Source organism: Akebia trifoliata, chromosome 1, assembly GCF_017979445.1.
Source record: "Akebia trifoliata isolate Shusen 1 chromosome 1, ASM1797944v1, whole genome shotgun sequence".
In the NCBI taxonomy this organism is placed as follows: domain Eukaryota; kingdom Viridiplantae; phylum Streptophyta; class Magnoliopsida; order Ranunculales; family Lardizabalaceae; genus Akebia; species Akebia trifoliata.
This window is the reverse complement of record NC_141375.1, coordinates 19,115,616-19,259,794: the sequence shown is the minus strand read 5'-3', so window position 1 is coordinate 19,259,794 and position 144,179 is coordinate 19,115,616. Positions and strand designations below refer to the sequence as shown.

Below are 144,179 nucleotides of genomic sequence, written 5' to 3'. Positions count from 1 at the left end.
TATCTCACGTGATCGTGAAAATGTGAGATATCCATCAATCTATCTATCATGTATAATATAACATAGTCACTATATAAGACTGAAGGCATTGTTCCATCAATTAGATGAACATAAGTTCTCTCTATCCATCTATAAAATATCTATCGTTCTAAGTAACTATTTAAAATACATTTTTTTTCTAATATTTGTGATTCTAAGGTATCAACCAATGTCATGTGATGGTCTTGGTTGAGTAGAAAGACTCGAACAATGTGATTAAATAAAAAGTAGTTAAAGTTGAAAAAAGTTGTGAAATTTTGGTTAGGTGTCAAAAATGTGATTTTTCAAAGTTTTTCAACAAAAAATAAGTTTTTGAAAATGAAAGTTGTAATCATGAGATTTGACATCATATAATTTTCGAAACCTTATTTGAAAGAAGATTCAAAGAAAATAGGGATTAAAAATCTGACCAAAATGCCGAAATCCTTATTTTAAACTATTTTTATTATTTCTAAATGGGGGGTATTATCTTATTTTCATTAAATAACTTAAAAGTAAATGGAAAACTAAAATTAAATATAACATTTACTTTTTAATGAAAAGAATCTATTGAAAATGTATGTGTTGTTGGGGGAAAAATGCTAAAATAATGCTAAAATTGGTTCTATTGGTGGCTATTAGTGTACGGTGGGTGTCGGTGTTGCCGATAGAGACAAACCAACTTTGATATTTTTCTTTTAAAACTTCTCCAATTTTTCCCTAAATTCATCCAAAACTTTTCTAAGTCCTTACAAACACAATATAATTATAAAAAATCATGAAAATTACTTTATTTCGATCTATCAAAATAAGAGTTATGGTTTAATCAACCAATTATGCATGGCTATTTAGGAAACATCCCTAGATTGAAATCTTAATTGACTTCCTCGTTGTAAAACTACTAGACACACCACAATTTATCTAGACGGAGTCCGAAAGCTCTTGAAATCTAGTGATAGAAAAGTCCAATTCAAATCTTTAAAATATATCGAATGGGGCACACTTTAATGGAGCCCAACTCTTCAAGCTCAAATTAAGCTAGACAATGGGTAACCATGGCCTAGAAAAAAAATTCTCAGGGTCGTGGGTCACCCACTGTCCTATGCATTTTGCTCACAGAACCTTGGGTAAATCATCAATCTAGGCAAAAATTGCATTCCAACACCTTCACCCAAGGCCCATTTGGTTGAGCTTGTTAGAGCACATGCGCTTACAAGATTTTTTAAAGGGAAATGACTCCTTTAATTGACTTATTATTTTAGGAAAATCCTCCCTAATTGCTTCAATACCCATATGTTAATCCCTTTCTAATTTCTCTACTAAGGTTTCTTCGTAAATTCTCTAATCTTCTATCTTTGACTCCAATTCACCTTTGATCCCCACTTAAGTAGAATTATTCTTTCGACTTTAATTTGTTGAGACTCATTAGGAGTAATTTACTTTAGTGCCCCCAATATTATTCATCACTCAAACAAGATTCAATGTAAATTAATCAAATTTAATAAGCTATGACAATTTTGCCTACCTAAGAGAAGTCTCTAGAATTTGTGAGGAAAAACACTCTTTTCCCAAAGTCGTTAGAAGCCTAGATAGGTAGAAAGTCTAAAATATTCAAAAATTAAGCACCAATTTACTTGTCATTTGGCCTAATTCTCTTCTAATTGACTCAATGTCCAGGGTCTAAGACTATTTTACCCTCCTCAAGAATTTTCTAGAAACTAGTGACTTTTTACTAACATATCCCTTGATCATCATGATTGTTTAAATTCATAGGTGTGTAAAAGACTATCAAGACTAAGATGATAAAGGGTAAATGATGTCATTTTATGTGATTTTAAGTACTGTGAAGGTGAGAAAGAGAGATCCAAAGGGAAAACTAAGATTAGGGACTGAGATAGAAGGTTTGAACCGAGTGAAAACTGTGAGAATAGGAAATACCGAGAGTGTGTTAAGAGTGAGATAGCTCTGAGATGAGGAGTAAATTGTTGTTGGGCGTCAATGGCTAAGTGGTGATGAATAAGGGTGGGTTGTTGTTGCTGGGCATTAATGGTGGTTGTCAAAAGGTGAGTGAGATATTAAGAAGGAAAAGTTGAGAGAAGGGACTGAGGTAGAAAGTCTAAATCAAGAGAAAACTGTAAAGATGGGAAAAACCAAGAGGGTATTAAAAGTAAGAGGGGTTGGAGCAGAGGGTGAATTGTTTTTGTGTCATCCAAAGAAAGTATGAAAAGAGAGCATTGGAGACACGAATTAAGAATGAGAGAGAGAGAGATGTAGGGGAGTTTTTTTAGACAGAGAGAGATGTAAGGGAGTTTTTTTTTAGAGAGAAGGAGAGTTGGGCAGAAGAATGAGAGCTCCTCGCAAATAGCCAAAGAACGTGAGAAATAGAGATTTTATTAAAAAACTATTTTTTTTTATTTTTTTTTTTTGTTTCCAAATTTTCCTTCTTTACACATTTTTCTCTTTTCTCTTTTCTTCATTTCCTTCTTTTCTTTTAAGAGAGTGAGAGCAGTGATTCCACGCTACTTGCAACTTGATAGTCCTCCCTAGACTAAATAGCAATTGATCAAATTTTATTATTTTTTCTCAATTTTCAATGTGATTAAATTTTTATTTTTATTTTCAATATTAAAATTCTGATTCAATTGGTTAATTGATTTTAATTTAAATTTTGATTTTGATTTTTGACAAAATTTGAATTTGAATTTGATCTTGAATGTTAATTTGTTGGTTAATTTCAATTTGATTAACAGATTTAATTTCGATTCGATTGGTTGATTGATTTTAATTTTAATTTGATTAGTCGATTTAATTTTAATTTTAATGTTAATTGGTCGATTAGATTTTAATTTGAATTCGATTGATCGATTAAATTTCTATTTCTATTTGATTATTTAGTTGAATTTTTTATTTTGAATGTTGATTGGTCGATTTTATTTTTGGTTGGTTGATCAATTAGATTTTAAATTCAATTTGATTTAAAATTTTCAAATTAATTATTTTGTTAAAGAATTTTGATTTTGGCTTTTTTAAGAGTCAAGGTCTCTATGTGTAAATCGGACATCAAGGGGCGTTTCGATCATTTTACGATTTTTCATAAATTTTTTCGATTTCATCGATTTAGGTTCTGTTAGACTTGAAATCATATTCTGCATGTGATGAAGGTACTTTGGAATTTTTTTGGAGTCCGAAATTCATAAGGGGTATTTTCGTTATTTTGTAGATTTTTTTATGAATTTTAGCATGATATTTCTTTAAGTCCCAACGTGATTATTTCTAATTCTCAAGGTCATATTTTCCTAGCGTAGTCAGGTCTCTAACTTAACGAATTGTGTAGAGAACCTAAGTGTATATGCTTGCTAAATCAAGTATATGGTGTAGCGATCCTAAGTGCATGCAATTCTATATTGCGTGGCAAGGAGAAAGAAGATAGCGGAATTTGTAGACAGAGGGAATTAGAATAAGGCCTCCCACAAGCTTTCAAGTTATTTGCGCTCATCATTAGGAATCCACAACAACCGGGTGACGGATCGCCAAGTCAGGCAGATGCAAAAATGGGGTGTCTACAAATGCCCCTCTTTGGCAAAGGATGAAAACAAACTGATGACAAATCTACTTTGGTAGATAGTGTGACATCCGAATGCCAAAGTCAATGACATTTCATTTTTGTAGCCTGATTTGATAGCTCGTCGGGACGTCTGGATCCTTGAGGGTAAAACTCTTATCGGACTAAAAATTTGTTAAGTCCTCAAACCTGAACTCTAACTGACGATATCATATCCTTGAATTTTAGAAAATTATCCCCAACTAATGCAAATGCAATAAATATGCACGTGTGTACAACAGTGTTATGCCTATAAAGTATTCTATCAGATCATTGAGAATAAACTCTCATCAATTAAAGAAGTGTCAGGTCCCAAAGATCTTTTATCACTGACAATAATGATTTAAATAAAATGCACCTACGCAACGAAAGCAATCATGAAATTATGGTAAGGTTGAACAACAAGGTGAAATCGCATCGACCCGTTTTCCACCAAATTGTGAATTGGGGTCCGATTAGTAAATGGGGGGTTTTTAGGGAATAAGGAGTCACCACCTAGTTTAGGTCTAGGAACCATAAATGACTCCGAAATAAATCGGGTCGGTCCACGGATCAGATAAATGGGTAAGGGGTCAGATTACGGATTTCAGAAGGTATTAGGCATTGAACCCGCCCGATCGAGATAATCGGTCTCTACTACAATCAAAACTATCATACGGTCAACGGATAAAGACTAAAGTCAAGACTATGGTCCAATCATCATCACCATCATCATCAAATTATATTGAAAGTGCTAAATGAATCTCAAGGCCAATATTGTCCCAAATCTCACATGATTTCTCGAATTACGCACAATAATAAAAATATTTGAAAAAGCCTTAATTTCCTTATGCTTCAAGGTCCACATGACAATATTTCGATCACAAATCCGAATCCACAAATATTTTCTAAGTCAATTAAGATAGCAATTTGCGAAAAATTTCTAAAATAGAAAATTTGGAATATGAAATTTCTAATTTGGGAATTCATGGAGTTTCTAAACTAGAAGTTTGAAATTTCCTAAATTGGAAGTTTATAAAAATATGAGAAGCTCCCAAATTGGAAATCAACTTTCAAAACTAGGAATTTCCAAATAAAATAAATCCCCAATTAGAAATTTATAGAAACAATTCTCCAAAATAAAAAATTATGAGTATGGGTTTCCCGAATTAACAATTTGCAAATATTAATTGTCCAAAAATGGAAAATCATGATTTTAGGAAGGTTACTAAATCAATGAAAAGTCCATAAATCTCCAAAATGAACAAATTATGATTTTCCAAGAAAACTCATTTTTGCCACGTGCCACGTGAATTCTTCGAATTTCGCATAGTCCTATGTCCACAAGATCAATGAATCAACTCAAATCCTTTTGTATAAATAAAATCTGACTATAAACCCCCAATGTACACCCCAAATCAGTGAGTTAACTCGACTCATTTTATTAAAAATATCCAACTTTAAACTCCTAATGCACAAACAAATCAGCGAGTTAACTCACAGGGCAATTTTATTAAAGAGAAAATTGATTTTAAACTCATATGTGCACACAAATAAGTGAGTTAACTCACGTGGCAACTTTACTAAAAATCAATTTTGAAATTCCAACGCACACGCAAATCAGTGGGTTGACTCACGCACATATTAAAAATAAAGTTGATTTTAAACCCATATATGCACACAAATCCGTGAGTTTACTCGCATGGCAAATTAATAAAAAAAATCAATCTTAAACTTCTAATGCATGCAAATTAGCGAGTTAACTCGATACCCATTTTTTCAAAATAAGTCAATTTTAGACTTCTAACGCACACAAATCAGTGAGTCCATTCACGCAAATGCTCGTGTTAACACTCATCAAGAACATCCACGCATGAGATAACGATCAAAGGAGAATAAGAAAAGAAGGAAAAATAAATATAAATAAATAAATAAATAAAATAAACAATTAAATAAACTTACCTCGTGCAAGATTTGGTTACTCCGAATCCCTTCAAAATTACTCGACTGCTTATTGCCAAAGTACGTAAGAAAGACGAGATTGCTGTTGTCCAAAAAATGCGTTGAGAGAAATCAGAAAGAGGATAAAAGAGGTCGGATGGAAAGGGAGCTTGAAAGGAAATAAATGCCGAAAGATCTGTAGGTCGTTAGGGAAGGGGAGTGAAATAAATAATTAGGAGAATGTCTATGAGGATGTGGTTAAACATGAGAGGGCTGTAATGGTGGGGGCATCAAAGAAAGAAGGGAGAGGGAATGCTGGGCTGCTATATTGGGGTGCTCAACGAGAATGTTTGGGGCCATTATAGAGGCTGTTAACAGAAGGTAAATGGGGACGTTTGGGCTGTTGTAAGAGGTACTAACAGAAGGCTGAAATGGGGACATTCAAAAGGGGAAGAAGAAGATAGCTGCTGCTGTTGGGGACATTCAAGAGGGGGAGAAGAAGATAGCTTCTACCCAGGTAAGTCCTTTTTTCCTATTTTATTTTTTTTCTTGTTTTTCTCTTCTTCTTTCCTTTCTTTATTTTTGTTTTTCCTTTCTTGTTGTTGTCCAAGAAGAAAGCTTCTCTTCAAACGAACATGAATAAGAAAGAGAACTAAAGAGGAAGAACATGTATTGAAGAGAAAAGGAAGAAGCGAATGGACGGCTGAGAGGAAAGATTGAGGATTGAGAGAGTGGTTCAGAGTGATGAGGTTGCTAGTTACATGGAGACAGTAAAGGGAGCTACTGGAGAAGACGAACCAGGTCAGTCCTTCCTCTCATCTCTTCTTTCTTTTTCCTTTCTTTTTCTTCTTGCTTTTCAGAATTTTTTTCTTTATGTCCTTAGCTGCCATATGTGAGTTATGAAATAAAAAAAATGGACAAGAACAGCCCTCTCTTGTCCAAAAAACGTCTGACCTCTTTGTGTTCTCTTAAGAATATCAGCCTCTTTTCATAATGTCAGCCCCTCTTTGATGGGTTCAAAAATGTCCAAAAAATCTCCTCCCTTTAAGAGAGAAAGCTCTCTCCCTTTTATAGTATCTTCTTACTATTTTCTATTCTTTCTCTTTCTTTGTTTTATTTATTTCTTTTCCTTTTTTGTTTATTTGTTTATTTTCTTTTTTTTATTTTATTTACTTCTTTCTTTGATCGAATCAATAGAGAGAAATCTCTCATTTTGAGTTTAGAAGAAAAGGGATCATGATCCCATACTTCGCAACACGTGGTACATTGGCAGATAATCGTTGATTGAATTTTGATTTTTAATTTTGGCTGATGGATTAAGTTATAATTTTTAATTTTGGTTTGATTTTAATTTGATAGTTTAATTGTGTTTCACTTATCGATCATGATTGGTTGATTAAATTAAGATTTTAATTCGATTGATTAATTATGTTTTGATTTGAATATTAATTAGTCAATTAAGTTTTAAATTTAATTTGATTAATCGATTGAATTTTAATTGGTTGATCGAATTTCAATTTAAATGTTGATGGGTTGATCGAGTTTTAATTTAAATGTTGACTTAAATTTTGCTTGTTTAATTGTTCGATTTTTAATTTGAGTTTTATTTTTAATTGTTTGAATTTGAATTGTTTAATTTATAATTTGAGTTTTATTTTTAGTTAGATTGGATTTTTAACTGGGTTTCGATTTTTATTACTTTTTCCTAAGGATCGGGATCTCTAAGTTGAATTTGGATATTAAGGGGTGTTTTGGTCATTTTTTGATTTTTTCATAAATTTCTCTGATTTCATCGATTTGGACCCCGTTAGACTTAAAATTTTATTCTGAGTGAAATGGAGGTACTTTCGAGACTTTTCAGAGATCCATAATTCATAAGGGGTATTTTAGTTATTTTTTCGATTTTTGTCCATTTGGGTGAATTTTGGCGTGAAGTTTCTTTTAATCGCAACGTAATTATTTCTAAGTCCAAAGGTCATATTTTCATAGCTTAGCGAGGTCTCTAAGTTGTCCAAATGTGTAGCGAGCTTAAGCGTACGTGCTTGTTAAGTTGAGTGTATGGTATAGCGATCCTAAGCATGCATAATTCTATGTCGCGTGGCAAGGAGAAAGAAAGGAATATAATTAGAAGAAAAAAAGAGAATTAAAAGAATGCTTCTCTCAAGCTTTCGAATTCTTTGTGCTCATCATTAGGAATTCACAACAACCAAGTGACGATCGCCAAGTCAAACGGATGCAAAAATGGGGTGTCTGCACAAGATTTTTGAAGTCGTAGCATTATTAGCATCAAGTGAAGTAGGAGCTTTATTAAATCATATTTGAAATTTTTTTTAGAGTTCAAAAAATTTGAGTCTTGTTTCTTGGACTTGAGCTTATTAGAGCCATGCTTATCAGGTTGAGGTTTGCAGGAACTTAAAAAATCCTATTAAAGTTGGAATCTTGTTTCTCGGACTCGAACTTATTGGAGTCACGCTTATCAGACTAAGGTTTGCAGGAACTTAAAAAATCTTATTCAAGTTGGAGTCTCGTTTCTCGGATTCGAACTTATTGGAGCCACGCTTCTCGAGCTAAGGTTTGTAGGAACTTATTAAAATCCTTATTTAAAAATTAGAATCTTGTTTCTCAGACTCGAACTTACTAGAACCATGTTTCTTGGGCTTGGGTTTGTAGGAACTTATTAAATCCTACCTGAACTCATATTCTATGATTCAAAAAGTTGGAATCTCGTTTCTCGGACTCGAACTTACTAGAGTCATGTTTCTCGGGCCTAAGTTTGTAGGAACTTATTAAAATCCCACCTGAACTCACATTCTATGATTCAAAAAGTTAGAGTTTTATTTCTCAGACTCGAACTTACTAGAGCCATATTTCTTGGGCTTGGCAAAAACTTATTAAAATCCTTATTCAAAAATTAGAGTCTCGTTTCTTGAACTCGAACTTACTGGAACCACACTTCTTAGGCTTGGGTTTGTAGGAACTTATTAAAACCCTTCTTGAACTTATATTTCATTATTCAAAAAGTTTGAGTCTTATTTCTCAGACTCGAACTTACTAGAGCTACGCTTGTCGAGCTTAGGTTAGTTAGAACCTAAGTATTGTTAGGCTCAAAGATTGAGAAATCAGGCCTTTATTGACTTATCATGTATTTCGATTTATAATAGCATTGGGTTCCACAAGACTTTTAGATTTTTTAGTAAGATTTTCCTTTTTATCATGTGATTAAGAACAAAATTTTGAAATCACAATGACTTTCAATAATGCCCCTAGTTTCAAGGTTGGCTACTAACTAGAACTTGACTACGAAATTGATGGAATGGATTGCTTTTGAAAAGTAAAGACGAAAAATTATGAACTCTGAAAAATGATAGATAGAAGAATCGACATTCCTTTAAATTTTCAAAACTCTTAAGATTATCATATATGTAATAAGAAATTGATCATTTTCTTTCAAATTTCTTTTGAGAAATACTTGAGCTAAACTTAAAATCTTAAGAAATATTAAAATAGAAGATCTTTTTCTTCAAAGTGTCGATGACTCTACATTTTTCTTTAGTGAACACTTGGACAAGTAAACATACTCTTAAAGATCTTAAAATGTTCAAGTTGGCTTCTAAGTTTCTTCGACTTCAATATTGTCTTTGTCAAATGTGAGCTCTTGGCTAAAAAAATGAATGTTGCGACTTGGATAATTTTTTACATTTCCTAGTTCCTACGTAAGCTTACTTCTGAATTTTTCTTTTTGATGGGATCTTTTCTTTTTCTTTTTTTTTATACCCTAATATTTGCCTAGATTGCCTTTTCAAGTTTTCAATCTAGTGGGTTTTGTTTTTCTTTTTCTCATAATGCCTTGATTTTTACTTAGATAGCCTTTTTCAGGTTTTCAACCTAACAGACTCTTGTTTTTTTGTTATACCTTAACTTTTGCCTAAGTCGCCCTTTCAGGTTTTCAACTTAATGGACTTCTTTCTTCTTGATGATCTCATCTACTCACAATTTTTTGGTTCCTTACACTATCATCAAATCAACTAGCATTCAGGGAGACTTAATAAGTGGGTTTAAGAAAGGATTTAAAAAAAATGTATAAAGCTCAACTTCCAAAAATGTCTTTAGTCTAATAGTCTTTTTTTTTTCTGTTAATTCTTTTGAATTTCTCTTTTTACTAATGCCCCTAGTTAGGCATTCTATTTTTTTGGTTGATATTTTTTAGATTCTCTTTTTTTCTAATGCACCTAGTTTGGAATTAACTTTTTTTTTTAATCTTTCAATATGAGATTTTCTTTTGGATGACACTTTCCTTAAGAGAATATATATTTTATTTTTTTGTGTGACCGGGCCTAAAATAACTTCTTAGGTTGCCTACGTACCCCAAATCATTCTTTTTTTCTTTTGGGATTAGGTCAAAACGTAGTTCATAATAAGATTTTCCTATCAAGGTTGGTTGGTGTGGTTTAGAAAAAAGAGGCTATTGATTTTGAGAGGTTGCAAAAGGCTAAAGAAGGTTATCTTTTTCTTAGTAAGATAAGAAAATGGTTCGATCAAAAAAGGCATCATTTGGTAAAATGCTACTTGATTTGGTTGAGGTTCTAGGAACTCGATGTCTTGATTGCTTTGTCGAGTAAGGTCTTCTTTTAAGAATGAATAATCTTCAGTCTTCTTCTATAAAATTGAGTGTGATTGAGTTTTTTGTATTTGGTATTGACTCGTTCAACCCTTTTCAAACTTTGAAAAAAATCTCATATTCTTTTGTAAATGAGAACTCTTTTTTCTCAAGTGAAAAATATGATGGATCCCTTCTTACAAATCTTAACACCTTTGTCAATGGTTTTAACTACATCATTCTTGATGATCTTTGATTCTGAAGTTCACCTTCGACTTTATGTGTTGATCTGTTTTGGTACAATCTGTTTTGATAAAAGGTAATGTAATGTTCATACTCAACATATCATCATAAGACCATGAAAAAATACTGTTGAACCTCTTAAGTAAGTTTATCATTTTCTTATATTCGTCTAAGGATAATGTAATACCAATTTGTATTTCTTGACTATACTCTTTAATTCTAATATTTATCAAGTTCGATTAGTGAGCTCTGAGTCATTCCTCGTTTTAGATTTTATGTTCACATTATTATTTCACGCATGATAATCAAAATTTTCTTTATTATTGGAATTAGAAAAATGTATACTGACAAACTTGACTAAAGCTTTAAATTAAATAAGAAACCTAATATAATCAACTGAAATTAAAGACTAATACGATTGAAACTAAAAAAGGAAAACTCAAAGCGAGGATATCATTCTGAATGGAGGGACACAATGCTAAGATCCATGCCACTTTGGACAACTTCATGAGGGATGATTTGGGCTTGTCCATTTTCCACATCTTCATGTTCTAATTCAAGCTTATTTGATGTTGAATAACCCATTACTTCAATACTTTCTTTGTTTTTCAGTTCTGTCACTACCTTAGGGTAGATAGACTCATTCCAACATGGTGGGGATGCACTATTAGGACTAATCGAGTGAATGAAAGAAATTGAATCAACTGATTCGGGTCTAGACATGGATATCAAGTTCAAAGTAAGAAAGGGTTCATTTTAAAAAGTAGGTAAATGGTTAGTTTTAACATTAGACGCGGTAAGAAGGAATATGGTGACATTTCCTTGCTCGATAAGATCTTGAATAACATGACGAAGAATAATGCACCTATTAAGAACATGACCGGACATCTGATGGAATTCACAAAATTGTCCATTATTCAAGTTTTGAGGGAGAGGATTGGGCAAAGGTTTAAGTTGTAATGGTGTCAACATTCCCTTTGTCATTAATTTTTAATAGGCAACACTAAGGAACATTCCAAGATTGTAGAATTGTCTCCTAGACTTAGTTTATTAGGATTCAATGGTTGGAAGACTAATACGAAATAAGTATTGGCTACTTGTAAGGAATTGATACTGGATTGAAAATTTTTGGGTTTTGACTCAGATAAGTTACCAAAAAGTCTCGAAAAGTAGCATCCTCAAATTGATTTCCAACCTCAGAAAAGGACTGAAAAATAGGAAGGTATTGAGGTATCAAGTATTTGGCATAGTTTGGAATGAGATTCCTAAGGATAATCTTCACTTGCTCTTTTTTTTAAAGTCGATCGCATAATTGAGCGACTTTAGCTCTCCATCAAGCAATAAACTCGGTGAAAATTTTCTCGATGTTTTGTTTATTTGTTTTTAAATCTCTTATTGTGAGTTCAATTTTTATATTGAATGAGTATTTCCCAATAAACTCCTTCATTAATTCATGTCATGTTTTTACCCGAGATGAGTCTAGTGACATTAGTCAGTGTAAGGCAAGTCCCATCAGAGTTATCTAAAAAAGTTGGGCCATCTATTCTTTACTCAAACCTTGAGAAAACATGATGTCGACATATACTTTCAAATGAGTTTTAGGGCATCCAATCCCATCAAACTTCTCCATGTCTGGACTATAAGAAATAATGTCATTGCCCCTAATCTAAGGACAAGATCATCAGGGTCCTTGATATTCTTCAATGCAGTTTCTACCTAAGTTATTTGATGAGTTAAGACAGAATTGACGGGTAATTGATCATCTTCTAGGTTTTTGATGAGGTTAAACACAACAGGTGGTTCTATAACTTTATCATTTTTCTTTGTAGTTTTCAAGGCCTCAATTTGTGTTAGAACATAAGCAATAATCTATGCTTGAAAAGATTCCAAAATCTAACGGAGTGTTATTTCATCCATGATACTCATTTCTTCTTGTGGCAAGGGTTGACTACTTGGGCTTGACAAAGTTACTTTAGTAAGATGACGCCTTTTACGGACCCAAAGTAGCACAGATAGTGATTTTGAAAGTCTAGGAGCAATTATTACCTATTTGAAGTAAATCGAGATTAACTATTGATTATGAAGGTTAGACTCTTAACCGTATGATTAAAAATTTGATATGAATTAGTCCAAGTCTGGTGGCAAACATTGAATCTAAATGGACTATAAGTTTATAATGGCCAAAAGGGTGAAGGAGATTAGTCACAGGTCTACCCCTGATTGAGGTTGAACCTTGGGTCAGACTAATTAGTTTGACCACTTGATTGAATCTTCTTGGTGTGTATTAGGTTGAATCTTTGAACTTAAAACCAATTGGTCTAATCGATTTAGTATTTGGCGATTAGATCCATTTGTCAATTGGGTTAACTGGTTTGATTGGTTTACAATAATCAACATTTTTTTTACCAATCGAGTTTATTGGGTCAGACTGATACTGCGGATTTAATTTGAATGGTCTGGACTGGTCTACCCATTTACCTTTTGGTTAGATTAAATAGGGTAACATAGGAGCACCTATAGTTAATTGAAGTCGTGACCTAATAGGATCACACTTAAGTTCAAATTTCTAAGCTCACTATATGATTGAAGCTAGGTTAGGACAAAGCTTAGATCACTTCAATCCGAAACACTAATATACTATCTCAATTTCACCTGGTCAAGCAATACGTGGTGCTTCAGTTTGATATACCCAAAGGTACTGTACTGAAGTTGTAGCTTTCGCTGTCATCCCCCATGTCCCAAAGGACCAAGTTAGCTTGGATCCAGCTACAGAGTTTATAAGGACATGTCATGATGTAAATATGAGTATGCATGCTTGTAAGTGTGTACGAAGGGACAAAGTGCGCCCGGGACGTTTTTGCGAATATTCAACCACACAAGCCACATGCATTTATCCAATTCAATCACAAGAAATAACCAACGATAAAAATTATCAATCAAACATATCCAATCACAGACCCATGAAATAAATGAAAAAATCTAACATAATTTAAAAGTTTATTTGAGTCAACTGGATTGACTCAAATGAAAAGTCAACCTAGGGATAGTCTTGAATAGAGTCAAGTTTGACCCTAAAATCTCTAGTGAAGTTGCCAGTGAAATCACCTCGACCCTTTTTCACTAAATAGTTTAAAAGAGTCTAATTGGTAAATGGGAGATTTTTTGAGAAATAGGAGTTGCCGCTTAATTTATGTTTAAGAACCATAGATAACTCCAAAATGGATCGGGTTGGTTCACAAAAAAGATAAGTGAGTAAGGGTCAGATTAAGGATTTCGAAAGGTGTTAGACATCTAACCCGCCTGATCACAATAAACTGTCACTATTACGATCCAAAATTATATTACGGTTAACATACAAATATTAAAGATTAAACTAGGGTCCTATCATCATCAATTTATATTGGATGTGTTAAACGAATCTTACTGTTGAAATTCTCTCCCAAATATTATATGATTTATCAAATTCCGCATAAGAATGGAAATATTGAAAAAGTCTTAATCATCCCATCTTCTAAAGTTAATTAAAAAATCTACGTGCGAAGACATTTTTCCAATCAATTAAAATAATAATTTACAAAAAATATCTAAGTAAGAAAATCATGAATATGAAATTTCTAATTTGGCAATTTATGAGATTTATAAATTAGGAATACGGAATTTCCCAAATTAGAAATTTATAAGAATACATTTTCCAAAATAGAAATTTATAAATATAATGAGTTCTCAAATTAGAAATTTTCAAATATGAATTCCTTAAAATAGACATGTGAAATCTCCAAATTAAAAAGTCATAAATTTCCATAGACATAAAATTTCTAAAAAAATGCAAAACTCCTAAATTGAAAAATTACAAACGGAAAACTTCTAAATTGGGAATTTATGGATATTACAAAATAGAAAATTAGGAAATTTTGAAATTAGAAAGTCCAAGAATGAAATTTCCAAAATATCAATTATGAACGTGAAATCTTCCAAATTAGAAAATTATGAATACATGTAAAATCCTAAGATCAAACATTAGGGGATGCGTAGCGAAATAGAAAATCCTCCATTCATACATATATTCCACGTTTTCAAATAAAATAAAAAAATTAGAAACCCGTGGCAACATTAATAAATTGATTGGCGAATTAATTTCAATGTACACGGGAATCAATGGATCAACTTAAGAGTCATAGTTATGAGAAGAAAACCATTCTAATCCTCCAACATACATAAGAATCAACGAGTGGACTCACGCCCATTTTATTGAAAAAATCGATTTTAAACTTCTTATATATAAAAAAATCGATGAGTTGACTCATGCCCATTTTATTGAAAAAATCAATTTTAAACTTCCTATGTACACAAAAATTAGTGAGTTAACTCATGTCTATTTTATAAAGAAAAAAATTGATTTTAAACTTCTTACGCACACAAAAATTAATGAGTTGACTCACATCCATTTTACTGAAAAAATTATTCTAAACTTCCTATGTACACAAAAAATCAATGAGTAAAAAAAGATCATGTGTATGTACAAAATTCTCGAATTCAAAAAGTTATGGATATACAGCAAACATTATAAATATGTTAATGAAGGTAGAATGATCATTCACAAAACAAAAACAAGAAGAGAAAAAAAAATGAGAAGATGAAAAAATAAATTAAATCCAACTTACCTCTATGACCAAATAGTGGTTGCGATGCGTGGTTCCTTCAAACAAGACTCAGAACAACGTGAGAGGCGTTGAAGAGGAAGAAGAGATACGATGACAATGTTGTTGGGCGCCTTGTGAAGAAGACAAAATACGATGAGGGCTTTACAATGAAAGGTGGCTTCTATGGACCTTTTAAAAATATTAATGGTTGAGATAAACGGGACCAAGAATAATCATCAATTGTTGTGTTTGCAATGACAATTGAGAATGGTTTACGCATAGAAACAGTTAATGAAGGATCTTGAAACCAAAAGTGAGTATTATGATTTAGTGAGAACGGTAAAAGTGAAGTTGTAAGGTTGAGGGTGAGGGCTGTAAGTACTGTGAAGGTAAGAAAGAAATATTCGAAGGGAAAGACTGAGATAATGGCCTGAGATAGAAGGTATGAACCGAGTGAAGAGTGTGAGAATGGGAAAGACCAAGAGTATATTAAAAGTAAGAGAGCTCTGAGATGAGGGTAAATTGTTGTTGGGCGTCAATGGCTCAGTGGTGAAGAAGGAGGGTGGGCTGTTGTTGATGGGCATTAATGGTGGTTGTCAAGAGGTGAGTGAGATATTAAGAAGGAAAGGTTGAGAAAAGGGACTGAGGTAGAAAGTTTGAATCGAGAGAGGACTGCAAGGATAGGAAAGACCAAGAGGGTATTAAGAGTGAAAGGGGTTGGAGTAGAGGGTGAATTGTTCTTTGTGTTCATCCAAAGAAAGTATGGAAAGAAAGTGTTGGAGACACAGGTTGAGAACGTGTGAGATATATATATATATATATATATATATATATATATATATATATATATATTATATATATATATATATATATATATGAGAGTTTTTCTTAGCGAAAATGAGAGTTGGGTAGAAGAATGAGAGCTCCTTGTAGACAGCCAAAAAATGTGAAAAGTAGAGCTTTTATTAAAAATATTCTTTTTAATTTTTTTTTTTGTTTCCAAATTTTCATTCTTTACACGTTTTTCTCTTACCTTTTTTTTTTTTTTTTCTTCTTCTTATCTTTTAAGAGAGTGAGAGTAGTAATTCCACACTACTCGCAACTTGATAGTCCTCCTTAGACTAAGTGGCAATTGATCAAATTTTATTATTTTTTCTTGATTTTCAATGTAATTAAATTTTTATTTTTATTTTCAATGTTAAAATTCTGATTCGATTGGTTAATTGATTTTAATTTTAATTTTGATTTTGATTTTTGACGAAATTTGATCTTGAATTTTAATTTATTGGTTAATTTCAATTTGATTGCCCGATTTAATTTTGATTTGATTGGTCGATTGATTTTAATTTCAATTTGATTAGTCGATTTAATTTTAATTTTAATGTTAATTGATTGATTAGATTTTAATTTGAATTTGATTGGTCGATTAAATTTCAATTTCCATTTAATTGGCTAGTTGAATTTTTTATTTTGAATGTTGATTGGTCGATTTTATTTTTGGTTGGTTGATCGATTGGATTTAAATTCAATTTGATTTAAAATTTTCAAGTTAGTTGTATTGTTAAAACATTTTGATTTTAAATTTCCTAAGAGTCAATGTCTCTATGTACAAGTCGAACATCGAGGAGCGTTTTGGTCGTTTTGTGATTTTTCATAAATTTTTTCGATTTCATCGATTTGGACTTCGTTAGACTCGAAATCATATTTTAAATGCGATGAAGGTATTTTCAAAAAAATTCGGGAGTTTGAAATTCATGAGGGATATTTTTGTCATTTTGTTGATTTTTGCAGATTTTTACAAATTTTGGTATGAGATTTCCTTTAATCCCAACGTGATTATTTCTAAGTCTTGAGGTCATATTTTTCTAGCATAGCAAGGTCTCTAAGTTATCGAACAATGTAGCGATCCTAAGTGTACGTGTTTACTAAATCAGGTGTAAGGTGTAACGATCCTAAGTACACTTAATTTTATGTCGTGTGATAAGGAGAAAGAAGAGAGTGGAATTAACAGACAAAGGGAATTGGAAGAAGGCCTCTGACAAGCTTTCGAGTTCTTTGCACTCATCATAAAGAATCCACAACAATCGGGTGACAGATCGTTAAGTCAGGCGGATGCAAAAATAGGGTGTCTACAGGGGCCAAGTAATATCACTTTCTAATCCCCTTCTCATATTTTCCCTCTTTATTTTAAGTAATTTTTTTTATTTTACAAGCTTAATTTCTAGTTTAATAATATAGATTTTTAATTCCTAGTCTACAAGGCTTGGGGGTAGAGAGTAAATTCTTTTTTAGGTAATCTCTCCTTATAAGTCCTTAATAAGCTCCTTGGGAGTATTTACATTTCATAGGCTTAGATGTTCTTACATTATTTACTTTCCTACAATTTAAATTCTTAGATTAGTTCTATTTACATTTTATGCAGTTTAAATTCCTAGAATAATGATTCTTTATTTTGCTTTCTTGAGGACAATACAACTAGAGAGTAAACCCTCATTGGAGGTAATCTTATTTTGCTAAGTCCATCACATGTATACACTCTCGTGCACACGCTCACATCTAAAATGACCATTGAACCAAGGTGTAGGCTCCTATGAACTTATACCCAACTCTAAAGACACCAAAAAGATTATCATTAAATGGATAACATCTTACGTATAAGGGCTTGATCCCTTCATGGTCTTGTTCAACTCATGGGCATTGCCTATATGTCAAAGTAATACAAAAAAGCTCTCAATGGAGTAGATAAGTTAGAATTATAGCTTTTTTGACTCCAAATGATAAAATCCAAGTGAATTTCCATCAAAGTCTCAAACTCACAAGAAAATCCAACAAGCACTTATTTCTAGTAAAAGCTTGCTCATTATATCTATTTCTCTAATGTACAAGCTAGATTATAGTCAATTTTCCCTTTAACTTCTATCAACTCATCTAATCTCACAAAAAGAGAGTTTTAAGGCTTCATTTAATGGTCATATTGGTAACAATTAATGGATGAGATGGATAAGAAGCCTAATACCTTCTTTATCCCACAACTGAACCTCCTTACTTAGTTGTCTAGGTAGATCTTAACTTTACCATTGAAAGTGGGTCATTACAAGCCTAAAAGTATTTCAAAAAATCATTTTAATGATGTATATTCATACCCAAACTCTTTGAATGGTGGTGACTCCAAAATCCAAGTAGATGAGATCAAAACTCTGAAAGATTTTTTTTCCTTACGTATCTACAACTACTTTCTACGAAGATTTTAGAAACTAAAAGATAAAATAGAAGACATCCTATTTGATTGTCTCTTCTACGAATGATCAACTTCAAACAATCATTTTTTGTCTGATCTAAAAGTTCTCATTTGACTAAAACATGTTTTTACTTAGATCAATGTGAAGTCTTTGACAAGACGAAACTTTTATTCTCTTTCGTTGAGCCTTGCATCCTAGTCTATGGTCTTCGAATCAAAGCTTCTAGTTCTAGGAAAGCTAGGATTAGGATTTTAGTCCGGAGAAGAGATTAAAATTTTGTAAACTTTTTATAACTTTAGTATTTATAATGACCTAAGGACATAAAGATTATTTTCGAATTTATTTAAAAATTCTATATCTCGGATTTCATTTTTTAGAAGCTTAGAGTCTATTTTGGATAATTTTTTTATACAAACCTAATGATGTGATCAGATTTTTCAAATTATAGTTTTGACAATCATTTCCCCTTTTGGGTATAAACTTAACACCAAAAAATTTGAAGATTTGACAACTTTTTTGTTCGACCTTTGATTAAAGTGTGTTTATAGGCTAAAATATGTTTTTTTTTTTACTTTTTTGAATCTATTGGTAATCTCAAATTTTCTCAAAAGTTTGTAAATTAAGATCCATACTTCCAAACATAATATAAACTCCAAATTTACACAGTCATAACTTTAAATTTCCTTGAGATACGAGTTGAATTTTTAGATCATTACATTTTCCCCTGAAAATCCTCTTGCTTCTTCTATTGGGTCTACCGATTTATCTATGTAATATTCCATAGAACTAACTACTTTTTTTTGGCAATGTTGATTTCTCCACCCTTTCTTCTAGTGGATTCCCTTCTTTTTGACGTTACCCAACCATCTACTTTTATGTCTCTATTTGATGCATGAGATCTCAATTTTCTTCTATTACATCATCCAACTTACTTTGCATCTCATTATGTTATTGCAATGACTCCGTCAGTTCCTTCTACACCTACTTTTGAAGGTTATACCATTGCTCATGGGGGTTGTCCTATTTTAGCTAGCTAGTTTCTTTTGTTCTCCTTATGTGAGTATGGACTGACTATATTATGATTCTCGTATAGTTGTTCGAAGATAAAGATTAACTCTTTTCTTTTCCCATGGAAGATACTAAAGATGTTGTAAAATTATCACCTCCACATCAAGATTCATAGTCCTACCAATCCAAACCTACAAAATCTTTGTCTAAACATTAGTGTGGAACATGCTAAAGAAACTCTAATGCACAAGTCAAATTCACAAAGAAATTTCAAATAGAATCAATCAACTTAAAACAAACAAGTTTATCTCTATTTATACCTTCAACTTATTCTTTCATTTTGACATCTTTCCTATATGTTTGTTTGTTCATTTCTTGATTGGATCCAATCACTATTTATTTCCTAATTGAGGCAAATCACAATTGAATTCCTTGATATATTTGGGATCCAAATTTATTATGTAGCATTCCATACTTTGCATTTTATTGCTTCAGAATTCCTTTAGTTTTTCGGAGATGATCTATAGTGTTTATTCTATTGAGCACTAGAGGATAATCCTCAAGATTGTCGACTTTATAATGGATCAAATGGTCACCTCGAGGTATTGATTTATACTCATACATCAATCATTAAAATATGAAACCCAACGATCAAGATTTATCATAGAGATATGTGCTAAATCCATAATATACATTTTTCATCTTCATTGTTGGATTTCATGTTTTAGCAGTTGAGATTGCATGTTTATATATGAGCTTGTTTTCCATTAGTCCAAGGATCCAAAACCTTTAAGCATATGGATTGAAGAAATCACATTTATTAACAATATTTAAAATCTTAATAATTGTAGGTAAAAGTATTACTTCAACCCCAAACATGTATCTCAATATTGATTCTCTCTCAAGATCTTGCAAAAAGTCTTAAAACTCCTAGTTCAAGATCCTGTGACAGTCAAGTTAGAATAATTAGTCAAAATGTCATTTACTTTAATGCCGCTACATGTATTTATAGATGAACCATAATAATCTGACTTACCCACATGACATACTCAATCGACACCCCTGACATGACATGTTCGGGAATCGTAGATTTGCTTTCCTGGGGATATAGAATTGTACTCCCCCACAAAAAAGTGTAGTTCCTTATCCCGAGGAGAGTAGGCCTACAATTCCCGAACATATCACGTCAGGGGTGTCTATTGAGTATGCCACGTGGGTAAGTCAGATTATCGCGACTCTTTATAGATTCTTCAATCTCTTAATCTCTTTACGTTTCTTCCTTTCCCATCTTCAAAAATCGAAAATCTTTCGAATAATCTAAGCCATTTTTATTATTAGGAACTTACTAATTTTATCTATTAAGACTATGATAATTGTATTTGCCAATTGACTTCTTCCGTTCTCAATTAGTTTGCCATGAATCTTTCTCAAATTTTAGATTTGGAGGACCTTGAGAGAATCCTAATCATTAATGTTTCCTATATTGCTTTAAAAGTTTCCATGTTTTTTTTTTCTTTAACAATGTTATAACTCTACTTGAATGAGAAGTATTCTCTTCATGCCATTTATCATATCAATCAAATTGATTACTCTCTCAGACGAGTTACGTGTGGAAGATCTCGGTGCAATTTTATGTCATACTAATTAGCCACGTGACATTTAATAATTGTCCTGCGTCGTTGGGTAAAATTATGTTCCTTCAATAATTAAAATAAAAGCATGAAAATTCATTCAATGCTTGATCCCTTGATTTTTCCAAACTTGACTCGAGTTTTTTGGAAAAAAAAGGAACTATAATCCAATCTTTCAATGAAGTTATTAATTTAACAGTGAAAAACTCATTCAATGACGTGTCAATTGAGTTCACTAGTCTGACTCGACTTGCTTAACAAAATAAGGGTTATAGGGCCTTCATATTTAGCTATTGAGGGTGAGGTCGAGCTCAATAATTTTCAGCTCGTCAATTCCGGGTTAGGCAAGGGCCTAATAGTGCCCGATCTTGTTAGAATTTAGTTCTTGTAACGCATGAGATGTGCTAACTAGACTCGAAAATCTCACAAGGATTTCTTAAGAAGAAAATAGAGTAAATGATCCTAATGGATCATCTCATATTTACAAGTATTGGAGGGATTCCATGTTTTCCAAGAGGTATAAACATTGGGATGCCAATAACATCAATGGGTGTCAACCCATTGATTGAACAATTGCTTCTCTATGGCCTCTAAATCGAATGGCATAGCCTGTTCGCGCAGAATCCCCAATTCATGTCTCTCTCTAAACAATGAAACGTATGAAATTAGTTATAACTAATAGGTAGTTATTCCATAAGCGTGGAATAGTTACTTAATAAGTTACTCCAAACCAATACTAAACCATTTCTTTATTCTCCTTACGTGGAAACTATCTCACCATTTTAAATTGTACCATTACCATGGGCCAACAACTCCCAACTTGATGCAACTTAAAAATAATATTTTTTAATCAATGACTTTCTTTGGTATACCTACACTTTGTCCTAGTCATTAATAATTCGTACACCCAAATTGTCATCAAATTATAGGAAAATAGACTTACATACGCATTTTTTTGCTCATTTCTGATCGCATCTTATTCTATATGATAGACCCTTATATCATACTGAATGTGTCTTCATTTTACTTTATTTCAAGTAAACGCCATCATATTCCTGCATCTAAGGATTTTAAGATCCATATGTTAAATACTACGTCGACTTCAACCAAAAGACATCATTACAATGTACTAACCTGTGCTGAATTTTAAATCAAATACTTCTTCTTCCAATCTCTTAGAAGTTACTTTCTTTGATATATCTTATCAACGAATTTTATAATCCAACATGTGTCTTAGAAAATATCCAGTGACTTATCACGATGTTTTTTTAGAAATAGATCTTTACATTTCTTATGAACACTGCATTATTTCCCAACAACCTTGCTTGTGCTTCTATCTTTTCTCTGACCAATAACTTGCCCATTTTAAATAGAATGGTATTTTATCATTCACTTCGGGCATCCCTAAAATCCTTCTGATTATATACCATTTTCTTCATGTAACCCAATAATACGCATTTTTTAATCTCATTCTCGTTACATGTCCTCTAAACTTTTCTAGAGGCAACCCTTTGATCATAGGATCGACAACCATCTCTTTGGTGTGAAAATAGTCGACTTTCATTTCACCCATATCCATTATATCATGTCTATAGTGATAATGTATGTAAATATGTTTTGCTCTTGAGCTATTAGCTCCACTTTTTATTAAAGAGATAGTCGATATATTATCCTTTAAAACATATTAATTGGCCTGCAAATTATGACTAGCTTAAGGTTTTCTACAAAATAACTAATCCATAAAGCGTTGCTAATAGTTGTATTGCAGGTTATGTATTCGGTTTTCATTGTAGACTTTGCTACACACCCTTGTTTCTTACTCAACCAAGAAACAATCATTCCACGAATATGAATACATGACCGCTTGCAGATTTTTCACTATCCATATCTCCAATCAAATTGAAGTTTGTGTATCTTATAATCTCTATATCTCCTAACCCAAAAGTTAGTTTCAAATCTAGAGTACCTTTCAAATATCTTAATATCCTTTTAACTACTTGTCCATGCATCTTACCAGGATTAGATTGGTAACAACTTACAAGTCCTACTGCATGACCAACGTCAGGTCTTGTACTTGTCATTGCATACATAAGACTTCTCACAACTTGAGCATACAGAATATTCTACATTTATCATATCTCACTTTTTATGTTTGGTTATATAGAATTATTTAGTCTTATATCTTTATACACGGGTGTACCCAAAGGTTTGTAGTTTTTCATGTTGAATTTCTCAAGTACTTTCAACAAATATCTTTCTTGATCCAAAAGTAATAATTTTGAGTTTCTATTTCTAGAAATCTTTATTCCAAATATATAGGTAGCATCACCAATATCTGTCATTTCGAATTTGGATTCTAGATATTCTTTTGTAGAATTTAGCATATTTAGACAATTTGATGCTAACAATATATCATCTACATAAATAGATAAAATAAAATTTTATCCTGACTTTTCTAGATATATACACAGTGATTTAAGGGACTGACTAGATATCCCATATTTAATATAGCTTGGTGAAATTTTAAATACCATTGCTTAGAGGATTGTTTAAGTTCATATAAGGACCTTTTTAATATATAGACTTTGTTCTCATTTCCTTTTACCTGACCTTCATGTTGATTCATATAGATTTAATTCTCCATTGAGAAAAACTATTATGACATCTAATTGATGTAGCTCTAAATCTAGGCACACTACTATGACCATGAGAATCTTTATAGATGTATATTTTTCTACTAGCGAATATGCATCTACAAAGTCTACATCGAGTTTTTGAGTATATCCTTTTGCTACTAATCTTGCTTTATATTTATCTAGGGTGTCATCCTCTTTAATTTTATTTTTAAGGATCCATTTACAACCAATAGCTTTCTTGTTGGTGGGTAGATCTATAAATTCTCAAATTTTATTCTTTTCTATTGAAGCCAATTCATTTTTCATTGCTTTAAGACATTATCTTAAATCATTCAGATTCATTATCTCTCGCTCTTTTTTTTTGGATTATCTTTTAATCTTAATATGTTTTTATCTACCTGAAAAGTGTAATTATCTTTAAATATTAGCGATGGTTCCCTTTGTCATTTATTTCCTTCATTATTCTATGGATTCTTTGGAGAAATATTCTCACTATTACTCCCACTATTTTCATGATTATTAGGTTGTGAATATAAGGTTTCACCATTTTTCCCACTGTTTTTATCCTGAGAATCAAAAATATCTAAATCATTGATCATTTGGGACTGACTCTTGTTCATTCAAGAATTTTATTTGATCTAATGGAGTAATAAGATCAGTAATTTCTAACAAAGTCACATATCTACTTTCTATTAATTCTCTATCTTTATGGAAGAATCTATAATCACTTTCATTTTCAACACTCTATAATTTACATTTGCAAGTTTTAGGACCAACTTGTCTCTAAGTAGCTTAAAAATTAAAATATGAGTTTTGAACTCTCAAACCTTAAGGTTTGATAAATCAAGTTTTGAACCTGTCCAATATTTATGTAGAGTTAGTGACTTCAACTTTGTTTTAACTCTATTAATGATGTAGGTTGCTGCGGAGAGAGGTTTTCCCCAAAAATGCAAAAGTAAATTAGCATGTGCCATCATTGATTTGGTCATATCTAACAAAGTACGATTACGCTTTTATGATATTCCATTTTGTTGTGGTGTGCATGATATTGTATATAAATGTTTGATACCACTTTCTGTGTAAAAATTATCAAATGCTTCATATTCACCACCTCTATTACTATTCAAAGTTTTAATTTGTCTACCCAATTGAAGCTGAACTTCAATTTTGAATTCCTTGAGCTTTTCAAGGACTTCAGACTTATGCCTTAACAAATATATATGATCATATCTTGAATAGTCATCAGTAAATGTAATGAAATATTTCATATTTCTATGAGTTTTCACTCTTAGAGGTTCACAAATATTGGAATGAATAATATCTAACAAATTCTTAGATTTTCAATGCTTTGTAAATGGCTTCCTAGTCATTTTGCCTACAATGCATGGCTCACAATTTCGAAAATCTATTGGATTGAGATTAGGTATTAACCCTAATTACTCATACTGTGCATCTTATCTTTATTGATGTGTCCTAATCTTAAGTGCCAAATATAAGAATTATTCAAACTATTATTAGAAACAAGAGAATAATTTGAAATAAAAAATGTATTCTTATTTTCAATTAAAAACAAAGTGTCCAATAACTTTCCTTTAATAATTTGGACACCATTCGTCTTCACAATTACACCACCCAACATAAATTTAATAGAAAAAACTTTTTTATCCAATACAACAACTGAAATAAATTTTTTACGAATACTAGGTGCAAATACATCATTGAGAGTAGTCTCTAATTTTGCAATATTGATTTTACATGTGCCCTTATCCAACACCTCACAATATGTGTTATTACCTATGAAAATATGATGTTCCCTCAGAGTTATGACTTTTATGTTGACGAAATATACATTATTGCCTACGATGTGCCTTGTACGCCCCCGAGTCAATGTACCACTTATCTGTATTTAACTCTATCAACATTGCTTCAAAAATAGTCATGGAAACATTTGTTGCATTCTTGCGCCTCAAACAATCTTTCTTGAAATGACCAACCTCCTTGTAAATAAAACAAACACCTTTCTTCTTTCCTTTAAACTTCTTCAAATTATTTCAATTTTTATATTTTAAGTTTTTAACTTGTTATATTTCTTTGGAAAAGGATAAGTGTTTTTCTAAGATCCTTCTGCAATCATGAGTTTGTCATTTTTCTTATGATCAAATTTTCTTGTATTTCTTCCGTTCTCCTCTACTTGTTAAAAGTGCTGGAAAAGTGATCATATTAGAGTTTTACATCTACAAGAAAGTGAAGTTACTATATATTCCCAAGAAGGTAAGAGATTGTTCATGATAGTTGTAATTTGCATCTGGTTTGATAGTAGATGCCCAACATTGAAAAGTTCTTTCGCAATTGGTTTTATTTTATGAACATGATTTGTAATTTTTTTTATTTCAATCCCATTAAATTGATCCAATAATAACTATATATGAGTGCCTGATATTGGATCATATTTTTCTTGAAGTGCATCCAAAATATCTTGTGTTATTTCATAATCATCATATAGAGGAATTGTACTGTTTACCATACTAATTAAGATAATAGACTTTGCTAGGGCATTATCCTCTTTCCATTTCTTAATTCTGGGTTGGAGTCCATCTAGTTTGGGATCGATGATTATGTAATATGTCTTCTTATGAATTAAGACATAACAAATTTTTCGTTTCCAAATACGGAAATTAGTGCCATCCATTTTATCTATTTTATAATGGTCATTTGAACCTTTTCTAGACATTATTAAAATAAATTCTATGAAATATCACAAGAGATACAACAATAATTATTGTTAAATAATAAATTAAAATAAAATAATGAACTTATAGTTTTTTGCTACTTATCCCAAAGAAGTTTGGCGTGAAACTTATTCAAACGTCTGTGATGCAATTGCAAACTGGGTCAAATTTTTAGAATCTATTAGTGGAAAATCTCCTTGATTCCATGCTTTTTAATCTCCTCTGCAATCGCAATGGATATCCTCCCGACAGTCTTTGTGAAGTATTGATCTCAGTCAAGGTTTTATCCGGAATACTGAACTGAATTCCAGAGTGATTATTGTAATACCCCGATTTTTATATTTTGAATAAATATACTGACATAGATAAATATCAAAGGTTTGAATTTCACCACAAGTGCATAAATCCCGGTATTCTAATATGTTTGGAATTTTGGATTCATAGGAAAATCGAAAATTGGAAGGTGTTGGTTTAACAAAGTTAAAATTTATTTTCTTGGCAATCCAAATAACAACGAATTTGAATCAACACTTGAATCTAGAAAATTATCCAGGTTTCTATTAATAAACACAACGAAGAGATGGGAGGAAGAGATGGAGAGAACTTCTACTATCCTTCAAATGAAATCAACCTCGCTCTAATACCATTATTAGAATTTAGATATTGTAACGCGTGACATGTGATCGTTAGACTCGAGAATCTCACAAAGATTTCCTAAAAAGAAAATAGAGTAAATAATCCTAATGGATCATCTCATATCTATAAGTATTGAAGGGGTTCCAATTTTTTCCAAGAAGTATAAACATTGGGGTGCCAATAACATTAATGGGTGTCAATCCATTAACCGAACCATTGCTTCTCTATGGGTTCGAAATCAAATGACATAGTTTGTTCATGTAGAGTCCCCAATTAGTATCTCTCTCTAAACAAGGTAACACATGGAATTAGTTATAACTACTAGGTAGTTATTTCATGAGTGTGGAGTAACTTAATACTAAACCACTTCTTTATTCTCCTTATGTGGAAACTATTTCATCATTTTAAGTTGTAAAATTACCATGGAACAACAAGTTTAGCCCGAACCTATTATATATCTTAGAAATATTCACAAATATTTAGTTAGATTAATATTTTTTTAATAAAAGCAAAATATATTGTATAATTATAGTTTAATTCTCATTTATTACAGTTATAAGTTAATAAAAAATATTAATTCCAAATTTGATAGGATAATCTTCAACCTCAATTTTATTTTTAAAGGATATACTTTTCACACATTACAAAGTTAATTATTGCCATTTTATTTGACATGAACCTGTTAGAGTCGATCTAGGGTTTAGTCTACTTAAGTTTGATAGGGGTATAAGGTTGGTTTAGGTAGAGCTAGCCTCTTCAGGGTTGAGTTAGGGCTCAATCGAGCCTTGCTTTAATCCACACATTGATAGACCAACATCTCTGTATTAGTTTTCGACTTGTTCAAGTTGACCCAAACTTTACTTGAGTCTTAAAAATAGGGCTGCGACTTCGGGGGGAACCCGAAACCAATGGGTTCAACTTAGCCTTGGGTTGGGTTTGAGCAAAAACTTGACCAAATGAAATCGTGTTAGGTTTGGGCATAGACATTGGGTTGTCTGAACCTAAACTTGATAGCATTGTAATGTAAAAATATTTTTTAAATATCTTTGTTTCTTCCTTCATAATTCACATTTTAAACTTTAGTTAATCATCATCTTTTTCTTAATAGCTTATAAATTCAAATATATAAACTTTTAAATATATTTTTAAGATAAATAATTGTGAATTTTGAGTTAGGATCCAAAACGATGTCTTATTCCTATAGCATAGGAACAATGTCTACGTGACATGTTTTGGTAGGAGTTTGAGACACATTGGGCTCTCCTAACCAAGTCGTTTTTCTATATAACATGCAGCTCGATGTGTTTGTTCTCTAATAAACACGTGCCACATAGACACTATATTTTACTATAGGAACGAGACACCGGTCTACCTTGCGACTCAAGAATTTGTGCATACCACTTATCATTATATAAGTCATTATCATTATTAAATTATTTATATAATATTAATGAAGAATGAGTCAACCCCACCAACCCGACTTGGATTGCGTTTGGAATGAGCGTTTCATGCCCAAGGTTTAGTTGGGCATGTGCTTTGTCAAGTGTGGGCTGGGCTTGGATAAATCACCAACCCGGCCCAACCCGCCTGAGTTGCAGCCAAGTTACATGTTCGGGAACCGTACGTACTGCAATAATATCACGATCCTTCGCACATGGCAACTGTGAAAGTCGTGTCAAATTTTTGACATGGAACTTGGAAGTCTCTGAAATCTGAATCATGGTTTGGGCAAAACTAAATAAATAAATAAAAACAGAGAGAAAATATTTTCTCGCTCGCTTGATCCATGTACGGAACGTAGAATTCATCGACTGATGTCTGAACTAATCTGCAAACCCTAGAACTCTCGGGCACCTCACAGAGAGAGAGAGAGAGAGAGAGAGAGAGAGAGAGAGAGAGAAAGATGGATCCAGAGCAGACCTTCATCCGTGTTCAAGAACGATTCTCGCAGATGCTCACACCGAAAGTTCGAGCTGCCCTGGAATACATTTACCTTGTTCTCGCCATAGCTCTCTTCTGTTTATTGGTCGTCATGCACGCCAATTACGTTCAGCAGGTAAAACTTGAAGGAATCTGATTAATTGTTTTTTATGCTTTTGATTTTATTTATGTGAAAATTAGGGTATTTCAACTCATGACAAAAAATGGATTTGAATTGTTGAATCCGTGGTTTGAAATTCAATCAATAGGTATACAAATAGAAGTTCAAATCCGGGAGAGATGAAAAAGATATAGGATCGTTTGTCTGCTTGGTTAGTCAAACATAGATTAGTAATTGTTTAGATGAGGTTTAAAAGAAGAATTTTGGTTTGTAAATTCTGGAAATTGCTTTGAGGTTCAATTTCCAAATTGGAAGTCAGTATGGAAAGGAAGAGTGAAAACCTTTTATTTCTGATTTGGTTTGGTAGGAGATTGGCAGGCAATCTTCTTCAATAAATCAAGGTTTTGAATTTCATCAAATATCCCGAAAAGTCAATTTTGGCCCATCCCAACATAAAATTACGAAGAACTCCATTTTTTCTTGGTTCACTAATTATAAAAACAAGAGAGAAACAGATAGTGAAGACTTTCCATTAACTAAGGTCATTTCTTGTTCTTTTGTAATGATTTTTGGAGATAGTAGAAAGACAAGAAGAGAAGATTTAGTGGCCTTGATAGGAACCATTAAACTGGGTTCTTACTATTTATATTTCAAAGTGTCATGGAAAATTTGAAATTTGGTCTGTTTTTTTTTTTTTTGAATAAGTATAATTTTGTTGAAAAGAAGGAGGTCGAGAAGGCCTACCTAATTACAGTGTAACGAAGCACAGTCTGACACATTAAATCCCATCTAGACACAAAATTCTCAAAGAATACCCCATTGAACTTCATTGAAGAGCTTACACAATAAAAAATAACAAAGCCCAATATGGTAATGATCACATCTTGAAGAGACTCTTACTTCCCCCCCGGATATTCTTTTGTTCCTTTCCTTCTAGATCCCCCTAAGTACAACAAAATGTGTTATGGTCGACAAGATTCTTCCCTTATGCAAGAAGATCATAATCTGCTAACTTTGGAATAACACAAGTGTGGATCTACATATTACTTAATGCATACAAATTAAGGAAAGAAAATGAGACCAGACCTCCTTAACAAAGGAGCAATGAATTAACAAATGATTTGTCAATTCTTCCTTTGGATTTGTAGAGGAAGCAAAAAAAATGATTAGTTGTTAGGATTCTATCTAAACAATTAACCAAACCAAAAAGCTACTCTGGAGGGCACTTTGGGACCCCAAATTGCAACAAAAAGAAAATCCACAAAGGGAGCACTAAGGAAGAATTAAATGATTTGACCTTGAAAGACCTCTCTAGACTAGGTGCTCATTTTTTGCTCTCTTCGTTTGGCAACACAAAAAATATTGAGAAAAATTTGATTGACAAGGTTGGCTATTTCTCAAATCGTCCAATCATTAGAACTTCCCCTAAATCCAAAATTGCATAAAACCTGGCTCTCATTTTGAATCACAAAAGTATTTATTTTTGTATGATATGGAAAATAAAAATGGGATTTGTGAAGACGATGGAGAATCATCACACCATCTATGTCTGACCTTTTTTTCCCTTTTCGTGGGTCCCTTTCGGGTGAGACTAATCCCATGATCTCATGCACCACCCCCTCAAAAAGCTCTACATGTAACTGGTTGAGTCGAGGGTCAACCGAACCTTGGAGGGTGGCCCCAAAAAATTCATTTCTTCCTGGGGTTTCAAACACTTGACCTGCCCTTCCTGAGGAGCTTATCAAGGCTTGGCTTGCCACAAGGCCAACCCTTAGGGTTCATATCTCCGACCTTATTCCCTCTTTTGACTTGAAAAATTATCCTCTTACGAAAGTCCAACAATGTTTTAACAATGACTTAAGAAGTTGAAGTTTAAGGTGGAGAAGGGCAATAGAATTTGATTTTGGGAAAATAGATGGTGTGGAGACAATCCGTTGAAAGATATTTTTTCAGAACTTTTTGTGACGTCGAGAAAAAAGAGGTTGATCATTAACTCATTCTTGGTAGGAGAGAGCGTGGGGTTTTGGTTTTAGGAGGGACTTTAATGATTGGGAGTTGAGTAGCGTGGAGCACCTTTTGGAGATGGTTGATGCGGGTTTAGAGAGGAGGATGATCGTAGGTTATGGTAAGGTACAAGAGAAGGGGGCTTTACCGTACGCTCAATGTACATGGTTGAAATACTGAATTCAACTACCCTTTTCCCCGTTTCAACGATTTGGGGTACAAAGGTTCCCTATAAAATTTCTATCTTTGTGTGGCAAACATCATTGGATAAGTTAACCAATATGGATCAACTCATTATAAGAGATTTCCAAACACCAAATTGTTATTTTTGTGTATGAAAAACCTAGAAACGGTTGACCACATCTTTATGCATTGCGAAATAGCTAATTGGTTATGGGGTCATTATCTTAGCCTTTTTGGTATAGAAGGTTGTTTACCGCGTACAACTCGGGAGTTTTTTTATTTGTGGCTGTTTTTGGGGTTTCTCTTCGACGCTCAAAGCGAATCTTGTAGATCCTATTGCCATTTGCTGTTTGTTGGGGGCTTTGAAGGAAATGAATAACTGGATTTTTTAAGGAAAAGAGTCGTCTTCTGAAGAGCTCAAGTTTATTGTGTTGTGGTAACTTTTTCATTGGGAAAAGACTTTCCAAGAGTTTAAGGGCATTTTCTTTGAAGATTTTGTTGTTCGATGGGATCACGTTTGTAATTTGGGAGATTAGTTGTCATTCTTGTGATTTTATTTGTTTTTTCCCTCTTTTTGTTAAGCTCTATATTTTTGGGACTTCTTGTCCCCTTTTCTAATAAAATTTTAACTTATATAAATAAAAAAAAACCCTGGATCTTCCTCCTTAATGAGCTTCCTTGCTCCAACCCCGAACCTCCAAAGCCATTTTCCCAATAATGCAGAATTCGTCACCCTTATCCATAATCCCTCATTTTTCTTAGTAGAGCATATATATATATATATATATATTTTTTTTTTTGATAAGAAATTGTTAGTAGAGCATATTAGTTTCCACTTGACAAGATGAAACATGTAAAACGATACTTATGAAATTATTTATGTAAAAATTAGAGATCTTGAACTTAGAAAAAAAAATGGACTTGAACTGTAGGATTCGAGATTTGAATTTCAATCAAATACCTATAAAAATGGAAATTCAAATTCAGAAGAGATAAAAGAGATGCAGAGCCGTTTATCTGTTTGGCTAGTCAAGCTTGGGCTAGTAATTCATTTGATAAGGTTTACGAAAAGAATAATGGTTTGTAAATTCTGGCAATGGCTAGTAATTCATATGATAAGTTTTAAGAAAAGAATAATTGTTTGTAATTGTAAATTTTGGAAAACTTGCACTGAAGCTTAGTTGTCAGTTGGGGAAGTCATTATGGAAAGAAAGACTAAAAACTTTCGATTTGGTTTGATAAGAGATTGTAAATTTGATCAAGCTTTTGAATTTCATAGACAAAAGAGAAAGAGATTGTTAAGGTTTCTTTCCATTAGCAAAGATCATTTCTTAATCTTTTGTAATATTTTTTAAAGATTGTATTTTAGAGAGAAAAAGAGAGAATAATTCCCATTAAATCAAGTTCTCTTACAATTTATAATTCTAAAGTGTCACTGGAAATTAGAAATTTAGTCCACTTTTTTTTAAAGTATAATTGAAAAGGAGGTCGAGAAGAGCTACATAATTACAAAGCAACAAAGCACAAGCTAATTAGTATCCAAACACAGCAAAATTCTCGTTTGTTAATAAAATTCTTTGCTTATCAAAAAAAAAAAAAAAATGTTGGGGTTTTCAGGAAAGAAATTTGAGAATTTTTCAAGGGAATGAGCAACCACCAGTTCAAGATCTGATCATAGATATTTTGCGATTGATGTATTTTTGGTCTAAGCTAGGAAGGAGTTTAAAAGTGTATTTTTTGGAGATTTTATTTTTAGGTGGGACTGTCTATATTCTTTGTAATAAAAAATCCCTTGTAATCTAGGTTGATCATCTCATCCGCCTGTTTTTTGAATAAAATTACACTTATCAAAAAAATTCATTATGGTAATCCTCTTAAATTAATGGACAGATCTGAGAAACTATTTTATATTTCATGATTTAGTGACTGCTATCTAGACATTGAATCCAATTTTAACTTCGATTCTAGGTCTTTGATCTAATCAACAATGATAATATTCATTTTTTGGGGTATCAAATTACATGATTTGGAAGTTCTATGATGCATTTGCTACTTCTATGAATCCTATGTTCGTTTTTAGATTTCTTGTCAACTTTCCTATTATCAGTTTTGGTATTTTTGACGGCATTCTTATCATCCCTTTCGCATGTGAAGCCTGGCTGTTCAAGTGAGTTTTCTGTAGTTGAAACAGCAGAAACCCAACTCGTTCATATCAAGGTATGCAACCTGTTCATTTATCATATTTTAAGTTCTAATTTGACGGCACTCCAATAGCAGATAAGACTTTATCAAACTTTGTTTGGATTTTATGTATATCTAGTTCTACTATGTTTAGCTTAGTCAAGGAAGAGGAAGATGCTTAAACCCACAAAGAGATTTACCATTCCTTAGTTGATGAATTTTTTTTACTATTCATGGTAAAATCCTTTTTATATTTAATTTCAGGTTTATCAAAATTTTATATTTTAAAAAAATGATTAAGAAGTTCTAGACAATTTGAGTAAAATATTTTATTAAGGTTGAAAAGCTTGGGAAGTTTGGAAGAGTTCCTTGCAGTCTTTGAGGCATTAGGAGAAAATAAACATATATAGTAAAATCTTTTTTTTTTGATAAGCAAAACAGATTTCATTAATGAAGGCGGTTGAGGAGACAGGCTGTAAATGCAAGAAAACACAAGAAGAAAACTTTACACATTACAAAGGGCATCCCATCTAATCACAAAATCCTCGAAAAAAAACCCCTTTGAAAGCTATGTCCAACTTTGGCCAATGAAATAACGAGCCTAGAATCCACATGACCAAGTCGTCATGAGAACTCTCTACCCCTGAGAATATTCTCCTGTTTCTCTCCTTCCACACACCCCAACAAATTGCAAAAGGGGGCAAAGCCCAAAGACTTTTTCCTACATGTGAAACAGTTATGATTCTAGCCTTGGTATAGGGAAAAGGTAGAGGAAGGCAAAATCTTCTAACAATCCTAATGCTTATTCACCCAAACTAGGATTAGATGAGAGTATTAGGGGAGAATTTTGGAAATAATGTGGATGACTTAAGACGGGAAATTAAAGATGGAGAAAGCATATGTTTTGGAGGGCACTTCAATGGTTTTGTAAGAAAAAATGATGGGGGATATGAAATGGTGCATGGAGGACAAGGGTTTGTAGGAAATAATGACACAGGGATGCAATTATTATTTTTTAGTATAACTTTACTAATGAAAAGAGTTTTAAAAAACAGGCAGTTGAGAAGATCGACCTATAGAGAAGCAAAAGCAAAGCACAACTAAAAAAACAACCTATTCATGATTCTTGGGGCTATTCGAACAAACCCGCTCTCATCTAAACAGTAAGTCTTCAAAGGAAAACCCCTTAAACTCTAGAAATAACTAACATGAAAAGAAAATAAATCTGATAGAAGAAATAATGACATTCATATGACTCTTTCTCTCCTTCCAAATACTCCAATAAACCACGAAGCACCAAGCCCCACATCCTTTTTCCACCAAAGCATGAGAATTGCCAACACTAGAAAAGATTGACCATCAAACTAGGAAATGGGAGGAGAGATGGACCGAAGCTAGGAAATGAGACTGGATGGTCCATACAAAAGGGCAATGAATAAGAAGGTGACCCCATCCTATTTATATAGGAAACAACAATTGGCACAAGAGATGCCCCTAGACATGACATTATTGATAGTCAAATGACCATATGAAGAAACCCACCTTAGATAGGACTTTAGGACCCCAAATGGCTGATACTGGGAATTGAAAAGACCTTGACTCAAGGATCACACGTCATGGTAGAAAGACGTGACAAAAAAGGACGCATCATGACTCCTTGCCCATATTCTACAATTATTTATTTATTATTACTACTACTATTATTATTCTGATTATTATTATTATTATTTTCCTGGCATATGATTTGCCATTGACAACACATACCTCAAAAAGAGTGATTTCCATTGAAATATATGCAAAAGGAAACCATTGGTTAAGATTCTTGATGTCAAAATATAGTAGTGTGATTTAAGATGATATGCATTTTAAGTTTATGGAATGGTTCTGTGCCAAGTTAACACTCTATTGGCTGGTTTTAGTGTTGTTTGGACGTATGCATAGTGACAAAGTCGAGATTCAGGAATAATTTGGCAAGGGAAAAAGGGGCAAAAGTTGGCAAATTAGGGGAAAAACTGGGGATATACATATATTGTTACTTATGGATAATATAAAAATGTATAAACATAATATAAAAAATTACTTTTCAAAGCTCTGTGAAAAAGCCAGACTTAAATCGCGGATTGAAAAGATTGGATGGTTAATCACAAATCTTTCAAAATGTTGGAGAATTTTGTCACTATGGATGCATGTTGCAATTTTTCTCTTAAGGCTAGATCTCATCAGTTTTTGGATTTCTACTTTTTCCCCCTAGTTTGAATTTTAAGTTTATATGATAGCTATACTGTCATGTGACTATACTGACATTCTTATAAATATATATATATATATATATATCTATATATATATATATATATATATATATATATGCTGACTTTGATCTCTTGGTCTAGATCACCAGTATTGGGCTGCGTTCACTTAATGCATCTGAATCTAATCTGATGAACATTCCTGAACCCCTACCTTCACCTGAGAAGGTAGAAGTACCAAATTTAGATGGAGATGGGTTTACATTTTTGGGAGCAAAGTTTTGGTTGAATTGGATTGGTTCTGGTGCCAGGAGGAGCAAATTGGTGTTCAAATCCTTGAAGAATGATAATGAATATCTTGAGCCTCAAGCAGAAAGCACAGTTGACAGTAGTAGCTCTAAGTCAGTTGCTAATGAAAGAGAACTTAAGGTAGATATGGAGTCACATATCAGCCTCCCTGTGTCTGCACGAGAGTCTATTAAAGCAGCAATTACTCACTTTGGCACCAAGTGGCACAGGCGTTTCTCTTTCTTATGGGGACATGCTAAACGGTTTTTACGGAGTTTGAGGCAGTTATGGGTAAGGATATTGGAAAAAATAAGAGAGATTCTATTGCCACACCAACTTTTGCTGAATTAATATGTAAATCACAAAGAATTAGCACGCATCTTGGGATGGCATTAGCAAAAGTTGGTGTGGCAATAGAAGCTCTCAAAAAATAAATATTCTCAATTCTTGTGTATTTTGTTAAATTCTTCTATTTGCTTGGTTGGATGACTTCTTTCTGTTCATTTCCTTGAATAACACAATTGTGCTACTTGCTTTTGTGTAAATTCAGCATGCTTTCTTTATCGTTGTCCATCTCAGCATGCTTTCTTTATCATTGTCCATCTCTGGAGGAATTTATTATTACATTACTGTATGTGTCAATTTAAATCTCTTTTGATGAGCATGATGCCTTTGTACTTGCGTTTTTATTCTTGTGTTCACAATCAAGTTTGCGGTTTGATATTCTTAAAAGGATTTGTTAGGCAATGTCAAATCTCAATTTCAAAAGAGCTAGTAAATGTCCTCTTTATGTATGACATATAGCTTGAAGGAATAAAAATTGAATAACTTGTTTGCTTGAAGGAAAGGTATCAAACTTCGATTCTATTAGTTTCTATCAGCCTTGAAATGGAAATGTTTTGTGGAGATATTTCTACTAGGGTGAAACCATACATTTTTACTGGAAATATAGTGGACTTTTTTTGTTATAACTTTGAAAAATGATTAAACAAGCATTGAAACACTCCATGGAACTATAATAATTAAGGAAATTCACTTAGGAGTGATGACTAGCCTAAAAACTAAAGTTGATAAGGGAAATGTGTTACCAATTAAAGTTAGTTTACACCAATGATTGTGATGGGAACATCAAATCTTGAAGAGTAGATTTTAGTTTTTATTTATATTTCTGTTTTAGGGTTTGAATTTTATGTTTTTTGGGCTTAGTTTGATGTTTTATTGGCCCATGGTCTTAGTATAATATTTAGGAGTAGTTTAGTAACTTTAATTTATCTTATATTTAAGTTTATTAGGGTTTGATAATTAGAAGAGAGAAAGTTGCGAAAACTAGGTTATCTATTTGGTATTTTAGTTTGATTAGGACTCTTAGAATTATTTTCTTTATATAATTTGTGTTAGGGTTTTTTTTTTTTTTTTAAAAACAATGAAGAATGATGAATAAAAGGAAAGCTTGAGCTTGATCTTCTCAACAATGGGTGTGGTGTGAGGCCATTTTGGAGTGACTTCAAGATAATGTTCATTTTCTCTATCAATTTCTTTATTTCTTTATTTGATATTTTATTCTTGATTTCCTTTTAGTTCCATGTTCTTCATTTTCTTGAATTCTTGATTCTTGAAACCCCTTTCTTGAATTTTGTAATTTTGATTCTTGACTCTTGAAACTTACAAACCTATTTTTATTTTACCCTTAATCTTTTCATTAACCTTACAAACCTTTAACCATTTTCACTGGGATTGCAGTCATACTTGCAAAAGGTCATAATTAAATTACTTTACTTTTAGGTTTACTCTATCCTAGCCCAAATCTTTAATCCAATCTTCTACCAAATTTCCCTAAACCCCTTATTATCCCCTATCCTGCCCAAACCCTTAACCCAATCCTAAACCAAATTTCATAATACCCCCATATTTTCTTATCTCCCTCATCATCTTACATCAGATTGACTATTAATCCTTATTTTGTTGTACTTGTTCTAGAAGAAGTAACTACTCATATTAAGAGGGGTCTTCTTATGTATGCTATGTACAGATGACATAGTTTTAATTGACGAGACCATATAAGGGTTGATTTAAAATTCAAACTTTGGAGCCCAACGACCTAAAATAGGTTAGGCTACCATGCATAAATAGTGAATGTTTGTAAACACACATAAAGAGTGTAATAACCTGAAATTTCAAGGAGAATCTCGAGGAAAAATTTCTGAATTTTTTAAGTGAAAAAAATTAAATTTTGGTGGGAAAGTTTTTAAAACAAATAGACTTCGTCATTAGGTTCGAAATAGTCAAGAAAAATAGTTTAGACTGTAAGCGTGCTTAAATTTGAGTTTGATCAGAAAATAAAAAATAGTATTGAAAAACATGCAATTAACAACCGAAAGGTGAATTTTTTTAGAAAAGAAGTTTTGGGACAAGGGAGGTAATACAGTTAGGATCGTATCAAAAAGTTAATCACGTTAGATTGTAAGTTTGTTTAAATCTGAATTAAAGGGAAAAAGATAGAAAGTCTTAAGATGTGTGTAAGTAATCAATACATTGAGATATTTTTAGAACACGTTTTTGAAAAGATCTTAAAAAAATACTAAGAATCGACTGCAAATATGTCAAGACCAGAGATTCTGGTGATCAAAAAAGGGAGCATGCAAGTAACTTTGACTAAGTCAACTCTCGGATGACCAAAGTCAACCAACAGCTTGTGGTGAGTTAGAACCAAAGCACCATAGTTGGATACCTAGCAAGCCATGTGTCACCTCCACAATTAAAGTTCAAACATAAGAAAAGTTGGTTTTTATTCATTTTTTTTCATTTCATGTTTTTGTTCCCTAGAACTTATTCTCCAAACTCTTTTGCAAAATTAGCATCATCTTCAATTATTTTTTATCTTCTCCAACCTTCATCTTCTTCTTTTTATTCTTCCTCTTCAATTTTCTCTAACTAGCTATCTTCAATCAAGTTTTCTTCTTTGTTAATTTTTTTTTATTAGTAAAAATGAATTTATTGAAAAGAATAGTGAGGGGCATCGAGGGGACCAACCCAAAACAAAGAGAGAAAACAACAAATATTTTCTTCTCCGTCCAACACAAAATAACAAGCAACCATCTCAATCATCTGCAATCTTCTTTAGTTCATCTTCTTCCAACACACAAACCAGCCATCATCCTCTTCAATTCTTTTTCTTTTTCGTCAAATATTCATCCTCTTCATCTTCATCAATTATTTTCTTCTCCAACTTATTGCTGTTCAAACAACAACATAACCAGCCATATTCTTCAACTCATGTCACGCTCCCATTTTCAAACACGAATCCCTATGTGTGATGCTGACGTGATCTCGTCATGAGAACGCTAACTCACTAACAACTAACTCTAATATGCTAGAAAAACTTGTCAAATCTCCATAACTCGATGGATAATCTCAAGGAACCTTAATATTTCCCATAAAGTGATAAAAATGAATAAAATAACAAATTTGACATTGTAATTATATTCATAGCGGAAGCATATACATACACGTGAACAAACAAGACGAGTGTCTCAAGGATGTTTTTCACTCTATATATATATATATATATATACACACACACATACATGCACACATATCAAAGGATACTGATACATATAATGTCAAATATAATAGGTGCTTCTCAAATCCCACTACAACTCTAAGTTTCAATTTGCCAAGTACATACCTAATGGTCGCTTTCCTGATGTTACAATGAGTCTTCAAGAATCATCCTAAAGTTGTTTAGTTGATAGGTTGAGTAATGTGGAGTTACCCAACAGATAACTTACATTTCAAATAAATAGTCATAGTAGCCATGATGAATCATTCTAATCATTTGAAATAATGCAAGTTTTGTTTAAATAATATTGAGAAAAAGTGGAGAACATTTTAAACTAGTAATCAATAAATAATATAAATAAGTTTTTTTCAATAAGACATCCTATGAAGTATCATAACAAGACTACATAATACAAACAATGATAGTGTGGTCGATAAAAATGTTGAGAAATCACAACCGATCTTACGACCTCAGTCATGGCAAATCGAATGTCCCAATAAATTACCGGTGTGGAACCCCATCGTTATTTCCAAATTTTGTAGCCAGTCGGTGCATGTACCACGTTTGAGTGATTGTTTATTTGATTCAGGGTGGTTGTTGACGAAAACCTTAAACAACAGGTCAATTACAGGGGTCTATCATTTGACGGCTGCAGACATTTAATATGCACTAAATTATCCAAAAGCAGTGCCTCATTTCTAAATACCACTCTGGTAAACGTGTGATCGACAAACATCCCTATTATTTCACAACAATTATCTTTACATTACAATTGTTTTCTATTAAAGATAAAAAGGAACATCTAGGATCTCAGGAGTGATGTTTGCCCATGCATCCCATACTACATAGAAGACCAAGCATTGCTATTGTGTTATCCTAGTTTAACTTGCCACTTTAGCAATCAACAACTTATTCATACAGGTGTTCACAAGCTCTTTAATAGATCACTCCTACATATTTACTAAAAATCCAAAATATTAATTTTTTTTCTTCTAATAAAAAATCAAAAACACAAAATAACATGCCACATATGCGAGTTGAATACCCGATAAAATAGGGTACAACCATAATTGTCCATAACCATGTCCCACCAATTTTCATTGTCAAATATCATTATGATCCAATACCATATTTCCATTTTTGGGTATTCTAGCTTCACATACTCACATTGTTGAGAACGTATGTTCTCAAATTGCAACCAAAATATTTTTCTTTTTGAATATGTATCAAACCTTCTATCTTTACAAATGAAAGGAAACCTTCAAACAAAATCAAGTCTTGAAACCAACTTGATTTATTCTAGAGAAAAACCGTTTAAAATCTTTGGAAGAGAATACATAAAGCTAATTTGTTTTAAAACACGGTAGTAATGTTTAATCAAAAGTTAATCTCAAAATAACAAACCCAAGAAATTTGTAATTGGCCTAAAACTTTAAGAAATCTGTTTTTCTTTATTACTAGGCTTCATGTTTCTTTAAAACATTCAACTTACATAAAAAAGAAAACAGATATGCATGCATTTTGAACATACTTAATGAAACCATTATAGGACCATTATAGTTTAAAAAGTAACACAAATTCTACAACTAGTTAAGATAAAGGCAAGCTACCTACCTTATTTGGCAGATCTATTCTTTGATGATTCATCTAATCCTGCAATGGTTCTTCTCCAATTCTTCAAATAGGATCAATAATTGGATTTGTACAACAATGTTAACCCATGGATTATACACGAGTCTTCAATTTCCCTTCCAAATTTTTTTTTAGTCGAATTAACTTAACTTGACTGAAGCTTGGGAAATAAGTAAGAAAACATGAGTTTGAAAATGAGGACCCTTACCTGTTGAATATGTTATGTGGTTTCTAAACAAATCTTCATTCCCACCTTGTTGAAATTTTGAATAAGAAACATCTTTTTGATTGACTTCTCTCTTTCTTTCTAAGATTTTTTTTTTTCTTTCTAGTTTCATTCCAACTTGAGTGTACAGGAGAATCACTACTAGACCAGAGAAACTCCACCAGCCCCCCACAGTTAGTAGTTCGGGGCACACTCTGTCAAGCTGCCTGTGAAGTTGAAGCTGACTTTGAAGCGACGCGAGAAACCAGACTATGACAGAAAGTGCGGGGAGTCGGAAATGGAACCAATCTATCTCTTCCTGGCCTAACCCGACCTCTTTCTCCAATCGAAATCAGACTTGCGTACTCTGAGACCGTTCTGGATACTTGCTTCTCCAACGAAAAGTTTGTAATTATTTATTTTTTCACTTAAGTGGGTCTAGATTTATCGTTTTATTGTTCAGGATTATTTTAGATTAATTATTTTATTTTTTATTTTTGCCTTATTTTAAGTCGTATTTTTATATTTTTGGGCTTATTTTCATGTTTTATTAGCCCATGGTCTTAGTATGATATTTTGGGGTAGTTTAGTAACTTTAGTTTGTCTTTTATTTAAATTTATTATGGTTGAAAAATTAGGAGACAAAAGGTTACGAAATAGGTTATTTATGTGGTATTTTAGTTTGATTAAGATTCTTAGATTTATGTTCTTTATATATAGATTGTATATTTTGAACAAAGAATTTTGATGAATAAATAATGAGATTCTTTGATGGAGTGAAGTGAGTTCTCCACCAGTCTTAGTGTGTCCAAGAAACCCTTGGTGTGATTCCAAGGTTCTATCTTTTTATCATCCAGTCATCTTTCCATTTTTTTATTTATTGTTTCTTGATTTTCTTGAAATCTTAAATCCATCAAGAATCTTCTTTTCTTGATTTTCTTTTAATCCTTATTGTTTTTTATTCTTGAAACCTAAAAACCTCAAACCTCAATCCTTAATCCTTTTTCCATTCTCTTAACCTTAATCATTATCCTATAAACCTTAATCTTTAATCATTTTCTCACCTTAAAAACTTTTAACCTTTAAAACTTTTCTCTATATTTTCATTTTACTTTTTGGGTTTATCCTAACACCAATCGTAAACCCAATCTCAAATCCTTAATCCTTACTCAAAATCCTAAACCAAATTTCCTAATTCCCCAAATTTCGTTTCTTCCCTCACCATCCTGATTCAAAGGAACACTGGAACTTTTAAAGGGAAAGAATCTTCGGTTCAAGGCTTTATTTTTTCTATCTTGGGATCTATCTTCTTGTAGAGCAAAATTTTTAATGAGTCGGGTTTTCTTTGAAGACTTAATAGCCAAGTGGGATTGGATGTGTACATTGTTGTGTAGCTTGGCTTGGTTGTAGCATTTCGTTTTTTTTGCTTTCTTGTCTTTGTGCTTTGCTTCATGGTCACCTCGACTGTGTTATTAATAAAGATCTTTGATTTATCAAAAAAAAAAAAAAGTGTAGATTGGAAGAGTTTGAATTTCAGATTGTAATAGGTTAATGATTGAAAAAGATAAGGTTTCGATGGAATTTCAGGCGGAGAATGGGACTGGTTTGAAGGTTGGAGGTTTTGTATATATGATTGAAATAGAAAGTGATAGAAAACATGGCTGTTTATTGTTATTGCCTGACCATCAACAAGTTGGAGAAGAAATTAAAAGAGATGAACATCATGAATATTTAAAGACAAAGAAAGAATTGAGGAAGATGATGGTTGATTTGTGTGCTAGAAGAAGATGGATCCAAGAAGATTGAAGATGAAGGTGATAGTTCGTTGCTGTTTTTGTTTGTCCTGTAGCAACAAAAGAAGAAAAAGTAATTGAAAAGGAAATAAATAACTTAATTGAGGGTGGTTGTTGTTTGAAGAAAATGAAGAAGATGAGTAACTGAAAAAGATTAGGCTGATTTTGTAAAATAATTTGGAGAAGAAGTTCAAGAGGGAAAAAAAAACCCAAAATTTTCTTTTGTTTATATGTTTTTATCATTTTATTATTATTTTAATATTTTAATAAGCTTTAATTAAGCTTGGATGCTTCTGTTGTGGTGAGGTGTTAAACCTTGGTGCTAACGCACCACAAGCTGCTAGTTGACTTTGTCAAATCTAGTCAATGTTATTGCGAGCTCTCATTTTCTGTCATCGGGTCTCTGATCTTGATGTATTTATAGTCGATTTTTAGTATTTTTCAAGATCTACGAGTACGTGCTATTAGATTTTTTAGAAAAAATTTCCACAAAATCTCAACTTAACGATTACTTATACCTATCTCAAGGTTTCCTTTCTTTTCTCTTTTAACTCAGATTTAAAAAAATTTATATTCTAACTCTAATTATTTTTCAATACAATCCTAATAGTATACATCACTTGTCCCAAATCTTCTTCAGTATAAACAAAATTCAATTTTCAATTGCTAATTGTATGTTTTTCGAGACTTCTCGATTCTTCAATTGAAGTCAAATTTAAGCATGCTTATAGTCTAAACTATGTTTCTCGACTATTCCAAGTCTAAAGGAAAAGTCCATTTTTCTTCTAAACATTTCTATCAAAATTTAGGTATGTGATTGAACATAATGTTCAACTTGTTCATCAAGATTCACAATAAAAATTCAGGTTGTTACAACTCACATCTACTCATCTTCAAGGAAGAAAACCAGTCCATCATCTTCAATAAATTGTATTTGAAAATAGAGTAGCCTGGATACCTAAATTTCTCCATCTTAGAATAGAAATTTAAAGGTAATTCAAGAGGAAGACATTTTCATCACTTCAATAACTCTAAAAAGCACTTTCCGAATTGAATTATAGGCAATTATTCACTTTCAACGGCAATTTCCAATAGATTTAGGCAAGAGGAATCACCAAAGAAAAGCCATTAAAAATCCTCAAACAAAGGAATGAGTCAGAAGGAAATTTAGAAGAAAGACTAAAGAAACACTAATTGAAGTATTTTCTTCAAAACCATGGTGTAGTTTAAAAGTCTAGTTTCTGAGATATGTTGGAGGAATTAGAAGATTAAGTTGACCTGAGACGTTTAGCAGGGGCATTGAAAAGGTAGTATCTTACAATTTCTTTCGAATTATAAAAGTTTTATTGATTTCTTCAAATTGAAATTTTGTGCTTAGTTTCAACTATGTTATGAAAATTATTCATCTAGGATTGAGTTTAGGAGTGTTTATAGATGAGTAATTTTAGATTTATATCGAATTTTCTTGATTCTTTCAATCAATTGTCATGAATAAGATTTCCTTCAAAAAGTTTAAGGAGATAGTTGGTATTTTGGATGTTTTTCTAAAATCTAAAATTAGTAGTTGGGTTCTTGAATCGATTAACCAAATTTAATTGATCATTCAACCAAACTATACTCTGTTCAATAATCAAAAAGTATATTTCTAGATAAAAATCATTATAACTATTCGGTTAAGTTGGACACTGGATTGGGCTAATCGAGCATAGTATAGGATTAACCATAAAGGTGTTTAGTGTCTATGTTAACTTAAGTTGTTCAATGATATTAAAAAAAGTTTTAAAAGGGAAAGTTTTACAACTGTTATTCTAGTTTTGGTAGTTTTAAACCTATCAATTTTTTTTTTGGTAGTTTAAGAAGTAATGCGACGAAAAAGAGTTTTTAAAAGGTTTAGTGGAAGTTGTCATTTGAATAGATTCATGCTTTTGAAAAATGAAAAATAAAAAATGAAAGAAAACGATTTGTTGATGATTAGAGAATGGAAATTTTCTATTGTATTGAGTATGTGATGTATGAATACCCATGGGGTAAGTGACAAATTGAAGTGGACACAAAATGAAAATGAAAAGGAAAATGAAATGGGATGAGAATGGAGTGATATAAAAAGGTTGTGGAATGGTACTTGAAACAGTATGACTGCCACATACATGTTTTTAATTCTTGATTTTAAAAATGGAAAACATATTATTTTTCTTATATTAGTGATCTATTAAAGAGTTAGTGAAGGTTTGTAAGAGTAACTTGTGCATTTCGAGAGTGACAAGCTAATATAGGATGATAGTAGTGGTGCTTTATCCCTTATATTGTATGAGGTGCATGTGAGAACAACATCACTCTTTAAGATCTGGGATATTCTTTTATATCTTTAATAGAGAACGTGATATTCCTTTCTATCTTTATTAGAGAACGATTATAATGTAAAGATAGTTGTTATGGAAGATTGGGGATGTTTGAGGATCACACGTTTACTTGAGTGGAATTTAGACACTAGGGGCACTGCTTTTGGATTATTTAGTTCGTACTAGATGTTTGCAATCGTTAAGTGATTGACTTCTGTAATTGCCTTGTTGTTTAAGGTCTCGGTCAACGACCATCCTGAGCGGGATAAGTAGTCACCCAAATGTTCTACGTGGATCGACTGACCACAAAATCAGGAAATAACAGTGGGTTCCACATTCGTTAGGTATTGGGACATTCGATTTGCCATGACTGAGGCAATAAAATCAATCACGATTTCTCAGCTCTCTTATCGACCACACTGTTATTGTTTGTATTATGTCGTCTTATTGTAGTATTTGATAAGATGCTTTATTTAAATTATTTATTGGTTATCCGTTTAAAATGCTTTCAGTTTTTCTCGATGATGTTTATAAAACCTGCATTATTTCAAATGTTAAATATGATTCATCATGCATACTATAGCTATTTATTTGAAACGTAAGTTATCTATTGGGTAACTCTTTGTTACTCAACCTATCAACCAAACAATTTTAGGATGATTCTTGAAGACTTATTGTAGGATCATGACAACAATCATTAGATATATACTTGGTGAATTAAGAATTATACTAGATTTGAGAGATACCTATTGTATATCTTTGATGTTGTATATGTCATTATCCTTTGATATGTATATATAAGGATTGAGAGACATCTTAGAGACACTCGTATTTTTTGTCAATGTGTATGTATATATTTCCGCTATAAGTATAATTATCATGTCAAATTTATTACTCTATTTGTATTTTATCGCCATATGGATAATAGTGTATTGTTCCCTGAAACTATTCATTGTCTCATGGAGATTCGGCTAATTTTATAGCATGTCAAAATTAAATGTTAGTGAGTTAGCAATCTCGTGATAAGATTACATGTGCATCACGCCTTGGTAGTAGTGTTAGAAAAATGGGGGTGTGACAAAGAGGATGAGAAAAGGTTAATGGCTAGGAAATATCCCCCAACATAACATTTTTTCCTTCGTGCTTTCCATCGAAATGGAGAGATTGAAGGGGATGTTACCCATTAAATTAGAGTTTCGAGGTTAAGAATGGCGGTGCACTTCCAAAGTGCAATGCATTCAAGTTATTCCAAATAAATTAAAGGGAAACTTCTATAATACGACAATAGGATCCACTATTCTTTATGGAACTTATAAGGGCAACAAAGAAAGAGTATTTATAGAATGAGCATTGTAGGATGTTGAGATAAATGAGTGAAATGACTAATAAAGATAAGTTTAGAATTGAATGCATGGAGGAAGAAATCTAGAGGGAAACGGTTAAAGGAAGGAGGTAATAATACCATATTCCTCCATTATATGGCTAGTTGCCATAACATAGTGAATCATTTATCCAAGATTCGGGTGGATGGGGAGCAGGTTGGAGGGGAGGAAAATATAGTAGTATCTATTATTGAATTCTAAAAGATCTACTCTAAGGATCATTAGAGTAGACCCAAGTTGAATAGGCTCAATTTTGATTGGATTTCAGAGGATCAATGTGTATGGTTGGAAAGTTCTTTTGAGGAGGAAGAAGTCTTCCAAACCATTGCAGGTATGAGCAACGATAAAGCTATGAGATCCAATGGGTTCTTGATGGCTTGTTTTCAAGACTTTTTGGGAAATGGTGAAAGGTGATACGGTGAAAGTGATTTCTGAGTTTTTTAGAGACGTATTTCTTGACTATGGATCTAATTATTCATTTATAGCCTTAATTTGAAGAAGATATCTTGGAGTTGAGACCAATAAACTTGGTTGGTTTGGTGTATAAAATCATCTCTAAGATGCTCGCTTCAAGTATGGAAAATGTGCTTTCGAGGATCATTGGGCTGTCTCAAAGGTGCCATTAGTATAAAGGGATAGAAATTCTGAATAGAGTGCTCATTAATTGGATTTATACAACGATCTCAACCCTTGGGTTGTACTCAAGTCCTAAACTATGTTGTCAAATGTGGTCGCATATTCGCATATGCTATTTTCAAAGTGAAAATCGCATATGCTACAGTCACATACCCCAAATTATGCTATTTGCCAATATGAGATGGCATATGCGAAGTGTGTGATAGCATATGCAATTTGTGTGATGGCATATATGATAGCATATTTTCCCGCAATTTTTTTTTTTGCCTCATATGCGATGTGTGAAATCGCATATGCGAACAACATGTGTTGATCACACATAGTCGCATATGCTATTTAACAACATTGGTCCCAAATTGATCTTTTCTTCTTATCTTCCCTTCCAAAAAGAATTTTGGTTGAATTAATTTCAACTTGGTTGAGTTTTGGAAGGTAATAAGAAAATAATTGAGGTTGAAGGTGAGGATTTCTACCTGTTGAATGGATTGGGTTGCTTTTGAACAAATCTCCTTTCCCAACTTGCTAAATGTTTGGATTAGAAACCCCTTTTTGATTGATTTTTTCTTCTCTTTCTAAGCTTTTCTTCTTTTTTTCTTCCAAGATTGTTAAACAAGCCCTCAACTTTTCCTTCTAATTATCTTTTAGTTGAATTGGTTTTAATCTTGATTTGGATTATGAAATGATTAAATAGTAGATGAGATGAAGTTTGAAATTGAAGAAGAAATGAAGCATGGGAGTTGAGGATGATGAAGACTTACTTGATTAGTGGTTTCGTCTTCTCTAATTTTCTTCCAATCTCTTCATATTTTTCTTCTATTTTTAAATTTGAAAGTTGAGAATGCTTTACTATGTAGGATGAGTTGATGGTGAAAGAGGTTGAAGATGACAAAGGACTTATTTGCTAGCTTGGAGACTGGAATTACTATAGAAGAGAAGAAAGAGATAATGAATTTTGAAAACAAAAGTTTTGTTTTATTTTAATAATATTTATTATTTTATTCAAGTTTAGTAGTGTAAGGACACATGGCTTGCTAGGTGTCAAGCTTTGATGCATTGTTGTGGTGAGATATCAAAGCTTGGTGTTTTGTGGGGTGACTCACCACAAGCCGTTGACTGACTTTGGTCAATTGAGTTGATCCAATTAAATTGATCAATGTTATTTGCGAGCTCCCATGTTCAATCATCAGGTCTTCAATTTGTGTTTAAGTTGATTCCTAATAATGTTTCGAGAACTACAAGTACATGTGACTAGATTTTTTTAGACAAAACCTCAATTTAACGATTACTCACATGCATCTTGAAGTTTTCTATCTTTTTCTTTCAGATTTGAGCGGGCTTATAGTCTAAACCTCTTTTGCGACTATTTTGAGTCTAACAAAAAGTCCATTTTTCTTTAAAATATTTCTATCAAAATTTAAGTTTTTGATTGGATAAAATATTCAAATATTTGCCTCGAGGTTCGTGTCAAATTGTTAGGTCATTATAATGCAAGATGCAAATCAAGTCAATAATCATAGGCTCCAATGGCTTTGGGTTTCCACTTGTTTGAGTCCAGGTTTTTTACCACTTTATTTAGTTGGGATTAGTTAGATTTATTATATTATAGTTTTGACTTGTCTTTTGGTTATTTCAGGAATTTCATTTGAGTCTAAGTATTATTCACACCATTTTTATTTAGATTTTATTTTAAGGGGTCAAAACTTGTTGTATTATATTGATTTTCATGCCATTTGAGAGGTTATTTAGTTACTTATCCAACAAGCCTAAGATTTTGCAATTCCAATGTGTTTTAAAAGATCTGTGTCCAAAATACTGATAGAGTATCTCAAGGCTACAAAGGTCATTTAAGTTAGGTTAGGATTAGGTTTGAGTCTACCAAAATGTATAGGGCTTAAAATTGGTCGGATCTAGGCCGGATCTAAGTATGTCCATATTCAGATTCAAATTTTTTTTATTGCCTAGATCGGAATAGGACTCAGAATCTTACCAGGCGAACCATATTTGAATCATTTCATTTTCACTTAGATCGGCTCCGACCTGACCCAATCCAAATTGCTTGATTCGGATCGGGTAATTCTAGACCTTTTAAGAATTTTTTTTTTGGCGTTACTTCTTTGCTAATTGTTTGCTATTCTACTTTACCATTATAATTCTTTTATTTTGTAAGTATTCATGTTGTATTAAAGAAGTAGAAAAGGATGTTTTGAAAGGTCTAAAAATATAATTTTCAAAGGAATATCATTTAGATCTAGGAGGATATAGGGATGGATCCGGATCCGACTTGAATCAAGGGACATCAAACCATATTCAACCCATTTTTGAATTTGGATCTACTCCAACTGTCCAAACCAACTAAATTCAGACTTTGGATCACTTGAATTTTGGATAAAATCCGACCCATTTTATGCCCTAGAAATGTTTATGAAAAAAACTATTAAGTTTTTGTATGTCTTTGAGGAAATGGAAATGAATAGCTATATCTCGTGGAAAAATGTCAAGTTGTGATACTATGCTTAGAAAACATATTATAAGCATACATTTGATGCACTAGGATTTCCTAATCTTTTAGATCATTTTCAGTTACAAATGAAATTATAAATAAAGCTGGTCAACCATATTCAATCCTTGATAAATCTTTTGCTTATCAAAATAAAAGTCAACCATGAACTATTTCCTTGGTCATGAAAATTAACTTCAGTCTACAGTCAATTTATAATATTTGCAAAAGTTCCTTATTTATGTAAATAATGTTTGTAAAATCTTTTAAAGTTTGAAAAAGATTACACTGGTTAAGCTATAGATGAGGACATGAGGTGAAGCCTATCCACACCATAGGGATTTTGAGCGAAGCTATTCCCAAACTCTGAAATATCAATGAAAATAATTCTTGAATTTAAATTTGGTGTAACAGTGAAATAAAACAAATTTAGTTCGATCCCAATCAATATAACAAATTTATCTGACAACCAATGGAAGTGGTTTGTCAAATATTATATTTATTCATACCAAGGCTTCAGTGATCTTAACATTTAGGATGTGTGGGTTCATGGTTTACTATACTTAGTATGATGAAGAATATATGAGTTTTGTTTGTTTTCTTCTCTACTTAATTGTAAATGTGAGCTTAGTATCGTGTTCTGACACAACTTAAAATTCCGGCTTTGTCTTTAAACAGTGTAAGATTCTTTTCTTGTAACTGAAATTTGGAATACAGAATGTTGCAGGTACAGATATGCTTATAGATATTCCCAAGTGGTTACGTATGTTTCGTTTGGATAGAATTAACTCATTTGCAGGTAATTATTGTCCTTTTTAATTCTATTTCATACACCCCCTAATTATTTGGTAATGGCAAGGAGTGAATGTAGTGGAGGTTCCTAGATCTGCTGACCTACAATCATGTTGTAACCAGTTTTGGCCATACCAACTCATGATTGCAATTTCAAATTTGAGGCGAATTAGGGGAAATAATTCAACATTAATTTAATAAATTTGCAATGTAGTTACGAATTTGAGGCAAATTTCATTTGCAACGATTTGCCATAACTATAAGGATGCGTGAACCAATGAACTGTTCATAATTGGTAGATTGAACAATTTGGGAGAAATCAAGAAAATGATTTTGATTCACATTTAGGACCAATCAAAGAATTTTTTCTTGTCTATTACCTTTTTTTGAACTACATTGTAGATGTGTACATGGTCTCTTAAATTGAATGTGATTCACCAACTGAATGAATTCGATTTATATATTGAACAAATTCAATTTATGAAGGTGCTGCATTAATAACTTGAATTAGGAATTGAGTCCATGAATTTATTAAATCCATGCGACAGATTGGATGAACTGAATACAAATGGAACCTAGTAAATCTGTTTCACCAGGAAAACAGACTCCTCTGACAATCTATGGTGGGTGTACAAATGTTTTTTTGATTGGATATACCATTCAAACGTTGGAGACTACTATGCCAAAAGTTTTTTCTCTTGAATGATCAATCATCCAAGTTTCACTTTCTTTTGAAAGATTAGAAACAATGTTTTTTTGAAAAATGACCAGTAAAACACGATTGATGAGATGATTAGAAATATTCAATTACATCGATTTTTTTGGCCTACGAGTTCATTCAATTTGATTCAATTAATGGGGGTCTTAACCCCCCCCCCCCCCTCTCCTGCACGTGTACCCCATGTGCTTCTGGTCCATCTTGATAGTCTACCCTGATGGGTACCTTGTCTTTTATCTCGTGTTACAACCTATTCTGGCATTTTGGCAGTGTTTCGGTATGTCTTATGTTCCTTATTTCAGTCAGATAATTTCTTCATTGCTAGTACTATTCATATTTTTTTAGCAAAATGGCATATGATATTTATGCAACTAAAATAAATAAGACAGAAAGCTATCTCGTTTAGATGCAGTGTCTCTTGTTTGAACTGTCCTATCTTGTCTTAGTTTATTGTGGTAAATTTTGCTTTCTGTTGCAGTGCAATGGCTTGAGAAGAGAGGCAGGTCTTTTGAACCAACATATTTGTACACTGTGGAGAAGGTCATACTGTCACTTTTTTTTTTTTCATACTTATCAGAAGAAAAAATTCACTTTATCTATGCATTATTATTATTTTTTAATTTTATTTGTCTTTTATTACATTGAATCCATCTATATAAAACATAATTGTAAGGCCCACCGTTTGCTACAGTTATGGGGGACAAACATCCCGTCTACCCTTTTGTGTGGGCCCCACTGTATTGTCTTCTCTCTTATCCCCTTTAACTTTATTGTCTTTCCTCTCCTCCCCTCTCCCTTCTTTCAATAATACCCTTTCAGCTACTATTTTTCCTCTTTTACCCTTTTAACTCCAAAGATTGTCTGATAATACCCTTCCAATTTTATTATTTTTCCTCTTTTACTCTCTTAATCCCACAGAGGATGCCCGTGCCGTAGGCGAACTCTAGTTGTCTCCCCGATTCAGGTTTCCATCCTGGTACCATCTAAGCCAGGTTTCAGCTTTCATATTTAGGGTATTATTTATCTTGCAGGGGTATTTCTTGCTACCAGAAGGAGCTAAATCTCGGCACAGCATACACACTGTTAACATTAGCATATCTGCTCGACATTCCTGCTTTGGGAACAGGTTGAAGTAACTGCATCTTTTTTAGTTACAATTCTTTGGTGCATTTGCTATTGTGCTTGGAAGAGACTAATCTTGCTGTTTTCAGCACCTGTGCATCAGATGGTAATGATAGTTCTGATGTGTTTTCACACTATGCCACAACATAGAAATGGAAATAAATACTCAATCGAATTTGTAGAAAACTATGTAAAATCAACATGCCACTTTTATTGTTATTAACCATGCCGACACAGATATGGCCGTACATAGATGCATGTAAACATCTCGTTCACTATGGTTTATTATGACAACATTGAAAATATATGGTGAAGTGTCACATTGAAACTTTTGTTCCAACTTTTTCACTCTCCCTATGTCAAATGAACTTTAGCTTTTTAGATAGAAGAAAAGATAGAGAATTGTTTCTAGAGAGGAGTGATAATTCATTGTCATCAAAGCATTGTCTCAAAAATGTTTTGGGATTGGTTGATTGAATCCTTTACCCTCATTCAATTTTTTCTAAAATTACGTCTTCTATTAGTTCGAGTGTTTTCATATCTTTTCTCATGTTCTCATACACATAATTTTTGGTCTTCGTATAGTTCTTTTATTACCTTCAACTTGCACAAGCTGTCTTGGTCATTGTTGGACATGACCAAGCAATGTGAGTCTTCTCTCCCTTAGTTGATCCCTACCTAGACTACTCCTACATTTAATGAATGAGTCCACTTCTATTTTGTTTTTGTTTTTTGTTTTTTTTTTTAGATCGGTTTAGTCTTTGCAATCATCCATCTCAAGAAAGGAGAGATAATTACAAACATAAACAAAAAAGTGAAATGAATGAGAAGTCACATCAAATCTTCCCTTGCCCTTAAATTTTTTTCTTATATTACTATCGTTTGACACGTCTTTAAGGTGATGCACAACTCGTGAATTACTGTCAATCTAAAGGTATACCATCGTGCTTTGATTTATTTATTTCTTATTTTAATATATGAAGAGAAAAATATTTATCCTGATGGAAAGAGGATATTTATAGGTGAAGACTTAAATAATCATCTAGGGAAGACAAGTAAAGAATATGTGAGGTTGCCTGTAGGACTTGGAATTAGAGAAGAAATGAAATGGGGAATGCAGTCCTTGACTTTGTGATGGATATGACATTGCAATAGTGACATATAAACTTAAGATAGACAACTCATATTTCAAAAAGAAGGATGGACATTTAGTTACTTTCTAATGTGAAAACTTTTCTTTTCCAGGTGGCAACAACTTCTCATTAACAGATTTATTGGCTATGACACCATTTTGATGAATAGTCTATTGAGTACTCCTGGTCAAGGTAAATATCTTTTTCCTGGGTTAGTGGATCATAGATTTAATTTGATGATTGCCTTTTATATTCTCCTTTTATATTCTATAAAAAAAAAAATTCTCCTTTTTTTTTGTATTCAACGCATTAGTAGAAAAGTATCAATGCAATGCAATGATGCATATTTGTTTTAGCTGGAGCGATAGCGAGTTTTTGTTCGTCTAAATTGATACTCAAATAAGTCAAATTAAAGGGATGTGTATAATGCTTTTAAGTTCTGGTATGACTATCAAATACATTAGAATATATAGTCTACATTCCTCATATGTGTGCATGAGGCTTAGGTGCAAATGCATTGTTCCCACTAACAGGCAAAGTGCTGTAGATTCACCAAATTGAGCATATAAAATATAGCGTGTGACATGGAGGAGTAACACCTATAATCACAACTCTGTTACTGATGAAACACTGTATTTCAGTAACTCCCACGCACACAGAATGGTGGAAGAGAAAATAATCAATCAATAAACTAGGTGATCTACTGCTCTAAGATGCCCATGTCTGGATACAAATATAGGTACCGTTATGACTTTTTAGCTCCTGAAAAATCCAAGATACAAACATGGGTATGGTGTCCATCCAATATGTTGGTACCATGCTTCAATTTGTACTTTTCCTTTTTAATATGTTAAGATTTTGTTTTTCATCATGCCAGTAACAGATATGGTGTCTATCCAATATACTGTTTTTTTTTCTTTCCCCGATGAGCAAATGCATTAGTTTAAAAAGTGGTCGAGATGACAACAGACACGTTAACAGGCCCCGGAAAACAATCACCCCAATCTGCATACCCACTCCCATCTGCCTATAAAATCCTCAAAGAACACATCTTACCTCTCAAAGGCTTTACACCAATAAAACGAGAAACCTTTAACCAACACAATTATACTATCTAGAGGAACCTCCTTTCCATAAAAAATTCAGCGATTCCTTTCTTTCCATAGGCCCCAACAAGGCAAATGGAATAAAAGACCACAGAATTCGCTTTGCCAACCTGAAGGGGGAGCTCCACCCCATCCATGATTCAAAAAGGCCTTTCACAGACGAGGGAAGGCAAGTAACAACACCAAAAAGATCGAAAAAGTACATCCTAACATCCCAGGCCATCAAGCAATGCAAGAAAAGATGGCTCACAGACTCTCCATCTCTGCTACACATACAACAAAAGTTCGGAGTGCAAAGACCCTGATGGATAAGGTGCCATCCAACATAAGAATGCAGTCCAAAGAAGGAAGTCATTCAGATATCTTTGATGGGATTTTTGGCTCTCAAATGGCCACCACTGGGAAAGACGCACCATCCTCAATCTGAAGAGACCTGAAGAATGGTCTCACCAAAAACACACTTTCCTTGGTCCCTGTGTTCAACCATTTATCAATTTTACCAAGAGATAAGGAAGTTCCGGCCAAAAGGTCAGTTATAGAAGCCAACTCCTTCACCTCCCAATCATTATAACCCCTTCTGAAACGATAATCCCAACCAACCAACCCTTCAAAACCACCGAGAACTTAGAGATGGGAAGCCGTTTTTTTTAGATAGGCCAAACAAACGAGGGTATCTGTCCTTTAAAGAGAGCTCCCCACACCAAAGATCCGCCCAAAAGCAAAATGTGCTCCCACACCCAACCTTGAAGTGAACTCTTAACCAGAACAACGGCATCACCTTGAGTATGCCTCTCCAAACTCCACATCCATATGAACGCCTCTTCACCCCAGTTTCCTACCCAAACTTGTTCTCACCAAACTTTGCTGCCACTACCTTCCTCCATAGATTTGTTGGGCTCCTCACCAAAGCACCACAACCACTTCCTCCAAAGAGCCTTGTTCATGTCGCCCAATGTACGAACACCTAACCCACCTTTATTCTTCGGCATACTAACCTTGTTTTGCTAGCAAGATGGAATTTCCCCTTATCCCTGTCATGCCAAAGGAAATTCTGGAACATATTTTCTAGCTGCAACACACATCTTGGCATTTTGGAGAGAGGAAAAAAATCGGAATACTAGAAAGAGTATTCTTCAAAAGAGTCAGCTTTCTCCCTTGGAAAAGAAATTTGCTTGCCAACATCTCAGCCGCTTCCCCACCTTCTCCACTACCGGATCCCACATACTCCTACTGTTGTATGGAGTGCCTAGAGACAGCCCCAAATAAGAACTAGTCGAACACCCAACTTGGCACCCAAGAGCTGCAGCCAACCAATCTACGTCATCCACCCTTCACACCGCAAAGACCTTACTCTTTTGGAAATTCATATGAGTCACCAATTCCCCATCCTTATACAAAGGACACAAATGTTAGGAGCGCATAAACTCCTATAGATGACCTGATCCAATGTATGAATCTTTCCTAGTGCAGTTCACTAGACAAAGAGAGATGCCTTGGAAGGACATTGGGAGCCCAAACTGCTACATGAGGGAATGCTATTACTAATTCTCATTTTGATGTATAATATGGATTGTTTTGGCAGTCATAAACTAGATACCTATGCCAACATGTAGTTGAACACTATTGATCTTCATTTCCGCATTCCATACTGTTGTTTCTTGTAGTTTAATGACTTATTAGTGTGAGTTCATGTTTGTTTTATCATTTCCTACAATTTCAGAGACAATTTTCTCAAGATTTCCACCAATTTCCATCGTATCTGTGAAATTATTTTTATTTTCTACATAGATTGGAATAATTCTACATAGAAGACTTCCATTATTTAAGAAGAAAGTGAAATTCAAAGTTGGGAATGGGAGTAAGGTGAGATTTTGGGAGGATTGGTGGTGTGGGGAAGGACCTCTTAAGATCCTTTTTCCCGACCTTTTTGTTCTATCCTCAAAAAAGAACCAAGTTATCTCTCTTGTCAAAAATTTCACAAATGGGGTGACAAATTGGGATTTTGGTTTTAGAAGAACTTTCAATGATTGGGAGGTGGAGATATTAGGGAGATTAGTGAGTTTGGTGGAGAATAGCTACATCAGGAGTACTTCGGGTGACCAGAGACTATGGAGCAGTACTAGGGATGAGAAATTCACGGTTAAATCTTTGTATGCTGGGATTGCTCCAAGGAGTACTTCGTCCTTCCCTCACAACTTTGTCTGGGGAGGTAAGATTCCCCCTAGGTTTTCAGTTTTTCTGTGGATGGCGGTTTTGGGAAGACTCCCAACTATGGACCAGTTAATCAAAAGAAGCTTCATTTCGCCGAATCAATGCAGTATGTGTAGATCTCAAGCTGAATCGGCGGATCACCTTCTTATTCATTGCTGGGTGGCACACCTTATATGGACGCACTTCCTATCTTTGTTTGGGTTAGAGGGGTGTTTTCCTTGCTTAGTTAAACAGACTTTGGAGTCTTGGTCGGCTTGGGGTAGTTCGTTCACGTCGTCAAAACGGATTCTTTGGTTCTTGATTCCATCTGCGATCTGTTGGGGAATTTGGTTAGATCAGAATGGGGGCATTTTTGAAGGAAAAGTTTCTACGTTTGATCGATTAGTTTTATCAATCTTGGAGCTTCTTTTCACTTGGAGCAAACTTTATAGAGAATTCAGGGGGATTTTCTTTGAGGATTTTGTTGTAAGATGGGATAGGGTTTGTTCCTTGTCAGGTTAATTTTCTTGTATAGCGTTTTTGTGTCTTTGTTTGTTCTGGGAGGGTCCTCTCAACCCCCCACTCTTTTTTGGTTTTTAATAAATTCATCTTTATCGATAAAAAAAAAATTTTAATACATTGCTTCTAAATGTACATAAATCACTGTACTCCAGAAAAGAGAACTCCAAAATTGATGCCACATAATTTTTTTTGGGTGTTGACATCATACCCTCCTCTTGAACATGGTTGCATCAGCATTTGTGCTTACTATAGCTTCAAGTGGTATGCAATTTGTTTAACCATTTTGAATTCATGCTTTAGTTTTCATTTATTTGTGGTATGCTTTGAACTCATATGGTATAGCAAGTTTCAGTTTGTTTAAATCATGGTTGTGAAGTCAAAAAATGCTCCAAAATTTTGGCCAGCAATTCAGATCAACCTCCAATTACAGCCATACTCCTTTCTAGAGCTTGATAAAAGCTCATGGTGTTAGCCTAAGACTTGTTGGTTTTTTAGTTTCTTGGTTTGATTCAATTCTTTTTTATTTTGTATAGTTAATTCTGAAAAACTAAAGTAGGTGATCGTGGTTTTTATTGACAAGTCTCTCTGAGTAACTCCAAATTATTATTATTATTAACTTTTTAAGTGTTAATATTCTGATTATTGACGTTTTTGGCATGTTTATGCAATTTTTGTAAGCTTCAAGGTATTGAAATTGTGAAAATGCGTTCAACCGAGTCTCAATTTGACTTTTCAGGTGTTTTTGTAAACTGTTATCATGTATATGTTAGTTATCTCAACAGCTAGGATTTTTTTTTTTTTTTAAATCATTTTTTGTTTCATATAGAAGTGAAATTATTTGAATTATTTATAAGCAAAAAAAAAAAAGTTATTTATTTTTCTTAAAATAGGTTAAATCAGTAGCAATTGACCAAGCCCCAAATTGTCTGAGTAGGCTCTTGTCAGATTGGAGACAATTTTTGAACGTTTGAACCTAGATCTAGCTGCATAATTGTTTTTTTAATGTCTAAGTATCATTCTTGCTTGCAATTAATTAGGTACATTATATGCATTGTGTGAATAACTTAGTATTAGACAACCTGTGTCTAAAGAAAACTAAAACAGGACTGATTTCTTTGTGTAAGGATTACAAACTTTATTATTCGATTTTTTACTTGTCAACTCTTATTAAGATTTTTTGAACTGTTACATTCCTGTTTAGGTGAAATACTTAGCATTGTATATTTAGTGGTCTCGATGAATTCTAAACTTGGAAATGTTTCACTCTGATGTTTATGAGGTGTGAAATTGTACTTACGGTTTGAAACTGATTATATTCTTCTTAATGCTTTCAATAGAATCAGATTGAGCTTGATTTCACGTGTTTATTTGCAATCTGATGTTCATGTTTCTGAGTATGGCTTTGGGAGTTCAATGCACAGGTTATCTATATAACTATCAAACAAAGGAATTCTTTGATCTGAGCTATGCACATGAACCAACAGAAGGTTCTACAAGATTTGGAGGTTTGTGAACTCTAGCCTTTTCTCACATGGGAGATAAGACAGATATTTCTTGCCCCCCTCCTTTTAATCTTATTTTATTAATAATGGGGCTGATTGGTATATTGAGAGATCGTCTAGCATTATACTTCATCAAAATACTTCGAATGATAATGATATTTCTGCTTAATAAATTTATGTCTTCACTTTTGTAAAAACTATCTATAAATTGTTGACCCTAGATAATCTCAATTCCTTTCCAAACATAGTCATATTGGGACTGAAAGTTACTTCCAAAATCTCTTTCTTCGTTTGGTTTGTTTTTCTTGAAATGATCTTAACAATGGGTAACATCATGTTCAGAGGTGTCTCTTTGGCCAACTTCTATTTCTTATGCAAATTGAATGGGGAATCAGTTAACCATTTACTTATCCATTGTTCCTTTGCTATAGAGGTGTGAGCTTACTTCTTATATCTCTTCAGAATTTCTTGGTGCTTTCCCACTTTTCTTTTAGCATTTTCCGAAGTTGGCATCTTAAAGGAACTTCCCTAAAAAAAAATCTTATGGTCCTTAACTCAAACTTTTGTCGTGTTTTGGGTCTCCGATTTGGACAGAGTAGTAAGATCTTTGAAGGGAAAGAGCATCCTTTGCATGAGGTTATCATTTCCATTCCCGATCTAATTTTCTATTAGAGTAGTTTTTAGAAAGGAACCTTTTTTGAGGACTTCTTGTTTAAGTGTAGCTTGAGGAGCATGTAGTTTCTTATCATTTTCTTTTGTTTTATTTCTTGTATTGTGGCCCCCTTTCTCATCTTTTTTTCAATAATTTTTTTTTTTTTCTATAAAAAAATAGCTAGAACTAAACTTTTTTTAGAAAAAAGTTTAAAAATGAAGAAAAAAGTGCGGCAAGTGAAGCTAAGCATACAACATATGATGATCTGTATCAGATTATGTACCTGTTAAAGTAGAAAGATGTCTACTAGCTTGCATTAATCAGAGAAAGAAAGCTTAAATACTTATATAAAGTTAGATGCATTGAAGTCGAAGATGAAGACATTAGGGAATGGTGGTGGGGTTATTTTCATAAATTATTCAATGAGGACCACTCAAGAGATTTGGGGCTAGCAAGAGGTACATTGAAAATCCTAGAGCATACATGCTTTTGTAGACTTAATGTTTTAGAAGTAAGAACATACTGTCACAGATGAAAGCAGGTAGAGCTTTAGAAGGGGATGGTATCTGATAGAAGTAAAGAAATTCATGGGAAGCTTTGGATTGAAGTGACCTGAATTAATTCTGTCATTGAGCTTCAGTAAAAAAAAATTGCCCTTGAAATAGCACACTTACATCTGTACCATGCTTATGTACATAAAATGGGAGCCCGCTGATTCTTACAGAGTTTCAATGCCTTAAAAGCCACTTTTGGAAATTACTGCCCATTAACTTTCTTTTGAAGGAGCTGTGTTGTTAATAGTTGGTGAAGGTCACGTTCATACCTAAGAAGACCCCCAATGCATAAGTTAGTTTCACAGATGTGTTGTAATATCCAAAAAAATTAATTGGACATGATAAGTAGCATCCCATCCCCTTTTCATTAATAAAATTTTAACTTATTAAAAAAAAAAATAATAAGTAGCATTTGTCAAACATTTACTGAGAAATTCAGTAACTCTTAAGCAAGCTTCAGGTGGATTTTTTTTTCTTAAATAAGCGAATGGTCATAGCTCATAGGTGTGATAAGACTTTATGTGGTTGATTTGGATTTGGCATTATGTAAATGCAGTTGATTTTTTGTACAAAAAGAAATTAATATTATATGTGATTTTTGAGAAGAGCAAGAAATCCTTTGACTATCTCTGGATAAAAGGGAAAAAAAATCATTCTGGTCTAATATGCTTTTCTCCCTTATCCATGCAGATTATCTTGTCACCAAGTGTGGTGTGCTTATTATGGCACTGTTCGTTTTCTTCACAACAACGATGTCGGTCTCATTTACTCTCAGAGAGACACAGACTCGCATGCTTAAGTTCACAGGTTTTCTTCTTTTTTATTTTGTTTTTAACTGACATCACTGTCATGTTGCTCAATAACAAGGTTTTCCAAATAACTGCTGTTGGGTGGGCTATAAACCAAACATTGCATAATATGATATTTCTGATTGTATGATTAATAAACTTCTTTGTCCGACACTGAACAAACTTTATTTGGTGCCAAGAAGAGAGGTGGATTTCACAATCACAGTTTTTTGGGCTTCCGCCCTGAAAAATGATGCTTGATCAAGTGGGCAGTCCACATCAATAGACACACACCCACATCCACACACTACAAGAAAGTGGGAGAGGCATCAGTATCCCATGGGAGCTGCAGTGCTCTCTCTCTCTCTCTCTCTCTCTCTCTCTCTCTCTCTCTCTCTCTCTCTCTCTCTCTCTCTATCTATATATATATATTATTTCTCGATTTTTCTGGAGATTATTAATTAATTTATCTGTTGGATTCCGGTTGAAATTGTTTTCAGATGTGAATCATTTCCTTTTTGCCATTTATTGCAGTGCAGCTTGAACACCACGCCCGACATCAGCTTCCAACTTTCCAGTTGATCTTTGTGCATGTCATTGAATCATTGGTCTTTGTACCAGTAAGTATATTTCTTGTCTGGTTAAGTCACATATTTGGATGAGTTAAAGAAAGAGAAACTTGTATATAAAAAAGAATTAAAATTGGCTCAACATTGGGGGGTCTTTTGGACATTAATGAAAAGACTCTTCAAGTGGAGAACCTTGTAGCAACGTCCATTAAGGTTGTGACCAGTAGGTCAAGATTCCGTCATTTATCCCTTCATATGGATGGTTTCTCTGCAAAATCATTCTGAGGGTTTCAGATGTAGTTTATGGCTGTTCATTTGGCAATCCACCAGTGACTAAGGCATGTCCAAGTTCAACAGGTGATGGAATCTATCACCACTGACCCGTGAGCAAGGAGAAAGGTCAATGATGGGATTATCAGGAGAGATTAGGAAGAAGAACCCAGTTCCTGGCTCTATCAAGGTTTACAGGGCAATATCTCACAGAATTAAAAAGGGGGTTAAATCCCTTGGTCCAAAAAGGCAGTTGTTCAAATTCAAACGGCATCAATGAATACATGTAGAGACATCATGATCCATGCAGGGTTGATTGGATCTTGTGCGTTGGGATCACTAAAAGAGTCGGTTTTGTCGCAATTGGGTACTCATGATGAAAGGTGAGTGACTCATCAGATGGAGAACGGTGCAATTGGAACTATTCCAAATTGTTTTTGTGGCCCCTGATTTGTTGAGTGAAGCCTTGATGACTTTAGAAACCAAAGCATACTAATTAAATGATAAATCATATTCAATCCTCAAGAATGGAGACTCATCTAAGACCAAGGGTATCCCACCCAAGGAGAAGGTTCACAGAAAACATTGGTTGATTGCAACATGTTGCATTATCTCTGAACAGCATATCCAACCTAACCAACACTTCAATCTGTTGTCCACCCTCTGAACCCTCTAAAATACCTCAAACCCTAACCCTAAAACCTAACTTGCTGTCGAATACCTGGACAGCATACCAATTCCAACCCCACACCTCAAACAACCGTCTAAAATCAGTCCACCAACCTTCATCTTAGGTTTTAGATAGTTTATGGAGGGTTTTTGGTTGAAGATGAATGGATTGACTAGGGTTTATGTGGTATGATTATACTCCAAAACGGAAAATGAAGAAGAATAACAGATGGAGAATGAGAGAGGAATATCCTCATACCTTGGAGTCACACCAAGGGAGCTTTGGCATTACAGCAAGCATTCCAACCATGGAGGTAAGAATATCCTGTAAATTTTTATTCCATTATGTTTTTGGTCCAATCCGGGGTGGGAAGATTTCGACTTTTCTTTGGTTGGCAACTTTAGGGAGACTTGCAACTATGAACCAGTTAATCAGAAGAGGTTTTATTTCACTCAATCAGTGTTGTATGTGCCAATTTCAGGCGGAAATGGTGGATCACTTACTTATTCATTGTCGGGTGGCTCACTACATTTGGTCTCATTTTTTATCTCTGTTTGGCTTAGTGGGCTGCTTCCCCAGTTCAGTTAAGTCGACTTTAGATCTCTGGTTGGTGTGGGAGGATCTTTCTCGTCTTCGAAACGGATTTTTTGGTTCTTCGTTCCATTCGCTATCTACTGGGGTGTTTGGAAAGAGCGTAATCACCGCATCTTCGAGAGGAAAGAGTCTACGTTGGATGGATTAGTGCTTTCTATTTTGGAGCTCATGTTCTATTGGAGCAACATTTATAAAGAATTTAATGAGGTCTTCTTTGTAGATTTCGTTGTGAGATGGGATAGGGTTTGCTCTTTGTTGAGAGAGTAATTTGTATTTGTTTCGCTTGTTTACTTTTCTTTTGTCTTTTTTTCTTTTTGTTTTGGGTTGGTCCCCTCGACCCCCCTCGTTTTCTTTTTTCAAGAAATTTATCTTTACCGATCAAAAAAAAAATTATGCTCTTGGGCTTGATGGATTTTCTATTCTTGAAGATCTGTTTGGATATCATTAGCAATAACCTCATTGAGGTGGTCAAGGATTTTCAAGATGGAGGATTCCTTGATTATAGCTTCAATATCACTTTTGTAGTTCTAATTCCAAAGAAGATTGGGGTCGAAGATATTTATGATTATGGTCAATCAATGTAGTGGGGTCTATTTATAGATTACATGAAAAGTTTGACCAACAGACTGAAAGAAGTAATAGGTTTGTGATAGTTCAAGAGCAAGGGCGAGGGGCCTTCATCAAAGGAAGACAAACTTTGGATGGGCTTTTTGATTACAAATTAGTGTAACAACTCAAGGATGTGAGAAGGGTTGTTGGGGATGCTAGATAAACTAGACTTGGAAAAAGGCATACAATCATGTCAACTTGGATTTTTTGAGATATATGATTATGAGAAATGGGCTCGTTGAATCAAGAAATGAGTTGAATCAATATCCTATTCCATTCTGGTTGATGGGACTCCAGTTGGTTATTTCAAGAGCTCTAGGGGATTAAGGCAGGGGTATTCTTTATAGCCTTTATATTTAACATCGTGAGTAAAGCTTTGTCGCCTTTATATTTAACATCGTGAGTAAAGCTTTGTCGCCTTTATATTTAAAATCGTGAGTAAAGCTTTGTAGAGATGAGGAGGGCAACCGATGTTAGCGAATTAGTGGGTTTTAAGGTCGAGATGGACGAACTGAGGATTTCCCATATTCAATTTGCTGATTATGCCTTCACATTCCTTGATGCTACCATGGAGCAGATCACATTATGTTGTGCTGCTTTGAATGTCTTAAGGATTCCCCTCAACCTAAACAAGATGAAGGTATGTGTTGTAGAATCAATTCCTCACATTGATGCCTTGGTGGGTGTCTTGGGCTATAAACTAGATACTTGCCTCTTTCTATTTGGGTCTCTTCCATGGGGCTCCATGTATAAATAAATCGATATGGGAGCCCGTTGTTGAGAGAATGGGTAGGTGACTAAGGACGTGGAAAGATAAATATCTTTCGAAGGGGGAGATGACCTTATTAAAGAGTACCCTAGCCATTATCCCAATCTATTTCCTATCTATTCATATTTCGCAAAAGTATGGAAATGAGATTGGATAAATTGATCCTTGATTTTCATTGGGGCAATGAGTAATGTAAACACAAGTTCCATTTGATGAAGGGGAATATTCTTCGTAAATCCAAATAGCAAGGGGGTAGAGTACCCGTAGTCTCAAAGAAATGTATGTGTCATTGCTAGGAAAGTGGTTCTGGAGGTTCGGGGCAGATCACCCATGTCTGTGGAGGAGTCATAGAGGGAGGGACCTTGGGTGGGAGTGTGGGAACCCAATACCTTTGGGTGCGGAGCTTGGAAAGGATTTCTAAGATTCTGCTAGATTTTAGGAAAATGACACCTTTAACAGTGGGGAAAGAAAAAAATTTTCTTTTATGGGAAGATAAAACGCGTGGCATGTCCCACCCTTTAGTAACGATATCCACGTTTTTATGCTATATCGTCTGGGAAACAACTCATGTTCGAGAGATTCATGAGGCAACAGGAGAGGAGGTTTCCTAGGATTTTGGCTTCAGAAGAAACTTTAACTACTTCAAAATAGACTTGGTTGTTGGCCCCTTAGATCAATTGTCCCTTGAGACCTTATCCCCATGGGAGGACGATTAGATGATTTGGGATGACTCAAGAGATAATGCATTTTTGGTTAAAATCATTTTATAAATACATAATTCAGATTCCAAGCAATTCAAAATATATTTTCTGCTATATGGAATGAAAAAGTGCCTTTAAAGATGGTTTTCTTTTCTGGTCTGCGGCTACAAATAAAATCCTAACTGTTGACAATCTTATGCATCGTGGCATATCTTCAGCCAACTTTTTTTCCATATGGGGAGTCTGTCAATCACATCTTAATCGACATTGCATATGTGGTGTGGTTTCAATCCATTGCGTTATTACATCTCCTTGGTTGCTGCCCATATTCCGCCCTTTCCCTTTTTGAGAGTTGGCAATGCAGGATCTTTTGTGGAAGAGAGGATTCTCTGGCATTTACTACTTTTGCAGATGTTGGGGTTTGGAAAGAGAAAATGCTTCTGTGTTTGATGGAAAGGAGTAGATAGTACATGAGCTTGTAATTAACATCTTGGGTATCTTTTTCTTTTTGGGAAACTAGGGTGTGTTCTTTGAAGATATTCTATCTAGATGGGATTCAGTTTGTAAACTAGAGGGCCGACCTAATGTCTTTCCTTTTCTTAGTGATGGTTACCTTGACCATCTTTTTTTCCTTGATACAGAGATACATTTTGACTGTTCATAATATTTCCTCTATATTAAGTAGCTTCTCTAACGATCCTCCATATAAATCTGTATGAATTTTTTGGTACCCCTTCCCAGTCTTATTGGCTAAACTGATTACTGTGTATGGCTTCTGCAGATTATGATTGGCATCTTATTTTTCCTATTTGAATTTTATGATGATCAACTGCTGGCTTTCATGGTCTTAATTCTCGTTTGGTTGTGTGAACTATTTACACTGATCAGGTTCTCTCTCTCTCTCTCTCTCTCTATATATATATATATAGGGGAGCATTCAAGGGACATGTAAAAACAATCTGAAACTTATAACCCATATTTTGAAAAATGATTGTTTTTACATATGTTTTTTACTTATGTCCCTTGAACGCCCCCCATATATATATATATATGGCAGGATCACCATGCAACGTGTTTTGTAAACTGAGGTTAGAAGTTTCGGAATGGGCTGATTTTTTGTGAGGATCATCTCTATGGTGAGGAGCTCACTAAAAATCAGCCCATTCCAAAACCTCTAACCCCATTTTACAAAACACGTTGTGTGTGTGTGTGTGTGTGTGTGTGTGTGTGTGTGTGTGTGTGCGCGCACGCGTGCACGCGCTTTCTGGTGCTACACGATAGAGATTTTCTACAGAGCTGTGGGTTTATTTTACCTGGAAGCTGAGGTGGTGGGGGGAAAAAAGTGATCATGTAGCCTCTCAGCATCCCCCACATGTCGAGTTTCAGCCCAATCTCACTCTAGGTTTGAAGGAGTTATTTTCTTTAGACAATGTTTTTTAGATTGAGTGGCTGCGATTTGTGAGAGTTACTATTCATGCTAAACTATCCATTTGTCCAATCCATAGTACATTACGTTAGATGAATGAATCAGACCAAGCAGCCTACCAAAATGGCATGAAATCCCCAACACCACAAGGAATATATCTGGAGTGTAGCCCAAAAAACCTTGCACCATTATATTTTACACATTCCGAAATGCCCTTTCTAAAACATGCGTTTGTGATACAATTGTGGTTCTCTTGTTTGCAGTGTTCGCACACCAATATCAATGAAGTTCTTTCCTCGATTCTTCTTGCTCTATTTCCTGGTTTTTCACATTTATTTCTTTTCATATCCTTATGGTATGTCCCTTGTACTTAACATAATTTTTATTTTATATTTAAACTGCTATTTATGCCTGAGAAACTAACTCCTGTCAAACATCTTAAATGTTTTCCCTAGGTTTTTCATATTTGGCCTTCGCCACAACTGCAGTGTTCATGCAACACCTCATTCTGTACTTCTGGAATCGATTTGAGGTAATTTTCTGGCCCCTTCTAGTAACAATGAAGATAATTGATATAAGGCTTCAGAAAAATTAATTTTCAGCCCTTCCCCTTTCTTCCTTTTTCCTCTACATTGTCTATTTCACCCCCAATGCAGCACCGCCATCTTCCTCTCTTGTTTTCATGGTCAAAACAAATATCACTCATGGGTTTTCAGATCTCCATCAACGTTGAAAATTGCCTACAATGCCACTGAGTGCTGAAATAAACTAAATCTTGAAAAGAAAAATCACTGTACTAAAACAGTTATATTTCTATCTGTTTACTTAAAAACAAGGGGATATATATATATGGGTCGGGTTATTTTGACAAAATCCTAGACAACATTCTTGACAAAGTTTTGCCTTATATGGCTAAGAAGCTTTTGAATGGGCTGATTTTTTGTGAGGATGATCTCTATGGTCAGTAGATCATCCTCACAAAAATTCAGCCAATTCTGAAACTTCTAACCCCATGAAAAGTGGTTACAAATTGACGGTTCACGATTCTTCAACTTATAAACTAGGGTTAGAAATTACATAATTGGCTGATTTTTTGTGAGGATGATTTTCTCACCATAGAGACCATCCTCACAAAAATCAGCCCATTCCGAAACTTTTATAAGACAAAATGCTGTCTAGAATGTTGTCTAGGATTTTGTCAAAATAATGTCACCCTATATATAGACATTTATAAAAAGGGGTAGCGTTCAACGGCAAACTTTTTGGCAAAACATTTTTCAAAACATGAGTTGGAGGTTTTGGAATGGGCTGATTTTTGGTGAGGATCTCTACGGTGAGGAGATCATCCCAACCAAAAATCAGCCCATTCCAAAACTTCTAACCCATGTTTACAAGCTGAAAAATCGTGGACCGTCCATTTTTTGTAAACTGTTTTTTATGGGGTTAGAAGTTTTGGAATGGGCTGATTTTTGGTGATGATGATCTCCTCACCGTAGAGATCATCCTCACCAAAAATCAGCCCATTCCAAAACCTCTAACTCATGTTTTGAAAAATGTTTTGCCAAAAAGTTGGCCATTAACGCCCCCCTATAAAAAGATGTTATAAGGACATTTTTTGTATATAAAACACTGTTCATTTTAAAATTACTATTATGGTTAAATATTTTAATTCTGAAAATGATAATTTACTGTTTTCAGAATAAAAATCAATAGTGTACCGTTTTGGTAATTTTTCAATTCTCTCTGTGCGTTTTGATAAAACAACCTAGGATTTATCCCTTCATTCTTCTATTATGATAACTCAGGTACCAGCTTTACAAAGGTTTATGCAGAATCGACGATCTCAATTTCAGCAACAGACAGACATCCACATCACCTCCTCTACCATCCTCGCTTCAACTCTGCACATAACGAGATTGAACATGAGGAACCCAACTCCAGTTAATAGTGACCCCACACCTGGTCCTGATACTGGACCTGTACATGAGCAAGCTAGGTTACCAATTGGTGCAGCTGATGATGCTCCTGCGGTTCAAGAACCATTTGAAATCGACAATGCAGATAGGATAGGCGGTCCAGTCCAGGTCCCGGAACCACCTCACCCACAACAAACAGAAGCGGTCCCTAATCCCAACTCGCTGAATTCATTTAGTTCTCTATTGTTCTGGATCTTAGGAGGAGCTTCGGCTGAAGGCCTTAACTCTTTTCTTTCTTTCTTCAGAGATGATAGGGATGAAGGCCAAGTTTATCCAGAATCTTTGCAGCAGCAGAACCCCGGAATGTAGATTTCTCAAGAAAAATCCTAGTTGTAGTTGGTCATCTCTGGGGCTTTTATAATGATTAGATGCCCATGTATTCTTCCTTTAGATTACAAGTTGTAGGCTTGTAGATAATGGCCTAATTTAGCAATTTGAATGTCATATTCTATAAATCATTTATCAAGACTGTCCCACTGTTCAGCAAGTATATCAACGTGAGGTGGGACTTTAAAAATCTAATATCTTATTTTATATATATTTTTTAATTTTATTATTGATTTATTTTACCTTTCAGCTTTTAGGTTGGTGAGGAGTTCGTTGGATTTTAAATTCAATTTTTAATAATTTGAGAAGATGATTTTGATATTTTAAATTCTAGAAGCCCTCTTGGTAGGTAGGTTAGAACTCTGGAGCCAATGTCACACCCACATGGGCTAATAATTCTGGTGCCCCAAATCTCAGATCTTTTGGTACGGATGTTATAAGGGGTCCAGCCTCTTTAGAGTAAATTCAGGAAATTTTTCTATAAAATTGGGGGAATTTCTGGAAACTTACAAATGGTGCTTGTGGGTTTCTTTAACGAAAATCCATCATCTTGAACCTACCTAAAAATCGTTTCTTATTCTTTAGACTTGTTGAAAATAAAATTGACACTAGGGTAAGCCATCCTTACATTGGTGTGTTTCAAGCTCATTAACAGTAAAAGATCTATTACATCTTTAAGAATAAGTAGTGCAACCAAGAAGGCAAAAGAAAAAAAGGATTTTATTTTGATTTACGATAACTTTATCTGAAGCATGTCATTAAATCGAAAGCTGTCATATTTTTATAAATGTTACAGTGCAAAGCCGAACCACTTATTTGATGGAAAAACAGCCCAATAAAATAAAATATTGTTCCCAGGAGTTGAAAGCCAGTGCACGGGCCCTTTTCTTCCTCGTAGTGACGATTCAATAGAGAGATGTGCAACTCATAAGAACTTTGGCAAGATGATGCGTTGGTCAGTTGTCCATCCTGAACAATGCATGTTATTCATCAGTGCCATTCAGCTGATGGGCACCTGTGTAGCCAAAATTGTTAATCATGGGAAACATTTCGGTTTGCAATACGAATGAATCATTGAAGGTAAAAACCAAAATTGAGTTCGTGTTATGTGTGGTTTAAAACAAAACTACATACTAATATAAATTAAAAGAGGATAAAATAAGAAAGCTTCTATTGGCACCTTCACATATTATTACACCCCAATTAAAAATGAAAATAAAAAATAAAAATTAATAAGTGAATGGTTGAGAATGAGTCAAACTTAGGTAGCCAATAGTAAATCTCCTCCCTTTTTTTTGTTAGATTTCTATTTTTAGGTTTAGGATTTTATATGAACCTAATCCAATTGTAAACTACTACTGAAATTGTTTGAATGAGCGTCTGGAAGTGTTATAATGCTGATTAATAACTTGAGCCAAATCTTTCTAATGTTTGAATAGAGTATTTTAATCTATAATTGGGAGGTGATAAATAATTTAAAACATTGGGATGCAACAAGTAAGAGTTGGGGTGCCAATAGCAAATCTCAAAGTCAGAAAGAAAATTACCAACATTTGGTTCCACTTTTTTGCAATATAGGTGATGTCAGAGACTTCAGTATGCAATGCTATCATGCTAATGTCGCCCTTTTTCCCTTTACATCCCTTGACTGCATGGAATGAGCTTGTAAGCGAAAGAAGTGTCACTAAAGTGGAAATCAGAAATAATAACATTACTGACTTCATCTGGAAGTTCGACAATCTATCTAAAATAAATGTGTAGTATGTTTTAACTAGGGAGATTATATTGCCACACCAACTTTTGCTAACATCACCTCAATTCATATGCAAACACCAAAGAATTAGCATACATCTTGGGGTGGCGTTAGCAAAAGTTGGTGTGGCAATAGAAGCTCTCTTTAATTGTTGTAGTTAATGCACGTATAGGGAAAGAGGGTATGCACGTGGAAAGAGAGACCTGTGCAGCAACAGATTTCTTTGAATCTAAGAACTGACTGTAAATTCCATACAATCTCTGCTTCTCGGCTTCTGAAACCGATGGCCTTGCTCTCGAAGCAACAGATTTTAAAAGTGCATTACTGATTACTGGCATTTTCCCAGGTTTATCACAATTTTCACTTTCCAGAAGCTCATGAACTGAATCAAGCTGTGCATCCGAGAGGAGAGCTTGCAAGTCTGCACCACTGAAACCTTCAGTTACAGAAGCTATGGCATCCAAATCAACGTCACTGGCCAATGGAAGCTGAACCAAATTAGACAAAGCAGTTAGAATGCCACAAATAACGTTTACTGAGATCATTCAAACACATCAGAAAAAAATTAAAAAGAGAGCTGCTATTGGCACCCCCAACTTTTACTTCTCACACCCCAATTAAAAGTAGAGAAAATAAATGAATGGTTGAGAATAAGTAAAAATTGGAGGTGCCAATAGCAGCTCCGGTTTTTCTTTTGTTGTTGCAAGAATTCTAATTTTTGGGGGGTTTACGATTTTATTTAAGCCTAATGTTTTGTAATGTTGAAATTGTAATTGAGCCAAAACTTTGTAATGTTTGAAAAGTGTGTTAATCTTTAATTGGGGAGTAATTAGTAAAAGTTGGGTGCCAATAGCAGCATCAATTACTATGACACATGGAGTTCTTCCAATATACAGGACTGCTGCGGCTGCTTAGAGGTAAAGCTGCTATGAAGTTGGTGTCACTGAAAGGAGGATAGATAAACTGGGACGACATTGAGGTGTAACAAATAAAAAATGAATTTCCATGAAGAGGGTCTCACACTCCATTTCCTCCTCTTAGTAATACATGATTTTAATATCTAGTTTGTAGATGTGATGAGAAACATCCTAACAATTCACATTAGTTGTTTATGCATTCACATTGTAAATAGTTCAAAATAAAGCCTAAGTGAATCCTTCTACAAGAATTTAAGGAACTATATTCACATGATGTGTGAGCAACACAGCATTGGTTGGTCTTGAAATGATACATATTAGATCATTTTACAAATGCATGCCCCAAAAGCACATCTATGCATCTTTGTAAATCATGGTTTAGGTTTGCCTCAGAGAAAAACCAAATGTCACTTCGAAGTCACAATTGGTGTAATTACAACCAAGGTTCAAAGTTTCAAGCTGTTTCAAAACTCAGTGGAACATTCCAACTTCAGCCAAGCGGAATGAAACAATGGATTGTTTTTTTTTTTTTTTTATATCAGTAAAGATAATTTTATTAAGAGGGAAAACGAGGGGGGTCGAGAGGACCAACCCAAAACAAAGAAAAGAAAACAAGAAAAAAGAACAACAAAACAACGAAAACAAACAAAAGACTCTCACGACAACAAACAAACCCTGTCCCATCTCACAACAAAATCTTCAAAGAATATCCCCTTAAACTCCTTATAAGTTTACTCCAAGAAAACAAGAGCTCTAAAATAGCAAGAACTAATCCTTCCATCGTAGCCTCTTTCCCCTAAAAAATGCATTGATTGCGATGTTTCCAAATTCTCCAACAAATTGCGAAAGGAACCAAGAACCAAAGAATCCGTTTCGAAGATGAGAAAGCTCCTCCCCACAACAGTTAAGACTCTAAAGACGACTTGACTGATCTAGGAAAGCAACCCACAATACCAAACAAAGATAAGAAATGCGACCAAATATTGTGAGCCACACGACAATGAATGAGTAAGTGGTCCACCATTTCCGCCTGAGATCTACACATACAACACTGATTTGACGAAATAAAGCCCCTTCTAATCAACTGGTTCATAGTAGCAAATCTCCCCAAAGACGCCATCCAAAGAAAAGTCGAAATCTTTGGAGGAATCTTTCCACCCCAGACAAAAGAATAAGGAAAAAACGTTACGGTACTAGGAACAATACAATCATACAAAGACTTCACCGTAAATTTCCCATCCCTAGTACCTCCCCACACTCTCTGATCTTCTGAGGAATTCTTCATGCTACTACTCTCTAACAAAGAAGTTAACCTCCCAAGATTATCCACCTCCCAATCATTAAATGATCTTCTAAACCCAAAATCCCAATTAGCCACCCCAATATCAAAACTTCTGAAACACGAGATGACTTGATTCTTTTCAACGACAAAGCAAAAAGATCTGGGAAAATGTCTTTAAGGGGACTGTTCCCACACCACAAATCCTCCCAAAATCTCACTTTACTCCCCCTCCCCATCTTGCATTTCACTTTTATCTTAAGATACGGAATTCTTCTAAGGATACCTTTCCAAACCCCACACCCCAATGCCATTTTAGCTGAACCACTCTCCCACCCATTATCATTCACCCCAAATTTATCTACAATTACTTTCCTCCAAAGACTCTCTTCCTCCTCCCCAAACCTCCAAAGCCACTTCCCCAACAAAGCCGAATTCATGTAACCAAATTTTGAAAGTCCAGGCCCCCATTCTTCTTAGGCAAACATAACTTTTTCCAACTCCCCAATGATGTTTTCTTAACCCCTCTTTACCATGCTATAAGAAATCCCGACAGATTCTATCTAATTGCACTTCCAAATTCTATCCAACTCACCCTACGATATGTTTCAAAACAATGGATTGTCTTGAAACATATCGTAGGTGTTTGGGGTGAAATCGTCTTCAGTTTTTCTTCTAACCGAAACATTTTATCTAAACAAGATTTTAAACCCAATTACAACAACCCAGAATTACATAAATTGACTTCACTGTTGCACCAACCCAACTCCACTAGTGTAGTGTCCCATTTCATTACATTGCCAGTCCCTAGCACGGATAAAGGAGTTTGTGTCATGTTAGCAGTCAGTGTAAAAATCCACCACTCCTTAACATGAACCCACTCAGACATTTCATTCTGTTTGGGCTAGGATGTGCTTTTGACATGGTGGAATGGAGGAACGAGGTTAGTTTAACCAACCCCAACTCAGTAAATATTTCGTCATTATATCTAAGGGCTAAAAAATTGTTTTGTTTTCTATCGAAAGACATCATGAATCCTATTTTTCCATTTAACTCTATTATGAATTATATCTTCAGTCAAGGAATATTTCTTCATATATTTTCTTATAACTTCTATCCATGTCACTCAAAACTACTTTTCCTTAATTTACCTCCTATTGGAACTATTTCTTAATTTCCTCAAATATACTTATTTACAAATTTGTCTTTCCTAGTCTCAACACTCAACCATCTTAACTTGCTCAGCTCTACTACATCATCTCATGAAATATTACCAAACACCAAGGATCATGGGATTTTTACTTTTTACAATAGTAACGTCATTTCGTAGTTAGATAATTTCTGTTACCAAATGTGTATTTGTGGTTAAGATGGGATGAAGATGTGCCAAGACCATGACATTCTTATCTTCCTAAACATGTATCGGGTATTCCTTAGTTTAGTGCTGTCCTTGGGTAGATTTGATAATTTTGGTTGTCATAACGTATTTCCATTTAGTAAGGATTTAGATGGACCAAACAACATTTTTTTTGGGTGATTTAGACATACCCCCTCACATTTTGCTGAATATTAGAGATACCCCCATCTATGTTTTGACATTGATGACATGCATCCCTTGACCTCAGTCTTCTACATAGGCTAAGGGGAAAAGACTCAAATGTCCTCGTCTTCAACCTTTAGCCAAAAACCCAGATTTTTCTTCTCAAAACCAGTCATCTCCAACCTCTTTGGATAATAATTTTAAACCTCATCATCCATCTATCTTAAGATCTTATCTACTTCAAGTCTTCAACCTTCAAATCTCAAGGTAATATACAATTTCTGAGAAAGTATAAAATGATGAAATTTTAGGTAAAAAAATATAGGGTTTTCTACAAAGGAGGCAAGGTAGAAAATGATGGATGAAGGTAAGGTCAAATATATTAAAGTTTGCCTAGAGGTCTAAGAGCTTCAAGATGACTTTTTTTGGGAAGAAAAAAAAATTAGATTTTTGGGTAGAAAAATTTAGGGTTTTATAAGGATTAGTTCTAGGTTGAATACAACGAATTGAAGATAAAGTTGAGTGGATATACCACCCCAAACCGACCAAAAAAAAAAACCATGATGTAAATAATCCACCAGCAGCAACCCCTGAAGAATAGCAAAGAACTGAACTTGAGCATTATTTGAATGGCATTACTAACCTTTCTAGAGAGAACTGATAGAATATCCACCCTCTCACGCCATGATGGGAAATCACAGAAAAGAAGGCGATCAAGCCTTCCAGGTCGCAAAAGTGCAGCATCAAGTAAATCTGGTCGACTGTGTAGTTATGCACAACAATACACATCATACTTTATCCGGGAAACACGAAACAGAATGCAATGCAATGCAAAAAATTAATGTACATTCGTCAAGTTTTCTCAAGATTTCAGGAACAGATTAAAGTATGACAAAAATTCCAACACACCAACAAACACCAAACTACCTAGAGAAGCCTCCAATTGCACTAATGAAGACCGTGGCAGTTATTAAACACCTTTCTAGGATGTGTGGTAACCAAGATATTAAATTTCGATTTCAATCAATATTTTGGTCAGTTTGGAAATGGAATATTCGAACCTATGTGGAAATAATTACAATTTCATGGAAATAAGAAAAATATTGTGAAAATGATAGAAATATCAAATATTTTTTTGTTCTAACGTCATAAAATGATAAAGACAAACTCTTACTTAAGAGGTTGGAAATTTTTTATTTATTTATTACAAGTTGAAGAAGAGGGCATTTATGTCATTGTCCACTAGTCAATTAGAGAAGACCAAACTCAATGGAGGCATGTCATCAGTTTGAAAACATTGGGGGTATGTCAAATATTAACAAAACATGGAGAGGGGGGGGGGGGGGGGGTATGTCAAATATTAACAAAACATGGAGGATAAATCCTAAATAATTTTAGGAATTTATTTTAACAAATGGATTTAAAAAATTGGCACCTGTTTCTTAAAAGTCCACATGGTATCTTGTAACAAATTGACACACTTATTGTCTAACAGCAAACCCAAATTTCAGAAATCGTGCCACTATGTACACAGAGAGTTAAAACTTCCAGAAACCTGAGATACTAATACAGCCAACAGGTGTTTAAGATTTTAACTGGATCATTTGATAAGTAGGAAGAAGAATATTCCAAGTAAATGCATTATGTGCAAAACTAGAAGTGAATCTATAAATCATTTGCTTCTTTGTTATAGCATCTCTTGCAAGTTATCGAACTTCTTTAGTGTCTTTGGAATCAGTTGGATAATGCTGAAGTCTCTGCTTCAGCAATTTCAAGGCTTATCTCTACTACTACTAGTGAAGGTCTTCCTCAATGTCTCAATTTTTGTTGTCATGTAGTGTGTTAATATTTCTATCTTTAGAGAAAGAAAAAAAAAAGCCTTCTATGGTGGACTAAAAACTAAGATAACTTCACTTTAGAATTTCACATTATTAGTTTCCCTCGCTCATTATGGCCCATACCTAACTACAAATGATAGAAAACAGGTTTCATGTCCAATTACACTGCTGAGAAATCAAAAACAGAAAAAGATATTCATTTTTCATAAAATGAACTGAAAATTTCCATGAATTCCACAAACTACTCGTATAGTCTAATAGAATAATTAACAAAATGAGGTCTGACCATGCAGGGTAATCTCCCAATAAGAGCAAACAACGTAATTCAGACTTTAGAACAAACTATAGCAAGTATGAGGTCTGACCATGGAATATAGCTTCAACTTATTCGATGATGTCTGCAAACTTGGTTTTTTCGATTCTTCACATGTTGTCTTACCTTATGTCATCATTGAATCTTATTTGTGATCTTCCCATGTTGATTGCATGCACTGAGATTTTTGTCCTTTTGGTTTAGTCATTTTTTCTTCTATGGGAGTCCAGAAAAAGAAAAGGTAAACTCAAATACCATCTTTACTATTATAATGAGAGAAGGTGGAGTACCAAGTGGTTCCACACCAAAATTTGGATTCCAAAAATGCCCCCACCTTAACATTTAAACTTAATATAATCAGGGTCATTTTGGTCAAAACACCAAGAAAATTGGAAACACACGTCCCTAAAGTCACGATGGTTAGTTTTCAAAATTACAAAAATATCTTGTTTACTATGTAATCTTCAAAACCACTCTTTAATTAATATTCTAAATTACAAATAAGCCCTTCAGACACATGTGCGTCGCACATGCCACCTTCTAGTTACTGATAACTATCAGTACCATTATCTGTCAGCCAGTAAGATAGGTTAATGACTACTTGTTGCATATTTATTTAACAAGAGAAAACAACGAACAAAGTATACATTGCTATAAAGCATATTTTCTTCCCAGATTCATTATAGCCATAGAATATATACAGAGAAACCAATACTAAATATATTACGGTTAATTTAAAGGAAAATAGCTCCTAAAACTAACCTGGTTGCTGCAAACACAAAAACCCCAGTCAGGACTTCCACACCATCTAGTTCTGTCAGCAACTACAACAGAATGAAGATGGAAATAAAATGAGAAAACAAATCCATAAGATGGTATTTGGACCAACCAATCAACAAGAAACTAACTTGATTAACAACACGGTCAGTAACTCCAGTATTATCATGCCCTCTCTTTGGTGCAATGGAGTCAAATTCATCAAAAAATAGAAGGCAAGGTGCTGCAGCAGCTGCTTTTGAGAATATATCCCGAACCTGCAAGCATCACAAGATTGCACTATCAACTATTTTTTGATTGTACAGAAGCTATTATGAGGACATTAAGGACTTAAATGGAGTTGAGTGTTCTTGGTCCATAGGCAAGACCTAGGCCTCAAGATGAAGTTTCATAAGCTTATCAGACCGAGTATGGCAAGCGCTGAAAGGTCTTTGATCTGCACTTTGAACAAAGCCTGCTTCTAGCCTCTCAACCAGTCCAAGCCCAGGCTCGACTTCTGATGTCAGTCATGGCAGGGCTTGAAGTGGGCTTTGTCCGAGCGCATTGAAAGCCTCGTCACTTGCATGCTTGAAGATGCCTTTTTAAGTAATCAACATACAAAAGAAACCTCCAAATAATATGAAATCAATACTACATCAGCTTTATGCATTCTGGCAATATACTTGAGGAATCAAGACATTGGGGGGAGCAAATTGCGGTGAAAATTAAATTCATTTACTCTGTTATAGAATCAGCAAAATAATTGAGGAATCAAGAAATTGTGGAAGTAAATTGCAGCAAAAACGAAATTCATTTACTCTTTTCAACAGTGTCGTATTACATGGCTTTAATGGACATGTTGGGAAACATCTAGCATTTTCTTTTAATAAAAGCAGGCACTTTACAAAACAAAGACCTTTAAAAACCACTACTTTATGTAAGCAAGTCAGAAATTTTATAGGTTAGAGAGGACAGAAATGTTTTTTTTTAAAAAGAAAAACAAAAATCAAACACACATACACACAAAAAGGAAAGATCCTTGACTAAGACAATAACAAAAAGCTGGCAGATGTCATACAGCTTGCTCAGAAGCACCAATGTATTTGTTCAGCAACTCAGGCCCTTTTATTGATATAAATCTTAAAGAACAAGCAGCAGCAGCAGCACCAACAATGTGTGTTTTGCCACAACCCGGAGGGCCATACAAGAGAACATTTGATCTCAACCTTAAGGGAGCTTGTGCAAAGATGTTAGGAAACTTTGAAGGCAATTCAACCATCTGAAAAGGGTTAGACATTAAATTGAAGAAACTTGCATAGATAAACCTTGTAGCACAGAGAAGAATTTAGTATGACCAACTTCTAAAAGTGAAATTGAAAAATGATAGCTGCTATTGGCAACCCAACTTTTACTTACTACACTCCAATTAAAAATAAAGAAAATAAGTGAATGGTTGAGAATAAGTAAAAGTTGGGGTAAAAGCTCTAGATTTCAATTATTCGGGTTTATGATTTTATATGAACCTAATCATAATTGTAAACTACTACTGAAATTGCTTGAACAAGCATTATTATGTTTTGTAATGTTGAAATAATAATTTGAACCAAATCATTGTAATGTTTGAATAGTGTGTTATAATCTCTAATGGGATCTGATAAATAATTTAAGAAATTGGGGTGTAATAAGTAATAGTTGGGGAACTAATAGCAGCTTTCTGAAAAAAGGATGCATCTGTTTAAGCAAAATAAAAGCAACCAATCCTTTAGCTTCTTAGGATATCAAGAGAAACTCATTCCATATGCATGAAAACACTAAATTTGAATAGAAAGCTTGTTCGTTGCCTAATTTAAGGTCGTCAGCAACACAAGCATACCTCTTGAATAGCATTCTGGATGTGTATAAGCCCACCAACATCCTCCCATCCAGTACGCCCACCTTCGGAAGCAGATTTAGTAACATCACGCATGGCAACTGGAAGGAAATCATGCATTGCTTGTGAAAAGTCTTCTCTAACTAAAACAGGTTTTTCATGGTGTTCAAAATCAGTGTGAGAAGATAAGAAGCGGCCAACAGCAGCATGAACAGTCCTGTCAACCAATATTTCCTGCATCCAAAGTTGTTTAAGAACAAATAATAACAAACTCATCGTAAGTTTTTCACCACATGCTTATATTTCCATGCAAAAAAAGGGAAGGGAAAAACCCACTAGAAATGACAATAAAAGCTTCGAAGAGCCAGTATATGCGTTATTACACTTAAATATTTCATAGAGAATATACACCAAAATCAACTTGCACAAAAGTAAACATTAAGGACAAAAGGTAGAAATAGTACCATAAATCTATCTTTTTAGATCGTAGCTTTAAATTTTGACATATTTCCACGAAATATATGCACAAAACTCAAACCAGAAATTTAACCAACAGTTTATATGGTCGTATGTTATACTTAGTAGATACATAGAATATTCATTCCTTAGTAGATACGAATTATGATTGGATAACTATTCACATATCATCTTGTTTTGATGAATTCTAAGCATATTAGCATGTACATGTAAGAATGTACATACAATCGATAATGTTCTACTTAGTTGAATATATTAGTAATTTATTTATACATATTAAAAAGATATATTTACATAATAATGCAAGAATGTACTTAATAGTTTGCTTATTTAGGTAAATGTTTCTACAGATTTAAGGTGTATGTATTTCAATTGACATTTTTTTGATAGATAAAGAGAATATATATTAAAATGTATAATTTTATTTTTTTTTTTTTATATAGAAAATATGATATTATTATTCTCATCTTCATGTAGAATATAATTGTTTTTCACTCTCGAGCTCTAAAACAGATACCCCAACTGCGCCAACATGTAGCGGAGCAGTATTCATCTTCCTTTACACACTCTATATGGTCGTTTGTTATACTTTGGTGGCTTAGGAGGAATATGTTTTCATGTCTGTTTTACATTGCCTAAATTTCAATGAAAAATTCTCAATATATCAATCATTTCCACATCTTCACAAAAATTGTATTACTTTCCACATTTACCAAAAATTTTCAATTTCCAAGCTTACCAGAAAAGACACCGAAACCAAAATTTAATATCTTTCTTTGAACTAGAAAAAATAATTAATACTACTAATCTGTAACTATCACTTGATATAAAGACAAATACCAGATCATATGCATCATATCCGTCACATTTGGAAGCAATGTCAGTCAGAATTTCCTCAGAACATTGCAAGGAACGCTTATAGACTTCATGCTTCAATATAGCTCCACGTTGCGAGACAGCAGGAGAAGGAAGCTGCACGTGGAAGTCAAACCTTCCTGTGAAAAAACCAAATTCAGAAATGTAATCAAAAGATCGAAACTTTGCAAATAAATAGGAAAATAAGACTATCCTGCTAAATGAAGAGAGCTTCTATTGCCACACCAACTTTTGTCAAAGCCATCCCAAGATGAGTGTTAATTCTTTGGTGATTTACATATGAATTGGGGTGGCATTAGCAAAAATTGGCGTGGCAGTAGAATTTCTCTATATGAGTTACTTTTTTCTACAAATCTTAACAGAGGATAAACAAAATCAACTCTTCTAGCATAATTAGTGTGCAACCTGAAGAGCTCAAGGACTGTGGTAACTTTCCAAGAGTTTGCGCAGAAGCCATAAATGCGATAGGGCCCAATCTGCAAGAGCTTTGCCTCTTTTCCTGATCAATGTACAAATGAATCAAGTTCTTAAGAACACGAAACAATTTACCTGGATATAACTCAGAATGAACATATTACCCCATAATCATCCATAATATCTGTGAGAAATTCCACAAGTGCAGCAATGGAGATTGAGGGTTGAGATCCTTCAGAATCATTGGAAGATGAAATAACACTATCAAGATCATCAAATATAACAAGGGAAGGCGAATGGTCAAGAGCTTCACATATGTAGCCAACTAGTGCCTGTTGAATTGCTGGGACCTTCTCTAAAGCAAGCCTGGCACAACTTACAAAAACTCTGCAAATGTGTGAACCTTAATCAGAACAAAATCAACTAAACTTTATTCTTCTTGAATAATAATAACCACGAAAAAAATAAAAAGAAAGAATAAGCGTCATACATGTGTGCCAAGATCTCCTCATGCTCTTCTAAGTATTTTGCAACAGCAGTCATTAATACTGTTTTTCCAGAACCCTGGAAGACAGAAAGATGCCACAATGAAGTAAAACCTATACCACGATATTCGATCAGGTAAGCAAGATAATCAATTCAAAAGAAGGTCAAGATCATGGAAAGTTAGTAATTTATAAAACATAATATTGTCAGCAGTGAAAACACATTCTAACAACTACAGATAATTTGATTTAAAACAAATGATAATTTCAGGGTGAATTCATCGCGGCAAAGAAAACCGTCTTCAACTAAAAGAGGCAACGGAAAATCAACATACCAGAAAGGTATAGATAATGTTTTAACTGTTTAAAGAGACCAAGAAGCAAATAAATCAAGAAGAATTTCGAAAAGCTATACAGAAGAGATGAGCAAGCTGGTTAGGAATATAATTTTTTGGGACATAGGATCAGCCAATAAACTAAGGATTCAAGACAGGGATATTATTTCTACATGTACGTTCAGTTTCTCTTGATGTAGAAACTCACATATAATTCTTGTTTAGTTAAATGGGGATGGGCCATGGTGTCCCATGAGCTGATGGGTTCATGATAATGGACCCAAGCTTATCTAGTGTTCGAGGGTAGGATTGGTCAATTAGATTGAGTGGTCCAAGTGTAAAAAGAGTGAGCTTTGATGAGGGGCAAGGGAGGTAAATTTTTTTCAAAAGCCAATTAGAGGAGTAGGGGAGTAGGGGAGGGATGTCTCAACCATTCTGGTAGGTTGGTTGGTGGCTTCCACCAAGGCCCGATGATCACCCAAGTCTTCCCCCCATATTTTCAATTGGTGCTAAGTGTCTTCTATCTAGTGGTTTAGAAATCCATCAAATTTTGTGTGAAAGGATACATTGCCATGTGGCATTGTCTTAGTAGAGAGTGCTTAAGATCATGACGTATGTCATAATAAAATAAGGAAAGCAAGCTTGTGGGTGTAGAAAATAAGGATGGTTGGCTTTAACTACCAAAATTAAAAAGGTCGGTAGATGAAAATTTCAAAAAAGTTGAGGGTAATCAATTAGATGGGTTTGTTTTGGAAAGTGAGCGTACCAAGGACGGAATGCCCCCATCATTTAAGTCAAAGCTCCAACTTATTTTCTTTACTTAATTATCATCTCGCTCTTCCATACTATCATCTCTCGCTTTACCTTATTTATTTTGCATTGTAAATAGTAAGCTACCTTGGCTCCCTTGTAGAGAACTTAATAGGTGTCACTGATTGAATAAGAAGGATCGAGGTTGCTCAAGATTTGATCAAACCCCAAATGTAGGATCTATACTTGAATCTTTTGGTTTATACAAATAAAAGAAAATGAATGAATGCTAGGTGAATTTTATTTTTTTATTTTTTATTTTTTTTTATAGATAACAAATTTTATTGAAAAAGTGGTCGAGAAGACCAATTAGCATTACAAAGACATCACAGAACACAAACAACTACAACAACAGAAGGGACTCCTGGCCAACATCAAGATTCCATCTTGCTACAAAATCATCAAAAAACACAACCCCTGAACTCAAAGAAAACCTTAGACCAAAAGAAGATGCACAAAAGCACCGTGAAGGACACTTCATCAGCCGACGTTATTTTCCTTCAAAACACATGTTGTTACGTTCCTTCTTAATAACCCAACAGATAGCATAGAGAGTGAGCCCCCAACACTCTTTTAGCCTCGCTAAAAAAACACCCCCACTCTCACCAAGACAAGAATAGGGCCTTAACAGAGATAGGGAAACACCCTTCCACACCAAACCTATTAAGGAAGAAGCTCCAAACTTTTCTCGAGAAACCACAATAGAGAAGTCGATGATTAATGGTCTCCTCGGCTCCTAAGCAAAGTAAGCAAACATTAGGCCCTCAAATACCCTTAACATTAGTTGATCCATAGTCAAGGTCTTCCTTTGCACCGCGCACCAAATGAAAAAGGAGACCTTAAATGGCACATTCTTACCCCACACTTCCTTTGCAAGGAAAGTGGATGATGTAGTCAACAATGAGTCATAGAAAGAGCTAACTAAGAATAAACCTGGAAAAGTCCCTACCCAAACGACGAGCAGCACCCAAATCGACATTGCATCTCACACCCTCTAGACATTGAAGCAACGCAGACCCCCTTCTAACTCCCAATCATTAAGATTCCTTCTAAAACCAAGATCCTAACCTCCATCTCCTTCAGCTTAGGTAAGAAAAGTGTGCACAAGAAATCCTCTTTTGTGGAGAGAAGAACTAATTGTGGAAATCTTAAGCTAAGTGAGTTCTCCCCACACCAAATGTCTTCCCAAAACCATACTCTATCTTCCAAACCTACCACAAATCTAATGCTCTTACAAACTCCGGAAGAACTTTAAGAATCCCTTTCCAAACCCCACAACCAAAGGACAGCCACCTTTACTTTCCCAATCAAATGGCTCTGCCCCAAACTTCGTTGCAATCACCTTCCTCCACAATTTATATCATGATTATTTTGATACAATGTCTATAAGATAAATATGAAATTAGTTTTAAGCATGATGAAAGTGGAATTATGAAAAGACCAAGTAGGGTATACGCCCTTGGGTGTAAAGCTTTAATGCCCCAAGGAAGGTCCCCAAATGAGACTAAGGCTAGCCCAACCGAGCTGGAGTGAAATCAGGGATGATGGTCATGGCCAAGCGATGGAAAATTCAGCCACCATTGCATGCATTTAATCATATGAAAAGTATATACATATTATTCTTCATTTTCCTTTCATCTGTATACACAAATAAGAATTGCTACTATAGTGTTGTTTTTCCTACGAGCTTTGCGTCACCGACTGTGTCTGATTCTATTTCAAATGTGAGGATGAACCCAACAACCTAGAGGACTTCCAAGTAGAGATTGACGGGCATACCCCATGCTTTTAAGCTTGAAATTGAACCATCAATTCCAAACTTTAAAAAAAAAAAAAAAAAAAATCAACATAACCTACAAGCTTTTCAATGTGTAAAGGAAAAAAAAGTACGGCTAAAGTGGTATGAACTTTTTTCTTAGACACAACATCTATAAAACTGGAGAGGAGCCTTATTTGCCAAAATATTATACAACCAAATAAAATGTCAAACTCCACAGATAAACTCACCGGAGGTCCATAAATGAGAACATGTCCAGGAAGAGGAAGATTGTACACACTAAACAATTTCCCAGAAGTTGGAGATAACAGAAGTCTCAAACCTGAAGAAAAAAATCATATATAAGGGAAATCTAAGGTCCCCTTCACAGACCATAAAAGGGAGAATCTTCTGTCTCATTTTTTAAATTGTAATGTACATGTAACATGTCCATTGTGGGCTTACTTAGTAGTTTTCTTACGACAAAAAATGATGCTGTTGGAGGAACATAAGTGTCTTGTATATTACATTCCTTCAACTTTTCTGGACCTGTTATCTTCTTTTCTTGTAAATTTTTTTTCACAAGAGAAAGTAAATAACTCTACAGACCAGAACAAATATTCCGATCAGGTCATTTTCAGGGTAGGACATCTCCTAGGTAACACCCTTCCCCACGATATGCATCGTATAAGGAAACAGTAGATCATCCCCTATCAGTCCCTGAAAGGGAGCTAGACTTCCTCGTATACACCCCAATAAGTTAGATTAGGACTTTTGTTGCTTTTGAAATTTTGCAGTTCCATATAAAAAAAAATAGAGAGCTGCTATTGGCACCCCAAGTTTTACTTATTACAGCCCAATTAAAAATAAAGAAAATATGTGAATGGTTGGTAATAAGTAAAATTCGGGGTGCCAATAGAAGCTCTTTCATTTTTGTTCCACAGATTTCTATTTTTTGGGTTTAGGATTTTATATGACCCTAATTATAATAGTAAACAATTACTGAAATTGTTTGAACGAGTGTTATAATGTTTTGTAATGTTGAGATTGTAATTTGAGCCAAACCTTTGAAATGTTTGAAGAGCTTGTTTTAATCTTTAATTGGGGTGTGATAAATAATTTAAGAAATTGAGGTGTAATAAGTAGAAGTTGGGGTGCCAATAGCAGCTCTAGAAAAAAAGTCCAATGATTAAGAGCATCAAGGAGTATAAATTGCATAAAGAGACAAATACATACGATCAATAACATCTGAAGTAGCTGTCCCCATCCAACTCAGAGAAGAAATAGTTGAACTGAAGCTTTTCTCAAAGGTTTTCTCTTTGACAGAATCAAAGTAAATAGGGTCACCCAAATCCAACTTTGCAAATGATAACTCCAAGGGTCTGAGATTATCAGCACCCTTGTTTTCATCCTTGAGATCAATCTTGTAAGCACCATGTTGACCAATATGAGATGATTCAACAGTAGTCAATAAGTACAAGAGTTCTGATGGTCCATTACTTCCAAACGTATGTCCATTCACTTCAAAGTGAAGCAAGTTTACATTTCCCAAAACCAATGAACACACGTCAACTCCTGTATTTGACGCAATTGCTTCAGTTTGGCCAATAAGCCATGCATGAAGAAGATTGTGTAGACCCTTCGCAGTATCAGACTTAGATGTAGCCTCTTCAACTTCATATTTGGGAGACTCGGAAATAAGAGCAGAAACAACCTCTTTGTGAACTGACCAATCTATTGTTCCTGCATCAGCAAACAAATTAGTCCCTGGAGACATGTTTTTGGTCCTAACATTTTTGCGGCTCTCTAGCAAACTCAAACCATTCTCCTTAACAGTATTATCCTTCACAAACAACTTAAATCGGCAAGGAGAAAGTGTTAACAAAGGAGTATCCTTTTCTGGATAAGCGTTGTACCCCTTAACATAAACCCCTGCATGAAAAAGTGGCTTAGTCATTCCAAAGTGTCCATTCATGATATAAACATATAGAATACACGGTTAAACTACAACAAAAAATTTACGTGATAAAAGAAACATTAATGATTGGGAGATTGAGCGAATCATTAATCTTGTTAAATTTATTCCTCACACACATAGAACCAAAGGAAGAATACCGAAGGTTATGGAATATGTATTGGGTTGGTAATTTTTCAGTTAACTCTTTCTTCAAAGCTTTCCATCTTTTACTTCAGATCTTTTTTCTTGATATTTTACTATGGGATCCAAAAGTACCAAACGAAGTAGCATTTTTTTTTTGGTCAGTTGTCTCAAAGAGAATCCCTACTTCAGATAAGATCACCTCTAGGGGCATTCTTGTAATAATTTTTTATTTCCTGTGCAAAGCTATTAGGGAAGATGCCCATCATATTCTCATTCATTGCCTTTTTGCTGGGAATTTGGCTCCATTTTCTCTCATTGTTCAAAATTCCTTGGGTTTTTCACAATCCATCTCATCATCATTTCATTCATACCATTCACTGGTACTTTTCTCAAAGGAAAACATCTTATGGAATTTGACTTTGTTCACGGTTTGTTAGGTAATTTGGAGAGAAAAGAACAACTGGGCCTTTGAAAGGAGAGAAAGCACATTTAAGAAATGATTATTAATGCTACGGGGTATCTTTTCTTTTGGAGCAAGGCCTTCAAGGAATTTGAGGGTCAATTCTTTGAGGATTTTCTTTTGGGTGGGATAGTGCGACTCTTTAAAGCATTATAGTATCTGCGAATTTGATATTTCTGCCTTATTTCCTTCCTTGCTGTTATAATCTTTTGTAGCAGGCTGATCAATCGACAACTTTTTTCAATCAATAAATCGTTTATCTATTAAAAAATAATAATACTTAAGGTAACACCACATATTTCCAAATTTCAAATCCACGAAATTTTAATCCCCATAAAATATTATTATTTTTTCATTCAGAAAAAATAAATATATTTATATTTGGAAATCTCTATTATAAAAAGTATTCTATACTTATTGCAAAAATACAACAAAATATTGTATTTTCAATAACTTTCCCTATATAATACTAAATAGTACAAAAATTGTTTATGAAAACAAATCAATTGAATGATTTCTTTACATATGTTAATATCTGTATACAAATTTATTCCTAAGTGCTCCAAAGTGCATGTTAAGACTGCACCAACATAGAAATAGTGAAAAAGAAAGAAAAGAATAAGAAGACAGGAATTAATATATATATAAAATAACGTAAGGCATCTGCTCGACCAAAAGGTGTATGCCTCAATCCTGCCTCGGACTAAGACATACCTTTTAGATAATTCTTACTCTAAGGCAAATAACTAAGCTGCTTTTATGATTCATCGTTATGTCTCAAGGTTTTTTAATGAGCCTCACCCCAAGGGGAGCCTAAAGGCATAGTTAATGAGCCACCCATTCATGCCAGATGCAATCACACATCCTTGCCATAGTTACATAGCAATAGATAGTGTAACAATAAATAAACAAAAAGTGACGCAATCTGTCTAACAAAAACTTCCTAGCTACTAAGCATGTGACATGGACTAAAATGACTAGTTCCATGATCCAAGAGACCTAAGAAACACCTGCTTTCTCACATAACATCCAAAACATAATGATATTTATTTAACTAGAGAGCTTCTATTTCCACACCAACTTTTGCTAACACCACCCCAAATGTGTGCTAATTCTTTGGTGATTTATATATGAATTGGTGTGGCACTGGCAAATGTTGGTGTGGTAATAGAAGCTCTCATTTAACTAATTTAGGGCAGAAAAATATGTACAAAACAATTGTGCCCGAGGAAGCATACATGAATGTAGGCCTGCTCCTAAATAAAGTCGAAGTGCCTGAGGAAGTATAACATGTCCTTTGGCCACTGATTCTGAAAGTAGAAGATAAACAATTGTGTGCCTAGACAGCTCCTTGTCAGTCAAAACCCCAAGATTTCCCTCCTTCGCACTGCTTTTTCTCATGAAATTGTTCTTATTATTCTTGTTCTCCCTCGGTAGTAATCTAGGAAATATAATAACCGACAGAAGATTTGATAACATTGAGTGTTTAGCTGTTTCGGGATGAATAAAAGCAGCAGAAGTGAGCACTATGTTTAGGTCAACACCATTGACCTCATGTCTGTGAACAACTTTTATGTCTGGACCTTGAACACGTAATAATGCCTTTTTTGTAGATTGCTCTTTATCTGAAGCTTGTGCGTGCAAATCATGGTAAGGATGCATGTTTGCCTTGCGTCTTTTCGGTGCAACTGCAACTTCAGTTCCTGGCACAAGTTGCACTGAGAAATAGACATTAAAATCTGGAGTTATTCTGGAAAGCTCAAGATAAATTCACATTCATTATTATCTCACCATCACAAATACAAAGAAACATGGTTTAGAAGATGATAATGACTTTATGCATGTCTAACAGTACAATATTCACAGATAAAACATGATGTACCTCACAAAAATTGCAATATCTGAGAACAAAACTCCGGATTCCAAAATGAACAATAGAACAGGAGAAACAAAGACACTAACCACTAAAATTAACATCAACAATAGTCACAAATTTCAAGACAGCTTATCGTATCAGGATGAACAACTCACTGCTGAATACTAGCAAATACTGGAAGCAATTTCTCAAAAGTTGTAAGAGGAAATTAAATTTTGTTAGACAGTAACAAATAATGTCAAATGAAAATTATGTTACACAATAAAATTAAAATAACTTCCACATTGACTAATTTTCAAAATGATAATAACTCAAAAGTGCAAACAGAAGCTTATCACTAGAAGAAGGTATCAGTAATCCGTTCATAAGTTTCAAAAATGACTGAAGATAGAACTTTGTCAACATTATTACAAAATATATTTACTTGAGCCTCGAGGCTCCATTTCTCCAACTTAGGTGTCACTTTTGCTTTCTTTTAATGTGAAAGAATAACATAATCTACTATATTTTGATAATTTTTAAATGACTGGCTGCTACATACATAAACAGAATATGGGTGATGGTGTCTGGAAAAGGAAGACGGTAGAGATCATTAGCAGCACAGCAAAATAAACCAAATGAAGGCTCATTATGATGAAGACGCCAAAACAGGGGCTTGATAAAAAATAAAATAAGTGCAGGCAAGATTCAAAACTGAAGAATGACATCCACACCTGCATCACCATTATGTGTTGCACTACCAGAGCAAAATGAGAAGGGAAAGGCTACAGGTAGCAAATTTAATAGAAAGGATACTATCCTGCTAGGTCAGGGAAGTTCTACAGAATGATTCTTGAAGGCAAATTCGGAAGGTTACTGAAAAGGAGTGAGACTTTGCAAATTTCTAGTAAAAGGCTAAAGGGAAATGTGGAAATTCTGAATTTAATGTTATGATTTTTAGGACTTAATTGGCTGAAATAAACAGATTTAGTCAATTAATAAATCTGGTAGATTAGCAGATTTTATGGTGCATCCCTTGATCAAAGGGATTGTTATTTTAATTTAAATTCTTTCCTTATTTAGGAAAGATTTGTATGGTAGACTAGCTGTCCTTTTTTCCCTATATATTTCCTTGAACCATGTACTGAAAATTTATTCAGAAATAGAGAATATACTTTTCCCTAAATTATCTTTCTGGTATCAGAGCTGGAAATCTGATTCTTCCTCCCAAAAATGGTGAAATACGGTGTTGCCATTACCGAAGATAACCTTGAATCCCCAACTTCCGACCACTCCCAAGTCCAAGTTGAGACACCTAATTCTTCTTCCATCACTACTCTTTCCAGTAGTGATCTTTCTTCTCTCCATATCACAGCCCACAAGTTGGATGGACAAAACCAACTGCAGTGGGCACAATCTGTCAAGATTGTTATCTGTGGCCGAGGCAAACTAAGTTACATCACAGGTGAGCTTGTTGTTCCCTCACCAACCAGTCCCACCTACAACACTTGGATGGCTGAAAAATCTATTGTTCTCGCATGGCTTATCAACTCCATGGAGCCAAAGATTAGTCGTTGCTATTTGTTCTTCAAAACGGCTAAAGAAGTCTGGGATGCAGCCCGCAGAATGTATTCAGATCTTGGCAATGCTTCTCAAATATTTGAACTCCGGTCAAAGCTAAAGGCTTTAAAGCAAGGTACAAATTCAGTGACTTAGTACTTTTCTGATCTCCAAGATTTATGGCAAGAACTTGACCTATTCATTGATGATGACTCCGGTTGTGCTGAGTGTATTGTCAAACAACGGCACAAGCTCGAAAGTGAACGGGTGTATGATTTTTTGGCTGGACTAAATCGGAATCTTGATGAAGTCCATGGTTGTGTGGTGGCTCGAAATCCTTTTCCTTCAATAGCGGAGGCATTTGTTGAAGTACAACATGAAGAGGGACGTCATAAGGTGATGCTATCTGATGATCCTCCTCCTCTCTCATCTAACTCAGAAGGATCAGCCTTGGTGTCCAGGAACTTTACTCCAAATGGGAGATCCAATCATGATCCACGCATGAACAAGCGAGGTGAATGACCTTGGTGTGATCATTGCAGTCGACCTGGTCATACCCGTGAGGAGTGTTGGAAACTCCACGGCAAACCTCCAGATTGGAAGCCAAAGGGGGCAGCAGAAAGTCGTGGTTTCACCTCAGTTGGAGAAACACCACAACCTACACCTGAGACAAATCTATTTAGCAAAAGACAGTTAGAATTGCTTAAAAAAATGTTCAGTTCCTCTTCAATAGCACCACAGTTCCCTCAACATGATCCTACCACGAGCACAAGTTTGGTGGCACAAAGAGGTAACCTGCAGTGGCTTTAAAATCACATATGGAAATTTCAACTCCTTGGATAATAGACTCTGGTGCGTTGGATCACATGACTAGTAATGCTTCACTTTTCCATACGTACATCCCTTATTCAGGGGACTTTATAATGAGAATAGCTGATGGGTCTCTATCTAAGGTGGTAGGAATGGGTTCAATGGTCATTTCCAATAATCTGACCCTAAAATCTGTTCTGTTGGTTCCCAAATTATTTTGCAGCCTATTTGTCTATTAGTAAACTTACAAGGGATATGAACTGTGTTACTAAATTTTTCTCTACTCATTGTGAATTTCAGGACTTGGAATCGGGGAGGACGATTGGCAATGCTAAGGAGTGTAGTGGACTCCATCTTCTTAAGACTCCTATTAATCCTAATGAACAAACTCTATGGCACATGGGAACTCTCTAAATTGCCACAAGGAAAACAACCTGTGGGTAAATGGGTCTTCAACGTCAAATACAAACTAGATGGAAGTATAGATCAGTGTAAAGCCAGATTGGTAGCAAAAGGATTCATTCAAACTTACGGTATTGACTATCAAGAAACCTTCTCACTGGTTGCTAAGTTAAATACTGTTTGTGTTCTACTCTCACTAGCTGCTAATCTTGACTAGCCCCTACATCAGATGGATGTCAAGAATGCATTTTTAAATGGAGACCTAGAGGAAGAAGTATATATGGAGATTCTATCAGGTTTTGAGACCAAGAACAACCCCCACAAAGTGCAAACTTCGAAAATCACTTTATGGACTCAAACAATCACCAAGGGCTTGGTTTGACAGATTCACAAGAGCAGTCAAGCAACAGGGATACATACAGGGGCAAGCCGATCATACCATGTTTGTCAAACACTTTACAGGTGGGAGGATTTCCATCCTTATTGTTTATGTGGATGATATAATTATTACAGGAGATTTCCATGAAGAAATTAAGAATCTAAAAAAGGGACTCGCTAAAGAATTTGAAATTAAAGACCTAGGATATCTCAAATATTTCCTTGGCATGGAGGTAGCAAGATCAAGAGTAGGGATTGTAGTTTCTCAACGAAAGTATGTCTTAGACCTACTCAAGCAGACAGGTATGTTAGGGTGTAAGCCAGCAAACACACCTATGGAACCAAGTTACAAAGCATGCTTAGAAGAAGATAGTCTACCTGTTGATAAAGGAGAGTACCAACGCCTAGTGGGGAAACTCATTTATCTCTCCCAACACTAGACCCAACATTGGGTTCACTGTTAGCTTTGTAAGTCAGTTTATGAATGATCCAAAAGAAGTTCACCAAGAGGCAACGAATAGAATTCTTAGATATCTCAAAATGTCACCAGGAAAGGGGTTGTTTTTCAAGAAAAATACTAGCAAAGAGATTGAGATTTTCACTGATGCCGATTGGACTGGAAACATCACTGATAGAAGATCTACAACTGACTATAGTACCTACATTTGGGGAAATTTAGTCACATGGAGGAGTAAAAAGCAGACAGTGGTAGCAAAGAGTAGTGCCGAAGCAGAATTTTGAACTTTAGCACAAGGAATCTGCGAAGGAATGTGGCTGAAGAGAATTCTTGAAGAATTGAAAATCACAAACACCTCAATGAAAGTATTTTGTGATAACATGGCTGCAATAAGTATTGCTAAAAATCCAGTCCATCACGACAGAACTAAGTATGTGGAGCTAGACCAGCATTTTATCAAGGAGAAGATTGAGGGTGGCATACTTAATCTCAACCATACTTCAACAAATCTTCAAATAGCTAATGATCTTACAAAAGGCCTTCCAAGAATTAAATTTGAACCACTGATATCCAAGCTGGGGATGATTGACATTTACTCCCCAGCTTGAGGGGGAGTGTGGAAATTTTGAATTTAATTTTATGATTTTTAGGACTTAATTGGCTGAAATAAAAAGATTTAGTCAATGACTAAATCTGGTAGATTAGCAGATTTTATTGTGCATCCCTTGATCAAAGGGATTGTTATTTTAATTTAAATTCTTTCCTTATTTAGAAAAGATTTGTATGATAGACCAGCTGTCCTTTTTTCCCTATATATTTCCTTGAACCATGTACTAAAAATTTATTCAGAAATAAAAAATATACTTTTCCCTAAATTATCTTTAGGAAATACTGTCCATGAGCTTTGAAAGGGCTCGATTGCAAATTAATGTAAAGCTATTTGTGATCTAGTCATAGAGAGAGAATGAAGAAGGTTAAGATCATAGAAGCTGAGGTGTCTATCAAAAGGTAGCAAAATGACTCATCAAAAGAATCATAGCAATTTGCAAGTATTCTGATTTATTTCCAATAAGTGTTCACAATGCCTAGAGAAGAGTGGAAGTCAAGCGTGATAAGTTATTCCTTATTTTCTTTAGCGTGATAAGGTGTTCACGATTCCACCTTGTAAACTAAAAGTGCATTTGTTCCTCGATACAAATGAAGCTAGGATCCTATAAGCATTATGAAATATTCCCTATTGGGCATATGATTGTGGCGATTTGGCTAAAACCAACACAGTTTGTGGAGGAGAGTCATCATAACTAGGTTACCAGTAACCTATAAACTAAACCAATGTAATACCCCTGGAAAAAAAATTAAAAATATTTTATGGGTTTATTTAAAAGATAGAGAAGGCCCATGCCTTCAGTCTTGAAAATTTTAGCAGATAACTTCGTTTAAATAGAGATAATGATATTTTTGTAATTTTGCTTTCGATAATTAGCTTTTTGGGGCATAAATGAAGGAATTTGGAGTCGGCCCAGCTACGATTTTTAAAAAAAATGATATTTCCCATCCAGTATCAGAATTTAAGAATTTTCAGATAATGAAAATTTTCAATTTTCTTTGCATGCTTATTAAAGTAGATATTAAAATAGTATAATATGTTAATGTATTCCATGCATATGGCCTTAGGTCAATTATGCTTATATCGAAGTAGAAAAACGGCATTTTTCTCTATGAGAAAGGTGTTCGTTGAGTGGAGCATGGGTAGTAATTTGTTAAAAAGTGAAGGTTAAGGAGTTGGGAGTATTTTTTTCAATCCATAATAATTCAAAAATAAGAAAGAATTAAGGGGTATCCCCCACTTTGAGAGCAGAGTAGTTTGTCACATCACCCATGTTGTTGACTCCTTTGAATATGAAGAGAATAGCGAATAAACACCCGACATGTGTCGTATTCCTGTTACATCATTTTTATCTCTCCATTTCCAACAAAGTTTGAAATCTCCACATGGCTTATTCTGATTGGGTGTTTGGTGTGAGACTAGGATCTTGTTGTAGGCTTGTGCCATGTGTCTCTTCAAACAGAAGGTTGCGGTTTATTCATAGAAAACACAAGAGAATGAAGGATTAGGATCAATTCTTGAAATGACCAATCAAAGAGTAGGCTACCAAGTGTCATGGTAAGATCAAAGATCATGAGAAGGTGACCAAAAATTAGGGACCTTGAGGCTTAATAGGTCCTTCCAAGGAGAAAACGTAGGGAATGTGATGAGGCTCTACACACAAAAAAAAAAAATCCCAATTTCTCCTTCTCTATATCCACCATTAAAGTAGCTTCAAGTAAGAACCTCCATTTAAAGCACACTCGGAGCTCCGTCGAAATTGGAAGGAAGTTGATCGGACTGTAAAAGAAGAGCCGGGAATATCTAGCTCATCATAAGTAAGAATAGTAAAGATCCAACGATACTTCTAAAAAAACAAAAATTAAGGTACGTTGATTTTTCCTTTTTCTCTTATATGGATTAAATTTATGAGAGCATGCTTATATTAAATCTTAGGCATGATTATGGTTTATAATTGCATAGTCTCTTACAATGTTATATTTGGATATGAATTCATGAATTGGTCGCATTTTAATGATGAAAGATGAACCATGTGACACGTTGGTATTGGAGGGAATTTCAGCAGTTGAAAATCCCAAAAACCTCCGGAGAAGATCATGTAATCAGATGTGTGTGGGTCAGGTGTTGGGAGAAATCAGCCTGGAGAGTTGCATATTTTCCTATTTTATTTCATAATTTAATTCTTGAGCATGATAATTATTAGATATATTTGTATATTCTTCTTAAAATGATGTGTAGAACAATTTAATGAAAAATTGACTCTTTTGGGCAATAGCTCATGGCATTGCTAACAATCAAATGAAGCCGGAATTGAGGTTGTCAATGATGAGCCATAGGGAGAATATAAAGAGATTTCATTAATTTTGACGTTTTGAACTATGGTTTATGGTATTAATCAGTTGAATTTCAGTTTAATGGGTGTACGGAGTTTAGGAAATTTTTAATTACGGTACTTTAATGTTTGAGTAATGCTATGGTTAGGATTTGGTAGTTTTAAAGTACTACAACGTTTAATTAAGCCAAGCTGTGCATTTTTCTCTTTGTCCCTGTTTTGAATGTTATGATTATGAAAGAAAAAAAAAAATGTAATGAAAAATATTGTGGATTGGTCATGTGTGATGAAAAATTCTTAGTAATAATTTTTTGATGTATCTCGTACATATCTTTCGACCCATAACAGACACGGACCATGGAATGTGAGTCGGGTTGGGATCTCAGGGGTCAAGGCATCAAAATCAAAATGTAGGGCCAATAATAGAGGAGGGCTTTATCCTTGGGATTGGGGACTTACTATTATCCTCAAGAATCATAGTTCCTCTCCATCCAAAAGGCCCAACAAACTCCAAAAGGAATACAAAGGATAGTGTTCTTCTTGTTTAAGATCTTGGAAAGCCAACTAAAGATCATAAACTAAGAGCAAAATCTAAGCTTGAAGATCGATACTCATAAGCTCCACAAAAAAGGACAATGGATGGATAAATGATCAATCATCTCCTCAGATGGCTTATATGACACACCCATTAGGAATAGACAAACCTCTATTTATCAAGTGGTGAAAAGTGAGAATTTTATCTAGCATGGTTTGTCTAGATAAAAATCCTATTTGGGAGGCTTTCAATTTTTTTGGTGGAGAGCTCCTTTGAAGAAAAATTTCTTCATAATAGGATCTCCCAGTAAAAGAGCCACTAGACAACCACTTCCACATTTTGCTGTCAAGATATTTGTCTTCATATAACTTCTTACTAAGTTAGTCCTCTTCATTTACAATGAAAAAAGAAAACTATTGAATGGCCTCTTAATTTTCGAACCACTTTGCCGTAGTCACATTAGGTTGGTTGCTCAGGCATCCAATTAAATAAGACTATCCTAACAAAACCATAAACAAGTGATTGACATAAAACTCCACATCAATAAATAAAAAATAGGCGCATCTATAGCCTTCAGTAAGTTTGGATGCATATTAAATAACATGTGAAACAAGCACATAAGAAAATTCATCTTACCTACCGATTTTTTTGGAGAAGTTGAAAGTACAAGAAACACAACAGTGTGCCCATGCAACCACAAAGGGAATTCCATCCCTTCATGAACTATACCAACCTGCATTCAGTAAAGGGTGGCCTTTAATAATAGGTTATCATATTTGCAGTAATATAGAAAGAAATGTTTATTAAAAAAATTAGCGCCAGTTCATGTAACCTTCATACCAGAAATAACATGCACATGAATCCTACAAGGCTACAACTCCAAAAGCATTTTTAAGGATCAAGAGCGACCTTTTATATGCATGTTACATCCCTGCTTCCAATGATACAAAAGCTAACATTTAAGATCTAAAGAACTTTCCCTCGGCCAACTCTAACCACTTTATTTGGCTAGAATCCACAAGAGTGACTTGAGGTCCTACTTTCAGATTAAATCTTCAACTTAACTAACTAGAGATTAGATTTTAGCTTTTGAACAACAGTGGAAAGTAGTAGAGGGCTACCCTTACACCAGGGTAAGATCAAAACATGGAACAAGCTAAGTCTTGGTTAGGTGAAAGCAAACGGTGTTATTCTTAATAAATGGATAGATGGGATAGCTTGGACAAAAATTGGTTAGCCACCAGTAGTAAAAAACAATCGGTGGTCCTTTCTCATAAAAATTTTGAAAAAAAAATTCCAAAGCCAGTTGAATGCAGAGAGAATCCCACAATTTAGTCTTTTGAGTGACTTTGGTTGGAGGATTCATGCCTTACACCTCATTAGTGTCAATTGGCATCAAAGCAGAGAGAAAAGCACCTTTTACAAAAGTTGACATAGAACCATAAAAGTTAAGTACGAAAACACGAGCTCAATATGAACCATTTAATTCACTGCAGCCAAATAGCATGTAAAATCCATGCTAGATCAGGTTTGACCAACCCAAGAGCATGGGAAAAATAAATAAAGAAAATAGAGTGCAAAAGGAAATTCAAATAGACAAGAAAAGATAACTTCAGTTTATCTTTATTGGGAAATTTATTCCCGTATGGTGTTAGCTTGTACTTCTTTGATTTAGTTTCTCTTAACAATTCTAGTTATCAAAAATATACTTTGTATTTTTTTTACAAGTATACTTCGTATTTTCTGGTTTTAATTCTCTCATATCCAATCTAAAGACTGTAGGAAGGAACTTCAAGTATTACCTGGAAGGTGCACATGGTGAAGGCATATGACCATATAATTGAGACTAGACAATAGAAGGGAAGAGTTGTGAGGTGAAAAAGAAAAGTTGAATAAGGTCTTATAGTCCGGTTCTCTTCAACACATTTCATGAATAAAAAGGGCTTGCTATTAGGATTCTGGAATAGTAGTGAGTTAATGATGAAATCCACTCTACCCATCCACTTTAGTAGCAATGTGATTTAAGAAGAAAATAAGCAAGGACATCAAGATTGCCATTTCTAATTTTAAAATTGCCGAACTCCATCGGTGTTCCAGGAATGAAAATGGTATTTTCTCTGAGGATTCAGGTTTTTGGTGGGAATTCATTGTTAGTAGGGATTAGCAGGGCTTTTCTTCATTCTTTTTTCCTTTTTTGTTTGTTTTAGGCTTTTAGCCTTCAGTTGTTAATTTTGCTAGGGTATCCTACCTAATAATTCCTTTTTTCATCAATATGACATAAATTTGAGAGAGAGAGAGAGAGAGAGAGAGAGCTCTATGAAAAAGTTAGCAACTTGAAACCATCTGCTGTTTTTTTTTCAGGATTGAGAGGATTCTTTTTCTCATCATCGAATTAACAGGACTATTGTTAGCACATATAACCTTCTCTATTATTTCATCAAAATGTTTAAAACCACAGGAGGGCTGGAAGTGTTGGCTGGTAGGACATGTTTTTGTGAGTATCATTGACTGACTCCAATGATGGTAATAACTAAGGTTTAAAATCTCGATGTCCATGGATTGTTTAGTCAAGTGAAAATCTGAGAGAAACCTTAAGAACGAAATGAAATAATCCTGAGAACAAAACTTTCAAGACAAAGACAAATTTGAGACACTGAAATTGATGTACATATAAGCTAAGAACCAGATGTTTAAAGTGATATGTAACATTATATTGGATATTAAAGCAAGCATGCTTCCATGGTCTAATACCTTTCACAAGTTCAAGGAGACATTCTTTGCTGATTTTGTATTTAGATGGGTGGCGGATTTGGTTGTGGTCGACTCTCAGCTACTAGTTCCCTTCTCTCTTAGGCTTGATCTCCTTTTGAGTCCATCTTGAAATTTTATTCTTTTTCTTTGATAAGTAAAGATAATTTTATTAATGAAGAAAAAGGGAGATCAAGGTGACCAACCCAAATAAAACAAGAAGTAAAGGAAAAAAACAGAAGCACCCACAGAAACAACACTGCACATAGATGTATATATATGAACCCTACCCCATACTATGCTAAATAAATCACATTTTTCACATCAATTTCCAGAGATACACATCATAATAGTCCACATTATAGCCATTAGTCCATATAAGGCAGGTGGTGTACACTATTGTAAATCTAAATGATCTAAAAGAATGAATCCATTCAGATTTTTACTTTTCTTTTTTGTTAGCAAAAAACCATGAACCCATTTGACAACTCCGACTAATGTACTATAATGGTAACACTTCTATCCTAACAGCAAGAATTTGTAGCAATCTAAAAAACCTCAAAACTTCCTAAATAGAGGTTCTCTTGGACCAGAAAAATAGGAAAAGACCTCAACAGAATCACGCTCTAGCATGATATTAAAAAGCTTGAATTCTTCCCATAAACCTTCATAACAAGCCACCTTCCTTTTTCCCCTTTATATCGCTCTTACACAAACCAGTCCACACTCTACAAGAGTATAAGCACATGGAGCTGACATCAAACCTTTTTTTTTCTAGGCAAGCAAGATTAGTAATAAGTAGGTGAAGGCAGGTTTGAACTCAGGTTGTGGTATCAAACTCAGAAACTTTAACCAACTTAGCAAGCTGATACCTTCAAACTGACATCAAACTTATCAAAAGAAACTATTATCTTACTTATCAAATGAAACTGTTATCAAGCTAAGATGTTGTTCAGCACAAAGAATTCTATCTAGTTTAACATAGTCCAGCCAGCCACAATCCTTTGCTAGTATGAGGACCTGTGCCGCATGCTTCTCAATAACCTTTTGAACCTTGGCAGAGCATTTGAGGAAACCCATCGGGAAACTGGACCCAATGTCTTTGTTGCAATGTCGCACTATTGACCCGACATCTTTTTAGTTGAAATTCAGATTCAAGTGCTTAATTTAGAAGGAGTACGATCAGCTCAAAAAAATCATCTCTACTCAATCTTCTCACTCTTTTATCATCATCATCAAAGCCCCGTCCCAAAAACATTCAATCATCTCAATTTTTAAGAAGGAGAGGAAGATATGAATGGGTGGAGGAGGAACCCTAGAGGAAGGTTCTCACTATACAGTCAATTCTTTCTTCCTCAAAATTTTAATAGGGAGAAAGGATTATTTCCAACTAAGCTCATTGATTGTGAGATAGATCCTTTTAAAATAGCTTTCATCATGTTTAAAATTCTCCCAGCAGACAATTTGAAAAGTAGAAAAAAAAAAAAGATCACCCAAACATGTCTTCCTTTATAGAAGGGTTGGGAGGGGGAGTCAATCAACTCATCTATTTTTTTTTTTTTTTTTTTTTGATAAGTTGAAAATTTTATTGAAAAAGAGAAAAAGTGGGGTCGAGATGACCCCTAAGAATACAACTTATCAAAGAGTAAGAGAAGAAAACTCCCCCTTAAACCACCTCCAAGATACAAATATTCTCCCACCTTACTAAAAAATCCTCAAAAAAAAATCCCTTTAAATTCTTTAAAGAATTTTCCCTAAAAAAACAAGAGCCCTAGGAACCTTACTCATCTATTCCTTCATTGTGATTTCACTGGAACAGTTTTGATATGTGAGTTCACAATTATGTGGGAAGGTTATTTGGAGGTTGATCATTGCCAAGACAGATGAGAAGGATTTTTCAAGATAAGGAGGAAATTACAGAACCAGATCTTTTATTCCCTTAGCCATCTACTACTGGCTTATTGCTATTTTGGAGTGTGGAAACCTAGATTTGGGGACTTTTTCTTAGATGGTAGACATTGTTCATGAGTAGTGAACCCTAAATTTGAGTAAGGGCTTACTTACACTGTTTGTTTATTGTACAACTTCAAGTTGAGACATTGTTCATGAGTAGCGAACCCTAAAGTTGAGTAAGGGCTTAACTTACACTATTTGTTTATTGTACAACTTCAAAGCTTCCCATTATCTAAAAAAACAATCTATTTATCAAACATTGTTTTTGTAAGCAAATGATATTTATATATAACCATAATAATATATTACGACAACTAATCGAAAATGCAGGCTCTTTATAAAAACTAATCAATGCCAAAATATAGGGTCAAAATTTGGGGACTCAGTTTTTATACATCATTTTTGAACTCGGATGCCATCCATTTTTTCAATGTTTTTTACATCACCGTCAGATGCCGTTGGATCTTGTAAAATGGACATTATGAAACAAGCATAAAGTAGTCAATATTTAGTGGAGATTACTGTAGGCACCTGTTTCAAAATAGCCTCCTCTGCAAGATCTGAATTAAGCTCCAAAACTTCCCAATCATCTTCATTATTAGGTTCTATCATAACTAGTGTAGCCTTTGGCAAATTGGCAATAGCTTTCACTTGCACAGTCATTCGATTTGGTAGCAAAATGCATTCTGCTAGTTGTTGGGCAACCTTAAGTGATGGAAAAAAGAACATTGAATCATAAACAAGAACTCAAATATAATGCAACGATATCTCCAAGTAAACCAATAGAAAAAATCACATATGATAATGGCATGGCTTTAAATCTCATCTGAGTCATCTCTATATTGTCCATGAACAAGACAAATAGACAAAGCGTCTCACATATGCAAAATCTCACAAGACAAACTACGTGATTCGGACAATATTTTGAAAATCTCTGTCGAGTCAGTAAAACTCATAAGAGTCAACTAGGATTTTGTATATTTCAATTAAAATGATTAATTAAAATATTTATTATCTAAATAAAATATAATTTTATGATTAAAAATCTTCTAACCTACTTTATCTTATAATATAAAAAATTATACTTCTTTATATATATAAGAATAAATAATTATGAATCGAATTAAATGATTTATCGCATCCAAGAAGAATTGTTTCGTCCGAGACAACTCAGTCTCGACCATGAACGAGACTTGCCGTCAAACAGAGTTTTGAAACCATGGGTAATGGTAAAGAATGCATTGATCCAATCTGACATAACCAGAATATGCCCTACACAAAAAGATAGCTTCTTTGTGGAAAAATTAGTTATTTATAATCGATTATGTCATATAATTTCAAGTTACTGAATTGTTATTTACTAATAAATATTAAGTTGAAATTAATAAGAGCATGAAAAAGGGGGTTTATTTACATTATAAAATAGTAAGTAAAAAAAAATTAGAAAATTCAAATTGAGAGATTTGAGAATTGAAGTGATATTAATTACCTCAATAGCCGAAGATGTGGAAGCAGAGCCAGACCAAGCTACGTACCAGAGATCATGATTGGGGGATCTAAGCTCAAGAGCGAGAACTGGAGGAAGAACTGCAGCAGAAGTAGTTGATTGAAGGGTTTGGATGAAAGAAAGAGGGAGAGAGACAAAGCAGCTCTCTATCCCTCCCACAACCCTGACCTCCAATTCCATTGAAACCTAGTTTCAGATTCTCTCTCTCTCTCTCTCTCCTCTCTCTCTCTCTCTCTCTCCTCTCTCTCTCTCTCTCCCTTTCTCTCTGCTTGAATTCTTACTCGGCAACTGTTTCAATTTCAAGTGTGCTCTGAAACGGATGAACTTCAAACTTTTAGTCTCTCGAGGTTTTCATCTCCTAGTGGGGCTGGAAACGGGTTGGATAATATCCGTTCGCCCGATTCATCCGACCCTTATTATTTGGATTTGGATACGATCATTTACCCGAATAAAAAGAGGTGAGGTCTGTGTGTGTAGCAATGGCGCATGTAGCAGCAGCAACATACACATTTTCAAAAGAAGAAGAAGAGAGAAGAAAGCTGTGGAGGCGTAGGCGACACACGCACAAATTCTGAAAGAGTGGGAGGAGCAGCCACAAAGGTTGGAATTTAAAAATGAGAGTGTTCTCACACATTAAAAAAAAATCTGAAAATAGAAGAAATCGTGCAATTCCGAGAGAGTTCTGAAACACTGAAATCTTATGGAAAAAAAAAAAATTAGAGTGAACTGAAGGTCTGTAGCTCCCGATTTCAGCAAGAAAAGTATAAATTTTAAAGTAAACTTGTTGTCGCAAGGTTGTCCAAGTAAAGGGCCAGCAGCACATAGGGGGAGCTCTCACAATAAAAAATAAAAATAAAAGCTGAAAAGAGAGAGGGATTGGTCAGCAACACAGGTTTGTGTGTGTAACAGATGAGAATGAAAATCTGAGAGGGGAGAGATTGAGTGGGGTGTGAACGTGCGAGTTCGTGTGTGAAAGAGCAGCTAAAAAAATTAAAAATTAAAAAAAGAAGAGTTTTTTTTTTAATAAAACATTAATTTAATTTTTTTTAAATAATAAAAATAAATAAATATTTTTTTTTCCTATATCAATAGTTGATTGATTATTGATTATTTTTGTGTTATCCTAATTGATTTATTATCTGATATGTCATGATCTTAATTGATATACATATTTAATGTGTATGCATTGATCTTGATCTTGATGTTATTGATATTTTTATGTTTCCTGATCAATATTTATTTGATATTCATACTTTTGTGATATGATCTAACCCATGGACCTATTTATCCAAAATATTCTCTTGGCATACCACATCCTATTTGCACACACCACTAGCAGTATTATTTATGATGCATCACATATTTACATGTCTCTTATAGTCAACGTGGTACTAGTGCATGGTCCAATCTTCTCGTGGGATGTGACGTCATTCATAAAAATCACAACTCCAGTCACGTACCTCTATGGTATGTAAAATTGGGGCATCAGTACCGTTCGATCAGGTGACCTTAAAAGATATATCAAAGCACCAATGTTGGAGCAACCTAAGCCTTTATCCTATTATAAGTCATAAAGTCATATGTGTCGATTGTCAATGTAGTATTAGTACGTGATTGGTCTCCTTGTGGGACGCTAAACCATTTACAAAAACTACAACCCTAACCTCGTACATGTACGATATATCAAACCAAGTAATCACATACCATCTGATTGGATATGCCTAATAGGTATATAAGTGTATTTGGACAAGGGTGATCAAAGATTGCATTGCATATAGTAAAACTAAAGTCTAGGAACTTTCCTACAGGTCACAATTCGAATCGACCATGAGTGCTCTCAGGTTGCAATTCTTTAATCCAATTGACAGGTAAGTGGGTGGACCAATCCATACCGTTCAAATTAAGTCCGCAATATCGGTGTAGACACCCTCATTTTTACATCCGCCTGACTTGGCAATCTATTACTCGATTGCTGTAGATTCTTAATGATAAGCGCAGAATATGTGAAAAATTCGAAAGCTTATGAGAAGTCTTCTTCCAATTCTCTTTGTTTTCCTTCCAGTTCTTCTAATTCCACTCTTTTCTTTCTCCTTGTTATGCGACATTGAATTATGCACGCTTAGAATCACTACATCATACACTCGATTTAGTAAGTACGTACTATTAAGATCGTTAAATCTTTCAATAATTTAAAAACCTCGTGATGCTAGAAAAATATGATCTTAAAACTTAGAAATAATCACTCTGGGACTAAACGAAACCTCATGCCAACAATTCATATAATTCGCAAAATTTGACAAAATGACTAAAATACCTCTTGTGGGCCCTACGCCTCCGAAATATCTTGAAACTATTTTCATTAGTCTTAGAATGGAATGTGATTTTAAGTCTAACAAGACTAAAATCGATGAAAATAGGGAATTTTACGAATAATTGTAAAAATGATCAAAATACTCCTTGAAGTTTAACTTAGAAATCTTGATTCCTAAGAAAACATGATTAAAAATAAATTTTCGACAATATTCATGTACATTGAGAAAATATAGAAATCCTGGGCTTAGAAAAATTAAAACATGTCACATAAAATGACCAATATTTTAACATAAAATTATGATTTCTGCCACGTGGAAGGACACCAATCAATCACATAAAACGACAAAAAAATAAATCGAATTTTAATTAGACAAGCAAAATCAAATTAAACAACCAAAATTTTAAATTTTAAATTCAATTACATGACCAACTTGAAAATTTTAAATCAAATTGAAATTAAAATCTAATTGACAAATCGAATTGAAATTAAGACCCAATCGATTAATCGAATTGAAATAAAAATCCAATTGACCAATCAAATTGAATTTATAACTCAATCGACCAATCAAATTAAAATTAAAGTTTAATCGACCAATCAATACTCAAATTAAAATACAATCGACCAATCAAATTAAAATTTGAGCTTAATCATCCAATCAAAATCGAAAATTAAAATCAATTAACCCATCAAATTAAAATTTTAATTTAATCCAACTAAAATTAAAAATTAAAAATTAATTTACCCAAACCATTGGAAATCTTAATTTTATTGATCAATCAAAATAAAAAATTAATCACCAATCAAACTTTATTTTAAAACCAATCAATAATAAAGAGAGTTTGAATTAATCATTAATCACCCATCAATGTGCCATGGGTTGAGAAGCATGGGACTATTCCCCCTTTTCCTTTTTTCCATTTAAACTCAAATAGAAAGAGAAAGTCTCTCTTTAGTTCTGTTGAAGAAGAAACAAACAAAAATAAAGAATAAAAAAATAAAAAGAAAGAATCAATAAAAATTTAAAAAAGAATATAAAAAGAAAAAGAAAAATTAGAAACATAGAAAATATTATAAAAGGGGAGAGCCTTCTTTTTGGCAATCATTCTCTAAGAAATGGAAAGAAGCATAAGAAGAGAGGAAGAAGAAGAAAGAAAAAAATAGCAACTTACATTTTTTTCTCCTCCATAGCAGCCTCGTACAGGCTTCTTCACTTCTTTTACTACACAACAGTCACATACATGCTTCTTCACTCATTATTCTCCCTTAGTAGTAGCTCTCTTCCTCATCTCCAAAAACCTTATCTTCCACATGTTTTATAGCACCTCACTCAATCCCTTTTTACCTTTGAGTTTCAGCCTTTAAACAACCTTCATTTTCAGCCATCACAACAGTCTCAAACTACCTCATTTCAGTCATCAAACAACCTTCATTTTCATCCATTACAATAGTCCCAGATCACCTTCATTTCAGTCATTAAACAACCTCTATTTCAGCCGTTAAACTAGTCTCAAACCACCCCCATTTCAGTTTTTAAAACAATCCCAAACTACATCTGTTTTGGCTATTAACCCAATCACAAAACCAACTTCATTTTAGCCACTAACCCAGCCACCAAAAACGTTTCATTTCATTACAACAGCCCCACAATACCCATCTCTTTCATCATATCAGTCCCCTCCATCTTCTTCTTTGTAACATTCTCTTGACTCTCCTCACACAACCCAACAATCATAACCCTCTCTCTTGGCTTCTTTATTCAACTTTATCAACACCACAACACGCATGTATGTCTTCTTTCTTTATCTATGTTCAACCGTGTATACCACTCTCACAAGCTCTTGAGTAAACTTGGGATAACACAACAATCATATTGTCCTAGAGGTAAGTCTAGTTTCCTTATTCAATCTTCTTATTTTTAATTTCTTTTAATTTTTATTTTTAACTCATTTTTTTCTTTCTCCTCATGTTTTTATTTTTTTTATCATCATTAGTTCATTGTTAGTGTTTTTCAATATTTTTGAGCCGCAATTATCATCTAACTTATGATAAAAGGAATCTTATTATTATTTATTTGTTTGTTCATAATTTTATAATTTAGAAACTTGTAATTTTATAATTTGTCATGTTTCTAATTTGAAAATTTTTATGTGATATCAATTTTTCCTATGTAGAAGGTTCATGTGTATTTGGCAATTTTTTTTGTTCGGAATGTTTATATATCTTATCAATCTGACAATCTTTTTTATCGATTTGTATTTTAGTCGTAAGTTTCATTTAGTAAACCCAATGTAAATTAATGGTGATTGGATCCTAGTTTGACTTTAGTTTTTGTATATTGACCATAGGATATTTTTTAATCGTAGTAGAGACCAGTTATCTTGATCGAGCAAGTTCGGTGCCTAACACCTTCCATTTCTCTTACTCGTGGACCAATCCGATCCATTTTGGAGTTATTTATGGTTCATATACCTAAACTAAGTGGCGACTTCCAATTCCCTAAAAATCTCCTATTTACCAATCAGACTCTTTTTCACTATTTAGTAAAAAGGGATTGAGGTGATTTCAATCGATCCGACCCAATTGGTAAAAAAATACTGATCATTGTAAATAAATTAAACTAGTTGACCCAATTGGCAAATGGATCTAACCGGCCAATACTAAATCGATTGGACCAATTGGATTTTAGGTTCAAAGATTCGACCTAATTCGTACCAAGAATATTTGATCTTATGGTCAAATGACCAAAGGTTCAATCTGGACTAAGGGTAGACCCATGATTAACCTTTATCACCTTTGTGGTCATTATAAGCCTATAGTGCATTTAGACTCGATAATTGCCACCAAACTTGGACTAATTTATATTAAAATTTTAATCATGTGATTAAGAGTTAGACCTTCAGAATCAATGGTTAATCATATTTCATTCCAATCAGATAATAATTGCTCTTAGATGTTCTAAATCACCATCTGTGCCACTTTGAGTCTGTTAAAAGAGTTATCTTGCCAGAATACCATCATCAAGTCTAAGTAGTCAACCTTTACCACAAGAAGAAACAATTACCATGGAAGAAGCAACATTATGTCAAATTTTGAAATCCTTTCAAGCACATATTATTGCTTATATTTAAACACAAATTGAGGTCTTGAAGATTAAAAAGAAAAAAGATAAGTTTTTAAATGTCAGGCTGTGTTTGACTTCGTCGAAGACCAAGAAAATGATCAATTACTCGTCAACCCAATCTTAGCCCATCGAATAACTCATGTTGAAACTTCCTTGAAGAATATCAAATATCCAAATGATCTTGTTATTGGATTATGGGCAATGACGTTATTTCCTTCGGTCAGTCTGTCAAATAAATTCACAACGTCAAATATGGATAAGTTTGATGAGATTGAATGCCCTATGACTCACTTGAAAGTATATGTTGGCATCATGCAATCTCATGGTTTGAACGAGGAGCAGATGACTCAACTTTTTCAAAAAACTCTCACAAGACCTGCCTTACATTGACTCACGTTACTAGGTTCATCTCGTATAAAAACATGGCACGAATTGATAAATGATTTTATTGGTCAATATTCATTCAACACAAATATTAAACTCACAAGAAGAGATTTAGAAACGACTAAATAAAAGTCTAGGAAAACCTTTACTGAATTCATTGTTCGATGGAGAACTAAAGTCGTTCAATTGTGGGACCGACCTCAAGAGAATGAACAACTTAAGATCATCATCAGGAATCTCACTCTAAATTATGCCAAGTATGTGATGCCTTAGTACCTTCCCACTTTACAATCTCTTCTTGAGGTTGGAAATCAAGTCGAAGATGCCTACTCTTTGGATCTCTTTAATAACTCGTCTGAGTTAAAACTTAAAATTTTCAAACCTAATGTCAATTCCTTATAAGTGACTAATACCTCTTTTGTACTATCTCCTCAAGTCGCACAACCCTCATAAGCCAAACCTAGGAAATAATTCTCCAAATTTAAAATGTCCATTAATATCATATTTTAAAATTTGATAAAAAAAAGGAATTGCTAACACCATTGCAACTTAAGCCTTTGTCTAATCCTCTCCCTCCAAACTTAGATAATGAAAAATTCTATGAATTCCATCAGATGCTTAGTCATGTTTTTGATAGGTGTATTACTCTACATCATGTTATTTAAAACCTTATTGAGAAAGAAAAAGTCACCATACTCGTTCCTATCCTGTCCAATGTTAAAACTAATCATTTGCCTACCTTTCAAAATTAACCTTCACCTACTTTGAACCTAATATCATTTTTCAAGTTTGAAATAGTTAATTCAATTTCCTTTATTCACTCGATTGATCTTATAGTTTATCCTCATTATACCAGAATGAGTCCATCTACCCTGAGACAATGACGAAATTGGAAGACAAAGAGACTATTGAAGCAATGAGTTACTCAACATTGGACAAGTTCAAATCATAACATGAAAAGGTAATGAAAGTAGATGAGCTCAAGTCATGCATCGTGAAAATACCCAAAGTGGCATAGACCCCAAGATTATGTCTGATCTTCCCACTTCGTAGTTAAACGCCCTCCGAGTTTCCTTTTAGTTTCAGTTCAGTTAGTCACTTCGGTTATGTTAAGTTTTTTTTTTATTTCGAGTTTTAATCGAGTTTGTTAGTTTATGTTTTTAATTCCAATAAAATAAATAAGTCTTATGATTATCATGCGTGTAATAACGATTTGAGTATAATATCTAATATGAAGAATGATTTGGAATTTACTAATTAAACTTAATAAATATTGGAATTAAAAAGGACATTCAAGAAGTGCACATTAGTACTACATTATCCTCAGAGGAACATGAAACAATGATAAACTTATTCAAGAAGTTTAGCAGTGTTCTCGCATGGTCCTATGAGAATATGTCAGTTATAAGCACCATGTTGCCTTTCATTAGGATATATTACACCAAAATAGATCAAGACATAAAAGTCAAAGATTATTGGTCAATGAAAATGCAGTTGAAACCATCGACAAAGTTGTTAAGACCCACAAAAAATGTATCCATTATTTTTTTTTCACTCGAGGGAAAAGAGTTCTCATTCACAAAAGAATAAAGGAATTTCTCTAAGTTTTGGAAAAATTAAACAATCAAATACAAGGAACTCAATCACACTCAATTTCGTAAAAGAAGACCAAAGATTATTCATTTTCAAAAGAAAACCTTACTCAACAGAGCAATCAAGACATCGAGTTCCTAACACCTTAACTAAATTAAATACTATTTCACCATAGGAGGCCTCCTTTGGTTGCTTAATTTTTATATCTTACCAATAAAAGATAACTTTTTTAACTTTTCACAACCTCTAAAAAATCAATAGCCTTATATTTTTAAACTATGCCAACCAACCTTGGTAGGATAGTATTTATGAACTACATTTTGAACTGGCCCTAAAGAAGAAAAGAAATATTTGGGGTACGTAGACAACCTGTGAAGTTACTTCAGTCCTGGTCACACAAAAAATAAAAATATATATTCTCTTAAAGAAAGTGTCACCTAAAAGGAAAATCTCTTATTGAAATATTAAAAAAAATGTCAAACTAAGGGGCATTAAAAAAAAAGATAATCAAAATAATTGACAGAAAATAGAGAATATCGAACTAGGGGCATTTTGGAAAGTTGAGTCTTATACCTTTTCTTTCTAAACCTTATCCTAAGCCCACCTATTAAATCCTCATAAATGCTAATTAATTTTCTTAAGGTGTAAGGAATCAAAAGGTTGTCGAATTGGATATTCGAGATCATAAAAAAGAAAGAGAAGTCCTATAAGTTAAAAACCTGAAAGGGTGACTTAGGCAAAAGTTAGGGCATAATCATAAAATGGGGTGTCTACAGTCGGTCGTGTTCTTGGAGGGGATGTGACATCATCTTACTTTAGGGAATCTCTCTCAAGAGATTGATTGATTCACTAACTCAAAAAACCAACAAGAAATTTCTAATATTGTCAATGAATTTGTAAAACTTCTCAAAATAGAAATCAAAAAGCACAATTAAGATTATTTAGGAAAAATGGTACCAAACAATTGAAGATGATTCATTTTTTCTCAAATCGATTAATGTATCTGAGATGTTTAGATGTTGTTTTAGATCAAAACCAAGAAACCATTTCAGAGAAGACTGGTTTTATTTCAGATCATGATATGAATTTCCTTCAAGAAGTTGAGGATGACGAAAGATCATAACCTAAGCCATAGATTTTTCCCCAAACCATGGATCATATAGAATTTGGATTGGATGGAACCTTAATTGGAACATATCAAATCTGGAGCATAGTGTGACTATTTCAGATTGGTGGCGGTTTGATATAGATCAAGTATCGACTTGATCCATTGTCAACCCTTCCTAAGAGATTGAAGTAGACTGATTTTGTGAAGAAATGTCAAGGATTTTTTTTGTTATGGGTTGAAGGTGGGGAAGTTTAGGTCATTTATTTTTATTAGTATCTGAGATAAGACCAATGTCAAGGGGGTTTTCCCACAGTTTGAAAACACATAGAACCATATCAAATATTCACCAAACCATAAAGGGGGTGTATCTAAATCATCACTCTAAAAATTATCCAACTCTTGCATTCAGATAGAAAGAGAATCTTAAAGTGAGCCAAAACCAAACAATCCAAAGTCCCAACCACTTATAATCTGCCAACTCAGCCTCCTCATTCTCCCCATCTTATCCTCCCTCTTCACTTCTACACCTCTCTTCCTCACACCTCAAATCAAAATCTAAATACAATCTCCTCAACTTCTTCTCTGCAACTCCCCTTTACCCTACACTCACCTCTTATCCTACACCCAACAGAGAAGAAGATCAATAAGAAAAAAAGCAAAAAAAAAATGTCACTCACAATTCCCACCACCTTCTCCAAACCTCTCTCCAACCCAAAATTAAATTCCAAATTCACCCCAAAATCACGCTCACAGATTCTTTGCTGCGCCAGCCCAACAGCCAATCAACAAAAGCAAGAATCTTCCTCTACATCGCCACTCCAGGCATTCTCTGCTGCACTTGCACTCTCATCCATCCTCTTATCGGCCCCACTACCTGCATCAGCTGATATCGCTGGGCTTACACCATGCAAGGAATCAAAACAATTCGCTAAACGCGAAAAACAACAACTGAAGAAGTTAGAATCATCTTTGAAGCTGTACGCTTCAGATTCAGCGCCAGCGTTGGCTATCAAAGCTACTATGGAGAAAACAAAGCGTAGGTTTGACAATTATGGGAAACAAGGACTTCTTTGTGGAACAGATGGTTTACCACATTTGATCGTGAGTGGGGACCAGAGGCATTGGGGAGAGTTTATTACACCAGGGATTTTGTTCCTGTACATCGCGGGGTGGATAGGGTGGGTGGGTCGGAGCTACTTGATTGCAATCAGGGATGATAAGAAACCAACCCAAAAAGAGATCATCATTGATGTACCATTGGCTTCGGGGCTGCTGTTTAGAGGCTTCATCTGGCCTGTTGCAGCCTACAGAGAGTTGGTGAATGGAGATCTTGTTGTCGATGATGCTGACGTCACCGTTGTGTAAAGAAGGAACTAATCAGGTTTGGCTTAATTTAGTTTTTATTTATTTATTATTATTATTAGATAATTCTATTGCCACACCTCATCATTTGTAAATTACCAGCACACATCTTCAGGTGGTGTTAGAAAAACTTGGTGCGTCAAAGAAGCTCTCTATTATTGTTTAAAATTTACCAAAACGGTAGAAAAATTATAAAATTTTCGTTTCAGGATAATGGTCATTATAGCTATGAAAATGATAATTTACTGTTTTCGAAAATTAATTTATTTACTTTTAATTAATTTTTTCAATAAATGGTTAAAACAATTCTACTTTATAATTTTTTTTTCCAACTCTTAGTATTGAAAGGAAATGGTCACTCTTTAGTTTTTATTTAATAATTAAATTTATTTCCTTTGCATGTTACATGCCCAAATGAAAAGGGTCCCTAATAGTATGTACCAAGGTTTCAATTGGTTCCATTTAATTGTGATTGAAATGAAAATGAAATTTGAAATAATAGAACGGTTTTAGATTCTTTTTATTGAAATCGATTATAGTCAAGTCTCTTAGAATCGAACCAATAGAGAACTAAATCCGACGGGAACCTATAGAAATCGAGACTTGAGATTATCTAAAGCAAAAGTTTTTAACAGCTCTTGTTTTGGTTCAATTGATTTGAGAACTTGAATTGAAATCCAAATTGAGAAAAATTAGCTATTCTAATTTTGATTCCTATATAATTAAAATCGAAACTGACACACTGACACCCCTAAAATGCATTGTGACAAAGTTCAGACTTCGGGAATAATATGGCAAGGTTGAGCTTAAGAAAAAGTCAGGAGATGAAACATGGAATAGATTAAAAAACAAAAAAAAAAGATTTTTTTAAGAATAAAAAATGTAGAGATACGTATTTATATATTTAAGATAAAATAATACTTAAAAAGTATTTAAAAAAATAGTCGATGATTTTTTTTCTTCAAATAATTATCAATTAACTTATAATTAATTGTATTTCTTTTTTAAATAATGATTTTTTTATAAAAAAAGTTGGTGATTTTTTTGAAGATTTTTGTTTTTGTTTCGGTAGCCTAGGGATTATCCCCACCTTTAGCGAGACTAATCTCCATGGGGCCACATGCACCATCCCAACCTATAACGTGTTATGACATTTAAGTAGTCACATTTGTGTGATGGGGCATATAAAAACTCGAAATCATGACTTGGAAAGCACACCCAGTCGCTTCTTACCATCTCAGTTGACCCCTTGTGGGTGTTGAGGTTAGAAACTGTTTCTCACAAATATTTTTTTGAGAATGATTTTTCTAAGAACATTTATTTATTATTATACATCATATATTTTTCCTCGACGGCCTTTATTTCTCTCTCTTCCCAGGGCCTCTCTTTCCTTTCTTTCTCTATCTTTTCTTATTGTAGTAGTACTATAATTGAAGTTTGTATTAGGGGCGCAATTTGCTTCGGTTTGAGGCCAAATCGAATTTGAACCAAACCAACCCGAATTGAGCTAAAGTTGGTTTGGTTCTCTGGGTTGCCAATATCTTAAACACCTAATTGAATCAACATATTTTTAATGAAAATAAATAAATATGAATATGAAATATCATATAATGAGACATTAATCTATCCATCAATAAAATAAAATCATTAATGTATCCATTAAAAAAAAAATCAATAATTTTTCCATCAATTAAAGAAAGTCATTAATCCATCCATCCAAAAAATGCCATTAAATTATATACATATATATATATATATATATATATATATATCCATAAAAATGCATATAGTTTATTAAATTGATTAGTAATATTTATTTATAATTTTATTGGTATAAGGATTCGGTTCTCAGTTTGGTTCAGTTCTATACAAGACATGAACCAATAACAAAACCGAATTGGTCGATTATCTACTTTGTTAAACCGGAATCGAACCGAAGTTCATTATAAATCGAACCAAATCAATCCAAAGCTCTCGATTTTGGTTCGGTTCTCTGTTTGAACTGGACCAAGTTGCACCCCTAGTTTGTATTACAATAATGCTGGAATGACATTGGGTTTACTACGATTTTTACATTTCTGACGTGGAGGTGCACGCATAACCATAATTGTGTTTACTCGACTCTTTGTATTATGTTAGAAGTTCTCTTTCTAAAAATCTTCCACATGATAGGACACATTCTGATCTGACCCGAAACCCGAATGCATGTTTTTATTTATTTAATTTTTATATGAATTGGTTTGGTTGCAGATGAAATTACGAGGAAAATGCGTAAGGAGAGCTTCAATAGGGACTATTTGTTGAAGAGTGAATGGATGGGGGAAAACTCTTGTATTTGTATTTGTATTTTTAAATGTACTTATATGTTTGCATTTCAACTTTTCTCTTAGACCTAATTGTTCAAAAAGGGTTGTGGTATTACCTCATCAAGTCTAATAACTATACCTTAAACCTATGATATTATGACCACAAACCCTCTTATTATAAAATACACCCATAAGTAGAATTAATTTTTTTTAAAGGCTATTTTATAACCACAAGACCATTTACTCTAGTTTGGGTAATTTTGAAGAGTCTCTTAGGTTATATCTTTAAAATGATGACATACGATTTTGACTTTCGTCTTTCATAAAGATAATAATGTAAAATGATTAAAATGCCCTTGCCTTTAACCTTTAAAAAACCGTATCTTTACCCAAAACATGTTGTTTTCAACTTCAAAGGAAGAATTTTGTACTTTCATCTTCAATCAAAGAATTATTTCTCGTCCAACTGGCCGACAAATTAACTTCAAGAATAAGTTAAGGTGTTGGGGGGGAAGATGAGTGTAGGTAAAAAGATTACGCCACCCTCATACTCAAATCTCAATGAAGATCTCCTTCTATTTCAACAAAAAATCTAAATTATGGGAGAGTATTTTAGATAAAGGCCTCCAACAGTCAAGTTAATAAAATTATGAAGGACTGAGTTATAGACTGAGTCAAGAAATCCATTACCTGAGTCATGAATGAGAGTCCATCTTTCTCTGACAACCTTCCTAGTGAAGATTTACTGAATCTTTCCTTAAATTCATTTTTTTTTCATTAGGAAACCTCATAATCTTATCACTTCTTTTTTATGTGTTAAATTGAGACATTTCTTAATCTTGATCACGTACTAATTTGATATGAGAACATAACTGTAGTTAGCATCCCAAAATATCATAGGAGATCTTCAGTTAGGATCGTCATGGATTCTCAAACTATTTTCATGCTTTCACCTTAGCGTAAGAACCACTTGGTTGCACTCGCCCAATTATTCCACCCTAACCACATGTCACATTGGTTGAGTCCTTGTTGGGACTTAGAGGAATTACAACATAGGGGTCTCAATTTAAACCACTCATCCCCTGATTTAGATCTTTAGAACAAATAGTGTAGAAAGTGTAAGTTTCATTTACGAAACCTCTTCTCTATGTGGGTATATTGAGGAGTTTAGGAGTCACCACCACTCATAGATTTAATGTGTAAATGTCACCTAAAACTCAACTTTAAAAAATAAATTTGTGTGTAAAAAGTGACTCTAAACTAACCCTAATCGAGAGATTTGGGTAAGGATGTTCGGTTGAAAGATGGATAAGGTGTTAGGCACCCCATCCTACCCACTAAGTTTGTAATGTCAAAAAAAATATATATATATTGACCAAGTTAACTAAGGTTGACTCAAGTTAAGTCAACTCTAGTCAACCAATTTTGATTAAGTCAAATTGATCAAAGTCCACCTTTTAAAAGAATTAGAATTTTTTATAATAATATACAGATATTTAAAATACCTAAATATTATTTGATAATATCTAATATTGTGTTAGCTGATTTTTTGTTGTAGTTTCATATTCTACAAAAAAAAAAAAAGTAAGAAGGAAAAAGAAAAGAAAAGAAAGAAGGAAGAGAAAGGAAGAAAGAAAAGGAAAAAAAAGAGAAATAAGAAGGTAGGCCCTTTTAATTTTTTTGATAGCCTTAGGAACATTTTAAGAAAAGAATTTCTAAATTTTATAGTTTAAAACATAATTTATTTTATATTTATGATTTAGTAGTTTTAAAAATAAAAATTAGTTTGTAATTATTCTTAATAGCTTGCACACATTTTATCAATATTTATAGTACTATTTTTATGAGTTTAAAGTATATTAATAATTGTTACTTTCTAAAAAAGAATTTATTACATGCTTGTAGTTACTTTATACGTGTTTTATACGTATTTATACATGTTAAAAATAAAATACAACAACTATGAAAGTTATTATTTTTATATAATATTTACAATATGTATATTAGATTGAATGCTCAAAATATTTGTTACTTTATTCGTATTTTGTACTTATCAAAAAGAAAAATATAACAACTATATAAGTTATTATTTTTACATATAATTCATATATTTTGTTTATATTTTATAAACATGCATGATTTTGAATAAATTAAACTAGTGGACAATTTATTTTAATCGTTTTGATGATGGATTTTCAAGAAATGTTTCTAATTAAAAAGTTGAGTAAAAAAAGTAATTTTTTAAAATAAAATATGAGAACGAGTTCTCAATTGATTGTCGTGTTTTTAAAATACCCAGTTAGTGAGATGCTTCGACGTATGTCGTATAAGACACGAAAGAGAAAAAATATGAGGTGATGCTTTAGTCATAGATTGTGTAAGACACGAATAAGAGAAATGCTTCGACTAATGATCGTGTAAGACACGAAATAAAGAAAAAGAAAAGAGAGATGAAACTGTACATTTATGAGTGGACTGGGTATTTAAAACACGTGTATGTTTTACTTTCAATATGTTTTGAAAAGAAAATAAATACCTATATGTAGTATTTTAGTAATTTATTAAAGAGATTGTGAAAACCTATAAAGAATAACGTGTTGTGACATTTCTGGAATGATATGTTATTTTAGGATAACAGTTGCGTTGTTTGAGTTCTTATGTATTATGGGATGTATAAGAATATAACATCACAATAGGAATTCGAAAATTTTCTTTTTATCTTTAATAAAGAAGAAGATGTAAATAATTGTATGATTGATAAAGATTATCGAGGATCACATGCATGCCAGATTGACATAAATGAAAATGACTAGTTAATGATCATTAATAGTCTAAAGTAGTCAAGAAAGAATGACCTATTTGATTTGACCTGTTTCTTAAGGTCAAGGTCAACGACCAAATTAAGTCAGAAAATAGTTACCTAAATTTTCACTGTCATGGCTTTGTAGATGATCAGTCCAACCTTCCAGGAGTGAAGCATAGGTATTACTAATGAGTTTTGAACTAGAGTTGGGATTAAGTTTTTTGTTGTCATTTTCTTATATAGGTATGAACACGGTATTATGTTGTTACTTTTTAATGTACATGTTAAGTGTACTGATGTTTGATGATACATATCTATTTTGTTGTGCAATGATCAGGTATGATATATAGTAATTTATTTGTCGTTTATGCTTATATATTGACTATCATGATATGGATTTTATATCATACCTCTGGATTCAACTTGGGAATCATGGGGATTCGGGTTGAGTTTTTGGGACGTGACAACGTGGTATCAGAGCGTAGCATTAGGTACGTATGGGACATAAGCACGCTTAGTCTTAGGAGTTTAAAAACAAAACCTTTCACATCAAACATTAAGATTAGTAGTACTGTAAAGAAAAAATGAGAAGTTGTGAAGGTTTACAACAACTTTTTTATTTAGGATTAACGGGGCGGGTATGATTAAAATCTTTTAGAAAATGGCATGTGAACAAACTAAATATATCGAAAAAAGTTTGCACTTCGTTGGTATATAGTATCACCTCTGCAACATATAACCTTATCTTTTTGTCTTGCTTAGAATACTACGAGAGGACGGAGAAGCCAAGATATAAGCCAATCATCTGGCCAGAATGCAAATGATAGTCTGAACCAAATACTTGGGGTAATTGCAGCTCTGGTAGAAAGCCAAGCAAAATTGGTTGAGGAGGTGGCAAAGCTTAGGGCGAAGCAAAATTACCAGCATGCTCAAGATGCAACACCATCATCACCTTATGTGCCAGGGCCTCCAATTTACCCATATCCACAACCACCTATGGCGGGAGCGCCTGTACCTCAAATGTATAACCAACCAAGAATGCTCCTTCAGAGCTACAACATACTTCATCTGCCACAATAAAAGGGATCAATTGACCCGACTATAGCCGAGGAGTGGTTAATGAGAACAAATGAACTCCTAATACCTATGCAATGTTTTGATGCACAAAAGGTCATATTAGCATCATTTAAGCTAAAAGGAGAAGCAAGTCAATGGTGGAGAATGATACGAGACTTATAAGAAGGTACACCACTTACTTGGACTCGATTTCAAGAAATCTTTATGGAGAAATATGTTCCAAAGAGTGCCAAGGATAGGAAACGTATGTAATTTACGAGTCTCATACAGGATAACGAGTCGATGTCAGGGTACCGAGTTAATTTCACCCAACTGGCAAGATATGCATTAGACTTGATATCCATTGAGGTGATAAAAGCAAAAAAGGTTCTTTGAGGGACTTAAACCATTCCTCAAGAGCAAAGTTGTAGGATTTGACGTAACCACATATGCAAATGTGGTAAATAGAACCCTGGTGATAGAAAAAGAAGATGAGCATATACAACTAACTCGGGGATTGATAAGTTGTCCGATGAGTGGGTCATTCCAGGACAGAACAAATTTGACAAAGAGGTCAATAATATTCAAACTAGTTACTTCAAGAAATTTTGGGGGATTTAGACCATAAGGTCAGTAAATGTGAAGACAACCAATATCAATTCAGAGTTAATAGACAAGAAGGCCATCAAGACCTCAGTTCAGGCCATCAACGGGAAGAACTCCAACACTGCAAACATACCGACCACTAACACAGTCACAAGGTCAGTTATTGTGTTATGGATGCGGTGAAACAGGACACATGAGGAGGAATTGCCCAAAGTTAGGACAATCAGTAGGGGGATCATCATCTGCTTCCCAGAGGCCACAAGGTCGAGTTTATGCTTTGACCCATGAGGAATATCAGCCATCTCATGAAGTTATGAAAGGTAACCTGATTTTATCTAATATACAAGTGCACGTATTAATTGATACAAGTTCTTCCAATTCATTTGTTGCTATTAGACTTGCTAGTATGTTAGAACTAGATGTCGAACACACAGGAAAATTTTTATCTCTTTCAACACTTTTAGGAGACAATACAATTCTTAAGTCTATATGTAAAAACTATGTAATACGATTAGTTGATCAAGCATTGTCAACTGACTTGATATTTCTAGAACTCAATAATTTCGATGTAATACTAAGTATAGACTGGTTAATTAAAAACCACGCCCACGTTGACTGTTATTCTAAAATAGTCTTGTTCAAAATACCTGATAAGCCAATAGTAAAATTTATGGGTTTCAAGAACCGGGTTAAAAAATATTTGAAGAGTAATCTAAACAATTTAACAACGGAGGAGAAAGCAATACCAGAGTTGGTAGAGATACCAATGCTTAGAGATTGCAAAAGTGTGTTTCTAGAAGAATTGTCAGGTTTGCCACCAATTAGAGTAATGGAATTCTTTATTGATCTTATTCCAGGTATAGCTCCGATATCGATCACTCCGTATCAGATGGCACCAGCAAAAATGAGAGAGCTGAAATCTCAAATTGATGAGTTGACTCACCTAGGATTCGTTAGACCGAGCTTTTTACCTTGGGGAGCTCTGGTTTTATACGTGAAAAAGAAAGATGGATCCTTTCATTTGTGTATTGATTATCGACGACTAAACCAAGTTACCATCAAGAACAAATACCCTCTTTCACGCATAGATGACTTGTTCGATCTACTCCAGGGTGTTCAGTATTTCTCAAAGATCGATCTTAGATCTGGGTACCATCAATTGAAGATTAAAGAAGATGATATTCCAAAGACTACTTTTAGGACTAGGCTAGGGTACTATAAGTACCTAGTAATGCCATTTGGTTTTATTAATGCACCAGCCGCGTTCATGGATTTGATGAATCGAGTATTTTGGGAATATCTAGATAAGTTTGTGATCATGTTCATTGATGATACTCTTATCTATTCAAAATCAGAGAAAGAACATGAGGAGTATTTGGAGATCATCTTACAAACATTGCAAGACCACCAATTGTATGTAAAGTTTAGTAAGTGTGAATTCTGGTTAAAAGAAGTTAAATTCTTTGGTCACGTCGTGTCAAGTAAAGAAGTTTCAGTAAACCCGTCGAAAATTAAAGTAGTATCTAGTTGAAAACAATCACATCAATTACAGAGATCAGAAGCTTCTTAAGACTAACAGGGTATTACTGAAGGTTTGTCAAGAGATTCTCTATTATTACATCACCCTTGACACGGTTAACCCAGAAGAATGTCAAATACGAGTCGGATTATAGATGTGAAGTGGCATTGCAAGAGTTGAAGACTCATTTGATTACTGCACCAGTATTGATAGCACCAGTTCCAGGAAAAAACTTAGTGATATATATATATACATCAGGCATAGGTTTGGGTTGTGTTTTAATGCAAAATGGGAAGGTAATCACTTATGCTTCCAGAAAGTTAAAAACACACGAGATGAATTATCCAGCTCAAGATTTTGAGTTGGCATCCATTGTTTTCTCCCTGAAAATATGGAAACATTACTTACATAGTGATAAGTTTGAGTTTTTTTTCCGATCATAAGAGTCTCAAATACATATTCTCCCAAAAAGAGCTGAATATGCGGCAAAAACGTTGGGTGGAGTATCTAAAAGACTACGATTTTTCGCTATATTACCACCCTGGTAAAGCAAATGTAGTAGCAGATGCATTAAGTTGTAGAAAAGAGAGTGTTTTCGCTCAGATGATGTTGAGTGAATGGCATATGTTGGAATCAGTTATAGAGTTCGTATTTGATAGCCCGACGAATGAAGATGGGCAACACATTTATTCGGCACCATTGAGACTTCATAATACATTAACACAGAAAATTGTTAGAGTCTTAGAATTTGGATGCAGATGTTGTGGAACATTGTTTGAAAGCAGGGGATTCAAAAAATCATAAATGGAGTATTCATGCAGATGGCAATATCAGGTTCCAAAATAGATTGTGGATACCAATAGATGAACAATTAAGGAAATACATATTAGATGAAGCATATCGATTCAGTTATTCGATTCACCCAGGAGGTACCAAGATGTACAAAGACTTACGAAAACACTTCTAGTGGCCTAGGATGAAGAAACATATCTCTTAGTATGTGAATCGTTGTATGAATTGTCAGCAAGTCAAAGCTGAACATCAAAGACCAGTAGGCCTTCTTCAACTACTTCCCATAGCTAAATGGAAAGGGGAACATGTAACCATGGATTTTGTAATCGGGTTACCTAAGGCAAGTGACAATCTAGATGCGATCTGGGTGATAGTCGACAAATTGACAAAATCAGCTCATTTCTTATCGATCAAGATAACACATACAGTTGATAGGTCGAGCAGATTATATATAGTAGAAATCATAAGACTACATGGAGTAGCAGTGTCAATAGTTTCAGATTGAGATCCTAGATTCACTTCACAGTTCTGGAAGAGTTTACAGTCAGCTTTAAGTACTTAGTTGAAATTCAATACTATATTCCATTCGTAAATTGATGGACAGTTAGAAATGGTAATCTAGATTTTGGAAGATATGCTTCAAGTATGTGTACTAAACTTTGGAGGTCAATGGAAGATTCATCTACCCCTAGTTGAGTTTTCATACAACAATAGTTTCCAGTCTAGTATAGGTATGACTCCATTTGAAACATTTTATGGCAAACCATGTCGATCACTTATATGTTGGATAGAAGTCGGGGATACAATTCTCATGGGACTAGAATTGGTTGAAGAGACTATAGAGAAGATCAGAATGGTTAAGAAAAGGATAAAGGCAGCTTAGAGCAAATAGAAGAACTACACCGATAAATGATGGATACCTTTGGAGTTTGAGGTTGGAGATATGATATTTTTGAAGATCTTGCCCAAGAGGGGGATATCTAGGTTCGGTTTGAACGGTAAGTTGAAACCCTGGTATGTAGGACCGTTTGAGATTACAGAACGAGTTTGTCAAGTCGCTTACAGGCTAGTTTTACCTTCTCAGCTAGCTCAAATTCATAATATGTTCCACATATCGATGTTGAGAAAGTATGAACTAGATCCTTCACATGTCTTAGAATGACAATCTTTGTAGTTAGAAGAAGATATATCTTTTGAAGAAGGACCATTGCAGATCATTGGTAGGAAAGAGAAAATGTTACGATCACGTGTTATTCCCTTAACAAAAGTATTTTGGAGACACCATAATGTGGAAGAATCAACTTGGGAAAATGAATCAGATACACGGACTCAATATCCTAAATTATTCATCGAATAAGGTATATTCTTAACTTTGGTTAACCAATTTTGACCAAGTCAAATTGTTCAAAGTCCAACTTTCTAAAAAATTATAAAAGAATTATAATTTTTTTAGTAATATTTAAATATTATTTAATAATATTTAAATATTATTTAATAATATCTAATATTGTGTTAGCTGATTTTTTGTTGTTATTTCATATTCTACAAAAAAAAAAAAGAAGGAAAAGGAAGAGAAAAGAAATAAGGAAAAATGAAAAGAAAATAAAGAAGGAAGAGAAAGGAAAGAAGGAAAGGAAAAGAAATAGAATTAAAAAGGTAGGCCCTTTCAATTTTTTTGATAGTCTTAAAAATATTTGAAGAAAAGAATTTCTAAATTTTGTAGTTTAAAACATAATTTGTTTTATGTTTCTGATTTAGTAGTTTTAAAAACAAAAATTGGTTTGTAATTATTCTCAACAGCATGCACACACATTTTATCGATATTTATATGACTATTTTTATGAGTTTAAAGCATATTAATAATTGATATTTTACTTCAAAAGAATTTATTACATGCTTGTAGTTATTTTATAAGTGTTTTATACGTATTTATACATGTTAAAAATAAAATACAACTATGAAAGTTGTTATTTTTGTATAATATTTACACTATGTATACTAGATTGAATACTCAAAATATTTATTACTTTATACGTATTTTATATTTATCAAAAAATAAAATAAAATACAACAACTATATAAGTTGTTGTTTTCACATACAATTCATATATTTTGTTCATATTTTATAGACATGCATGATTTTGAATAAGTTAAACAAGTAGATAATTTACTTTAATCGTTTTAGTGATGGATTTTTAAGAAATATTTCTAATTAAAAGGTTGGGTAAGAAAAGTAATTTATTAAAATAAAATATGAGAATGAATTCTTAATTGATTGTCGTGTTTTTAAAATATCCAGTTGGTGAGATGCTTCAGCGTTTGTCTTATAAGACACGAAAGAGAGAAAATATGAAGTGAGGCTTCAGTCATAAATTGTGTAAGACACGAATGAGAGAAATATTTTGACTAATTATCGTGTAAGACACAAAAGAAAGAAAAAGAAAAAAAAAAGGGAGATGAGACTGTACATTTAAAACTGAACTAGGTATTTAAAACACATGTATGTTTTATTTTTAATACATTTTGAAAAGAAAATAAATGCTTATAAGTAGTATTTTAATTATTTATTAAAGAGATTATGAAAACCTATAAAGAATAACGTATTGTGACATTTTCGAAATGATGTGTTATTTAGAATTCTAAGATTTCTCTACTGGGTAACTCCCCTATTACTTAGGTGCATCTGGTTTAGGTGATCCTTTCGAAGAGACTCACTGTCATGACTTTATAGATGATCAATCCAAGATTTCAGGAGTGGAGCATGAGTACTACTAATGAGTTTTGAACTAGAGTTAGGTTTGAGTCTTTTACTGTCATTTTCTTATATAGTTATGAATATAGTATTATGTCATTACTGTTTTAATGTATATGTCAAGTATATAGATGTTTGAGGATACATATTTGTTTTATTATGCAATGATCACATATAGTTATTTATTTGTCGTTTACGCTTCTATATTGACTATCATGATATGGGTTTTATATCATATTTTTGGATTTAACTTGGAAATCATGGGGATTTGGGTTGAGTTTTTGGGGCTTGACAAAGTTTGTGGTTACCTAGCCTTGATAATGTATGATGACTTTAATTATTTTTTAAAAACACTTGAGTTAGGAATGAATGAGATTTAAAGTAGAATTTCACCAGTGTTTGACTTTAGTTTGTTTGTCCAAAGGAGGTGGGGGCAACCTTGTTCAAGTCTTTGATGGATGGTATAACTACATGAAGATGCATGAAGAATGCTTCAAATACTATAATTAATGCGTGAAGTCTAGTGCAGGTGCATGGAATGCATGTAAGTAAAGTAAGTGTTTCCTTGAAGAGGGATTTTATTATTTACTTAGGATAGGAGATGATATCTCATATGAGAAGCACTCCCTTACTTCTAGCTACTTAGATGAAGATGCATGCATGTACCCAAGTTAGGGAGTTTTTGTTAGCAAAGGTCTAAAGGGACTTTTCCATGGATAAGGAATATCTTCTTAGCTATCATTTCCTTTTCAAGCAATTCAATGCTTAAGGGGGTGTGGCAAGTGTATGCATAAAGCATACTCCAACGAGCTTATTATTGGACTTACAAATGAGAGGAATATCACAGCAAGAAGATGGTACACTCTCTAACCCAAATTTTGCCATTATGAATGCTTGAATTATATAAAAAGTATGAGAATGCTTCTATTTACATGGTGGAGGCATGTAAATATTTTTAACAATGTGATGCACGCTAATGCTTCAAATAGCTTATTATGGACTTATAATGGTGAGGATCACCTCATGATGAGGGTGTACTCTCTATCAACATTTGTTATGGTAAATATTTTACACCTCATGATGGTATTTTTATAACGAGCTACATGGTTTGGGATATTAGAAATTGTCTTAAAGGATATGCTACTTACCTTTTCACTCGGGTTCTCACATGGAAGTTTAATTCTAAACAAGTTATCCCAAGCTACACAAGTGGAGTAGGGGCTTGTGTGCTAAGGCTCTAGTGCAAATTTAGGGGTTTGAATAACCAAAACAAAAACGAAATCTGTAATTTATGGATTTGTAAAACTCAAGCAAAATCGAAAATCTGAAATATGTACAGGTTTGATAAAACCCAAGCAAAATCGAAAATTTGAAATTATATATGGATCCAAATCGAAATTGAAATCTATGAGTATAAAACTCAAAAAGAAAATCTAAAATCCATGATTATAATACCAAAAACGATAATATGAAATCTATGAGTATAATACCAAAATAAAAATATGAAATCTATGATTATAATACCCAAAATTGAAAATCTGAAATCTATGAGTATGATATCTAAAAATCAAAAATTTGAAATCTATGAGTATGATATCAAAACCGAAAATCTAAAATCTATGAGTATGATTTCAAAAACCAAATATCTAAAATTATATATGAGTATGATTTCAAAAATCGAAAAATTAAAATCTATGAGTATGATTTCAAAAATCGAAAATCTAAAAATTATATAAATATGATTTCAAAAATCGAAAATCTAAAAATTATATATGAATATGATTTCAAAAATCAAAAATAAAAAATCTATGATTATGATATCAAAAATCGAAAATCGGTAATATGTGATTATGGTATCAAAAAATAAAAAAATTGTAATCTATATGTACATACGTGATTTTTTAGTCTGAAGATCACGTCTACAAGGGTTTGGAGTCGCCACCATTCTTTTTTAGAAAAAAAATGCGAAAAGGCACCAAGAGTATGATTTTAAGAAAAGTAGTCTTTGTAGTGACTCTTATATGGATAAAATACGTAACCAAAGATCTAGAAAAGTGGTTCAATTAGATATCAAGAAAGGTATTAGGCATCCCTCCTTCTCCACCAAAAGGTGGTAATCATTAAAAATGTGCATATTTTAAGAAAATGTAATAAAAAAAATAAAGTTGGCAAAGCGACGATTTTGTGCCCTTACATGTAAGAGACTTTTGATATAAGCTTAAATTAAGAGGGTCGTCTCATCGAGAGAAGAAATCCCACCATGTTTTTTGCCTTAAACTCACATAATTTTTGGATCAGTATGGGCTTTTTTTATTATGGCATATTCTTATGAAATGAGAATGGCTCAACTATCGATAGCCTTAAAATATTTTTATAGTGTATGCAACTCATGATTAGGGATTAAAAATGGTATAGTTTTATTTTTAAAAGGGTCTTCAACCCTTACACTCTCGATCGAATCAAAGTTTGATCTACCAGAGGTAGGAGAAGGTTGACATTACGTCTTAGGGTTTTCTAAACAAAAATTAAAGAAGTGAGGGTGGGGGGTAGAAGAGGAAGATGAAGAGAGGAGAGAGGGGGTGCAGCATTTCTAACTTTAACTCACCTAGAGACCTTGTTTCCTTGTTTTTTCTTCTTTTTATTAAGTCTTTAGTAGAATTGTATGACCTTCATTTTTTTAAAGAAGAAAAAAAATAAGATAATTAGAGAATTGAGTAGGATCGGGAAGAATCTTTAAACTTTTGAGAGGACTTAAGAAAGATGACTTGACGGGAGGTGTTCAAGCATGGATTTTTCAAAGGGTGAAAGGGGATTTTATCAGGGTTGAGGGTAACTTTTAGGGATAGGATAGTCCAAGATAGAAAATAAAAGATAATGACATGGGATTTGAAGGATTTTGATTTGGATTTAAGGTTGTGGAGGGTAGAAGTGGTAAATGGCGCAAATGAGTTATTTTGGACCCAAATAGGTTTGATCTTTCAACCCATATGGGATGAATATTAGGTGAGGTTAAGGAGTGTGGGTGTTGGTTAGAAGAATGATTATGTAGGAAATGTTGGTGTTGATATTTTGGGAGGGTGGAAGATATGGTGACACATGTCAAAAAAGGTGTGGATTAGGTGAATTAATTAAGGAGAATGGGTGTAGGAGTATGGAGATAACTTGTAAGTATTTTGAAGAGAATGCGATGCGGTTAGGTTATAACATGAGTGTATGTTAGTTAATTTTTTGAAAATGATGATGAGGTTGAGTAGATGGATTTAAAGAGGTGGGTTGTAGTGGTGGCATGTGTCCACTTTGATGATCAAGGTTTGTATGAATCTTGATTGATTATGATTATGGACATGAGTATGAGTTTGGGTTAGAGTAAGAGCTTGGGCTTAAGATTGCGTAGTAGTTTAGGTTGGGTTGCATTTAGGATTGGTTTAGGTTTATTGGTTTTAGGGTTGGGTTGGACTTGATTAGGTTAGGATTATAATAATGGCAGGTTGAGAAGATGATAAGGTTTAGATAAGCCTTATTGTGGGTCTTAGGGCCTTTGATTTGAACAAAAATGATCGAATTTGAAGATTTTGGCTTAGGCCTATTGACATTTTTTTTGATAAAATATATTTTTAACCCTTTTCGAGTGTGGTCTATTCAAATTGGGATGTCTACAATTGTCTCTCTTTGTAGGAGTTGCCTGTAAATAATAGACTGAACCCCTTTTTGTACAGGCTTGAATGTTTTGTTGAAAACACGATTTTAAAACATTGAATGAGTTAATGAAAAGTGGCTACCCAAGCACGGGGTTTGATAGGGTTAGTCTTAGAATTCCTCGATCTTGTGTCATGAAACTCGTTTGAAATCTTGGATTTGATAAATTTTAAAATTCTAATGTTTTTGATCGTGTTTCGACAACTTGGGATTGAACGTAACTTGTTTTTTTTTTTTTTTTTTTTTTTAAAACAAGATACGTTCTAATAATAAAAACTTTTTGAAGGAACTAAAAAACTTGTTACAGTCTTTTAATAGATCTACAAGGAAGAGTCTTTCAAACTCATTGTAACACTCTGATTGTAGTGATTGGAAAAGTAAAAGCAAATGTGATCTTCCTAAGCATTTAATTTGACAGGAATGAGATCTATTATAAGAAGTTGGTCTCCCAAGATAGGAGTTTGACAATTATTGAACCGATTGTAAAAAGTAGAGATGAGATTTACAATCTAGGTATGTTTCAACAAGAATGATTTGGCATCTTTTGCTTTAAATGAAGAACCTGTAAAATCCAAGAAAGATAAAAAAAAAATTTCTTAATTTTTTATTTTTATTTTTTTACAAATTGAAAATATCGTGCAGTTTATACTCATGCGACTAGGAGTAACATGTAGTTTGAGCTCTTACTAAGGAGCAAGATGTAATTTAGACTCGTAATGGGAATCATCATCTAGTTTAGGCTCTTATTGGGGATTAACTTGCAGTTTAGGCTTATACTAGGGATTATCATACAATTTAGGCTATTGTTGAGGAGTAACGTATAGTTTAGACTTATACTGGGGGGCATCATATAGTTTAGGTTCTTGTTGAGGAGTAACATGCAGTTTAGACTCTTGCTAAGAAGTAATTTGTAGTTTAAGCTATTTTCATAGAGCAAAATGCAATTTAGGCTTTTACTAAAGAGGGACAAACGATTTTAAACTCTTACTAAGGAGCAACAATCAGTTTTAAGCTCTTATCGAGGAATAACAAATAATTTTAGACTCTTGCAAAGGAACATCATATAGTTTAGATTTTTGTTGATGAATAACATACAATATAGGTTCTTTTTGAGGATCAAAAAATAGTTTTAGACTCTTATTGAAAAGCAACAAGCATTTTAAGCTCTTATTGAGGAGCAACAAGTATTTTATGCTCTTACTAAGGAGCAATGTATAGTTTAGGCTCTTACTAAGGAACAAAATGTAATTTAGGCTCTTACAGAGGAATGACAATGCTAAGAAATCGATTATACAAAATAATTTTCATAATTATTGGCCTTAGATAATTTGATATTTGTTTTTAATGAATAAATTATACTTTTCTTCATAAGTCCAGAATACTAGTTTGCATGTTGCATGTAAAAATCTCTTTATTTATTTATTTATTTTTATTTTAAATCATCATTTTAGTATGAACAAAATGACTAGATCAAGAATCCAGAATTGTTGAATACTGACCAGAGTGTGTCTGTCATAGAGAATAGTTTTTCTCAATTCTCTTTAAGGTTTTCTAGAGTCATCCCCACTATCGAATATCGACGAAATGATAGAAAATGACTGGATGGTGTTTTATGATGAGATAAAAGATTGTGTGATGATTGGTGGAAGACTTTAGAATCTGTCCGTGATATTGATAGATCAATGACTATTCAGACTTCAAATATTTTCGAGGTAGAGAGTGATCGATGGATAAAGATTATGTTTCTGCTCATTTTTTCTATCATTTATGCCTCTAGTGCCAATTACGATTTTCACCAAGTCCCACTCCATACTTTCTTGCGCATCGATGTCTTTTTACATTTTCATTGTGCCTATGGTATTTGATCTTGTCATGATTTGATTCTTTTACTCACAACATCTTTGTAGATTTTTACTGTGTCCTTTCAAATCAAGATACGCTTTTTGTAAACTTCTTGTAGATAACTATTCCTTCATTGCTACCGAATATTTGTGGTAAAAATATTATTTTCAAATATTTTCTTGATAAAAGATGACTTAATTTCTAGACGTTACATGGATAGGGTTGAGGTTTGCAAAGAAATGGTATAGGTTCAAATATGGAATTTGATATAACTGATAGCTTGAACTGAATGTTTGCCTTTTATTCTTTTTTTTTTTGTGAGAAGAAACCACATATAATTTTGCGTGATCTTGAAATAACTTGTTTACGCACGTTTACGAACATCAAGTGGGATGGTGGATTTAGAAGATGATTGCCCAAGCACAGGGTCTGACAGGATTTAGCCTCCTTGAATTCATTGATTTCGTGGCACATGACTCGTTCAAAATCTTGGATTTGATGAAATTGGGAGATTAATGGAAAATGACTACCCAAGTATAGGGTCTGACAGGGTTTTCCTAATTAATTAATCGATTTCGTGGCGTAGATCTCGTTTGAAATATTGGATTTGGGATGATTGATGCTTTTAACCATACTTCATTGAGTTTGATCCGAGTCACTTTGAATGTGATCTTTTTTTTTTTTTTTTTGAAATGATATTATCTTTTTTTTTTTTTTCAAAATTACCTTAGTGTGGGATGGCATGCCTCGGTTCTAGGTAATTAAAAGATAATGAAGGCTCGAGTGGGTTGACTAGCGATAATTATGTTAGGATAGTAAAAGAAATGCTTCTCTTTATTTTAATATTTGATTTTTTGAGAACATCTTTTGATGTCATTTAATGTTTTTTGGCTCAAAAGATAGATTTTTGCAAATTTGAATCCTTGAAGGTGACTGGTCCTTTATGATTGGATTAGAATCTTCTTAAGATATCCTTGTATAAGGACCAAACCATTTTGTCGGACTTTTCGTTGATCTGCTCTTCTTTTTTATATTCTTTCGTCGCTCTTATTCATTTGTCGATATGCTTTTCAAGTATCCTTATGATTGTTCGTTTAGGTTTGCCTATGAATTGACACATATATTTTTCATTTTCTTCTTCGATAAGTCTTGCAAGAAAAATCTTCAAGGAAGAATAAATCAGTACATTGTTGACATGAATTTGTTTCCAAGTTGTGAGTTCCATTTGAGAATTAGATATTGAAGTAGAAATGAGACTTGGTAAATTCAAAATGAAGGCTTTTGGTAGATGAATGAGATTTTTATTATTTTTAGACTGAATGCCCTAGTTTAGACAATTTTTTATTATTATTTTGCCATTCATAATTTATACTAATGCAGCCTAAGAGTAATCAATAGGGGTTGAAGAAAGTATGACGATAATTTTTAGGTTTCTTGAGTCATCTTTAGTCCTATAATTGAATTGAGATTGACTTTTCAAAATTTGACAAGACACCCATGTTGTTAATTAATTTCAAATTCTTTGCAGTCATGAAACTCATAATTGAAAGATGTTTACGATATATTTTGATTTCTTTACACACACACACACACACACACACACACACACACACATATATATATATTGAGATGGATTTGTTTTAAATAGACTTTCTAAATTAATACTCTTCCTAAGGACGAAGGTTCGATAAATATTCCTAGGAAGGGAATGCATATTTTTTCTTTTGAAATTTTTATTTTTTTTTAAAAGATGAACATTCTAAATTAATACCGTTTTTGAGGATGAATTTCCTATAAATATTCCCAAAAAGGGAATGCAACCTTTTTTTTTTGTTTGAAAGATGGACATTCTAAATTAATACCTTTCCTAAGGATGAATGTCTAATGAATCTTCCTAGGAAAGGGAAGTTTTTTTTAAACTTCTGACTTTGTACAAGTAGATCATCATGCTCATGTTTCAAATTTTGAAAAATCAAAGATCAAACTGGTTTGGATCTTGTCTTCTACTCGGTCTACCACTTGAATTAAAATTGAGAAATTGACAATTGTGTGACCCAGAAGATATGTATAGTAGAAATTCCCTAGTGTTAAGATAAATATGGTGTTCATTTATTTTTTGTTCATGGGAGACTTTACTTGGGAAGCCAACTCTTGTCACCTCTGAGCGTATTCCTTTACCATTTGTAGGCTTGCATATCATTTTTGTTATTTCACTTCTATCCAATCCGACATTCGTGTTGAACCTATACTTGTGTTAGAACATTTAGACTAAATCTTGTCATCCTTTTATGAGAGAATGATCCAGTCTTGTGAACTACAGGAGGGCTGGCCTGGTCAGACTCCTTTGAAATAGTTGCATCAACAACCTTTCGTTCTCGCCAAACTGACATATCGATTCGTAGTATAGTTTCAGATGGGATAGAGGGCATCCCACACCATTGTATTTATCAAATTTCGGACACTGGAGCTTGGCAGGTAGTTGCACGTTGGGGTAGAACAATAGATCTTTGAACCTCGTCTTTTCTAATGTGTTTCCTTTATCTTCCTTATCTTATCCTACGTCGACTTAATCTGTTGAGTGATCTTTTTATCTATAGTACTTTTGATTTCTACTGCCCTAAAGTCGCTTTTCTCATTAATGATGATTAGAGAATGTTGATCATTTTGTAGAATGTAGAGTGGAGGTCCTTGATACTCCAAAATCATAGGGGGAATAGTAGTCTGTTTCCCTGGTTATTGTTGTTTTGAAAGGTTAGTATTCAATCCTAATGCCTGATGCTATATGGTTTGGGCTTATATGAAGCTGGCATTGGCTAACACGACACTTGACATCTTCTTTTGCCTCTCCGTGTTTTTTAACAATCTAGCTATTCGTGTATCTGTCTTTGTTGTCTCTATTACTTTTGGTTGTGATGCCTCAAAAGTGCTTATGGTGGATGATGATCAAAGAAAGGCTTCTCGGGATGTTTGTACTTTTTTCGTTTAGCCACCTATGGATATAGAAGACCAAGTGGCAATATTATTTACAAAAAGGCAAGATGCATGAGGTTTTATTAGGTTGACTTAAGTTATTTATTTTTAAATAAGTGAATTTAAAAAATAAAAAAGGTTCTTCGAGCCAACATCAGCATGGAACTGATATCAACATGGAGCTGACATCAACACAGAGTTGGATTAAGTACATTAGTAAGGTACATCAGCACAAAGCTGGCATCAGTATGGAGCTCGAGTACAATGAGGCATTAGATCATCATGAAGTTGACATTAGCGAGGAACAAGATATTATCTTACGAGATGTTTCATCGGCGTGAGACCGACATCAACATGGGGCTAGGGTGCTACTTTTTTTTTTTTTTTTTTTTTTTAATTTGGAATATTTCATTAACATAGAACTGTCATCAACATGGAGCCGAAAAAGTTCTCTTAGAGATTCGATAAGAGACTTCATCAACACATAGTTTGAAAAAAGCTTTTTATTTTTGTAAAAAGGCTTCATTAGCACGGAGCCAAAAAAAAGATTTTTACTTTGTAAAAAAGGATTTTGACTACTTAGGATTTAATATGATCATTTGTGTTTGGGCTCTTGTGTCCCTTTGTTAGTTTTGAAAATGTTGAGATGTGATCAAGATTATTTTGACAAGAACTCTGTACAAGAAGGGGCATGTGGATTGATTTAGTAAAATGATGATGATTTTTTTATTGTTTTGATGAAATGTGATGTACTTGATTGAGGTTCATTGTAAGTTGTTGACCTTATTGGGGTTCATTGTGAGTAGTGGTTTCAATGATAGATAGTGGATCCGATTAAGGTGGATTAGACGATTGTGGACTTGATTGAGGTTGAACATGGATCATAAATTTAGTTAAAGTTGAATTTAAATGGTGGACCCAGTTTGGGTCGAGTATGGATCGTGGACCTGGTTTGGGCCAAATTTGGATCTTGAACCCAATTTGAATCGAATTTAGACCGTAGATCCAGTTTGAGCCGAATTTGGATTATGTACCTAATTCTAGTTGAATCTGGATGGTGGCCAGATTTGGTTCAAATATGGATCATGGAGCCGGTTTGGGATCAATCATGAACCCGATTCAGGTTGAATTTGGATTGTGTATCCGGCTATTGAATATGGATCACAAACCTAATTAGGCTCGAATTAATGGACCCATTTAGGATTGATTGTGGATGCTAGGCTAGAGTATGGATAATGGACCCGATTGGGGTCGATTGAAGGGTAGTGATTTTGATTGATAAAAATTCGAAGAATCATCATTAATAGTAGGGAAAAATATGTTCCACCCTTAAAGAAAGATGGTGGATCTGAATCCGTGGAGAATGTTGAACGGCACCGATTGAAGCCCATTAAGGAGGAATTGTTGATGAATTTTAAGTATGGGTTTCATAAGACATAAGCACTTGAGAGTTTTGAAACTTCTCTCTTTTTTTAAAAAATTCATTTTGAAACATTGAATGAAAACAAAGGTTTCATCACTTAATCAGAGCGTTGTAAATTGATGGACTTAATGATTGAACAATTTGGCACATTTCAACTTATTAAGTTTTAAATCTCGGAGGTAAATGAGAAAAAAAACCAATAATTGTGATCATAGGTCAAAAAATCGAGAAAAGAAGTAATTTTTTTTATACTTTGTTGGTCTGAATTTTAAGGCACATTGCCTCTGATTTTTTCCTTGGGCCAAAGATTTGTCACATATTTTTTTTTGTATTTTGCAAACTAGATAGTAAATAAAAAAGAGGATGCTCATCCTTTACCTAGGAGGAGATAAGAAAGGGAAAAAGACACATAAATCTATACAATTTTGCCTTCATGGGCATAAACGAGAACTTGCTTACATTTTTGACTATGAGGCTTTGGAAATAAATACAACTTTCAATAGGGGTTGATACATTTTTAAGGAATTTGTATCATAAACCATCTGATCGGGCACATGCATGCGGCTATTAGGCGGTTTCATGGTTATCTATTATTCAAACCTCGATGCATACTGGAAAACACATACCATAAGTTCGTGATTGTATTTGATGTGTTAGTCCTAGACACTTCAAATAATCGATCTCAAGCTGTAGAACTACTAAGCATCTGAGTTTGATATTTTTGAGAGTGGTTCGTGTAATGGACTATGAATTGCAGGTGCACATGCATTTTTATTTTACTTTATTATCAACCCCTTACAAATTACAAGCATTCAAAAGAAAGAAAGAAAGAAAAAATTATTACATGCATTCCCTGTAAAAGAAAGAAAAATAAATAACAACAAAGACAAAGAGGTTAGAAAGCATATACAATTTTTTTTTTTTAAATGTTCACGTTGCAAAAGGGTTGAACTTAGCTTCCCTATGGAGTCGTCAGCTGTAGATACATGATTTTTGAGTTGAAGGTCACTTATATGAGGATTTGGAGTCGCCACCATTCTTTTTTAGAAAAAATGGTGTGAATGGGTATCCGGAATATGATTTTGAGAAAAATAGTTTTTGTAGTGACTCTCGTATGGATAAAATATTGAATTACTTAAGATCTAGGTAAGTAGTTCAATTAGAGATCGAGGAAGGTATTAAGCACCTCTCCATCTCCACCAAAATGTGGTAACCTTTAAAAATGTGATTATTTTAAGAAAATATTATAAAGAAAAGAAAGTTGGGAAAGCAACAATTTTGTGCCTTTACACGTAAGGGACTTTTGATATCGACTAAAACTAGGAGGGTCATTTCATTGAGAGAAAAGGCTATCGATAGTCTCAAAATGTTTTTGTGGTGTGTGCAACTTGTGATTAAGGATTAAAGATGGTATAATTTTATTTTTAAAATGGGCTTCAACCCTTACACTTTCGATTGAACCGAAGTCTGATATGTCGGAGGTAGGGAAGGGTTGACATTACGTTTTAGGTATTTTTAAACAAAAATTAAACAAGTAAGGAAGGGGGGTTGAAGAGGGACATGGAGAGAGGAGAGAATGAGTGCAATACTTCTAACTTTAACCCACCTTGAAATCTTGTTTCCTTGTTCCCTTGTTTATTCTTTTTCTTCTTAAGTCCTTAGTAGAATTGTATGAGTTCCCTTTTTTTAGAGAAGAGAAAATGAGAGAAGAAGAGAGTTGAATGAGATTGAAAAGAGTCTTTAAGCTTTTGAGAGGGCTTGAGAGTATTAGAATTGATAGATATGACTTGAGGGAGGGGGGTGTTCAAGCATAGGTTTTCCAAAGAGTGAGAGGGGTTGGTGGAGGGTACAAGTAGTAAATGATGAAAATGGGTTATTTTAGACCCAAATAGATTGGATCTTTCAACCCATATGGGTAGAGTGTTAGGTGAGGTTGGGGGTGTGAGGGTATAAAAATAAATGGTAGAGTGATAGAGTGTTTTGAGGAGAATATGATGGGGTAGGTTACGACATAGGTGTGGGTTGGTTAAATTTTTGAGAATGATGATGAGGTTGGGTAGATGGATTTAAATAGGTGGATTGTAGTGGTGACATATGTCCACCTTGATGATCAAGGATTATATGAATCTTGATTGGTTATGATCATGAGCATTGTATGAGTTTGGACTACAATAAGGGCTTGGGCTTAGGATTGAGTAGTAGTAGTTTAGGTTGGGTTGCATTTATGATGGATTCAGGTCTATTGGTCTTAGGCGTTGAGTTGGATTGGATTTGATTATGTTAAGGTTAAAATGATGATAAGTTGGAAGATGATGAGATTTAGATAAGCCTTATTGTAGGTCCATAGGACTATTGATGTCTTAGGGCATTTGATTTGAACAAAAATGGTTGAATTTGAAAATTTGGACCTTTAGACCCGTTGACTTTTAATAAAATACGTTTTTTTTTAGCCTTTTTCGAGTGGGGTCCATTCAAATTGAGGTGTTTACATTATGAGTATGATATCAAAAAACAAAAAAACTTTAATCTATGAAATTTATGAGTATGATATTAAAAACTAAAAAAACTGTTAACCTATGAGTATGATATCAATATCAAAAATCTATAATTTATGAGTATGATATAAAAAATCGAAACTCTGTAAATATATATGAGTATAAATTTAATAATCATAAATTTTTTACAAGATTTCAAAAAGAGTCCAATGAATATGGTAACAATCATGTATTAATAAACTTTAATCCAAGATATAGAGATTCAAAACCTATGCTCTAATACTAAATGTGAGATTTATTACATGCTAAATCTTTATATACATAATTATTAGTCTATAATTTTCAAGATCAAGAATCATTCAAATATCTCAAGAAACCTATTCATGTCCTAAGAATCAAAGTTCAAGGTACTTACCTTGTGCCATGATTCAAATCGAGGATCTAAGATTATGTTGGAGGTGTGCCTTTTGTAATCCACTGTGCCAATGATTTGATGTGCACAAATCCCCGATCACGTTCTTTAATTTCCAAACTCACCTTCTCTCTTCTCTCTATTTGGATCGACTAGAGTTCTACTGATTGATGAAGATCGCTACGATTTCAAATCCTATAAGATATGCTTCTGTCTCTCTCTATTATGGGATGCTGATCAACTTAAATGGATGGAAATAGAGGGCTTAAATATCCTTTTTTAATAGAATTCCTACACATCTAGGTTCCTACTAAAACTTAAAGAGTGTATTTCTAATTTTAATTACATTGGATTTTGTCCTTAAATATTGACGTCTTTAATATATAGAATCCTTGTGCAAATAATTTACTTAAAACGTGTAAGTCAATGAGCCACACAAAATTGAGTTTTAACAAGTGAATCATGTTTGCTAATTTATGCATGTACCAACAAATGTTCATTTTGCAGCAATAAAAGAATATTGAGATACATCAAAGGAACTATATCTCAAGGATTATACTATCAGAATGGTGATCTATCTCTTAATGCTTTTACCGACGCAGATTGGGTAGGAGACCCAAATGATAAAAGATCTACCTCTGGTTTGTGTGTATTTTTGAGCCAAAATATAATTACATGGAGAGCTAAAGAACATGTAACTATTGCTAGGTCATCAATCGAAGCTAAGTATAGATCCTTATCATCCAGGGGTGGAGCCAGGATTTTGCTCATGTGGGGGCAACCAAGAATAGAAAAAAATTTGTGGGGACAACTAACAACTAAGAGTTAAAAAATAGTTGTGGGGGGAACTAAGAGTGGAAAAAAAAAACACATTGAAGTCGACTCTCTTTGCGAATCTCATTTCGGTTTTGAGGGGGAATATTAGACATATTTAAGATGAGGCCCAACACTGATTTGTTGCAATACTTTAGATATCAGGATAGGACAACCTAGGACCGATTCACGTTGAGCCGAGCATGGACAGTAGGTCTATGGTTTGGCCTAACCATTAAACGTGCGGAGTTCGGACTAAGATGTTGAGGCCTGATTAGGACCAGACCATTTGAGGACAAGCCCATTCACTGACTGGAGGATGGCTGATTCAAGGTAACCTAACAATACTATGTTTTGTTCGATTCATCGTTTAGATCCTCTAATCTTTGTTTTTTATTATTGTTAAAGTGTTGGTAGAACTAACAAGACATTCACCAAAACGTGTAGCGGTTTTGTATGTCTAGATAACTGAAAAAAACAAAAAAAAAATCAAACAACTCCAGTCGAGTGGTTGGAAAGTTGGGCCCAATTCATGTAGAGGATCAGACTTGGGCTTGGGAGCTAAGCTGATTGGGCAGCCTGGCCTGTCGTTACATAATTATGGACTAGGAATTTTTAAGCCCACTTAGCTTTGGCCTGTCCAAGCAAGACTTGGCTCAAAACTTATATATATGGGATATTTTGGGAAATGCAAGATATTAATTTTACACAATTTTTGAAACTCTTATGATTTTGAGTCATAGAAGACCGATTTGTAAAAATAGTTTTCAATATTTTAAAATTAACAACTTTATGCTTATTTTTGTTTTGGAAAAATGTTATACATAATCTCATAATTCAGTTGAGTTTCAAATTTGACTCGGGGAATTAGTTTTATTGAGTTTAAAGGTTGATACAACTCTAAATTTAATTGACAAATTATACACACTTGTTCAATATGCCCGTAAAATGTTATAAATTGGCAATGCAATCTATATTTTCAGATGCCAAGGTGTGAGGCAAGTCGCTCCATTGGCAAACGCTTTAAGACATGAGCGTGAGCATCACATGCATGATATTTTTAAGTAAATAATATAATATTAAAAAACTCAAAAAAATTAACATAGCCATTGCATATTTCTAAATTTCAAATAAATACAATCGAATTTGACGGTATGCCATCAGGAGTTCCTCAACAAGCAAGCAGTAGTTGAGACCTCGATTTAGGTATCAATTGTTGCTGGTTATTAATAATATTATTATCTTATACTTTAATAAAATATTTCAGAAATATTTTGTATTTAAATAGTTGAAAGTCTCTACAATAAATAACTATTTTATATTTATTATATAACTATTTTTCAGTAACCTCGTTTATATGATATTAAATATAATAAAAAATTATTCATAAATCAATTCAACTCAATGATTTTTTGTTGTTGCATATATTAGTATTTTGTATGCCAATTCATTTCTAAGTGTTCTAATTATATTGCATGCAAATCAATAACAAAGATATAAAAGTAAGAATTTTTCTTTTTTATTTATAAAAAAATAAAGTCTTGCTTAGTTAGCCAAAAAGAAAGTAGAAAGAATATATTAAGAAGAAGAAGAGTAAAACTTGATTATTTAAAAGAAAACGAAAAAACTAATGTTACATGTATGCCTCACACCTTAGCATATATCTTTTAGGCGTCTTATGGTTTGAGGTGTAAGCCTTAGTTGCTTTATATTTAAACCTTATGTCTCAAATCATTTTTAATAAGCCTCATCGTAAGACACACCTCAAGGAGTAAGCCTCGCGGACCTCTCAAAACACTGATGAAATTTTAGAATGACGAGGTTTTACTCCAAATCATGGTTTGATGTCTGGTCTTGTTTACAGATGTGGTCAAGTTGTCTTGGATGAGATAAAACATTTAACTTGATTTTCAATATATATATATACATACATATACAAATGATTATAAACTTCTTTTTAAAAATAATGTAGATTAGAAGATGCATAATCTCATGATCATACTTTTATTTAGATAATAAAATTTAGATTATAAAAAAAAATATTTTTAATTAAAATAACATCCTTGTTGATTCAGTCGAGTTTTACAAACTCGTTTGAGATTTTCAAAATATCGTCTGAGTCATCTTGATTGTCAATCAAGACAATATGGAAGATGTTTGACATTGTAAATCTGGATTATTCCTGAAGGATACTGAGATGACTTGGATGAGTCATTTTGTTTCAAATAATATTTGAAATGGTGCTCCACATCTTTAAAACAAATTTTGGGGTTGCGGGAGGCACAAAAGTTTATAGCTAGATAGGACAAAAGGCATGGAGTACAATTCCACGAGACCTGAAATCTAGGGATAGGGGAGTCACAAAACTATAGGTTTGTTAATGGATCTAATCAAACCTGAAATCTCATCAATTCCAATAGGATAACTATAGATTTTGATAAGAATCCAATTTGATAACTTATTGGATTGGTGTTGAATGAAGTTTGCCCATCCAATGACCCAAATGTGTTTGAATTATATAAATGATGTATACTTAATATATATACTAGAGTCTGCGGGCATCCTTTTGGGATTTAACGAGTAGAAGAGGAATGCCAATAAAGTTGGAACGGTATTATTGAAAAAAATGAGTGGTAGAGGAAAGGAAAAAATATGTGGAAGGGTGTTTTAGAAGAGGAAGGAGGAAGAAAGACAAGAAAGTTAAAAATTATCCTCAAGATTTATAGTGAGATTAAATCCCAACACCTCTTTATGTGATAAATAAATGGAATGGGGTCCATCTTTATGTTTTATTATATAAATGTACTAGAGTTTTCTAGTGGCAACTATCATGGTCATGTACATAAAGAGTCTCAATTCCCATGTGCCGATGTAAATATGTGTATCAAGAATCCATCTAAATATGCTTTTGTATGAGTCCTTTCTAAATGGGTCACATTGTTGGATTTTGGATTGAGAATGGGCCAATAAAAAACTCATCATATCTCTCGCCTAAAGATTTATTATTTCCTTAGGGTAATGGGCAAAAGATTTAGCATACTTTTTAAAGGAGGGTGTTGATTTGATGCCTAATCCCATTCTTTACCAAGTGCGCGGAGAGCATACATCTAAGCCAATGTGCCAACAATGTGTCCCTTGCGTACAAGTCGCCATATATCGATCAAGTCCTTATACTTAGGGTTGCCTTGTAAGTTGCCATCATATTAATTAAATTGCATACATGTTTCTCTATATTGATATTTCCTTGTTTTGTTATTTTGCATGCGTGTGTGTTTACGTCGAAGCCTTTTAAACATCGCACAATTAACTATCTTAAAGAGCACGGCCATGATAGTTCATATCAGAGTTGACTTCCTTGTTCTAATATAGCTAGCTATTACAGAAGATTCGACATCCGTAGATCTACAAACACCCCCTAACACCATGTACACACAAGGAATGCATCGAACTCCTTGAAGCTTAGATTGCCACTCTAGTTAGCCTAGAGATGGCATGACATACCTAAACGATTGTATGGATACAGTAGAAGTGGAACATGTAACCCTAACCGAGCGTGTTAATATCCCTGAAAAGGAACCATGCGATTACCTAGCGATATGCAAGGCAACTCAGGAAGCTCATTGCCCAAGTAAACATTAAAGCTGCAACTTGGGTAGGCCAAACCCGAAGTCTTTGGGTTCAACCTGACATTTTATTAGGACTGGGCACATGAAGTTCGGGTTTGGGCAAATTGTTTTTTGCTCAAACTAAATTTTGTTGGGTTCGGGTATAGTTCTTGAGTTGCGCCCGAACCCGGAATGTAATTACCTTTTTTTTCTTTTAGTTTAGTTTTAGATTTTCGCTCATTAACACTTCTTATTTGTCATGCATAGACAGTCGTACATGCATATGAGATAATTTCTAATTTCCTCTTCTCTTCTTTACAACACAATATAATCACAAACCATAGGAGGCTAAACTTTCATCTTCATCTCTGACGATTGGAAAAATTCTATTATTCTTCAATAATTAGTAGATCGTGATTTTGGTTTCGACCATTTTATTCCACATTTCAATATGTGAATCTTTCCTTAACTCTCTCTTTCTCTCGAACTTCGATTGGTTTTTGCTCTATAGGTTTTTTTTTTTAAATTTTAATAGTGATAAAGGTTGCACATGATGAATTTCTCTGAATTTTTTTTTTCTAGTTATTTGTTATTAGAGTTTCAAAATGGAAATTAGTCAGTTTCTGAGGTAATATCAGAAAGGAATTTTAAGATGAAATAATCACTATATTTAAATAATCATAAACAAACCCAAAATGAGGTAACATGATTGACAGTCGTGGTGGTGTGTCAATGGTGCCAAATCCATCTACTTGCCTTGGCAGAACTTTGAAGCTTAACCTAGGCGAAGCTTATGAAGCCAAACTCGGTGACTCAAATTTCTAGGAAGCTATCCTCTAGGCCACTGGGTGATGCATCAACCATGGCTCATAGACAGGAATCCCCAGATAATGTTGGTTCACTATTGGGTTTGTTTCTAATTACTTTTAGATAATGCAAACTTGTTATTAAAGGAATTAATTAGTTGAATTTTTTATAATGTACATTTGTTTTTATAAATGTATTCTATGTCTCATGAAATAATCACTATATTTGATTTTAGCATACATTGTTTCAATTGGTTCTAAATTTTTTTAGATAATGCAAACTTCTTGTTATTATAGGTATTTTTTTTTCATTTATTTTTTTAATGTAAGTTTTTTTATTTTATTTTTTACATTCATGGTTCTATTTATTGTGTTTTGTTCCCCATATATTGATTATTTGACATAGGTATAAGATTGTGAGAATATGCCAAAAATGACAAAAAAAAAACAATAATAATAATATGGCTAGGACTATTGTGCCTGGGATAACATCAAAAAAGAAGAAACCGTATAAAAAGATGTTTAATATGTGCAATCATTTTGAAAAGAAGCAGGAGGTAGATGGGTCAAATTCTATGAAAACAAGTTGCAAGTACTGTGGGATGCCATATAATTATGATAGTAAGTGTAGACACCCTAATTTGTATGAACCCATTAGAAAAAGTTTAAATTTTTAAAATCTCAAATTGATGTCAATTAAGAGCTTAAAGCCCTTCAACTGGCTCATATTATATAATAATTGTTACTCGACACTTTTATTCATGTACACATGCATCATGTTGTATCATTTTGCATGCCCAAACCTTGTCTCAAATCCAGTTCAATTCCATACCCACTTCCCTGACCAAACTCATTCTCTATTAAGCAATATATTATCTATACCCTAACCCTATACCAAGCCCACTTTCAAGCCTAGCTCAAATACCGAAACCTAAACCATCCTAAGCTCATAACCCAAGTCCAAAACCAAAATCTAATCCAAACCCATTCTAAGACCATGGTCTTACACCTCCCCAGAGAAAAGACACATGTTGGTCTCTCACAAGATTCAACATCCAAGAAGATTCCTCATTGGTAGGCCAATGCTCCAACCTAATTAAAGAGTCAACTCCCTTGAGAAATTTCAAGAATACCCTCCTCAATAAGTAAGGTCAAATAAAAAAGGTATTTTGGTCTTTGGTAAAAATTCTTAAAGTTGAGAGAACTTCTACTCCTACCCTCAAAAGGTAAGAATCTTCAAGTACATATATGAAACTCTTCCATTAGTCCATTTTAAAAATATATATTCACCTTTACTTTATTAGTTATTTACAAATGAACCAAGACCTACTTTTTGCCTACCATTTCACTTTTATACATGTTACTCCTCTATTCACCCTTTCAAAAATACTTTTGTTCTCTCATATCTATTTACCAAAAAATCAAAGATCAAATTTTTTTTTCGAGTTTCTTCTCACAAATTCCACATTTACCCTCATAATAATGAAAAATAAAAAAAAATAAACAACTTAAACATTATGTCATTTCTATTTATTTTCAGGATTGGATCATTTTACCCTAAAAGTTCACCAAAAACTTTATAAATAATCTCATTTCCTATGAGCAATTTATGCTTTCAAGCTCCAATATTTCAATATAAAATTCTATCAGAATCCCTACTCTACCTCTCTAACCGTCTCTGAACTCAACTATCAACTTAAGAGCTTCTATCCATTTCTCAACTCTCAACTAACAACCCTTATCTTCTCTAACCAACTATCTTTTACTAAAACTCTTAACCTTCAAGTTACTTCCCTGAAGACTTAAGATCATTCAAGAACATCAATGTACAAGATGGATGTAGATTAGATCTTTCATTTTATTACTTGCATCTTCTATTCCTAACCCTCTATTTATTTTATATTTTAGAAAGTCTTTATGATGTAATGGACATCCTCCCTCACCTTTGGTAAGTTGGACTTTGGTTCGACCGAAAGGGTGGGGGTTGAAATCCTCTTCCACCTATGACATATCTCATGCATTATATTATACACCATGCACTTACTTACATAGAGTTGACAATGATGAAGAAATGTGTTACCTTTTTGTTAGGATTGAAACACTAAATTTCTAACCTTGCATATATACATTAAAAGAAATCTATCATGAAATCTCTCTAAAAAGTCCAAACCAATATTCCTACTCATGAAAATAATGTAGATTATATGAACTATCATTTTCTATAGAATTTTTCCAATGTCTCATAATGATATGAAAGTCCTCTTCAAGGGCATATTTTCACATATTGCACATACCACCTTTAAACATACATCTTCATGCATTTTTTAATTTTTTTTTAAGTTTTTCAAAAGATTGGCCAAGTTTCAAAGGCAACCTATGGTGGAGAGGAGGGGTGCTTAACAC

At 33.7% G+C, this 144,179-nt stretch overlaps 3 protein-coding genes across 10 annotated transcripts; 2 read left to right on the top strand and 1 right to left on the bottom strand.

The window, feature by feature from the left end:
- Nucleotides 1–28,506: 28,506 nt before the first annotated feature.
- LOC147410839 (S3 self-incompatibility locus-linked pollen protein) lies at nucleotides 28,507–69,100 on the top strand. 2 transcript variants are annotated; one of them, XM_086440825.1, is made up of 15 exons: nucleotides 28,507–28,954; nucleotides 33,281–33,343; nucleotides 35,698–36,132; nucleotides 50,602–50,683; nucleotides 51,873–51,934; nucleotides 52,426–52,520; nucleotides 53,762–53,841; nucleotides 58,889–58,972; nucleotides 60,866–60,982; nucleotides 61,498–61,583; nucleotides 65,927–66,033; nucleotides 66,835–66,926; nucleotides 67,027–67,103; nucleotides 68,377–68,691; nucleotides 68,793–69,100. In XM_086440825.1, exons 1-15 carry the CDS (start codon nucleotides 28,802–28,804, stop codon nucleotides 68,796–68,798), a joined length of 1,854 nt encoding a protein of 617 aa, XP_086296951.1. In that variant the 5' UTR covers nucleotides 28,507–28,801; the 3' UTR covers nucleotides 68,799–69,100. The 2 variants fall into 2 exon arrangements, with proteins under 2 accessions (XP_086296951.1, XP_086296940.1); XM_086440814.1 differs by having other exon boundaries at nucleotides 68,377–69,100.
- A 475-nt stretch (nucleotides 69,101–69,575) lies between these two features.
- On the bottom strand, nucleotides 69,576–102,326 carry PEX1 (peroxisome 1). Of its 7 annotated transcripts, XM_086440750.1 has the most exons (19): nucleotides 102,258–102,326; nucleotides 101,981–102,199; nucleotides 101,023–101,196; nucleotides 96,427–96,523; nucleotides 88,093–88,572; nucleotides 85,530–86,225; nucleotides 84,545–84,636; nucleotides 81,398–81,471; nucleotides 81,072–81,294; nucleotides 80,899–80,992; nucleotides 80,458–80,612; nucleotides 79,144–79,374; nucleotides 78,349–78,549; nucleotides 77,423–77,548; nucleotides 77,277–77,338; nucleotides 75,007–75,124; nucleotides 70,831–71,115; nucleotides 70,422–70,522; nucleotides 69,576–69,889 (listed from the first exon to the last, which is right to left on the bottom strand). In XM_086440750.1, the coding sequence occupies exons 2-18, from the start codon at nucleotides 102,176–102,178 to the stop codon at nucleotides 70,484–70,486; spliced, it is 3,345 nt and encodes a 1,114-aa protein (XP_086296876.1). In that variant the 5' UTR covers nucleotides 102,179–102,199; nucleotides 102,258–102,326; the 3' UTR covers nucleotides 69,576–69,889; nucleotides 70,422–70,483. The 7 variants fall into 7 exon arrangements, with proteins under 7 accessions (XP_086296876.1, XP_086296892.1, XP_086296883.1 ...); XM_086440766.1 differs by lacking the exon at nucleotides 102,258–102,326 and having other exon boundaries at nucleotides 69,576–69,843; nucleotides 101,981–102,232; XM_086440757.1 differs by lacking the exon at nucleotides 102,258–102,326 and having other exon boundaries at nucleotides 70,426–70,522; nucleotides 101,981–102,232.
- An 8,732-nt stretch (nucleotides 102,327–111,058) lies between these two features.
- Nucleotides 111,059–114,269, top strand: PSAF (photosystem I subunit F). The gene is made up of 2 exons (XM_086440739.1): nucleotides 111,059–111,899; nucleotides 114,131–114,269. The coding sequence occupies exon 1, from the start codon at nucleotides 111,185–111,187 to the stop codon at nucleotides 111,881–111,883; it is 699 nt and encodes a 232-aa protein (XP_086296865.1). The 5' UTR covers nucleotides 111,059–111,184; the 3' UTR covers nucleotides 111,884–111,899; nucleotides 114,131–114,269.
- The last annotated feature ends 29,910 nt before the right edge of the window (nucleotides 114,270–144,179 follow it).

Excerpts from the sequence above, each read along its gene's own strand:
- LOC147410839 (XM_086440814.1), top strand. The coding sequence starts at position 28,802 with ATGGATCCAGAGCAGACCTTCATCCGTGTTCAAGAACGATTCTCGCAG. Across the intron at positions 28,955-33,280 it reads ACGCCAATTACGTTCAGCAG|CCTGGCTGTTCAAGTGAGTT; the intron begins GTAAAACTTGAA and ends TCGCATGTGAAG. Across the intron at positions 36,133-50,601 it reads GGAGTTTGAGGCAGTTATGG|AATGTTGCAGGTACAGATAT; the intron begins GTAAGGATATTG and ends TTTGGAATACAG.
- PEX1 (XM_086440750.1), bottom strand. The coding sequence starts at position 102,178 with ATGGAATTGGAGGTCAGGGTTGTGGGAGGGATAGAGAGCTGCTTTGTC. Across the intron at positions 86,226-88,092 it reads AGGAGCAGGCCTACATTCAT|GGGTTTATGTTAAGGGGTAC; the intron begins GTATGCTTCCTC and ends TTTTTCATGCAG. Across the intron at positions 80,613-80,898 it reads ACAGTCCTTGAGCTCTTCAG|GAAGGTTTGACTTCCACGTG; the intron begins GTTGCACACTAA and ends GTTTTTTCACAG.
- PSAF (XM_086440739.1), top strand. The coding sequence starts at position 111,185 with ATGTCACTCACAATTCCCACCACCTTCTCCAAACCTCTCTCCAACCCA.